At 35.5% G+C, this 144,179-nt stretch overlaps 2 protein-coding genes across 2 annotated transcripts; both read right to left on the bottom strand.

Moving 5' to 3' along the window:
- Positions 1-45,185: 45,185 nt before the first annotated feature.
- LOC149148194 (putative phospholipid hydroperoxide glutathione peroxidase) lies at positions 45,186-121,920 on the bottom strand. The gene is made up of 7 exons (XM_089444889.1): positions 121,770-121,920; positions 46,687-46,829; positions 46,481-46,557; positions 46,178-46,239; positions 45,801-45,919; positions 45,492-45,659; positions 45,186-45,328 (listed from the first exon to the last, which is right to left on the bottom strand). The coding sequence occupies exons 2-7, from the start codon at positions 46,738-46,740 to the stop codon at positions 45,290-45,292; spliced, it is 519 nt and encodes a 172-aa protein (XP_089301015.1). The 5' UTR covers positions 46,741-46,829; positions 121,770-121,920; the 3' UTR covers positions 45,186-45,289.
- Positions 119,904-121,848, bottom strand: LOC149148195 (putative phospholipid hydroperoxide glutathione peroxidase). Its single transcript, XM_089444888.1, has 6 exons — positions 121,645-121,848; positions 121,439-121,515; positions 121,136-121,197; positions 120,759-120,877; positions 120,450-120,617; positions 119,904-120,291 (listed from the first exon to the last, which is right to left on the bottom strand). Exons 1-6 carry the CDS (start codon positions 121,696-121,698, stop codon positions 120,253-120,255), a joined length of 519 nt encoding a protein of 172 aa, XP_089301014.1. The 5' UTR covers positions 121,699-121,848; the 3' UTR covers positions 119,904-120,252.
- Positions 121,921-144,179: the final 22,259 nt, after the last annotated feature.

Here is a 144,179-nt window from a genome sequence, read left to right as displayed (position 1 = left end):
ATCAAAACTAAAAATGTTATTTTTATTTAAAAATTTATATATATAAAAAAAAAAAAAAAACAAAAACAAAAAACAAAAAACAAAAAACAAAAAACAAAAAACAAAAAACAAAAAACAAAAAACAAAAAAAACAAACAAACAAACAAACAGACAAACACATTTATGTGCCTAGCCTCATTAATTTCCTATTACAATTGATAATAAGCATTACTAACAACAAATAGTATATGTACATCATAATTAATTAAGATGAGAGTATTCGTGAGAATGCTTGCAGGGTCCACCAACAATCGAGGTCAGGTTTAGTCTCCACTCTTAATGTTGTCAAATGAATGCATGGTCCGACCTCCGACTAGTCAGGGTTGGCCAACCGTTACCAAAACTTTTGTATAAGAGAGTCCTTGTGAATAGGGTTTAAAAAACTAATTTATTTTTCCTTGTATTTATATTTATACATAACATAGATGCTTAGAAATACCAGGTATGTGAATTTGGCTCTAATAGAAATTAGTTGTAATATGATTTCAAAACTTTTCGTTAAAATTGATTAATCTCTTTTTCCTTTTTTTTGAAAATTTGATTTTTATTTTTCAAGGCTATTATAAAAATGTTTTTCATTTGATTTTTCTTTAATTAAATATTTTTATTTAGTAAATGTAAAAATATAAATAATTATTTAATATTAACTTTTAAGGAAAATTAAAATTCGTATGTTTTTAATAACGATTTGCACGTGTATTATAAATAAACAATACATTTATTGATTCAACTTCAGTTTTTTACCAAAGTATTTCCAATTTATGTTTCTTAGTGTTTTTGCTTCTTCACCATAGCATATACACTATTGTTTTTTAAACATGTGTTGCAAAGTATAATGGAAATACGAACATCATGTGAACATGTACTTATAAAAAATGGTACCTTCACTTATGTAATTTAAGTATTAATTTTTCTTTCATAGTCATATTAAAAAAAAAATCTAGACATGATTAAATTTATGAGATAATACTTTATAATGGGAGAAAAGATCTTTAATTTCATCCTATCTTATTTTATGAATTAGCGTGTTGTTTTAATTATTTATTGATGCAACTTCTAATTTATTTATATATTTTCTCTTTATCGATGGGGTGATTACCTAGGTTTGAGAGTTTGCAAGTTTGTCTCTGCTTCCCTGCGCTCACTGTTGTGTGTGCCTTGGTGTGTAGTCACCAGGGTTTGCATCCTCAGGTCTCAGACTTCAATGGAAGAGGTGGAGGGGTGTCCCGATGCCCCATCCTTTTGTGACATGGCCATAGACATCTCTAAGGAGCCGGAGTCATCCTTCTTCACCAAGCTAACAACCTACAATGCATTTCATTCATCGAGAACTACCCCTCAGTGAAAGGAAAATGGAAGGAATCAGTGAAAGAGGCAGGAACTCTACCTGCTGAAGGAACTACCTTTTCAAAAACTTTAGCTCCTACGGAAACAGAGGAAATAGAGGGAGACCAACAACAGAAGGCAAGAGGAAAAGAAAAAAGCAACTGCAATCTGAAAGAAAGAAAAAAATCCTACGCTAGAAATAGAAGACCTTGATGTATACAGAGACTATATGCAGGAGAATGTAGTCATCTGTAAGTTCATGGGCATTTGGCCCGCATAAAAATCCCTAAATTGGTGGTTTCAAACCAAATGGAAACCAAAAGGAGAAATCAGGCTTCAACTGGGCTCAAAAGGATTTTTCAGAGTCCTCTTCGAACTCTTGGAAGGCAGAGATAGGATTTTCGAAGGAGGCCCCTACTTATTCAACTCAACAAGACTTTATATGAGATTCTAGAAAGACAACTTTACCCCAGAGAAAGAGGATTTTACTAAAGTCTTGGTCTGGGTCAAACTTTACTCTTTTCTAACCGACTACTGGGTACCTTCAGTTCTCAAAGCAATAGGAGACGAACTAGGAGAATATATAAATATGTCAGAGGGCACAAAAAATGGACACTATGTTATGTGTCTACATTGACGTCTCGGGAGCCCTACCTGAGGCAATAAAACTGATATTCAGAGATGAAGTCTGGCTTCAGAGCATCGACTATGAACACATTCCATTCCACTGTAGGAAATGCCATGAACATGGACACCTTTTTAGGGATTGTCCACAAAACAAAACTCCTCAAAATAACGAGCAAGCTCAAAATAAGAAAGATGAACAATATTTCACCAAAGTAGGTCCAAGAAATAGAAATAACAAGAAGATACAGGGGAAAAAAGAACAACATCAGGCAACAAGCCCAAACAAATATGAGGCATTGAACAAAACACAAGAAGATCCTCTCTCGAAAAAGGAAAAATCAAGAAGATGCAACTGGAAATCCAGAAAACACAAAAAATCAAGAGCAAGGAGCACACTAATCAGAACACATACATACCAAAGACGACAACACAAAGGAAGATGGAACCAACACTATTGGAAACCACCCTGGAAGATGATGTGATAGAGGAGGCACTGGAGGGAGTTAACCTCCTATCAATTGTGGAAGAATGGAAGAAAAACAATCTAGCAATGATTTTAGAAGACCAAATTCAGAAAATAGAAGGAGCCTATCTGCTACAAGAGGAATTTAAATAGAGCACAAACCAAAATCCACCTAGGGATAGAGTAGAAAGTGGCATACTGACAAATATGACAGCTAGAAAATATAACCCAAAAGGGCCAAGCAAGAAAAGTGGAAGGAAAACAACCAGTCAGCTCCTTCAAGAACTCAGTGCAAGACTCCTAAATGAAGGAAAGGTAAAGGCCCTCACCCTAACGCCCCTCCATTATCAATGAATTGCATCTCTTCAAACATTAGAGGCCTCATTGGTCCTGGAAAGAAGAGGGTTTTGAAAAATAGACTCATAACTAATAAACCAAATATTTTTCTTATTCAAGAAACTAAACTTGATATGGTCAATCTCAACCTTGTTCAAAAAAACTGCTTCAAATCCTACAGCTATATAGCGAACTCTGTTATTGGGTCGACAAGACTTCATGGAAAATATCTCAGTATGAATTAACCTCCTCAGTAGCTACCAAGCACTCCATGACTATCGTTCTAAAAATCATAGGTACTAACGACATCATTTGTGTAACTAATCTTTCTGCTCCTCATAGAGCCTATGAAAGAATCAAAATGATTCAGAACATCAGCCATCTCATGGACTCCATCCACCAACCTTTCAAAATTATAGAGGGGGACTTCAAAATGGTATTGAACCTCTGGGAAAAAAAGGAGGTCTCTAAAAACTTGAAAAAGACTCGGAAGTCATTCAATCTGCCATAGATGGGCTCAGTCTAGTAGACATTCCCACGAACAATGGTACCGTCACCTGGAATAATAGATGGGGAGGAGACTGGAAAATAGCCTCTAGACTTGACTGATTCCTCCTTTATGAAGATATTTATTTGGCCTCCTAGGAAACTGAGGCTAGGATCCTCCCTCAATTGTGTTTTGACCATTGGCCCATCTCCTTGAAAGTGCACATTTCCTAAGGCTCGAAAAATAAGCCCTTGATATTTGAATCCTTCTGGTTAGAGCACCCAACATTTATGGAAAAAATAAAGGAATGGTGGAGAATCCCCATGCCTCAATTTGGAAATAAGATGTATCAATTCCAATGAAGGTTGAAACTCATTAAAAATGAGATCAAAATCTAGAATAAGAAAACATTTGGCAACATCATTATTGTTGGAAAAAACCTAGAACAATAAATGGAATCTCTCTAGTATAAAATCATTAACAATGGAATTAATGGTCAAATGAATTAGGAAGAGCTCAATCTCCAAAATCTCTGGGAGGAAAGGGTCACTCAAGAAGAAAAACTATGGCAGTAGAAATCCCGCATCAATTGGCTCAAATTCAGGTAAGCAAATAAAGCCTTCTTTCACTGTTCTATGATACAACATAGAAGACATAACAAGATCCTAGGCATAAAAACCAACACGAGGAACCTAATCCACAATCATGAGGACATTGCTACAGAACTAAATCAATTCTTTAACAATATCCTTACTGAATCAAGAATAGATAGAGCAAGGGCTATTCAGAAAACCACCAACAACATTTTGGTCATCCTCACCCAAGACCAAAATAAAATGCTCCTAAGGAAAGTCTCTCTCAGGCATAAGCCCAAACAAATATGAGGCATTGAACAAAACACAAGAAGATCCTCTCTCGAAAAAGGAAAAATCAAGAAGATGCAACTGGAAATCCAGAAAACACAAAAAATCAAGAGCAAGGAGCACACTAATCAGAACACATACATACCAAAGACGACAACACAAAGGAAGATGGAACCAACACTATTGGAAACCACCCTAGAAGATGATGTGATAGAGGAGGCACTAGAGGGAGTTGACCTCCTATCGATTGTGGAAGAATGGAAGAAAAACAATCTAGCAATGATTTTAAAAGACCAAATTCAGAAAATAGAAGGAGCCTATCTGCTACAGGAGGAATTTAAATAGAGCACAAACCAAAATCCACCTAGGGATAGAGTAGCAAGTGGCATACTGACAAATATGACAGCTAGAAAATATAACCCAAAAGGGCCAAGCAAGAAAAGTGGAAGGAAAACAACTAGTCAGCTCCTTCAAGAACTCAGTGCAAGACTCCTGAATGAAGGAAAGGTAAAGGCCCTCACCCTAACGCCCCTCTATTATCAATGAATTGCATCTCTTTAAACATTAGAGGCCTCATTGGTCCTGGAAAGAAGAGGGTTTTGAAAAATAGACTCATAACTAATAAACCGAATATTTTTCTTATTCAAGAAACTAAACTTGATATGGTCAATCTCAACCTTGTTCAAAAAAACTGCTTCAAATCCTATAGCTATATAGCGAACTCTATTATTGGGTCGACAAGACTTCATGGAAAATATCTCAGTATGAATTAACCTCCTTAGTAGCTACCAAACACTCCATGACTATCGTTCTAAAAATCATAGGTACTAACGACATCATTTGTGTAACTAATCTTTCTGCTCCTCATAGAGCCTCTGAAAGAATCAAAATGATTCAGAACATCAGCCATCTCATGGACTCCATCCACCAACCTTTCAAAATTATAGCGGGGGACTTCAATATGGTATTGAACCTCTGGGAAAAAAAGGAGGTCTCTGAAAACTTGAAAAAGACTCTGAAGCCTTTCAATCTACCATAGATGGGCTCAGTCTAATAGACATTCCCACGAACAATGGTACCTTCACCTGGAACAATAGACGGGAGGAGACTAGAAAATAGCCTCTAGACTTGACTGTTTCCTCCTTTCTGAAGAAATTTATTTGACCTCCTGGGAAACGGAGGCTAGGATCCTCCCTCAATTAGGTTTCGACCATTGGCCCATCTCCTTGAAAGTGCACATTTCCTCAGGCCCGAAAAATAGGCCCTTCATATTTGAATCCTTCTGGCTTGAGCACCCAGATTTTATGGAAAAAATAAAGGAATGGTGGAGAATCCCCATGCCTCAATCAGGAAACAAGATGTATCAATTCCAACAAAGGTTGAAACTCATTAAAAATGAGATCAAAATCTAGAATAAGGAAACATTTGGCAACATCATTATTGATGGAAAAAACCTAGAACAACAAATGGAAACTCTCTAGTAGCAAATCATTAGCAATGGAATTAATGATCAAATGAAGCAGGAAGAGCTCAATCTCCAAAATATCTGGGAGGAAAGGGTCTCTCAAGAAGAAAAACTATGGCAGCAGAAATCCCGCATCAACTGGCTCAAATGCGGGGAAAGAAATTCAACCTTCTTTCACTGTTCTATGATACAACACAGAAGACATAACAAGATCCTAGGCCTAAAAACCAACACGAGGAACCTAATCCACAATCATGAGGACATTGCTACCGAACTAAATCAATTCTTTAACAATATCCTTACTGAACCAAGAATAGATAGAGCAAGGGCTATTCAGAAAACCACCAACAACATTTTGGTCATCCTCACCCAAGACCACAATAAAATGCTCCTAAGGAAAGTCTCCATGCAAGAGATTGAGGAGGTTGTTATGACAATGCCAAATGGAAAAGCTCTAGAACCGGATGGCTTCACCATAGATTTCTTCAAAGCCTGTTGGCCCTTGATCAAAGATGAGGTTCATGCCTTGGTGGAGGAATCCAGAATCCACAAATCTATTCTAAAGGCTCTAAATGCAACTTTTCTAACTTTAATTCCCAAGGAAGAAGGGGTTGACTCTCCAGATAGATTTCGTCCAATCTCTCTCTGCAATGTCATCTATAAAATCATTTCGAAAGTCCTAGTCAACAGAATAAAAGTTGTCCTGCCTCTCCTTATATCCCCAAATCAATCTAGATATGTAGAAGGCAGACAAATTTTAGATAACATCATCCTCTCCCATGAATTGATCCATTCCCTTAAATTCCAAAAGAAGCCAAGCATGATGATGCAACTGGACATGTCAAAAGCTATTGACAAGATCAACTGGGATTATATGAAAGGCGTCCTTGAGGATTTTGGATTTCACAAGGATTGTGTAAAGTGGATCATGGCCATGGTCTCTGGTGCATTCTTTTCAATTATTCTGAATGGATCCCCTTCTCCACCTTTCTTCCCTTCTCGAGGTGTTCGTCAGGGGGATCCCATTTCGCCTTTCCTTTTCGTTGTCATGGCCGAAGGCCTCTACAGATCGATTTTGACTACCTCTTCCTGCAATGCCCTTTTAGGCCTCAAGCTCCATGCTTCCGTTCCTCCCTCCACTCATCATAAATTTGTTGATGATACCTTGTTAATGGGCCTCACCATGGTCAAATAAGCCTCTTCTTTCAAGACCATCCTATCTGATTTCTCTGAAGCTTCAGGTACCTCCATAAACGCTGAAAAATCCAAATTGTTTTTCTTCAACACCCCCTTGGCTATTCAAAGGAACATTTCCAGAATTATGGAATTTAAAAAATGTTGCCTCCCTTCCAAATACTTTGGAATCCCCTTAACTGACAAGACCCTTGCTCAATCCATTTGGGAAGATCTTATCACCAAGATGGGAAAGAAACTAGCTAATTGGACCTTCCGTTCCCTCAATTTAGCTAGTTGGTTGGTCTTAGTTTAGGTTATAGAGTTCAAGACCATCCTATCTGATTTCTCTGAAGCTTCAGGTACCTCCATAAACACTGAAAAATCCAAATTGTTTTTCTTCAACACCCCCTTGGCTATTCAAAGGAACATTTCCAGAATTATGGAATTTAAAAAATGTTGCCTCCCTTCCAAATACTTTGGAATCCCCTTAACTGACAAGACCCTTGCTCGACCCATTTGGGAAGATCTTATCACCAAGATGGGAAAGAAACTAGCTAATTGGACCTTCCGTTCCCTCAATTTAGCTAGTTGGTTGGTCTTAGTTTAGGTTATATAGTTCAGGATTCTGTGATCCATATCAAGTTTATGAGAGATTTTTCAGCGAAAATCACATGGAATACCATTTGTCGACGCGTTTCGAACCAACTAGTGTGGTTCATCGTCAGGACAAGTTGAAGAAACAGATCCAGCTTAGCATAATAAATAGTCTGTGCAGAGTCTCCAATGGCTAAATTGACTAACGGCTAATTTTGACCTTAGGACCCACGTCAAATTCTTATTAATTAATTTAATGTTATTATTATTATTATTATTATTATTATTATTTTTCTTATGGAAATAAGTTAAATTAGGTAAAATGGTTGGTTTTAAAAAGGGAATTTATTTATTTATTTAAATTTATATATATATATATATATATATATATATTATATTAGGTTAGTTTAGGTTGTCTTGCAAAAAATACCCCAATATATGACTTCTGCTCTGGTTACTTCCAAATCTATCTCTAACATCATCAGGAACCTCCAAAGAAATTTCCTCTAGGGGAGCTCAAATAATAAGAAAAAATGGGCTCTAGTGGCCTGGGACAAGATGTGCAAACCAAAAAATGTAGGTGGTCTTGGTCAAAGGGACCCGGAAACCTTGGGGAAAACCCTTGGGACCAAAACTTGGGGGAGATACTTGGAACACCCAAACTCCCCCTAGGGTATCATCTAGAAAGCGAAATATGTCCCAACCCATTTAATGGAGCTCCTCATCGGGCTCAATGGGAATACCAAATGCTCATAAATATGGAACCAAGCTTGGGAAAACAAAGAAATCATCCAGAATCACTGTTTTTTGGAAATCGACAATGGCGAGAAATTCCTATTTTGGGAGGATGTCTGGCAGCAAAATTCGGACTTAAATACAGATAAATTCAGACAAATTCGTAACACCATGAAAGACAAGGGAAAGATCAAAGTGGCCCACTACTGGAAACCTTGCAGTGGAGGAGATAAATGGAGGGAATGGACAGAAGAATCAGAATGGGAATCTCTGCCTAATCAATTGGATTGCTTAGAGCTATCAGGGGAACTCCAAGAAAGACAAATACAAATAGCAACAGAAGTAGACAAGATCATATGGAGAAAGAATTCAATAGGTTATTTTAATATTAAAGAGGCATATGGTTACATGGTTCTCCATGATCAAAACCAACCTAAGTGTAAGTGGCAAACTTTGTGGGAGAAAAAAGAATGGCCTAAATGCAAAAGAAAATTTTAACATGGGACAACCTAATAAAAAGAGGCTTCATCGGGCCCTCCTGATGTAACCTCTAGGAAAAAATGAAGAAACTGCCAACCACTTGCTGAATCTGTTGTGTAGTGGGACTTCAGCCAGACTCAATGATCATCTAGTTAACTAATCAATCAGCCCAAAATAACTAGTGCATGTATAGAATCCGATTTCCCCGACTATGGTGGAGATTCCAAGGCAGTGTAACATAAATTGTATACTATTCTTGAGTGTACAGGTTTTTCATGCAGTTAGATAATTGACTTTCGGAATTGTGCAATAATTTTGGAGGAATTTCCTAAATAATAGGGACCTAATTTTTCAAGAAGTGTGCAAGGAAATAAGGGCTCAAGTAGATTCTTAGTGAGAAGAGAGATAGATTATTCACTTGCAAGTTGTGCTCACTTGATAAAATAAATTGTAATACATCTCTATTCATCATATTAATGCAAGGAAGCAAAGGGGATTTTAGCAAATTACCTTCCCCTTGAAAAATATTGTGTGCATGCATGTTATTTCTCATTACATGTTTGTGATTGATGTTCTAAATTGTGAATTGGTTTTCGCAGAGCAATAGAGTAGGTTTGTGTCTTGTGATTTTGATTAAAATTTCATAAGCAATTGCAAATATAAATCATAATTTGTACATGGCATCAGAGTCAGCTTCACATTAGAGCATGAATTTTGAAGTTGTTTCTCAAGAGGGTCAGATTTGTAGTTCAGTGTAGCAGGATCTCTTCAGAGCTAAGAAGATGACCTTCAACGGGTTAAGGCTAGAGTATGCCTTGGAAGGCAGCTCTAATTTCATTGCATGGAGGTGGTATTGGATGAAAAAGGATTTCAAGAATGCATCAAGACAAATATTGCAAAACCACAAGCGTATGATGTTGAAAATGCAACAAGAAAATCCTAATTTAATTTTTTTCTTGAACTAAATTAGGAATAAGATTGTAATTCCACATCTCATGACAACTTGTCTTAGTTAACTAAGTTAATTTGACTTAGTTGGCTCAGTTAACTCAAGTTGAGGGTCTAACTTGAGCCATGTAGAGTGTCTCCTAATTTATAGGAGCCCTGGTTGAGTTTATTTTGACTTGTAATTAATTAATTCAATTTAACTTAGTTAAAGTCAGTTAAACTAGTCCCAACTGTTGGAGGAACTAGTGGGAGGTCTAGTAGTGTGGTGTTGCTTTTAGTGATCAACCAATTAACTGGTGATTCATTCATAAATAACCTATGCATGCCAGATTTGAGAGTTACCTAGTTGATATTGGAGTTCAGGGACAATGTACTATTAGTTTTATAATCATCCAAATTGTACAGGTGGTGCATGCAGTCAAAGGAAGGCCTATGATGGATTGCGTAATTCATTCGAGGAATTTCCCTAATTAATAGGGGGATAATTCCCAAGGAAACAACACAAGGAATAGGGACTTGGACAAGATGAAAATTGGTTAAATATTAGCCTAGGCTTGTCTAGGAAGTTGTGAGACAGATAGAGATAGTGCAGAGGTTGCTCGAGCTTGAGCAAAGCATTGTAATCTTCTCATACTTTACGATTAATGCAATATAAAGATAACAAGGGTTTTTAACTGTGGCTTTCCCTAGGAAATCATTGTGTAATGTGTTGATTGAATTCTTTCTCTTGTATTTTTCGTGATTGCGTGATTGTTTAATTGTTTCCACTGATGAGTAGAGTAGATTCAAGTTTATTTATTAGTAAATTACACTTAGAAGTTTGAATTTACAAGCAATTTCTACATGGTATTAGAGTAGAAATCACTCTAGAAGAGGAGAATACAAGTTTGAATTTTGCAAGTGAAATCAAATTCGCAGTATCATACTTTAAAGCTAGTAGGATGATGTTCTACAGATTGAGACTCAAATATCCCCTTGAGGGTAGTTCGAACTATATTGCTTGGAAGGATAGGATGGATGTAGTTTTGGAAGACAAAAGGCTTAAGGAATTCATAGACAAAGATATTTCTAAGACTCCAACAACTGATGCTCAAGATGTGGTAGAGTGGAGAAAATGTGCGGCAAAAGTGAGAAGGACTATCCTAGAAGTGTTTCAAGATCATATTGTCTCGAATCTCCACAGTAAGGAGACTCCATATGCAATGTGGAATTCCTTCACATACCTGTTTCAAAACAACAGTGACCACAAGAAGTTGACAATTAAAGAAAAGCTCAGGAAAATCAAGATGGAGAAGGGTGACACAATACCAAAGTACTTCACCAAGTTCACCCAATGTCAGGATGAGCTTGGAAGTGTTGTTGTTACAGTTTTTGAAGATGATATGGTTAGCCTAACATTTTTAGGCCTTACCAAGAGCTAGCACAACTACCAGGACTCAGTAAATGGGAGGGAGAAGTTGCCAGAGTGGGAGCGTTTGTGGTTTGACTTGGTGCCAGAAGATATTCGGCGGAACACCAAATATGCATCCTCATCCAAGGATGATGATGAGGAGAATTGTGCCTTAGATAGAAAGGCGAAGAAATGGAAAGGGAATTCATCCTATTCAAAATTACATTCCAGTCATGGTGGTAAGAAGGACTTGCCGAAGATTAAATGTTTTCACTGTCATGGTTTGGCACTCTATGCCACGAAGTTTCCGCACAAGAAGGTCGGTAAGAATCCCTTAGGAGGAGCGGAAAATGAAGCTCTTACTTCACAATTTGAGCTGGATTTCACCCTCATTTCTTGCATGGTGACATCAGTGTTTGGTAGTGTGTGGTATCTAGATAGTGGAGCCTCATTCCATATGACCGACAACAAAGAATTCTTCAGTTATTGTAGAAGAAGGACCTCCAAATGCACATCGAAATGGGAGATGATGAAAGGTATAGCGCGACCGATATCGGTATTGTTACCTTTTAGAGGAAGTTTAGTTCTCCGCTCACATTAAAATATATCATCTATGTTTTGGGTTTGAAGAATAATTTGGTTTCAGTTGTCGTGTTCGAGGACCATGTCTATGATGTGATAATTTTCAAAGGAAAGGGGTTCAAGTGAAGAACCTCTACAAATTGGATGTAGAAGATTGTGCTACTTGGAGCACAAAATCAAAGAAGGTGTAGAGTCGAGACATTGGTGAGTTGTGGCATAGCAGATTGGGTCACTTACACCACAGAGCTTTGAAGATCATGCAAAATATTTCTACAGGACTTCCCAAGGGTACACTAGAGAAAAGAGACACATGCAAAGGGTGTACAATGGAGAAGTACACCAAAGCAACCTTTCATGATAAGGACAGTTGAGCGCAAGCGATCCTTGAAAAATTTCACTCAGATGTGTGTGGACCATTCTCAACAGCCTCCACGACCAAGCACAGACATTATGTAATATTTGAATATGATTTCTCATGTAAGTGTTGGATTTTCTTCACGGATAAGTAATATTAGACGTTCTCTAATTTTTTTTGAATTTAAAGTGCTTTTTGAGAAAGATACTGGCAGGAAAATTAAAGCTCCCAGGAGAGATAACGGTGGATAATATGTGTCAAATTTATTCAAGAACTTCTGTGCATAAGAAGGCATTCAAGAGGAGTTAATAGCACCCGATAACCCACAATAGAATGGCATCGCTAAAAGGAAGAACATAAGTATTGTGGGAGCTGCACGAGAAATGTTACATGATAAAAGCCTAACATTGCACTTGTGCGCTGAAGCATGCAACACAATTGTATATGTGTAGAACAAAAGTCCTCATTGAATTCTCGGGATGAGTACACCAAAAGAATTTTTTTAGGTAAGAAACCGTATGTGGCACACTTTAGGATCTTTAGTTCATCATTTTACTATGATGTTACCAAGAATGCAAGGAAAAAGCTAGAACCAACAACTGATTTGAGCATCTTTGCGGGGTACACTGATACACCTCACAACTATCGGGTTTAGCTACCATTTCATAAGATTACAATGGTTCATAGAGATGTGAAGTTCAATGAAGAGATGGATGTGAGATGTTCCCTCGAGAGGGAACTTCACTTACATGTAGATGAGGAGATTTTAGCTCTAAAGGAAGAACCTCAAGACAATGTGGAGAAGCCACATGCATAGGAGTAAAGAGTGGAATCACCCACTCATGGAGAGACTTCAAAGATGGAAGGAAGCGCACTAGAGAGGTTGATAGATCGATGCATGATGCTAGAGAGAATGTGGGAGCACCCACATCACAGTGTAGGTAGAGGAGGTCACCAGATCGATACATTGGCTAGATGGCTCTAATGAGTGAAAGTGTAGAGATTGAGCCATACTCATTCGAGGAAGCAGTGCAAAAACTAGTATGGATTGATGCCATGATTGAGGAGTATGAATCCATTATCAGACTCAATGTTTGGGAAGTGGTCCCAAGACCAGTAGACAATTCAGTGGTGAGTTCCATATGGCTTTACAAGGTAAAGCAAGAAGCAAATGGGAGTGTGGAGAAACACAAGGCCATATTTGTGGCCAAAGGGTTCTCTCAGGTGGAGGGAATTGATTACGAGGAGAACTTTGCTCTAGTAGCAAGGTACTCTTCAATCAAATATATTCTAGAACTTTCAATGAAAATGGGATGGAAGATACATTAGATGGATGTGAAGACATCATTCCTCAGCATTGTGATTGAGGAAGAGGTGTACATTGAGTAGCCATAAGGATTTGAGACCTTCTACAAAGAGTTTCATGTGTGCAGACTCAAGCGAACGTTGTATGGATTGAAACAAGCACTCCATGCTTGGTACACCAAGATTGACAATTATTTCACCACAATGAGCTTCACCAAAAGTTAAGAGAGACAAAGGGAGATATAGATATAGATAGATAGTTAAGAGAGAGAAGAAGAGAGAGATGGAGAGAGGGAGGAAGGGATAGAGAGATTGATATATATGGAGTGAAAGAATGTGTGTGTTTAAGGGGTTGTGATAAAGAGACAAAGAAGGAGAGATGGTGGGAGATATAGATATATATGAAGGGGGAGAGAGGGAAGAATATTTCTTGCACTAGATGCATTGATTTCGGTGTAGATGGTGATTTCTAATCCCATTTGCTTGCTTGCACTAGATGCATTGATTTTAGTGTAGATGTTGATTTCTAATGATATTTGATTGCTTGCACTAGATGCATTGATTCCAATGTGGATGTTGATTTCTAATAATATTTGATTTGTTTCACTCGATGCATTGATTTAAATGTAGATGATTTCTAATCCTATTTGATTTCTTGCACTAAATGCATTGATTTCAGTGTAGATGATGACTTCTAATCCTATTTGATTGCTTGCATAAGATGCATTCATTTCTGTGTAGACGGTGATTTCTAATCCTATTTGATTGCTTGCACTAGATGCATTGATTTCAATGTAGATGGTGATTTCTAATCCTATTTGATTGATTTCACTAGATGCATTGATTTTAGTGTAGATAGTTTATAATCTTATTTTCTTACTTGCACCAGATGCATCGATCTAAGTGTAAATGTTGTTTTCTAATCTTATTTGATTGCTTGCATTAGATGCATTGATTTTAGTGTAGATATTGATTTCTGATTTTATGTGATTGGATGTATGATGGTACATTAATTTTAAAGTGATTGGATTAACATTGTACATTGATTTCAGTGTATGCACAAAAAATTATTGACAATGTACATTGATTTTTGTGTTATAGTAATTCAACCTATTAGTATTGGAGAGAAAGGGAGAAAGGGTATGATGTTTACTACAATAGCTCGAGCTAAAGATTTAAATGGTTTATGATTTAACCTGTCCTTTTCATATAAGCAATATGAAAATATGATAATCGATATGAAAAGATGACAAAAGTAACAAGGGTGTCAATAAGAATAGTAGAAGAAAATAGTTTGATATTAATCATAATGAAGACTATTTATAATTGACTATATTCTTATTATTCACATTTTCTATCATTTGACACTATTACATTGTCACTTTACATTCAAAATTTGTATTTCATCATTAAAGGTATTAACAATATTTATCATCTCAACAAATTGAGGTAACTAAGCAAATTTAAAATTAAAATGACCAGATTAATATGAGACATATTTAGCATATTTAAAATGATTATATTAATATTAGATGAATTTACATATTATTGATAAAATTAATTATATGCTCGTTAGATTTTCTTTGGCCACACACGACTGAAACCAACCTAGATACATCTTAACTTTGAATCTATCAAGCTTCGAAAGGGATCAAATATTTTGAGGTGCAAAAATTTCCTAAAGTTTTGCATTCAAAAAAGAAGTTTGCACCTCGAGAGATTTGATTCCTCTTGGCGCTTGATAGATCCGGCGTTAAAATAGATCTAAGCTAATAAGTAATCAATGACATATTTTATGCTTAGCTAATGAAATTTAATTTTGTAGTATATATGTATTGATTGTATAATAGTTGATTTTTATAGTTTCCATTAGTTTCATACTTCCCACTACTATGTAAATTTCCCAAAGTTTGACTTAAAGTACGATGAGTTATTTTTAAATGGTTTAGAGTTTGGGTTTATAATTCAATTTCGAGCTTTGGGGTTAAATTTTTTTCACAAAATTTTTATATATCACAGAGATGCACTTTCATAATGGTTTAGAGTTTGGTTTTATAATTCAATTTCGGGTTTTAAATTGCAAGTTTTAATGGTGTACATTCGGTTTAATTTTTTTCACAAATTTTATATATCAAAGAGATGCACTTTCATATATATATATATGCAATAACAAATAAAAGTCTAAATCTAATTCTCACTTGTATTTTTTTTTTAAGTTTTTAAAATAATAATTTGGTGTAATTTATTATATTCTTATAAAATATTATAATTTAAATTACGATATAGTTAAAATATATGATAGTTATTAGGTTAAGAGGTATTTGATAATTTAATACAATATAAATATTATTTTATATGTCAATTATTATTATTTTAAAAGATTCATATGTCAATTATTATTATTTTAAATTAATATTTTATATATATATAATTTAAATTTTTTTATTGATTAATAAATTGTGTAGTTATATAAATTAAATGATTAGTAAAAATTTATAAGCATCAATATATGAATTAAATATATATACATTTAAAAAAAAACATGTAACAAAATGTTTAATCATGGATATTTACTCTACTTTATCATGGAGATTCTTAACATATAAATAGATTTGTTACAATAAAATGCACCAATACCATGGGTTAAGAAGATCACATGCCCAAAAAACTATACTTATGTTCATATGACATTTTTTTTAATTCATCTATTTAATTAAAAAGATAGAAAGGACATAATTACTTTTGAAATAAATCTTTTTTTTTTATGATTACTATTAAGAATATTCTAGATGAAGGTTAAATCCCTATTGTCCACTTAAAAAGTATTAATATTTAAATTAAAAGATTGGAAACTCTACTTTAAAATAAACACACTTATGAATATAATTAATTGCTTTAAGAAAAACTAAACGAAAAAAATAATACCTCATAATAATCTTAATTGAACTAATCCATCTAAATAATGATATAACTAGCAATTGCATCACATGTTGCAAAAGGAACGTAGTAAGGTGGGAGAATAGGAAAGAGTAGCATAGAAGATGGAAGTAGCTACCATATTCAATTTGTAAACTTAGACAACTACAATGTATATGGGCACCTAAAATAGTTCCTAAATCAATTGAGGCAATTATCTAGCTTAAAAGAAGTTGATATGAGGTAGTGTTCTCATGCGAAGCAACTTCCTAAATCTGCTAGGGACTTAAGTTCTTTGGTGAATGTCATCTATGATGAACAGATTGAGCATCAATGGTTAGATATCAAGGCCTCAACCTTACAAGACTATTCACAATGAATAATAGACACTTTATTTAGTGCGGGAAAGCACTATCCTGAGGCATTGGTATACATATTTTACATGATTATTTTCTTGTCTTATCAAGCTTACATTGTGTTATATGAACAGATTTTTCCAGCGTCAATAAAGCTAGTATACTTCTTAATGCAAATATTGATCTAAACAATTCATTTCATTGTCTTACTTTTGTTTGAAATCCTTCCCCTCTATGTGTCATTGCAGTGGGTCAATTAAATTCATTAATGTGTCTTTGAAGAGGGTAGCTCTTCACAAACCAAAAGCGAAATAATTTTAACATTTAATCGTTAAATGGATAACAAGGCAATGTAAAATATTTACAAAGAGAGGACTCATAGGCCTTAAAATCTACAATATAAGGAGCAAGGCACATGCATCAAGTAAATCACAGTCAAGGAATTATCAATGGAGGTGAATTTGCTAGGCATGTCTTATACATATATTTCAAATTTATGATCCCATATAACTAGTTCGCCTTCCTTTTCATTTCATCTCTCTTATTCTCTCATACAATTGCCCCGTTTATGCTTGCAGCCATGCATAATACACATAGACACTAGCATACTTTCAAAAACTACAAAGACATGTTATGACCCAAATATCTATAACCCACCCATTTCAATAGGAGTATAAAATCAATCTCTTTCCTCTCCCTCCTTTGTTTGGTGAGCCCTATTTCCTCATTGTAAGAAGAAAAAAATGGAGGAAATAACTCTCAAGGATGAGGTCATGGAAAAGCTTCTAAAAGGACAGATTCTCTTCCTCCACTTCATTGTTTTTTTTGTGCATTCCATTGCTTCGGAATGAATGAAGATAGATAAGGATTAGAACTAACTACCCGTTTTTCTAACCATCCCCTTTGTCTCCCCACTTCAATATAAAATTATACAACATAGAGGGCTCGAGATGATTTTGAAAGAATATTTCAACAATGACCCATGGCTAATTCTATTTGACAAAACTGAAATGATACACATCGTCATGTATGATGAAATCCCAGAATTGGTGGTCACATAACCAGAGGACACAGTCACAGCCCCACCATCTCCAGTGATATTTAGATTGTATTTCCCCATTGTTGTTCATTACCATTGTGTTGGCATGGTTGTTAAACTCCTAGAAATTTGGCAATGTGTAGAACTTGGAAATACAATGGGCCAGCAACAATTCTTTATTTTCATCGACTATTAGATTGGCCAACATTTTCTTCGGGAGAGAAGAGAATGAAATATCAGATGTGGTGCAAATATTGTAATACATTTCTCTATATTGTTTGCCTGTGCTTGTAGAACTGTAAGTAGGTTGTTGGATTCCAAGAGACTCAAGAAAGTCTTGAATGACCCAACTAATGATAGAAGAGCTATTAGTTTGGCGAAGAACGGTGTTGGTGCTGGTGCTTGGGTTGGGTTCAATGTGGATGTTAGTTCATCTTCTTTGTGTGTCTTTTTCTCTTATTTTTCCTTGTGGGATTTCATGAGATTGTTGATGCATCTGGATTCCATTTTGATAGCAAGATGTGTATAGATCTAAAGATGGCAAAGTTATGCTTCCAACTTCTATACCTTTGTTATTTGGTATTCAAGTTACATGGACATGTAGGGAAAGATTATGATTATAGGAATACTGCAAACTCTTGATGCATTCAATTATGTTACTTAGAACTTTAGCATAACTCTGTTAGGTGTTGAATCACTTGTTTATAGGTTGATGTTTTCCATGCATATCAAATCATTAAAATGGGTGGCTTGAAAGATGAGAATATTATTGTGTTTATGTATGATGACATGGCCAACAATCCTGAAATCCTCAACCAGGCATTATTATCAATCGTCCTAAAGACAGTGATGTGTATGCAGGTGTTCCCAAGGTGGGTTGCAATTTTCACCAATTCAATCAATTACTTTCTTCCAGATTGTCTTTTTGGCTCTAATTGTGAGATTTCATAAAACATTTAAATAAAATAGGGTGTATTCTCCATATTGTCTATCTCATATTGTTAAGGCCCTCAAATGTTTAGTAATTGGTGCAACGAAACTGCATCTTTAGATATTTCGCATGTGGACCTGTGGGTTATGGGCCCACGTATACATCAAAAGCATTTTAATCAGTGGACTTCCCAACAAAACCTGACCAATCACTGTTAATTGTGTGTCCCATAGCTGACATAGTTATTTCAGCGTTTGACTTTTCCTTTTGTCAGGTGCTTCAATCCACGCTGTCAATCTCATTCGTCAATCCAACGGTTATTTTGTCACTCGCTCAATCCAATGGCTATCGCGCAATCTCGCGTGAAATCGTGCACGACCGATATCAGGTCAAGAGCACATGAGAAAAGTAGTTTTCTCGTGCTACGTGTCGACCGCTAAGGTTAATCGTGTAGAATTTAGAAATACCGGTTACCACCTTTAGGGCGCGCGAGATACTGGTTACTGTCTTTTCAAGACCACTCTATCCTTCTGCTAACACGTGGTTTAATCTTCTCCATTCCTCTTCTGTCAAGATTATCCGTCGATCTGGCCGATCCAATGGTTTTTGTTGTGTTATTCAATCGACTCCAATTTCGATTGAATACTCTCCTCCATTGATCTGTTCTCAACTGATCTCTCGTTCGCTTATCGGTAGAATTGCATTACAACACAAATTTACCTCTGCCCTACTTTGTCTAATGCGAAGTTCATAGGAACTTCGTCCCTTACACACGCACACACATATTTATTAACTTACAGTAAAGAACAATATGTAAACCATACACAGACACACAAAATCCAGATAACAAGCATATTCCAAATATATACCCGATTATAGGCTAAGGCCTCATGGCCCGAATCACAAATTGCCCTACAGCTACATTGCTTACCCCTCTCTATCACACAACACAAACTCTCTTATATAGGAAATTACAATGGGAGGAATCGTTTATGATCCATGAGTTTCTCCCAAAATCGCTCAATCAAACCCCTAAATCTCTCTATTCACATGTATGGAAGATAATTACATTTAATCAAGCCTTCTAGAGACTTATCAATTCCATCAATTTAGCTTTGTTTAAACAGAATTTTCCCCAGTTTACAATGATTGTCCATGTTTCCCCTTTCACAGCTTTGAGTTTAAATTTTGATTAAGGGTGTTCCAATGCTCCTGCATCATAGTCCCGAGGTACAAAAAATTTATGACCTCCTGGTCATATGCCTTCTCCATCCCTTAGAAATTCTACCCACATCCTCTGTGGAATTGCCTTTATGATCTTTTCGTGAGCTGCAACAAAACCTCTGCAGTAACAAGTCCTCCTACTAAACGACCTCACCAAGCTTCTCTCCTATGAGCTTAGTCTTTCGGCATCTCTCTGTTCTCTCCTTTGGAACCATATGAGCACTCTTGGCTCTAGGTTGCTGCAATCTTCTCACCTTCTTCTGTCGCTATCTGTACGACAATATAAAGACCACAAACTCACCAATATTCAACATAATTGTACCTCCTTCTTTTGCACACAAACTCTTTCTCGCAGGAAACCTTTCTCTGCTCTGATACCACTAATGGTGCATCGAAACTGTATCTTTAGATATTTTTCACGTGGACCTGTGGGTTATGGGCCCACGTATACATCGCAAGCATTTTAATCAGCAGACTTCACAACAAAACCTGACCAATCACCGTCAACCATGTGTCGCATAGTTGACGTAGTTATTTCAACGTTTGACTCTTCCTTTTGTCAGGCGCTTCAGTCCACGTCATCGATCTTATTCCTCAATCCAATAGCTATCGTGTCACTCGCTCGCCAACTAGCTTGGCCGATCTCCATCATTGATCAATCCCTCTCGATCCAATGACTATCATGCAATCTCATGTGAAATCATGCACGACCGATATTAGGTCGAGAGTGCGCGAGAAAAGTAGTTTTCTCGTGCTACATGTCAACCGCTAAGGTTAATCACGTAGAATTTAGAAATACCGGTTACCACCTTTAGGGCGCACAAGATATTGCTTACTGTCTTTTCAAGACTGCTCCGTCCTTTTGCTAACACGTGGTTTAATCTCTGCCATTCCTCTTCTGTCGAGATTATCCGTCGATTTGGCTGATTTGATGGTTTCCACTGTGCAATTCAATCGACTCTAGTTTCAATTGAACACTCTCCTTCGTTGATCTGTTCTCAATGGATCTCTCATTCGCTTATCGGTGGAATTGCGTTACAACACAAATTTACCTTTTCCCTACTTTTTCTAATGCGAAGTTCATAGGAACTTCATCCCTTACACACACACACGCATATTTATCAACTTACAATAAAGAACAATACGTAAACCATACACAGACACACAAAATCCAGATAACAAGCATATTCTAATTATATACAGAACTCGATTACAGGCTAAGGCCTCATGGCCCGAATCACAAATTGCCCTGCAACTACATTGCTTACCTCTCTATCACACAACAAAGACTTTCTTATATAGGAAATTACAAAGGGATGAATCGTTTACGATCCATGAGTTTCTCCCACAATCACTCAATCAAAACCCTAATTCTCTCTATTTGCATGTATGGCAGATAATTGCATTTAATCAAGCCTTCTAGAGACTATCAATTCCATCAATTTAGCTCTGTTTAAACAGAATTTGCCCTAGTTTACAATGATTATCCATGTTTCCCCTTTCACAGATTTGAGTTTAAATTTTGATTAAGGGTGTCCTGATGCTCCTACATCAGTAATTAACTGGATTACATTGAAATTAAAATGTGACTATTTCCTCTAAACTGACAAAATTTTCTATTTAGGGGGGATTATATTGAAATTACAATGTGACTATTTCCTCTAAACTAACAAAAGTTTCTATTTCAGGGATAATGCAAGAAGAAGAAAGATAGGATATTTGAAGGAACGAGCATTACATAATCACTTATTTTAATGAACAATCACATAGTTTCCATCTCCAGGATCCATGCAACAAGAAAATAATCATTATGTCAATCCATGCAATAAGAAAATAATCATTATGTCAAGAACATTTATTTCATTTCTAAGTAAATTCTTGAAGTGGTAGTTCTTAAGATTGTAGTTCATAGAAAAAACAAAAACAAAAACAAACAAACAAACAAACAAACAAACACAGCTAGTTGAATTTTCATTCTTTATCTTCCAATCATCCATTGTATCCAAACCGTCACAATTAAGGATTAAATTTTTTAGTTTCAAACAATATTGTATATAATTTAAAATCAAGAAACGTTGCTATTAAAGGAAACATTGAAGGCACTATAATTCATTAAACATTCTCTTATCTATGACAGATCCAAAACTGATCAACACTAAATATAGCCTCTTAGTATTCTTGGCCAAAATTTACTTTAAGCTTTTCCAAAACTTTGAGCACCCACCTGAACATAAGTATGAACATCCATCAATCCAATACACTGTCTTTCACCAAAACAGGGTTGTAATGATGATTGGTCACCCAGTGAAGTCCATAAGTTCCCTAAATTCTTTGAATATTTCATGCAAAAAGAAAAATGCACAGTTAGAACTTATCTGACATTAAATTTTTTTGTTCATTAACAATTTAGGTCATTCTAGAGTTCAAAAAAATAGATTTCTGATAAAAAGTAGCTTGATCTTGGCATGCAAAATGTTGAATTTCAGAAAAGCAGCGATCTCCATGATCGCTTTCCAAAAGAACGTTAATAAAGGTAATACCATGTAACTTCTATAAAAAACAATGATTTATTTTTTAACTATGTAGAATTTACATGGTATGTGACCCTAAGGGTACTCAGACCATGGCACGTAGATCATTTATTTGCAACCTAGGCAACACATAGCAAACCTCTACTATTCAACAATATTAGTATTCACACATTACATTCTTGACAGTTACAAGCAGTTGCAATCTGTTCACAGAAAATGGTAGAAGATATATTGTTTGTTTGCATCTCACACATTTGGGAATTTCTTTACCTGCATATTGGTAGGCAACATACCTTGTAGCTCCAGATCTGATACAGTTATATATTGTTCTAAAGGTGTACCAGCGGATAATGTTTAGTGATCAGTGGTTAATGTTGGACAAGCCTTTGATACGCAAGTATTTAAAATTGAACAAATGTAGGATGATGAAAAACAAAGAATGAAAGTATTCAGTATTGAACAAATGTAGAAGAACCAAAAACAAAGAATGCAAGAAGTTATTTACACTAGTCTCTAGACAAATTTACCCCCTATCATCTCATGAGTGCATAATATTCCTAGCAGTAGACCATATTGCAACTAGACGATATGTGATGGAACTTGTGAATCTGGACTTCGTTAAAAGGAATAATGAATTAAGTTGACATATGAGGCAATACTAACAACTTGCATGTATATGGGGCAATACTAGCTACTTGCATATATGTGGGTCAATGCTAGAAAAGTGTGGTTTAATGACCCCTGTTAAATCAATTTACATGATCACTATACCTTTTATGAGTTGAAATGCATTTGATACCATCCTTGTGCAATTATTAAGTGCAATAGTATTAAAGGATATGATTAAGATTCTGCAATATACCTTTTATGAATTGAAATGCATTTGATACCATCTTTGTGCAATTATTAAGTGCAACAGTATTAAAGGATATGATTAAGATTCTGCAATAGTAAAAAGTTATAAAGACTCATTGGAAGGAAATTACCTATGTATCATAATTTCAAACTACCTGCAATAATATCTTTGTGAGTATCCACAACAAAAAATATCAAACAAAAAATACACAATATTTGAGAGCAAACTGTATGAAACCACAAAGACAAGTACTATTTCATAGAGGGGAAAATAGAAGGCTAGAAATTTTTAACAATGCATTCACCTAAGTGTTAGTTTGACAACGAATTATGTAATTTTGGGTAAAATGTAACTAGTCAGTTCTATACCGAAATAGTAGTTATGTAACGGAGGTGGCTGGTATAAAACTAGTGAATGCCCGAGAAATGTAATCGTGGAGAATCATTGTTGAATTAATAGAGATTCCAATCCCTTGCCCCGTGGATGTTTCCTTGACACCCTGTCGAGGTTTTACCATGTAAATCCTGTGTGTCTATTTGCATGTGATTGAATTCAGTTTCTTTTCTTGGTCAATGTATAACTGAATGTGTTTAGTTTCTTTTCTTCATTATTTCCCATATTCATTCAACAATTGGTATCAGAGCGCGAGTTGAGTTGAGGAGACGCTGCATAAGAAAAGGTGGAAGAGCCGCTGCGTGGTTTTGTTTCAGTGGACAACTGTTGCGTGTTATCACTCTGTCCAGAACCGTCGAGAGGAGGGTGGTATCTGCGTGTTACCATTGGCCTTGTCCAGAGTCTGCGTGTGAACTAGTGTGGAATGGTTTACAAGGAGGAGTGCTCTCTGCGTTGGACAAGAGTCGTGCTCTCTGCGTGTAAAATCGAGGACCGTCGAGGAAGCCAGAGCCATTGAGTTGAGGGAGGCCAAACCCTGATTTGAGTGCTCTCTGCGTGGACCACCGTTGTTGCTCGTTGCTGGCCCTGTCCATATGTCTAGAACCTGCATGGAGCAAGGAGGCTCTATCCAGAACTGTTGAGGAGCGAGGAGGCCTGTTGCTGGCCCATTCCAGAACCGTCGAGGAGCAACCATTGCTCTGTGCTCTGCGTGGACCTGCTACGTGTGTCCAAAACTGTCTGCTGGTTTGCGTCAAAGAGAGTAGGAGGGCACCACTACTGGTGTTATGTTGCTGGCTTGACCAGAGGCTGGCTTGTCCTGAGTCATCTTGTGAAAGACAAAACCTAGTAAGCAAGCTGCAGATCAGCCAGTTTGCAAATCGAGAAGCAGTTGTTGAACAACGAAGAGGAAGACCCTCTGTTCTGCGTGTTGCAATCAGCAAATGTGGATCCGGTCTGCATGCAAGAAAAATTAACTGCCAGACCTGTGTGGAAGAGGCCAAAGCTGCTGTCCAGCGAAGAGGAAGACCCTCTGCCCTGCGTGCTGCCAGAAACTGTTCAGCAAAGGTGCATCCGGGTATTTTTTGAAAGAAATTTTGTTTCAGAACTTATTTTTTCTTCCAGAAAGTTGTGGAAAATAAAGGGGTGGATGTGTTTTGAAAAAAATAAAACAGAGTTTTTTTTTAATAAAAATTTGTCCAAGGTTTGTTTTGGGTAATTATTTTTTAAAGTTTTTGAAGAAAGAAAATAGATAAACCCTAGTTCAAAGACTAAGATTATTTTTTTTAAAAGGAAAAACCCTAGTTCAAAGACTGAAGATTGAAACCTTAGAAAAATGGCCAAGATGTCGAATGCAAAATTCGAGGTGGAGAAATTCACCAAAAAGAGAAATTTTTCTCTTTGGAAACTGAAGGTTAGGGATCTGCTTGTGCAACAAGGGTTGCACAAGGCATTGGATGGGGCAACTAAGAAACCTGCAACCATGACTACTTCAGACTGGGAGGACTTGGATGCCCGAGCTCTCAGTACCATCCGGTTATGCCTGACGGATGAAGTTCTCTTCAATATTGCTGAAGAGACTACAGCTTCAGGATTGTGGGAAAAACTGGAAAAAATCTATATGACAAAGTCATTAACCAACATAATTTATCTGAAAAGACAGTTATACAGTTTTCGAATGAAAGAAGGTTCAAACATTGCAGAACATTTGAATGTTTTTAATACACTTATATGTCAATTAACAGATATGGAAGTTAAAATACAGGAAGAAGATAAAGCCATAACCTTGTTGTGTTCTCTACCTGAATCATGGGATCACTTTGTAACTTCAATCAGCTTGAGCACTGTTGATTCTTTGAAGTTTGAATCAGTCGTGGGAGCTCTCATGTCTAAAGAAGTACGAAGGAAATCCAATACTGAAACAGCTACATCAGAAGCCATGGTAGCTAGAGGACGCTCAAAGGAAAGAGGAGAGAAACCAAGGGGGTCTTCCAGATCGAAATCGAAGGGAAAGAAGTGTAAGGCAAAATGTTGGAATTGCAATAAAATTGGACACTTGAAAAAAGACTTTTGGAAACGAAAGGAATCCGAAAATCCGAAGAAGGAAGTGAATCAGGTCGATTCAGGTATGACAGACGAAGTTTTATCTGCTGAAGAATTATGTATGATAGATGAAACTTCACCTGAATGTAATGTCTCTCAAGGTTTAGATAGATGACTATTAGACTCTGGTGCTTCTCATCACATGTGCCCACATAGAAATTGGTTTACTTCGTATAAAAATGTAAACGGTAGTTCTGTGTTTATGGGTAATAATGTGTCATGTTAGACTGTTGGGATGGGAGATATCAGGATTAAGATGTATGATAACACAGTTAGAACATTAACTAGTGTTAGACATGTACCTGATTTGAAGAAAAATTTGATTTCTTTGGGAGTGTTGGATTCAGATGGTGATAATTTTATAGGTCAGGATGGCGTCTTGAAAGTCTTTAAAGGAGCCCTAGTGGTTATGAAAGTAGAAAAGGATGGAAATCTTTACAGGTTAGAAGGAAGTACTCAGGTCAGTGAAGCAACGGTTGCGTCAAAAAAGGAAGAGGCAGGTACTCATCTATGGCATCAACGATCGGGTCATATGAGTGAGAAAGGTCTTCAGATACTGATGAAACGTAAATCTCTTCCCAATCTGAAATCCTTGAAGTTAGATTTCTGTAAACATTGTGTGTATGGAAAACAGTGTAAACAGAGATTTAAAGTTGGAAATCATAATAGTAAAGATGTTTAGACTATATTCATTCTGATCTGTGGGGACCATCCCCTGTTGTGTCATATGGAGGTGCTCTATATTTTTTAACGTTTATTGATGATTTCTCCCGTAAAGTTTGGGTCTTTATGCCAAAAAAGAAAGCTGATGTATTCAATGTCTTTAAAAAATTTAAAGCAATTGTAGAGAAAAGAACAGGCAAATCTATTAAATGTTTAAGAACTGACAATGGTGGTGAGTTCACTTCAGTTGAATTTGAACAATACTGTAAAGATGAGGGAATTATTAGACACAAAACTGTTGTTTATACTCCTCAGCAAAATGGTGTTGCTGAGCGTATGAATCAGACTCTTATGGAAAGAGCCAGAAGCATGATCAGCAATGTTAACTTGCAAAAGGAGTTGTGGGCAGAAGCAGTATCTACTGCTTGTTATTTAGTTAATAGATCACCTTCAGTAGCAATTAATTGTAAAATTCTTGAAGAAGTTTGGACAGGTCAATCTTATGATTATTCACATTTGAGGATATTTGGCTGTGATTCTTATTCTCTTATTCCGAAAAATCAGAGTTCAAAATTAGATCCAAAGTCGAAATGTTATGTCTTTGTTGGGTATGACTATGCAGTGAAAGGATATAGGTTGTGAGATCCTAAATTGCGGAAGATAGTCATTAGTAGAGATGTAACATTTGATGAATCCTCTCTTTTAAAATCAAATGTTGAAAGAATTGAATAGGAATAGGTATCGCCAAATCAACGAGTTCAGTTGGAGGCTAGACCTTTCGGTGATAGTTGAAAGGAAGGAGAGACTTCTGGAGAAAAAGGTGTTGAAGACACAAAGGAAGTCGTTGAAGCTTCTGAACCAGTTCAAGTTTCTGAACTAGTTCAGCAACCAGTAGCTCTAAGAAGGTCTACAAGGGAAAGGAAAACTCCTAAAAGGTATGAAGATTCTGCTTCATCTTTTGCTTTGATTACTGAAGATGGGGAACCTTCTTGTTATCAGGAAGCAGTAGATGATACAGATAGCGAAAAATGGAAAACGACTATGGAAGAAGAAATGGATTCCTTAGCCAAGAACAATACCTGGTATCTTGTAGAGCTTCCTAAAGGGAGAGGTGTTGTTGGATGCAAGTGGGTCTTCAAACTGAAACATAAAGTTGATGGAAGTATCAAAAGGTATAAGGCGAGACTGGTAGCAAAAGGGTATTCTCAGGTTGAAGGTATAGACTTTCATGAGATTTTTTCTCCAGTTGTAAAACTTGTTTCTATTCGTACTGTGTTGGCACTAACTGCATTACTTAATCTTGAGTTAGAACAGTTAGATGTTAAAACAACTTTTCTACATGGTGATTTGAATGAAGAGATATATATGGAACAGCCAGAAGGTTTTGTACAAGGTCACAACAAAAGATTAGTTTGAAAGCTCAGGAAATCATTGTATGGTCTAAGGCAGTCTCCCAGACAATGGTACAAGAAGTTTGATTCCTTCATGGTGAGCCAGAACTTTATAAGAAGTGAGTATGACATTGTGTATACTTGAAAAGTTTCAATGGAATATTCATTACCTTAGCTTTGTATGTTGACGATATGCTTATTGCAAGCAAAATCATGGAAGAGATCAACAGTTTAAAGGCTCAGCTCTCTAGGACGTTTGATATGAAGGATCTTGCAGTAGAAAAACATATCTTTGGCATGGAGATACACAGAGACAGGAAAAAGGGTAAGCTTTGGTTATCACAGCAGAAGTATGTGGAGAAAGTACTTGAAAATTTCTCTATGAACAATGTGAAACCTGTTAATGTTCCACTAGCTTCCCATTTTAAGATTTCTTCGGTTTTGAGTCCTAGAAATGATGAAGAAAAGCAGTATATGTCTCATGTACCATATGAAAATGTTGTAGGCAACTTAATGTATGCGATGGTATCTACAAGACCTGACATTTCACATGCAGTTGGAGTTGTCAGCAGGTTCATGGCAAATCCAGGTAAAGAACGTTGGCAAGCAGTGAAATGGGTGCTTCGATATCTAAGAGGCACAAGTGACCATTGCATCGTCTTTAATGGTAGTGAAGAATCAGTCTGTGGATATGTAGACGCTGACTATGCAGGTGATTTGGACAAAAGAATATCTACTACGGTTCTTTTCATATCTAAAGTTCATGGATGGTGAGGAGATTGATGCTACAGAATTTCTGCTATAGTCATCTCATCTTTTTTTTTCATGTTTTTTTCTGACTGTAATTATTTAATGTAATGTTTTTAACCATAGGGTAAGCGTGATGTAAATTCAGATGTAAAAGTAGAAAGGACTGTTGTCCTTTTTTGTGTAAGATCCTGGAAGTCAGATCAGTCCTATTCAGAACCACAACATGTATATTCACTTCTCATGAATATAATAGATTTTTTTATTTTGGGGTCAATTTTAAAAACAACATTAAAAATTAAAATTGCAGTATCGTGGTTTGCCAGTAAATTGCACATCTTCTTCGGAATTGTGAGACAAAAGAATCATAATTAAAAACAAAAACACACCCTTTATCGAGCACCCTATTCCAGAAACTCAGAAACATCTTTTCTCCAAGTCACCTGTATAATCAACATCTACATATCCACAGACTGATCCTTCACCACCACTAAAGATGATCCAATGGTCACTTGTACCTCTTAGATATCGAAGCACCCATTTCACCGCTCACCAATGTTCTTCACATGGATTTGCCATGAACTTGTTGATAACTCCAACTGCATGTGAAATGTCAGGTCTTGTAGATACCATCGCATACATTAAATTTCCTACAACATTTGCATATGGTACATGAGACATATACTGCTTTTCTTCATCAGTTCTAGGACTCAAAATTGAAGAAAGCTTAAAATGGGAAGCTAGTGGAACATTAACAAGTTTCACATTGTTCATAGAGAACTTTTCAAGTACTTTCTCCACATACTTCTGTTGTGATAACCAAAGCTTACCATTTTTCCTGTCTCTGTGTATCTCCATGCCCAAGATATGTTTTTCTACTCCAAGATCCTTCATATCAAATGTCCTAGATAGCTGAGCCTTTAACCTGTTGATCTCTTCCATGCTTTTGCTTGCAATAATCATATCGTCAACATACAAAGCTAAGATAATGAACATGCCATTGAAACTTTTGAAGTATACACAATGATCATACTCACTTCTTATAAAGTTCTGGCTCACCATGAAGGAATCAAACTTCTTGTACAATTGTCTGGGAGACTGCCTTAGACCATACAATGATTTCCTGAGCTTGCAAACTAATCTTCTGCTACGACCTTGTACAAAACCTTCAGGTTGTCCCATATATATCTCTTCATTCAAATCACCATGTAGAAAAGTTGTTTTAACATCTAACTGTTCTAACTCAAGGTTAAGTAACGTAGTTAGTGCCAACACAGTACGAATAGAAACAAGTTTTACAACTGGAGAAAAAATCTCATGAAAGTCTATACCTTCAACTTGAGAATACCCTTTTTCTACCAGTCTCGCCTTATACCTTTCGATACTTCCATCAACTTTCGGTTTTAGTTTGAAGACCCACTTGCATCCAACAACACTTCTCCCTTCAAGAAGCTCTACAAGATCCCAGGTATTGTTCTTGGCTAAGGAATCCATTTCTTCTTCCATAGTCGTTTTCCATTTTTCGCTATCTGTATCATCTACTGCTTCCTGATAACAAGAAGGTTCCCCATCTTCAGTAATCAAAGCAAAAGATGAAGCAGAATCTTCATACCTTTTGGGAGTTTTTCTTTCCCTTGTAGACCTTCTTAGAGCGATTGGTTGTTGAACTGGTTCAGAAACTTGAACTAGTTCAGAAGCTTCAATGGCTTCCTTTGTGTCTTCAACACCTTTTTCTCCAGAAGTCTCTCCTTCCTTTTGACTGTCACTAAAAGGTCTAGCCTCCAACTAAACTCGTTGATTTGGCGATACCTGTTCCTATTCAATTCTTTCAACATTTGATTTTAAAAGAGAAGATTCATCAAATGTTACATCTCTACTAATGACTATCTTCCACAATGTAGGATCCCACAAGTTCTATCCATTCACTGCATAGTCATACCCAACAAAGACATAACATTTCAATTTTGGATCTAATTTTTAGGAATAAGAGAATAAACATCACAGCCAAATATCCTCAAATGTGAATAATCACAAGACTGACTTGTCCAAACTTCTTTAGGAATTTTACAATTAATTGCTACTGAAGGTGATCTATTAACTAAATAAGAAGTAGTAGATACTGCTTCTGCCCACAACTCCTTTTCCAAGTTAGCATTGTTGATCATGCTTCTGGCTCTTTCCATAAGAGTTTGATTCATACGCTCAGCAACACGAATTTGTTAAGGAGTATAAACAACAATTTTGTGTCTAATAATTCCCTCATCCTTACAATATTGTTCAAATTCAATTGAAGTGAACTCACCACCATTGTCAGTTCTTAAACATTTAATAGATTTGCCTATTCTTTTCTCTACCATTGTTTTAAATTATTTAAAGACATTGAATACATCAGCTTTCTTTTCTAGCATAAAGACCCAAACTTTACGGGAGAAATCATTAATAAATGTTAAAAAAATATAGAGAACCTCCATATGATACAACAGGGGATGGTCCCCACAAATTAGAATGAATATAGTCTAAAATATCTTTACTATTATGATTTCCAACTTTAAATCTCTATTTACACTGTTTTCCATACACACAATGTTTACAGAAATCTAACTTCAAGGATTTCAGATCGGGAAGAGATTTACGTTTCATCAGTATCTGAAGAGCTTTCTCGCTCATATGACCTAATCACTGATGCCATAGACGAGTACCTGCTTCTTCCTTTTCTGACGCAATTGCTGCTTCACTAACCTGAGTACTTCCTTTTAACCTATAAAGATTTCCGACCTTCTCTGCTTTCATAACCACTAGGGCTCCTTTAAAGACTTTCAAGATGCCATCCTGGCCTATAAACTTATAACCATCTGAATCCAACACTCCCAAAGAAATCAAATTTTTCTTCAAATCACGTACATGTCTAACACTAGTTAATTTTCTAATTGTGTTATCATACATCTTAATCCTGATATTCCCCATCCCAACAGTCTAACATGACACATTATTACCCATAAACACAGAACTACCATTTACATTTTCAAACGAAGTAAACCAATTTTTGTGTGGACACATGTGATGAGAAGCACCAGAGTCTAACAACCAGCTTTCTAAACCCTGAGAAACATTACATTCAGGTGAAATTTCATCTATCGTATGTAATTCTTCAGTAGATAAAACTTCGTCTATCATACCTAAATCAACCTGATTCGCTTCCTTCTTCGGGTTATCAGATTCTTTTCGTTTCCAATAGTCTTTCTTCGAGTGTCCAATTTTATTGTAGTGCCAACATTTTTCCTTACACTTCTTTCTCTTCGATTTGGATCTCGAAGACCCCCTTGGTTTTTCTCCTCTTTCCTTTGAGCATCCTCTAGCTACCATGGCTTTTGATGTAGCTATTTTAGTACTGAATTTCCTTCGTACTTCTTCAGAAAAGAGAGCTCCCATGACTGATGGTACTGAGAGCTCGGGCATCCAAGTCCTCCTAGTCTGAATCAGTCATGGTTGCAGGTTTCTTAGTTGCCCCATCCAGTGCCTTGTGCAACCCTTGTTGCACAAGAAGATCCCTAACCTTCAGTTTCCAAAGAGAAAAATTTCTCTTTCCGGTGAATTTCTCCACCTTGAATTTTGCATTCAACATCTTGGCCATTTTTCTAGGGTTTCAATCTTCAGTATTTCAACTAGGGCTTATATTTTTCTTCAGAAAATAACTTGTGTAAAGAAAATAATTCCCCAAAAAAACCTTGAGCAAATTATTTGCAAATCCTTCCTTTCATTTCAAACCGTTTGTTTTTGTGAAAACAAAAAAAGGTTTTCTTGAATTTTTTTTTCTCCAAATTTGAATAAATCAACTCCTTTTACTTGTTTTCAACAAAATTTCTGATTTGATTTTCCTGAAGTTCTTTCCTCCAAAATTTGAATAAATTCACCCCTTTATTTTTTTTTTAAATTTCTGAAAATTTTCTGGAAAAAAAAAATTCTCTCAAGCATTAAAAATACCCGGATCCATATCTACTGATCAGGCTCTAGCAGCATGCAGGCTTTGCTCTAGTTCGATGGCTCTTCCACGCAGGTAGCACGCGGAATGCAGGTGCTTCCTTGATGGGTTCCAGCAACACAGCCCACTCAATGTTTTTCAAACCAGCAACTGGTCCACGTAGTTCCATCACGTTCTTTCACCAGCACTTTCTAAGCCAGGCAATAGCTCCAAATTGGTCACACAGGCTCTGGTCCACGCAGGTCAGGCGGTTCTACACATAGGCTGGTGGCTTTCATTCATGCAGCAAAGCCCACACACACCTCCTTTCTACTCTAGCACGCAGAGCAGAGATCACGCTGCCTCTTCATGCAGAGAATACGGGACTTGGCAATAGCTCCACGCTCACCGCACCACACTGGAGCCTTCACACCATGCAGAAAATAGAGTCCTCCTCTCCTCACGTAGAGATGGCTTCGGGCTATTTTTTAACACGTAGCACTCAAGCGCAGTCCTCCTCTCTTCTCGCAAAGATGGCCTCCTCACGCAGTCAAACAGAGAAAAAAAAACTCGCTCTGATCCAACGCAGGTTGCCCCCCTTATTTTCTTCACCACTCAAACTCAAACTAACTTGCTCTGATACCAATTGTTGTTCGAATAGGGGAATAGATTTGTCTGTTCTTTTCTCTACCATTGCTTTAAATTGTTTAAAGATATTGAATACATCAACTTTCTTTTTTAGCATAAAGACCCAAACTTTACAGGAGAAATCATCAATAAATATTAAAAAATATAGAGCACCTCCATATGATACAACAGGGGATGGTCCCCACAGATCAGAACGAATATAGTCTAAAACATATTTACTATTATGATTTCCAACTTTAAATCTCTGTTTACACTGTTTTCCATACAAACAATGTTTACAAAAATCTAACCTAATTGTCGATGCCATAGACGAGTACTTGCTTCTTCCTTTTCTGACGCAACCAATGCTTCACTGACCTGAGTACTTCCTTTTAACCCATAAATATTTCCGACCTTCTCTGCTTTCATAACCACTAGGGCTCCTTTAAATACTTTCAAGATGCCATCGTGGCCTATAAACTTATAACCATCTGAATCCAACACTCCCAAAGAAATCAAATTTTTCTTCAAATCACGTACATGTCTAACACTAGTTAATGTTCTAATTGTGTTATCATACATCTTAATCTTGATATTCACCATCCCAACAGTATGACATGACACATTATTACCCATAAACACAGAACTACCATTTACATTTTCAAACGAAGTAAACCAATTTCTGTGTGGACACATGTGATGAGAAGCACCAGAGTCTAATAGCCAACTTTCTAAACCCTGAGAAACATTACATTCAGGTGAACTTTCATCTATCATACATAATTCTTCAGCAGATAAAACTTCATCTATCATTCCTAAATCAACATGATTCGCTTCCTTCTTCGGGTTATCAGATTCTTTTCGTTTCCAATAGTGTTTCTTCGAGTGTCCAATTTTATTGTAGTGCCAACATTTTGCCTTACACTTCTTTCTCTTCGATTTAGATCTGGAAGACCCCCTTGGTTTTTCTCCTCTTTCCTTTGAGCGTCCTCTAGCTACCATGGCTTCTGATGCAGCTGTTTCAGTACTGAATTTCCGTCGTACTTCTTCAGACAAGAGAGCTCCCACAACTGATTCAAACTTCAAAGAATCAACAGTGCTCAAGCTGATTGAATTTACGAAGTGATCCCATGATTCGGGCAGAGAACACAACAAGGTTATGGCTTTATCTTCTACCTGAATTTTAACTTCCATATATGTTAATTGACATATAAGTGTATTAAAAACATTGAAATGTTTTGCAACTTTTGAACCTTATTTCATTCAAAGATTGTACAACTGTCTTTTCAGATAAATTCTATTGGTTAATGACTTTTTCATATAGAGTTTTTCCATTTTTTCCCACAATCCTGAAGTTGTACTCTCTTCAACAATGTTGAAGAGAACCTCATCCGCTAGGCATAACTTGATGGTACTGAGAGCTTAGGCATCCAAGTCCTCCCAGTCTGAATCAGTCATGTTTGCAAGTTTCTTAGTTGCCCCATCCAGTGCCTTGTGCAACCCTTGTTGCACAAGTAGATCCCTAACCTTCAGTTTCCAAAGAGAAAAATTGCTCTTTCTGATGAATTTCTCCACCTCGAATTTTGCATTCGACATCTTGGCCATTTTTCTAGGGTTTCAATCTTCAGCCTTTCAACTAGGATTTATATTTTTCTTCAAAAAAAACTTTTGTGTAAAGAAAATAATTCCCCAAAAAACCCTTCAGCAAATTATTTGCAAACCCTTCCTTTCATTTCAAACCCTTTGTTTTTGTGAAAACAAAAAAAGATTTTCTTGAAATTTTTTTCTCCAAATTTGAATAAATCAACTCCTTTTATTTGTTTTGAACATAATTTCTGATTTGATTTTCCTGAAGTTCTTTCCTCCAAAATTTGAATAAATCCACCGCTTTATTTTTTTTTTTTAAATTTATGAAAAATTTCAGGAAAAAAAATTCTCTCAAGCATTAAAAATACCCGGATCCATATTTGCTGATCAAGCTTTGGCAACATGCAGGCTCTGCTCTGGTTCGATGGTTCTTCCACGTATCCAGCACGTAAAATGCAAGTGCTTCATCGATGGGTTCAGGCAACGCAGCCCGTGCTCAACGCAGCCCCCTCAACATTTTTCAAACCAGCAACTTGTGCATGCAGTTCCAGCACGTTATAAGCCAGGTAACAGCTCCAAATTGGTCACACATGCTCTGGTCCACGCAGGTCAGAGGTTTCTACACGCATGTTGGTGGCTTTCATTCACACAACGAAGCCCACACACGCCTCCTTTCTGCTCCGGCACGTAGAGCAAAGATCACGCTGCCTCTTCATGCAGAGAATACAGGGTTTGGCAACAACGCCACGCTCACCGTACCACACTGGAGCCTTCACACCATGCAGAAAATAGAGTCCTCCTCTCCTCACGTAGAGATGGCTCTGGTCTATTTTTTTAACACGCAACACTCAAGCACAGTCCTCCTCTCTTCTCGCAGAGATGGCCTCCTCACGCAGATGGCTCCTCCTCACATAGTCAACGCAGAGAAAAAAAAACTCACACTCTGATCCAACGCAGGTTGCCCCCCTTTTTTTCTTCACCACTCAAACTCAAACTAACTCGCTCTGATACCAATTGTTATTTGAATAGGGGAAATGAGGAAAGAAAATAAACATTCAGTTATACATTGACCAAGAAAGATTCATAACTAACTAGAAAACTGAATTCAAACACACAAATAACAACACAGGATTTACGTGGTAAAACCTTGACAAGGTGTCAAGGAAACATCCACGGGGCAAGGGAGACGAATCTCTATTCAATCAACAATGATTCTCCACGATTACATTTCTCGGGCATTCACTAGTTTTATACAAGCCTCCTCCGTTACATAACTGTTGTTTCAGTATAAAGTTAACTAGTAGTAACTAATACAATTATTACTCATATTTACATAATTCGTTGTCAAACTTCCAATAATTCAAATTTCACTTTGAATTAATAAATCAATAGAACAAAACATGCTTACTCCAGCGGTGGGCTACATTGCCAAACCGGTCACAGAGGAAACAAACCCAATCAAATGCAATCCCACCTCTCTTGTGTTATTATAAGTAGGTATTCTTCTTGCTTGACTAATGCAGATGACATTTAAATATCCAGCGGCCACCTTCACTCCAGCTGGCATATGTGCCAATCTCCTGCAATATACATTTCTAATGTGTTTAGTGTGTATCACAGTAAAGCACACACTGTAGGTGACACCATGTCTATCAAAACAGCGGAGGCGAGGTTGGAAATTTGATCGCCCAAAAATTATAATAAATATGACTACAATTTATTTCATTTTTAATATGGTCACTACTCAAACACCATTCATATACACAAGAAACGAACCCTAACTCTACTGTTGTGTTTACCTAGCTACAATTATCAAGATTTCATTAATTCAAAAGAAAAACAATCATGATTTTGAAATAGAAGGAAAAAACAAAAAAAATTCAGAAGCATAAAAACCCTCAATTTTGCTTCAATGCTCTGAAAATACCAATATCCTCACTTTTCTATTGAGGATGAAACTCCTCCTGCGGGACCTTGGTCCACAAGCCCTCCTGGAGAAGAGCCTTGAAGCATTCAGTTGTCATGTAACTAGTGAGCTGGTTTAGAGTTTTACAAAAGGAGGGCATGACTTTGACACAGGAGAGTAGATCGGACATCAAAACAAAGTTCAGTTCTTGGGTTTGATCGAGGTCAACATGTTGGTTCAGAGTTTTATAGAGGACGGGCATGGCTTTGACATAGGAGAACAGATCGAACATCAAAACAAAGTTCAGTTCTTGGGGATGAGTTTAGTTCTTGTGGTGATTGAGCTAGGCGACTATAATGAACTTTCAACCAATTTCGAGCGCATTTTCCACCGCCTATGATCATCCAAAGGCTGAAAATCTTTTAATTGTCTAACCCATAGGATGGACAGCTCAAAACGATACACAGTGGCACATGACTGGAGTTCTTCCTAGACGGAAAGCCTTACGATGTAATTACATGAATTCATATGTATTATGAACTAAGGTGAGTTTGAGATGAGCATGTTACCCCTTAAAAACTGGATTCCATGTTCCCCGTATATCTTCAAGGCAATAATTTATTTTGAATGGTAAAATATGGACATTGTTATTATAAAAACTATTAAGCTTAACATTGAAAATTTAGGATCAGAAACTGGGAATGTTGGTAAAAAAACAAAAAACGACAAAAGTATGGAATCGAGGAGAGTGAATTGAAATTTGCAATAAAGATATTCAACTACTTAAGTTAAGAGGGAAATAGAAATTCTTCTACTTAAGTTAAGAGGGAAATGGAAATTAAGAATGTTAATTTAAAAATGAGTCAGGTATAAGAATGACGGGAGCAAATTGAAATTTGCAATAGAGATACTCTACACGTGAGAAGAAAAGACCTTAGATCAAGTCACTCAATAAATATGTAATAAATCTCTTTTATTAAATATGAAATGATGTAAAATATACAAATGATAAATATTAAGTAAAAAATATGTTATATTCACAATATTCAATGGGTTTAGTTAACCTCATTTTCCAACATTTTTAATATGATATAACTGAAAAGAGAAAGAAATGAGGGAGTGATATTTATTAATTTAGACTTTCTTGTTTAGGTGAAACTTGTAACTATTCAAAAAATAATGACATGATCAAAAGATATAAAAAAAAAAAAAAAGAGTTTTGAGTTACAACAATATGTGCATTTTACATTACTTTGTGATTTAAATTTAATTAATTTTTGTATAGTTGCTAAAGTTAGTAATTTTTTACTAAGTTGTTCATTGCATTCATCTTATTAAAGCGTATCAATTTTAGTGTATGATGGATAAAATGCTATAAGGAAAAAATTTCTTACTAAATTAATGATTAATTATATAGAATGGTAAGGAAACCATTGCACCTAGTAAAGGAAGTTCAAAGTGAAATAATCCATAATTAGATGATTTGAGATCTGGAGCACCTTAAAACAAGAAGACTATATATATATATATATATATATATATATATATATATATATATATAATTTTAATTTAATTTGATTTTTATATTTTCAACAAATAAGATGATTGTTACACTGAATTCATTATGTTGTATATATTTCATTGTTCATAAAATGGATAGTTTTTAACTATCTTTTCAATGCATTGCTCTTGGTATGTACATTTATTTCAATGTTTGTATAATAGATAAATGTGAATATTATGCTCTATGTGTTGTTTTCAATGGTTTTTATAGTGGATAAAGAAAAAATTTCTTAGTATTTTGATTCCATAGAATTATAGGTAAAATATTATACTTGGTAAAGAAAATTAATTGTGAGGTATATTGTCTTATATTGTAATCACAAACAAAGAATTAAAGGGGAAGCTCATATGAGCTCCAAATCACAAGCTAATAGATTGCAATGATGAAGTAAAAGGCCACATGATTTGAACATCTTCCATTACAAAGGCTTGACTGGTGAGAATCCAAACTAGGTGATCATATATGTCCCACTTATTAGCTTTTGTTAGGCTTGAGTGATTAAGAATTCATAGCATAAGGCCCCATGAACTTAGAATTTCGAGTTCATCAAGTCAAAACCTAAAGGATGGGTAGTCTCTTGGAATTCCAAGTGCATTAAATCCATTGTATTGTATAGATTTCAATATTCATAAAGTTCATAGTTTTTAGGTAAGTTATTCATTGCATTGCTTTGAATATAATGCATTGATTTTAACGTTTGTACGATAAATACGTTTGATTTACTCTATTTTGTGTGTTGATTTTAGTGTTTATACAATAGATAAAGAGTACATGAAAAATGTTTTATTATTGTATTGACAGGCTGGATTAGATAGAGTTGTAGTGAAATATTAAACCTAGTAATATTTCCCAAGAGCTCATATAAATCTCATTTCTCCAACTTCTATTGACCTTGGGTGCCTAAGAATCTATAACAAAAGGGCATATGAACTTAAAATTGTAAGATGATCATTTCGAAATCCCAAGATTGTGGCAATCTATAACAAAAGGGCATATGAACTTAAAATTGTAAGATGATCATTTCGAAATCCCAATATTGTGGCAATCTTCTAGAATCGCAAGTGCACTAGGTGTAGGTGCTAGAGTTCTAATTCATTGATACTTCTCTAATTTGTATAAGTATACTTTATGCTAGCCATATTTTGTTGGTTTTATGAATGGAGTCTTTCCTAAGGCTTCATGAAGTCACATTAATTAATGTTATAGAAAGCAATTATTAATAGTAGAAAAAAAACTTGGTAGAGTGTAACCTTTATTCCAACATCTTCAAGTTAAAGATTTCAATTGTCTTTGATTTGAACCTCATTTCTTATATGGTCAATATGAAAAGATATGAAAATTCACTTCCTATTATCTTCTTGTTATTCACCTTATTCCTTGTGTAGCTTTTGAAGTGACCAACTTAATAGTGCTTTCTAGATTATAGATGATATTTACTAAATTCAAAGGATAAAAAACAAATCATCTAAAATTTTGATGTTGTAGACATTTGAAAACCTAAATTTATCTTAATATCTAATAAATATAAACTTCAAATAAAACTCAACTAAAATAACACATTAAAAATAATATATTAAAAAAAATTCAATAATAAAATTATCCCAATACATTTTTATAAATTTTAAAATTACAAAATAACATATTACAATTTTAAAAATTTTAAATTACAAAATAACACATTACAATTTTAAAATTGAAAATAATATATTAAAAATTTATCAGTAATAAAATTATCCCAATGCATTTTTATAAATTATAAAATTACACATTACAATTTCCCTTTAAACGCGAAAGTAGTAATGAATTCAGTTAAGCTTTAACTTAAAATATCAACATGGTTCAGATAATTAAATTACATTGAAATATAAGTATTGTCATGATATAAATTGAAGCACATAAAAAAAACAAGGAGCCACTGCCGTGGCGGTAGTCCCTGCCAAGATCTGCAGGGACAACACAAATAGATTGTTGTAATTGCACTCAATAGGAACTATATCGGTAGATGCTAACCCGCCCCAAGCTTAGTAGGTTGACGAGTGCATGAGCAGGGGGAAGTAGGTTTTCAACGGAATGGAATAGCAAGACCAGATCTGGTTTCTTGCGGCAGTATTTGAAGTGAATGTGTTAAGATATGGGTATTCATTAAAAAACAGTGTTACATTAAAAATGTAAAATTTTAAAGAAGATATATGCTCAAAACCAGTAAAACAGAAAATGTAGAAAGACATTATTATGGTTATCATTAATCAAATGTTTTTTTTATTCATTAAGTAAAATATCAAGATCACATATTCAAGCTATAGATAGAGTTGCTCCTGTTGTGCATCCCTTAAATAGCCCCAGTAAATAGCCCAGCGCAGAAAGACCAAATCCACTTTGAGTATTGTCTCTCCACAAACATTTTATTTGTTTAAAAAATAAAACAATTAATATATGTAGAAATAAGTAATAATTGAAAAAACTAAAAAAGGTAAATAAACATTTGAGGAGGCACGTGCCTCTCCTCTCTCGAGCTCAAGTATCTCCGCCATCTGGACAACATGCTTTAAGCATGGCTCAACCGGGGATCCATTGACAATCCACCCAGCGGCTCAAACACAACAAAAACAATCCACCCAACGGCTCAAAAACAACAAAAACCAGAAGGGAAACAACTACAAACCAAAAAAACCGTGTGCGATTCTCATTTTTTATTCAATCAACTAATTTTCTCACTCGATTCCATTATGAGATAGGCAGGGCAGAGTGCAGATGATATTGTGCTAACCGAGGAGGGCAATTACTTGAGTGCATCTGAAATGGGGGATCATGATCCATTAGAAGAACTTGTAAGGCCATTTCATGATGTTAAATGTGCCATGCCAAGATCATATCATAATCATTCTCATCCTGTGTGATCCCCATAGCTAAGATCCGATTTATCTTCCTACCTTCACGATTACCTATCTGTTGGACAACACTAGTCGCTGCTTGGATGCTTTAAGTTGCCCTCTTTTATTGATTCAATACAACAGAGCAACCAGACTCCTAAGATTGTAAAGGAAAGCTTGGTGCGTACGAGTAACACTCTTTTATTGATTCAATACAACAGAGCAACCAGACTCCTAAGATTGTAAAGGAAAGCTTGGTGCGTACGAGTAGCATTCATTCGACTTACCTTTACATCATCAATTGTCCTTTGCTTCTCAAATGATGAACAACGTGTGTGAGCTTCTTTGTAACTTTATTTTTCAAATATATTAATAAATAGTTTTATAAAATTATATTTTGTAACAATAACATTAAATAATAGAAAGTAAGATAATACAATATTTTTCCTTAACTAATTAAATGCTAATTTAAATAATAAAATTGTGGATAGATACATATATTCACTATTAGTTGGATAGTGGATTCAACACAACCACACCAAGTTGGATTATAGTTGTGAATACCAACTTTTTAAGCTTAAAAATATCTATCTAAATTGACAAAAAAAATTTCATTAATTAATTAAACATGAGAATTATTATATTTATTTGATTACTTTTTTGCATAAAGAAGTATCGTCGTAATTGTTTGTTTTAATTCCCCACATAAAAGTAAATCATTAAAAACTTAATCTTTAATTCTTAAATCTATCTAAATTGACAAAAAAAATTCATTAATTAATTAAACATTATATTTATTTGATTACTTTTTTATCATAATTGTTTACTTTAATTCATTACATAAAAGTAAATCATTAAAAACGTAAATCATTAATTCTTAAATGCAGTGTACTTTAAAATTCAAAAAACATAAGCTCCCGGAACTAATTGACTATGTGTGATTAGGAAATTAACCTATAAATAAACAATAAAACATAAATTTACCAATAAAATAAATTATTTGAAAATCTTCTACCCATTAAAAAGACAAATCTAAACTTCAAATTTAACCTCTACTAACCTTCCTAACATTTATTTACACATTAATATATCACCTAACATTTATTTACACATTAATATATCACCTAAATAAAAAGTAATGAGTAACTAGGAAATAACCGTAACCAATTGCTGTAGGAAAAATAAAATTACGCTGAGAAGCTTATAATCCAATATGACCCGATTACCAAGAAAAACAAATCTAAATAAAGTGGTGTGGGAACAAATAGATCTTGTTTGTTGAGCAGGATCAATCTATACTCTAGCAATCGTGTACTAAATATCTATAGTGGGTGGAGCAATCTCATTTTGGCAGAGTGCGAGTTGAAAGTTGAGAGCCCTGAATCGGAGCTTTCTCGACCGTACTACTAAACCAATCAATAGCCATAGGTGAGGTGAAAATAGAGATATTTTGTACTCCCATCACTTGAGTTAAATTGTGACAGCAAGTGACTCCGCCCCAGGAACAGTATAGTCATCAGGGACATACGAGCATGGTGGCATGTGAAAACCCGAATTTGAAACATATTTGTAAGAGAAAGAAAAACTTAAAAGAGAAATAAGCCAAGGAGTAGCTAAAGGTATATATTATTTATAATAACATCGAAGAAAATAGGCAGGAACAAACTGTTTGTAATACCTAAAAGAGGAAAAATTCCGGCACGCATAAACTGTTTGTAATACCCAAAAAAAAATCCCAGCACGGATAAACTGTTTCTAATACCATAAAAAAGAGAACGGTTTATAAACCGGAAACTAAAATGAGAAATAAGCAAATTATTATTTAGCTAATAGATCTGAAGAATAAAAACTAAAACAAATAGGAACAAACTGTTTGTAATACCTAAAAAACATCTCGGCACAAACAAACTGTTTATACAGTAAGACATAAAAACATAGAAATTTATAAACCAAAAACTAAAAGCAGAAATAAGCAACTTACTGTTTAGCTAATAACTCTGAAAAATAAAAACAAAAATAAAGTATTTACTATTTAATATACCATCGAAAGAAAACATGCAAGAAAAAACTGTTTGTAATATTAAAAAAAGTACACTACTAATAAACGGTTTATAATAAACTGTTTATAATACAAAACGTTAATAATATCCATGGGACGTTTATAATAAACTGTTTATAATACAAAACGGTAATAATATCCATGGGATTTTTTGCAAATCAATTCTAAACACTAAAATTTGAGAGACAGAAATTGGTAATGAGAGTTGTTTTTTTATTGATGGTATCTTCTTACACTACGGATGTATAGATTTGGCCTTCAGAGATTTTAACAGAGATGAAACTCTTTACTCACAAACTGTTTATAATACCAACCAAAAAAACTGTTCATAAACTTGTTATAGCTGCATTCACAAACACGCGGAGGGGTTACTGTCTTTCCTCAAATCTCTGCGCATGGGAAAGACCTATGTTAATTTCATGCCTACCTTGAACTTGTGGTTTACAGACTACAGAAAAATGAAAAAGCAAATTACATGAAAGACCGTCTCTGCCATTTTCAGGGGAGGCGTTATGTATGATTTTCAAATTTCAAGCGAGTGGGACCGCATTTCCAGAGATGATCCAGGAGGAGATGCTCCACGGATGCTTATGTGACGGTCATACGGGAGGACTAGAGAAGCAAGATGCTGATGGATGCTTTATGTTGCATATCGTAGGTGTTGGATGATGGGTCAGACCCGAAGATTAGAGTACAGGACCCTTCAAAAGAAACTCGACAGCCCGCCCTAAAAAAGCCACTTATAGTTTGACGCATACAGTTGGGGCTTCAAGGCAAGGCCCTTTCCGGGGGCAACGAAGTCAGTAGCGACAGATAAGGAAGGTAAGAGCTCCCACCAGTCCTAGAAGGGCTATTTTTGCCTTCATGCTCATAGAAAGGCGTCTACTAGCTGCATAAACTGGCAGAAGCCAAACCAAAGAAATGGCATGAACAGAAACAACTTCTCTAATAATGGAACTGTTGTAATCGTGGAAAGTAATATGTCGTTGTAAAATGGAACTTACAAGTTGTAAAGCTGAACCTCCGCCCTTCACAAACCCTGCCGCTTGACACTCTCTGCTCCTCAAACTAACTGGTCTGACACTCTCTGCTCTGCTCCTCAAACTTACTCCGGACAAAGCATTAGTAGATGACCGTGGATGCCTCTGCATACTTCAATCATATGCAAACATCTGGCACTTGCAGGATGCAGGACACTGCATGCAGGACACTCGGCAATATAACCAAACTTCAGATAAAAAAAACTTTCCATATCTGAGAACTTTGGATATCTTGCTTTTACTAAAAAACTAGCTTCTATATTACTCATATTATTTATAATGATAACTAAAGTTAGGAAAAAAAACTCAAAATTATATACAATCTTTTAAAAATAATACTACCTCGATTTTCAAAGCATTAAAAATATTTTTATAAAAATAAAAAATAGATACCCTTTATGTAATCTTTTTATTCAACTAAGATAATTATGATATCGAAATAAGTCTTTCAGATTATTGTTCCCAATAAATGAAAGCTGCAATCATTTGCTACTCCATATGAGTAAAAAAGGGAATTAGTGTAATTGCCAAGTAACGAGTACTCAAATGAAGGTTGTGAAAAAACATATATCTTATATAAAATATTTTTTCCATTTATAATGAGTTGAAAAAGTTAAAAATCCTCGAAGTATAATTTTTATATAGATATTATATTTAATTAAAAAACAGAAAGAAAAAACGAGTATAAATAAAGATGACAAAAAAATTATAAAAAATATTAAATATTTAAACTAATCTTTACATAGAAGTGAAAAATATCTACAAAGAAATTAAAATAATTGTTGAAAAGCTGTACACTACCTATATTTACAATAACTGCTTAAGCTTCTGGATGTGGCAGGAACGAAAAGGGAAATTCTTAGTTGTGAGAGAAAAATTGAGATTTAATATTCGCCCCAATAAGACCCTCAAAACTTTGGATATCTTGCTTTTACCCTGTCTTGAAAGCTACGAAGCCCGCAATAAGACCCTCAACTTTGTTGTCCAATCAGAAATTAGATAATAAATTTTATATTATTTTCTAATATGAAAACTTTGGTTAAAGTTGTGATACACATCAATATTTTTGGTCAAACAACAGATTAATAGGCGAATCGATTGCTAAAAGTCCAGGCAGGGACTAATAATACATAAACCAAAGTGTATCCGATAAAAAAACGGACTTTAACCAACAGATAAACGGCCTAACAATGTTCCTTCAATCTTGTGCAACTCCAATAAAATAAGTATTTGATAAACGGCCTCACAATGCTCCCTTGAATACTCTCTCGTTGAATTGCTGCTGCTGCTTCTATTTCACCAACCTAAATGCCATTATATGCTGTTTCTTAACCGAATCAAGCAATTCCTAACAACTCCTTCACATCTTTGCAATTCCTAACAACTTCTTTACATCTTTCTGCATACATCAAATGGAAAATATTAGTAATGAGTTCCTTTAATATCCTAAACTTTTTAATCAAAACCCTCTCAATACTAATGTTCTGTTCTTTTGCAAAGCAACCAATTAGAGAGCGATTGAATCTGCAAATCTCCATCAGGAGGATGATTTATCCAGGCACCTCAATACTCAATGGAGACGTAGTTGGAGCATATCGTTCAACAACATTTCCATCTTTGTCCACCAGAAACTTAGTGAAGTTCCAGTTTATGTCTTCTCCAGAAATCCCCCCTGTGCTCGACTTCAAGAACTTGTACACAGGAGCTGCACTACTACCATTAACTTCCACCTACATTACAGAGCTGCCAATTTAGCACCTAGGATATCAAGAATCAACCAGATGGATTGGTTGAGTTTAAATGAATCCTCCTATTGCAGAACAAGAAGAAGTAATATGAGAAAGTATAAAAAACAGAAATAAGATGCAAACCTTGTCAAATATGGGAAACTCTGCTTTAAAACGACTGCAGGCTACTTCTACAATTTGTTCATTATCACCAGGTTCTTGTCCACCAAACTGATTGCATGGGAAAGCCAGTATTTCTAATCCTGGGAAAAATGTTATTGTGGGCATAAAACTGATCAGTAATAGACTAATGTAGTGTCAAGACAGGAATGGAAACAGAACGACCTAAAATAACTGACCCAGGGATCCTATTCCCATACCATAAAAAAGGGTATAGCGCTTTGACCTTCCTTAGTCTTAAGATACATACATTGTCAACAGTTCAACAACCGGATATAATAGGACCGTAATGAAATTTAAGAATTATTTGATCAGGTTAACCAGGTATGTTGGGATAGTACCTTGATCCTTGTACTTTGCATACAGTTCATTTAGCTCAGTATAGTTAGAGGTAGTCAACCCACTGCAGGACAAAGAACAGAGAGTCCCCAGTTAGTCAAGTTTATAAATGGGACAACTTCAGTAACAAAACAAATAGTCCTGCATAATCCTCCATATTTTAGAACTAGACCTTATAAAAGCCTTGATCTGACAAAATTACAGAGCCACAAGCCCTAAAAATTCTTCTTTTCTCTTTCTAATAACAAAAAGTTATATCCATTCTGAAACCATTGATCTCAAACCGAAGGAAAAGGTAGAATTACCATTGAGAGGCAACATTGACGATGATCAAAACCTTGCCCCTGTAGATGCTGAGATCCACGTCATTACCCCTGATGTCCTACATTCAATTTAACACTGTCCATTCAGGATCTCACATGCAAATGGGTGTACCAGAGATAGCAATTCAAAGAAATAATACCAGAGAATGCAATTCAAAGAAATAAATTAAAATTAAACTACAGGTTACCTTGACTGTGAGGTCGTGGACCGAGGAATACTGTTCTGATGAGGTCCCACTCATAGCTGCAAAATGAGCGGAGAAAGCAACTGCAAGACAGAAAAGATCAAAATCTGTATTGATTACTCTTAGTTTGATCCAAAAGGAAGGGCCTGAGAGTGAAGGGCACGAGGGCTACAGAGGGTTTATGGGGTTTATATAGACGTGTTCTGGATATGAGTAACGCAGGGCCGGGGGAACACGGGGACGCGCATATGAGTGATGGGGTCCAAGAAAATGGGGATTTAGTGTGTGAATAGGGATAAGCACGAGTGGGTCCTTGTTTGAGCCTGCAAAAAGTGGTGGTATAAAACAAAGGAAGGGAAGCAAAGTTGCGATAGTTCATAAATTGTGGTGTAGATTAGTTGTAGTTTGGTGGGAGTGTATTGCCATGGGAGTCTGCCTGCCGCAGGGTGGTGCATAGACACCGCCATCTTCACATTGTGCAAATGATGTTAAAACGTGCTCTTTTTGGTCTTCTAGAGAAGGGTTTCTCATGACATCTCAATTTGAGAGAGAGCAGCATGTATGATAGATGTATTGAGATTGTAGGTGGAAATTTTCTAGAATAGTTGAATTGGGTAATGTGTTCCTGTTTAATTTAGGTTTAAATGAAGAAGAATTGAAATTTTAACAATAAAGTATTTTTATTTATGAATTCAATATATAAAATTATTTGTCATGTGAATCACATGGTTACAAGTTTAGTGGGAAAATTATAAAATACCTGGTATTAAATTTATCTTATTTTTATTGTTATAAGAAAATTTAAAAGGCATCAATATTATAAGTAATTTCAATATAATAAATATTTTTTAAAAATAAATAATTGAATTTAATATAATTTTGAGAAAATAGAGTATAATAAAATATTTTGGTATAGAATGGAGTTGTGAAAGTATTGATGTTTTCATTTTTTATTAATTATTTTTATTTTTATTTTTATTTATGAATTAGAGATTGAGATGCCGGTGGATTTAGATTTCAATGTTCAAAAAATTTAATTCAATGGGTTAGTTTGAGCGTTAAATAATCTAAATCATAAAGTAAGGTTGCCAAAATTTTAATTAGTTAATTTATGTTGGAAACCATCCTAAAAATGAGAGAAAGTACTTAAAAGGTTTCCTCAAATGTATATTCCATTAAAAAAATGATATATTGTTATTTATCTTTATGAGATTAAGTTTTACAAAAAAATTGCAACATTGATATCTTCTAACTTAAGGATGTCTTAGTATTATTGGCTTTCTTTGCACAAACTTGACAATTTGTGTTAGTTACTTAAATCTTCATGTCAAACTGAGTGTCTCTTATTATTTGTTCTTATATATTTTATTGTTCTTAAATATACTTATATTGTCTCTTATTATTTGTTCTTAAATATTTTATTGTTCTTAAATATAATTATATTTTCTTTTAAGTATCTCCTATGTATTATCACTAGTTTCAAACTTGGTTGCCTTATAAAATGAAACTCTCAAAATCTAATCTTACTAGCAATATTTGACTAAAGATAAAATAAGGATATGAGGGTGATATTTGATCTACTTACGTGTGCATGGGTTATGAGACCATTAATATAACCCTCTAGGTGCAACCTCTATTCCATCACTATCTTAAAGTGCCCTGTGACTTTTACAATTAGTAACTCTTACGAAAATTAACCTTATTCAATGGTGAAAATCTCTTTGCTTTTTATTCTTAAATTCAACCACTTTAAATCACTTTTTTTTAATTATTATTATAAAAAAGTTTATATCAATTTTATTAACTTTACATCTTCTTTATTCTTTAAAAAGGATTAATTCTTTAGTTTATTAACATTTTTATTCATTTTATTTATTGCCATTATGTTGAATATGACCTTTTATTTTTAACTACTAAATTAAATACATCATATTAAAGTACATTCTTATAGATATCTTCCGCCATACCCTTTAAGAAACCAAACCCAAAATTATAAATGTATATCCTTATATCCATCACTTATAACCATTGAAGGTTTCCAAATGCTAAACTTCTTTACATAATTCACATACTCAGTTTTAATATTAAATTGCAATTGTTTCATTATTAATAATGGATAATTCGTTATTTTATTATTTATTTATAATAATAAAAAAGTCTTTTTCCATAACAATTATCCTTGAATGGTTTGTTTTCTAAATCCTTTACTTAAAACTATTTTCTAACACTTTAATTTTATTTGTTCTTGATGATGGATGGAGTATCTACTTGAAATATTAAACATTTCAAAAGTTCTTATACAATTTATTTTCAAAAAATTCAAACAATGTAACATGAAATTGACGAGAGATATTTAAAAAGTATTAATAACAAATAAAATCAATGTCGATCATAAATAAACTATTTCAATATATGTGTGTATGTGTACAAATTTGATATTGAAATATTTTACTTAAAACATATATTGGAATACTTTATGTATGGTGGTATTGATTTTTTTAGTTATATATATAGACACAAAGACTCTAAATATATCATCCAAAAAATGGAATCAAGTGTCTCGCTAGGTGAAAAGCTATTTGAGAGTGAAATTTCTGGAAGAAAAATTTGCACCTCAAGAGATTTCATCATTCTCAAAGCATAATAAATTTAGTGTTAAAATATATCTATATTAGTATGTTGGTGTAATCTCCTTTAAAAAAAATGTACAAGTTTTCTACTCACATCATAAATACATTATAAAATAGAACTTTTCTTAAATAAACATACGAAACTAAAATACAAATTCAATAAAGATAAATCAATTATTACAATCACCATTATATTACATTTCATTAACAAATAAAGTACAACATAATATAGTTCACCATTACAAAAGAAAGCAACATTAAGAAGATTTGGCTAAATGAAAATACTCAATATTTTATGTGAATGGTTAATAGTGTAATATCTTATTTTAGACGGATGAGATATATTGGATTATATATAAATTTAAAAATGTGTTGTTAAAATGAAAGTGTGTGAGTTTAAATAAATGACCTTGCATGCAAATGATGTAAATATGCTTGCATGGATTCCTAATGTAGAGCTTAAAGATAAGACTTTACTAGTGAATGGTTAGGCATGGTAGAATTATTTAAATACACTTATATGGACTCATGGTAACTTTAAGCAAGGTTTTATAGTAAAATCAAGTTAGGGAAATATTAATGTTGGAATATAATATATAAGGGTCGAAGATGTCATTGCAAAGAGAATGTTTGGAGTTATAATGCACTAGAATAGAAGAGGAAAGGGAACCTATGGGAAGGTAATAATTTACTTCCACGTGTTGTCCTAGGATCTCATTTCTTGTCTAGCATGTGCTTTAAATAAAACCATCCACTTACATTGACTTAGAAACTTAACTGTTTAATACATGAAGAGATTGGTGTGGATGTGTTCTCACATAATTATTGTAACATGAGTCAAGTATCATTAGTGGGAAGCATACGAGTACTTTATTCTCTTAGTCAAAAGAAATTCCAACCATCATTCCCATCAATTCTCTATCATTGTTTTATTCACACTATGATTCTAAGACAGACATTCTATTGAGACACACTCATGATGCATTCTCCCTTGAAAACCATTAATAAATATATAAATTGACAAAAAATAGCCCTATGAAAGACAAATTATTGACCTTGGATGAGAGAAAGATGGTTGTAGTGGAGAAAAGATGTTGGGAAGATTAGGCATCCTTCACACATGGTGTATTTGTTGCCCATTGGATGTGTGAGAGCTAAGTGTTATTCTTTCAAGATATTCCCATAAATCATTCAATGGATTAGATTGTTTCTTCCTAAACTAAGGGGTATTAGAACTAAAGGATATCTACAAGGCACTATTAAGAAAATAAGGGAAATATATTATTCACATTATTTATGGAAATGTAAGAGAATTTCATGGTCTTTTATCGGTTAGATGAGATGCTTGAGTCTTCTATAGTAAGCATATTGGGTGATTCATGAGAGAAAATGAGTTGGGTTGAGCGAGCCACAAGTGAGTAGCTTTGTTCTTTTGGCCATGTGGCCTCATCACTTAGTGGGTAACTTTTGCAAAAGATAGTTATCGTTAGGTAGAATTTTTTCCTAGAAAATTAATTTTTTTGGACTTTCTACTATTAAAACATAAGTTTTATTTATGTATTTATAAATCTACAATATAATGTTATTTATTTCTTTGAAGATGCATATGTGCGAAAAAGAAAACTAGAACTTCTAAAAATTAAAATTGAGTTGCCATGAAATATGTTAATGTATATTTATGTATTTCACTTTCACTGCATCTCTAAAATTGTATTCTTAAATATATTTAAGATTTATTTTAAACTTTTCAGAATGAAGTAATTTTTTGAAATCAAAATTTTCATTAGTATTTACATAAAATAAAAATGTTTTTTTTTTTAATATCTTAACACATAAACTTAACATATCATTAAAAACTAAATTCACAAAATTGATAAATAAACAAATTATAAATTAAGATTCATAAATAAACAAATTATAAATTAAGATAGGTACTCAGTAACTCATGTATAAATTTCCAAAAAAATAAATAAATAAATTATAATGTAATTAATTCTTTCATTAATTATTTTATTTTTATTTTTTAAATTTATGAATAATATAAACTAAATTTAAGCGTATAGAAAATACCAACTCTATAAATAATCCCTATGAATTTGACGTCTAACGTATTTCACATTTGTTGAAAAATTTTCCCTATCAGGGAATTTGAAGTCCCATAGGACATATTTTGGATTTCATAACTTATTTGACAGTTGTTGAAATTTTTTTGGATTTCATAGCGTATTTGACAGTCGTTGAAAATTTTTCACCGTTAAATTTGAGGTGTGTTATAACAAGTAAACTATCAAAATGACTTCCAATTTTAAAGTTAAACCGTCAAAATCTCTAATACCTTAACCGCAAGTAAAGATAGCCTACAATAGAATATTATGAATATTATAATACCTCATTCAACTATACTTACAAATTATAGTACATTACATTAACTTTATGATAGTACATTACATTAACTTTATGTCAATAGATTGGTGAGAATTTTAACACTGTATTTATGCTCCTATTTATTAGGATACTAAACCCCTATGGACAAAATATGGTTGGTATATGTCTGTAATTAGTATTATTTTTCACTTTTTGTTGAACTTTTGGGGTTCACGAGTTTGTTTAGTTATCATCAACAAATATTGGGTTTCCATTAGATTTAGAATGTGCACGGAAATAGTAAGTTCATAGTTCCATCCTTCTATGCATCCTTGCCTCTTTGAGCAGGAATGCGCTGCTGAAGAAAGCTTATGAGCTCTCGGTGCTTGCGATGCTAAAGTGGGACTTCTATTTTTCTCCTCAACAGGGAAGTTATAAGAATTCACCAATCTCATGTGTGTTCGATGAGTATTTTCCCTAACTATTAGATTTATATTCTGCATAATTCTTTGGAATGTTTGACTTCTCGACTTCTATTTTTCTCCTCAACACAAAAGTTATAAGAATTCACCAATCCCATGTGTGTTCCATGAGTATTTTCCCTAACTATTAGATTTCTATTCTGCATAATTCTTTGGAATGTTTGACTTCCCTTTTATTCGCTAGACTATTAATGTGTATTTCCCTAGATTGAATGTTTGATTTCTCTCATTATTATTTCTCACTCTCTATTTACATAAAGCAATGAAAACTTTTTAGGGATAACTGTAAAGTGATCTACTCTTGGAATGTCTCTGCCATTATTTCGGATATAACATGAATACGTAGTTAGATACATGTTTGATTATCATTAGATATATTTTTTATTATCGTTTCACAGTTCCACATAAATGATTCATTGTTCTTTCATTTGGAGAGAAAATTTTGGACATAACTGTCTATGTTGATTGGTTAAAGAAAGGCATTAGCTTTTATTCTGGACTTGTAAAGCTTTAGGTTGATATGATTCATTGTTCTTTCACATTGGACTCCTGAGAAAATTTTGGGCATAATTGTCTACTATTGACTGGTTAAAGGTCAAAGGCATTAGTTTTTATTTTGGAATTGTAAAGCTTTAGATTGATGATAATTCAGAACTGAAATAAACATTTGGCAATTGATAATTATGTAATTATTGGGTTAAGTTCCAACGGTTTTCAAAGAAGGCTTTCCTTACCCCAAAACTAGAGGCTTTCCTTACACTAAAACTCGAAGGGACTTATATTGAAGTTTCAAAGCAATAGAAATTGATAACTCCTTTGTATCCATTTATTTTATTTCTCCAATGTGTGTGCAGGGGGATATTCAATGCACTCAACATTTGTGAAAATGAGGTATTTCTCTTAACTGAGCAAAGGTTGTAGTTTTTTGTTGGTAGAGGTTGCAGTTTTTAGTTGGCATCTATTTCTAAATTTACTTAGAACCTAAAATAAAGGGCATTGAAAATGTAAAAACGTCATGAAATTTTTGTTTGACGGGCAAGAATTAGTTGGCATCCTACACTCTGTGAAACGATTTGGAAAGAGGTTGTCTAATTAGGGAGGTTGACACTTCTAAAATTACTTAGAATGTAAAATAAAGGGCATCGAAAATGTAAAAACGTCATGAAATTTTTGTTTGACACCTGAATCAAACAGAGACATGGAAAAAATTCATATTATACCTCCACTTCTAGGGATGGACTGAAAATGCATGCTTATGTTGAAGAAATGGACTCCATAGTTGAATTTTTGGTGAAAAATTGGTCCAAATGAATATAAACTTGACTGCCTTCTAGATTGGTCAAATATGGACCCTCAAGAATCTCAAACATTTCCCTAAAGATTATTTTCCATTGGTTGAATGGAATTCAATTATCCATATGACAAATCTGATCACACCATCATATTCCTTGCGAAAAACTGAGAAAAATGAGTATAAACCTGGCTTGGTTCTTAGACCGACATTTTCAGGCCTCGAGGGAATCTCAAAGATTCTGTTATGTAACCAACTCACAAAATAGAAGAAAAGATAGATCAACGACTTAACAATCAACCTCTTCGAGGGGACAACCTCCTTTACATTACACAAATGAATAATTCTTGGATGATACAAATGACAAAACCTCCTTTCTATATATAGGAGTCTAAGGGGTCATAATATAATCAAAGACGACATAACAATAATAATACAAGGGCACAACAATAACAATAGTGGGCTTCTATGGGGCATAATAATAATAATATGGGGACAATAGGGGTACAAAAATAACAATAAGGGATACAATGACAATAATAATGGGGTAATCACTAGTATTATAGGGACCTAACATGCCCCTCAAAAGTGTTGTCCTCAACGCTTGAGTAGTTCTGGATGCTTCTGTATAAAATTCTCACCCTCCTATAAGTAATCTTCAGTGGGTAAGTTCTTCCACTTAATGAGATACTCCAAAATTGATCAATTTCGTAGCTGCCAAGTTCTTGTTTCTGTGACTACTTCAGGTTCCAATATGATTTTTCCTTCCTCCTCAAGTTATGGCAATATTGCTTGAACTCAGAGTTTGTCACCTATAACCTTCTTTAAACATGAAACATGGAAAACTGGGTGCACTCAGGAAGCCAGAGGAAGCTCCAATTTGTATGCCATAGTACCAATCTTTTGCAACACCTTGTACGGACCATAATACTTTAGTGATAATTTATTATCCTTCTTAGCTTTCTTGAGGGACATTTGTTTATATGGTTTTACTCATAGGAATACCGAGACACCTACATCAAAACTTCTTGTGTTGCGATGTTGATCTGCCTATTGTTTCATTCTATTCTACGACAAAGTGAGGTTATCCTTTAAGAGTTGGAGAACTTGTTGTTGATGCTCGATGTGATCTTCCACTGCTTGAACCTTAGAATTTTCTCTTAGATGTGATGTGATGGATGATGGATGATATCCATAAAGTGCCATAAATGGGGGAATCTTTGCTATAGTATGGAAGGAAGTGTTATACAACCATCCAGCCAGAGGCAACAATTTGACCCATTGTGTTTGTTTATCAGATACAAAGAAACGAATATATCCTTCCAAACATTTGTTTACTATCTCAGTTTTCCCATCAGATTGTAGATGATAACATGAGCTATGAGCTAACTTAGTACCAAGACAAGAAAATAATTATTCCAAAAATTTCCAGTGAAAATGGGATCTCTTTCGCTTACAATAATCTTTGGGTTTCCATGTAGCTTTTGAATTGTTTCCATAAATGCAGTAGAATTGTAGTGGCTTTAAAAGGATGTGATAATGCACAAAAGTGTGGATACTTGGTAAGTTTGTCAACTACCACCATGATCACACTCTTTCCTTTGGACTTGGGTAATCCTGCGATAAAATGCATTGAAAGCTCCTCCCAACATTGGCTTGGAATGGATAAAGGTTGTAATAGACCTGGGATCTTAATTGTTTCAACTTTATTTTGTTGGCAAACCAAACATCCCGCCACAAACTTTTGAATATCCAATATAAGGCCATCCCAAAAAAAATCCTTCTTAACCCTGTGGTAAGTTTTTAAAAATCTTGAGTGCCCTCCTAAGCGACACGTGTGCAATTCCATAAGAATCTTTTGTTTGAGTTGGGAATTCTTACATAGGTATAAGCGATCTTTGTACCATAACGAATCATTTTTCCAGCTAAATGTATTAGATGTACTCGGATCTTGTTGTATCTTTTGAATGAGTGCCCATAGTTCTTCGTCATTCTTCCATTCATCCCTTGCTTCATTTATCCAATCTGGTTGGATAATAGAAATGGCGCGAAGAAATGCTTCCACATTCTCATCATTTTTTGACAATGCATCTGCCACAACATTTTTCTTCCCTTTCTTGTAGATGATTTCAAATTCATAACCCAACTTCTTTATGACCCATTTTTGTTGCTCATATGAAGATAATATTTGCTCTAAAAAGATTTTAAGACTATCATGATCCGTTTTTACCTTGAAGTGTCTTCCCATTAGGTAGGGTCGCCATTTCTTAAGTGCATGTAGTATTTCCAACAATTCCTTCTCATAAATAGCATTGTGTAAATACTTTCCTTTTATTGGACGACTTTCGAAAGAAATGGGTCTTTCTTCTTGCATTAAAATAACACCAATTCCATTTCCTGAGGCATCACATTCCACCACAAAGGTTTTTGTGAAGTCTGGCATAGCTAAGACCAGTGCTTGGCACATTTCCTCTTTAAGATGTTCAAAAGCCTTCATTTCTCCCGGAGTCCATGAAATTGCATCTTTCTTCAATAATGTTGTTAGAGGTGTTTTTATTTGCCCATAATTCTTAACAAACTTGCGATAATACCCTGTTAACCCGAGAAATCCTCGCAGATGCTTTATGGATGTGGGAATTTTCCATTCCTTAATGGCTTTAATTTTGCTAGGGTCTACTTTCACACCTTCATGAGATACAATATGACCCAAATATTCCACCTCTTGTACTCCAAAGAAACATTTCGAGCTTTTTGCATATAATTGTTTCTCCTACAATAGTTTGAGTACCCTATCAACATGTTAAACATGATCCTTCCAAGACTTGTTGTAGATTAGTATATCATCAAAAAATACTAACACAAATTTTCTAAGGGTTTGAAAATGGAATTCATCAAACCTTGAAATGTAGAAGGTGCATTGGTAAGGCCAAAAGGCATGACCAAAAATTCATAATGACCCTCATGAGTTCTAAATGTTGTTTTTGGAATGTCTTCAATCTTCATTCTGATTTGATGATATCCTGAACGAAGATCCAACTTGGTGAAGTAAATTTATCCATGCAATTCATCCAATAATTCATCAATGACAGGAATGGGAAATTTGTTTTTAATAGTGAGCTTGTTGAGATCCCTATATTCTGGACAGATACGCCATGACCCATCCTTCTTGTGCACTAATACTACTGGAGCAGAGAAATAACTTTGACTAGGTTGAATTATGCCAGTCTCTTGGCATGCCTTAGCCCTTTTACAACTTGTGCATGGTGATTTATGTGGTCCACTTCCAGTTGTTTCATTCTTGGCTATAAGTATTTCTTAACTTGCATTGATGATTTCTCTAGATGCACTTGGTTATACTTCTTAAAACTCAAGATTGAAGTCTTTAACATGTTCTTGGCCTTTGTTGAGAAACAATCTGGACATCAAATTCTTAAGCTGAGATGTGATAATGGTGGATAATATGTTAACAAAAAAATCATCAACTCTGAGCATGGAATTCAATTGCAACATATTGTTCCATATACTCCACAACAAAATGGTGTAGCTGAAAGGAAGAATCACATCTTAAAGGAAATGGCTAATTGTATGCTTCAATCTAAAGGAATTAGTCTTAATTTTTGGGCAGAAGCAATTAACTGTGCAAATTACATAGTAAATCACACTCCTACTAAGGTTTTAAAGAGTATCACTCTAGAAGAAGCATGGAGCTCAATTAAACCAGATGTAAGTCACTTTCATGTTTTGGGAAGCGAAGCATGGGCCCATATTCGAGATGAGAAACATAAATCCTTAGAACCTAAGAGTGAAAGATGTATTTTTGTTGGATATTCCGAAGATGTCAAAGGATATATACTTCTTCAACCTAAATCCAAAAATGTTATCATTAGAAGAGATGTAAATGCTGAAAATATATTGGCCTACGAGCCTAGCTCCACAGATGTGCCACCTATCTCTATCCATTCTACTTCTGGAAATATTCCTTCTTCAGATGATGACAGCGAGGATGAAAATCCTCCCCCACATTCTCAAGATCCTAGTTTAGCTCCTCAACTTCCAAAATGGGTCTGCGCTACTCAGGATGCAACAGGTGCTCTTGTAGGTGATCCTAAAGATCAACATCGTACACATTCTCAATTCGATAGAGCCTCTTCTTTACGGGCTCAAGCTTTATCGAATTATGATCCTAACACCTTTGCAGAAGATTTAGGCCATCCAGATTGGGATATAGCTATGAATGAAGAATATCGTTCATTATTGCCAAATGATACATGGGACCTTGTTCCTCTTCCAAAGGGATGAAAACTTGTTAGATACAAATGGGTTTACAGAACCAAGTTTGGACCAGATGGGAAAGTTAATAAACATAAGGCTCATCTTGTTGCTAAGGTTTTTTCACAGGTTGAAGGCATTGACTATACTGAAACCTTATCCCCTGTTGCCAAAATGAACTCTATCCGCCTTGTTCTTTCCCTTGATGCCTCTTTCGAATGGGAAGTCCATCAGATGGATGTTAAATTTGCCTTCTTGCATGGGGACTTGCATGAAGAAATCTATATGGAACAACCTCCCGACTTTATAAAAAACGACTGAAGCCTTGTATTTTGGCTTAAGAAATCCCTTTATGGTCTCAAGCGAGCCCCTCAGGCTTGGTATGCCAAAATGGATAGCTTTCTTTTAGATACTAGCTTTTCTAGGTGTCATTCTGACAATACTGTCTACACCAAGAAAGTGGGTAAGTCTCTTATCATTCTTGTTCTCTATGTTGATGATCTTATCCTTACTGGTAGTGATCCCAACCTTATAAACCATCTGAAGTCCAGCCTTAAAAATCCGTTTGAACTGACAAACCTAGGACACTTGCATTATTTTCTTGGTCTTCAAGTCTTGCAATCCAAAGAAGGTATTTCCCTTTCCGAGTCCAAGTATGCCTATGATCTTCTATGCCACTTTCACATGGAAGACTATAAGCCAACCCCTTCTCCCTTTCTGTCTGGAGCCAAACTTCCAGTCACTTGTACTTCCCCTGAAGTTGATTCTAAATTATACCGTCAACTTGTTGGAAAACTTTTGTATTTGACCCATACACGTCTTGACCTTTCCTTTGTTGTTGGCCTTGTTGCTCAGTCTATGAAAAACCCACTTGAAAGTCACTGGAAAGCAAATAAAAGAATACTTCATTACGTTCGAGGTACAGTTCCATTTGGGATTCATTATAGTGCAAAAGCATCTCCTCTATTGGTTGGTTCAACTGATTCTGATTGGGCTAGTGACCCTGATGATCAAAAGTATACTACAGGTTATGTCTTCACCCTTGGTTTTGGACCTATTATATTGGCTTGCAAGAAACAAAGTGTCATTTCTCTTTCTTCAACAGAAGCAGAGTATCATGGTGTTGTTGAAGCTAGTAAGGAAGCCTTGTGGCTTCGTCAAATCCTTTTAGAGTTTGGTTTTCAGTAGCAGCAACTGACTACACTTTGGTTAGAATCAAAGTTCCATTCAACTATGCAAAGATCCAGTCCAACATCAACGCAAAAAACACATTGAACTACACATGCACTTTATCGGAAAGCTCATTCATGACCATGTTCTTGAAGTGCAATATTGTTCAATCGATGATCAAGTTGCATACATCTTTACAAAGGCTTTCACAAAGGCAAAGTTTACTAAACTTCGATTTATGGTTGGAGTTCAGGAAGTTGTCACTAAGGGGGGATAGGCTCTAATGCCTCCTTCCTTCTCGTATTGTGTCATCTTTGTACATCCTTCAATCCTATTCCAAGTTGTTCGTAAGGGGGATTTTAGGATATTCCGACACATAGGAAATAATTAAGTATAACTTGGTCTAGTTGATAGTTAGCTAAAGTGTGTTTCTTTAGTATGTACTTTTTGTAACTTACAATTCAATCGTCGCAATATGTTCTAGACATGAAGTGATTTGACGGTTCATTCTCTCCTCGGTATTAACGACACTTGATCCATGGCTTAACACCTAATTGGTCCATGATCTCTATTTAAAGAGCATGGAGGCTCATTTGTTAGGTGATCGTTTATGAGAGAATATTATTTAATTTTTCTTTCTTTTACATTAATAAATTTCCTGAAGTGGTCGTGTTGGCTCAGGTCATGGATTGTTTCCCTCTTTGAGGGTTTTAACCACGTCAAGAATACTAGTGTACTAATCTGTGATCTATTTGTGAGCGGTGTCCTTTGGTGTTCCATCTAAGGAACTTACCATGTAAATTCCTACAATAGAAGAACTGGAAAGACTGTTATGACCTATTACAATTGGAAATTATGGATGTCCTCCTGGAAATTGGAAACTAGAAACCCTCTAACAAATTCTGGAAATTCCTCCCATGTGTTTTTCTCTTCCTTCCCTACATAGATCTGCAACTACAACCCCTGTTGTAAATCTTCTATGCCCATATATGCTCAATGAATCAACTGATCTGCTCACCAGAACTGCTTCCCAACAACCACACTGCCTACTGAAATTCTACTCTAGGTAAATCAAACTTTTCCTACACTATACGTGTGGAAATCAATTTTCCTGCCCAACAATTTGCACCCCTAGCCAAGTCTACATGGCTCTAAATATTGTGCTTCAAATCTGTGTCTGAAACTGTGTGATCTCTCAATATTTCTCTTCTAAGCCTATGATCTGATCACTAACACTTTGATACCATGTGAAATTTCCATGAATGAAACAACTACAAATTATTCTCCTAATTGATTAGTAGTTTATTTGTTTACGACAAATATAAAATAACTCATTGATGCATTCTTCACAATAAAATTATGTCACAGAAATAAAGAAATTAGGAATTGAGAAATAGATAAACCCCAATAAAATTTGACACAATTATTTTTTACTAAATTTACCGAGAAAAAACTCGAAGGGAAAATTGGTGTAACAGATGAGGGTTCATTTTATTATGCAACAAATATATAGAATTACATTTTGGATGCCCTACTAGAGATCCTCTAGAAATCTATCTCAACTAGAAAATAATATGGGAAATGTTTTTCCCTCACAGCAACTTGATATGGCCCTCTCTAGAAAATTCGCACGTCTTAGCTAATTATTACAGCCAGACTAGAAATGTTCACTATCTACTAGAGAGAAATTACTCTTTCTCTGGAAACACTTTTATCAAGTCATCTTGCCTCCTCCTGCCCCTTTGGATCTAATTCGTTATGCCTCTGAGATGTAGATCTTGGATCTTGCACTTCACTCTAGATCTTACACTCGCTCTTTTTGGGAAACTTGGCAACTTGCAATGCAGATTTTCGGCCTCCCTACTAGATAATTATATCTCCCTTTCCTTGATTTAGAAACTAGAAAACCCCTTAAGAATTTCTCTGAAAATTCTTCCTGCTGCAAATCCCTACTACTCGTTTTCCATGGCTTGAGCTACACACTCACTAGATATACAAACTCGGTAGCTCAATCTTCCTTGATCGTGTCAATCTCTCTAATGCAGTTTATGTCTTCTCCAAGCCCCTTCGACCTACTCTTATAATCTCTCGTTGAGTCTTCAACGGTCACGTTTTAATCTCCACCAACAACTAAGATCAATTAAAATTCATCAATAGACGTCTCTAGAGAAATCTCGAACATCCTTATTTAACTACTTTTAATTTATCACTTTTCCTAAGTTAGACTCAGGAAATATTTTAATTATGGAAAATTAATTTAATTACGGTGTTTCCCAAGCTTATGTCGTGAATTTTTTTTATAGGTTTGGAGATCTATTGTTCCTTAGCCTCTTAGCATCATCTGAGACTAGAACACCTATCTGATGCTACCATAAAATAAAATGATTGATATTATTTCAAATAAATGATACATATAATGGAGGTGACTGCACTATAACCCGCATTCAAAAATTATTTGGGTAGAATCCACAACTGTACAAATAATAATGTTAGTTCAATGAATGTAGCCCATTACTCAACACATAATCCTTATATTTCATATGACATTCGATTTGGATTATAATTGTACTTCTGGTTTTCACCCCGAGACCATGACTATGCCACGAGTCTATACCTTCCAAGGGCAACCTTCCATGTAAATCCAGTTTTTTGTTGCATGGGTTTTATTTTACTTACATTTTGAAAATAACCTAAGGCCATAGCTAATACATGAAAAATTTCACTAGCATGGCTAGCTACCGAGCCCACATTTCATTCTATGGAAGTGGGTAAGTTTTTTTTTCTTTTTTGCCAACATATAAATATTTAGTTGTTTAATGCCATCAATTTCATGCCCTTCACAGTCTGCCCTAACTAGCTTACAATCTTACTAACTTGAAATCCCATCATGAATACTAAAAAGTGGTTTCCATCACTTTGCGTCTAGTATACTTATGAAAAATATAATGAGCCTGACCATGTAAATCGCAACAAATTTCATGGCCACAAGCTATTCTCCAACCCACATACTTCTTTTCTCTATGATGTCAGGTTCAACCATACCATCTTGGCTCAAAATATTAGGTTAATCCATACTAGTTTAAAATATGCTAAGGAATACCATGGCTCATTCAAAGAGAATTTTTCCACTTATGTAGTTGTATGTAGCTTGGCCACAACAAGGAAGGAGGGCAAAGCCTGTCCCTCACAAAACCAACGTGCGACCTATGTTCGGTCTCACAAAGAGAGGCACCAAAATCATTCACCTTGCATACATTTGGGTTATGTTGCAACCCCTGGTTTATGAATTTGGGCTATCATTATACCCACAACCCACAATTTATATCCTATGCTTTCCAAGCCTGCATTTTAATTCATCGTAAACAGACATGTTATCACTTTATTTTCTCATGTGTTTGAAAGTTGTATTTGGACCTGTTGATGCCCCGAAAATCGTTGTATCAACATTGGTCATAGATTAAGTATTTTTATTTATGAATTTAATATATAAAATTTGTCATGTGAATGGTTACAAGTTTAGTGGGAAAATTATAAAATACCTGGTATTAAATTTATCTTATTTTTATTGTTATAAGAAAATTTAAATGGCATCAATATTATAAGTAATTTTAATAAAATAAATATTTTTTAAAAATAAATAATTGAATTTAATATAATTTTGAGAAAATAGAGTATAATAAAATATTTTGGTATAGTATGGAGTTGAGAAAGTATTGATGTTTTAATTTTTAATTTTTAATTTTTATTTTTATTTATGAATTAGAGATTGAGATGTAGGTGGATTTAGATTTAGAGGCTCCATCGAAAAAGAGATAGTGGGAATTGCTTCCTTGGAGCCAACTTGAGAATTCTTCTTCTTTGGTTCTTATTTTCCAACGATGTTTGAGGATGTTGGGCTAGATGCTGGCATTACATTCTATTTGATTGCTATTGCTTTTATCTAAAAAATGGCCGATAAAATCCCTTTCTTCAACAATTTTCTTCAGATTTTTAGCAGAAATGGTTTCTAAGGTTAAACTTTTTGCCTTGCTGCAGAATTTCCTTATGATGGTTTCCTTGTCTTTGAAGATCATGCAGTTCCTTGCCAACCAAATTTTCCATAGAAGGGCGTAGGGGAGAGCATCCCAAATCCATTTGGATATATTGTTCTTCTTATGCTTCCAAGGGTAACTCTTCTTCCAGAGATTCAAAACCGCACCAATGGAGTTTTTGGGATTCCATGGAAGATGGTCATTGGGGGATATTCCACTCTAGCAAGAAATTGCAAAAGGATAGGTGATAAAGAGATGTTGGATGGTTTCTTTTGCTTCTTGATAGTTTGGGCATCGAGAAGGTCCTGTTATACCTATCTTTTGCAGATTATCAGTGGTGAGTATTTTCCCTTTCAGGAGGGTCCAAATGAAGAATTTGATTTTGGGAATGGCCTCAGACTTCCACACAATTTTCTAGTGCATCCAAGCAGGAGCAGGATGATCTTTGTTCCACAAATATTGGTGGCCATCTTGAATTGTATAGTTAGAGCCTATAGGATCCCATCGAAAACTATCAATGCCATTTTTAATAATGGGTGCAATGCTGTGGAGGTGAGCCTGGAGATTGTCGAAGCTCTGCTTGAGATCTATGGGAATGGGTGGAAAATTCCATCCCATCCATATTTGTGAGTGGGTGTCCCATTGCGAGATTTGGTCCAAATAATGTATTCCTTTGTTGTAAAAAAAGAGAAGGATTTTATCCGTACCTGGTTAATCGCTAATAGATTGGTTCTCCATTATTTTTTCTACTCCAATTTTGATACTACTGCCTCCCCTGGGGACTTTGGAGGTGTTTTGGGCCAAAAAAGGGATTAATTTTTTTCTTAATTTCCAAATTTTTGAGCTGTTTCTAGTGGATATTTCGCAGTCCAAAAGCTGTTGTCTTGGACAGCTTAGATATTTTGCTTCTAGCACTCTTTTCCACCAAGCCAGTTGTTCACTGATTAGTCTCCACACGATCTTGCCCCCAAAAGCCAGATTTGAGAGCTTGGGAGATCTGATTTCGAGTCCTACACAATCCTGGCCTTGAATTACTTGCTTCCAGCTAACAAGATTGAACTTCTTTTTCTCATTTTTCCCCCTTTCCGGAGAAAATGGCAGAGTATACTTTCCATTTTATAATGGAAAATGGTTGGAGCCTGCATTAGTGTGAATTGGGAAAGCGGAAGAGAAGAGAGCCCTGATTTTAGGAGAACAAGGAGGCCTGCCGGGTTAAGCCATGTAGAACCACACTGCTGCACTTTCCTCTTCATTTTATCTATAATTGTGTCCTAGAATTTAGCTTTTAAAGGCCCAATGCTCACAGGCATTCCCAAGTAAGTGAAGCATTCCCAATTTAGTTTGCAAGGAACCCCAAATGTGTTGGCTATATTATGGAGAGTTTGGGTTGTTGCATGCCAATAGATGCAGCTTTTTAAATGGTTGATCATACCTTCTGAATAGCTCATATATTTGTCCAGAAATGCTTCAAAACGACAGGCTATTGTGATAGATGTTATGAAACCAGCTCACAAAAAGATAGAAAAGATAGTTTAATGCCTTAGAATTTAGCCTCTTCGAGGGGGAAACCTCCTTTACATTATAGAAATGAACAATTCTTGGATGATAAAATGAAAAGACCTCCTTTCTATATATAGGAGTCTAAGGGATCATAATATAATCAGAGCCGACATAACAATAATAATGTAAGGGCACAATAATAACAATAGTGGGCTTCTATGGGGCACAATAGTAACAATATGGGCACTACATGGGCACATCAATATAATAATGGGGTTTTACTAATAACAATATGGGGTTACACTAGTAGTATAGGGGCCTAACATGCCCCTGTCCTTCAAAAAGTGTTGTCCTCAACGCTTGAGTAGTTCTTCATGCTTCTATATAAAATTCCTGTCCTCCCATGTGGAATCTTTAGCGGGTAAGTTCTTCCACTTGATGAGATACTCTGAAATTGATCGATTTCGTGGTTGTCGGGTTCTTGTTTCTGTACTGCTCCAGGTTCCAATATGATTTTTCCTTCCTCTTCAATTTCTGGCAATATTGTTTGAATTGGGATCTTTTGCAACTTTTGAATAAGTAGCCATACTTCTTCATCCTTCTTCCATTCATCCCTTGCTTCGTTTATCCAATCTGGTTGGATAATAGAAATATCACAAAACAATGCTTCCACATCCTCATCCTTTCTTGAGAGTTCATCTGCAACAAAATTTTGCTTCCATTTTCTATAGATGATGTCAAAGTTATAACCCAGCATATTTGTGACACATTTTGTTTGTTCTTCTAAAGATAATAGTTGTTCTAAAAAGTATTTAATACTATCATGATCCATTTTTACCTTGAAGTGTCTTCCCGTTTGGGAAGGTCACCATTTCTTAAGTGCATGTAGTATTGCCAACATTTCCTTCTCATAAATAGCTTGCTTGAGATGTAGCAGTAAAAATACCCAATCACCTACATCAAAACATTTTTCACTATGATGTTGATCTACCTGTTGTTTCATTCAATTTTGCACCAAAGTGGTGTTATCCTTTAAAAGTTGGAGAACTTGTTGTTGAGGCTCGATGTGATCTTTCACTGCTTGAACCCTTTTCTTCTTGATATGTCCTTCTATATTTAGAGTTTGAGGAGTGGTAATTTCTTCCAATCCTTTACAAGATATGGTCGGATTCATTTCTTGATGCTCAATGTGATCTTTCATTTCCTGAACATTTTTCTTCTTGATATGTCCTTCTATCTTGATAGTTTGAGGAGTGGTAATTTCGACCAATGAATTACAAGATATGGTGGGATTCATTTCTTCTTTCGCAATGTGATCTTTCACTTCTTGCACCTTTTTCTTCTTGATATGTCCTTCTATCTTGAGAGTTTGAGGAGTGGTAATTCTCGCCAATGCTTTACAAGATATGGTCTGATTCATTTCTTCTTTCTCTGGGGTTGGGTCCTGGTGTATATCCTCTTCTTTTGATGTTTCTTGATCGTTTTCTTCCTCCTCTTCATACTCTATGTAAAATAATTTCTTCTCAGCACACTTATGACCTTTAGTGCATTTGCTATCACAATTGTAACAAAGCCCTTTTTCTCTTTTTCTTCCAATTGTTGCGGTGTAACTGTTAGGGTCCCACCCTAACCCCCTTATTTATGTAATGGGATCACGTCATATTCAAGAGTCAATAAAGCCCATATTAATAATTGTAAGTGGTTAACCTGCAATTAATGACGGGACCACAGTTAGTTGCAAATGGGCCGTAGTATTAGATAGATGGTATTAATAAAACCCACGGTATTGATCCATGGTATTGCATGTATGAGCCATATATAAAGGATAGAGACTCCCTGCGAGGAGTATAGAGTCTTATTTTGTAATCGAGCTCTGCTCTATCGGAGGTTGCCCCCTCGAAGAGGTAAGTGAACTTTACTCTCTCAATAATAAAATCATTGTTGTTCTATGTTCTAGGTATCTTCTCTTCGCATATTCTGTATTTGGGTATCGTTTTGCAGGTTAAGAGCATAACAAGTGGTATCAGAGCACTTTCCAGGGCCGGTGGGATCTCCATTTCTTAGCAATTTTTTTTTTTGGGCTAGAGACGTGTTCCGGTGTCTTTAAACCACGAGATCTGTCGTTGAGCGCATAAACCTATGGATTTGGCGATGCATGCACGCAGGAAATACAAGAGGTGGTCACGTCTGTTGGACTCCCTTGTAACCCCTGTGGGTACCCCTTCTAGTAGTAGCGCATTAGATAGAACTGCGCACGAACTATCTTCCACATACCCTCTGGGTATATCGGATGCCCCCTAGGATCCTTTGAAACCTCTCCATAGATAAACCGTCAGTCGTCTTGCGGCTACAGTACACCGAGAACAGCACTCGAAGAGATTACTCGCCCGTACGATAAGGTAGTCGGGTTGTACGGCTAAGGGTACGGTCGATCCTCCTTAGTTAGAGCCCTGAAACATTGGGCCGAGTACTACTGCCAGCCCCTAATGTATATTGCTATCTATAGCACCTGACACTCCTCAAGACCATAGTTCCCTTTTCTATCAGGGGATCACACATCATCTCTTCCAGATCCGCTTGTGCAAAGGGGTGCAGCAACAACAGACATCAGTCCTGCAGTCTCGAGTTCGCAGATCAACCATTCCGATCTATTAGATCCATCAGATCCGTAGTAGCAGTCTGTTCCGCCGCCCAGAGCTATCCGATCCGCCATTCAGATATCTAAGATCGACCAGATCGGAATCGTTGTGAAGGGTTCCTATACCGGGGTATAATTTTCGTAGGACTTTTGGCCGCATTGACATGTTGAGGAATTGGAAACTGTAGTATTGATAAGGAAGGAGTAAAACTCCGTTAGGAGTTTTCAAAAAAAAAAAAGTCTGAGATCTTCCGGGGCGCTTATTGGTGATCTAGCCCATCAGAATCAGGATGACGAGCTGAGAACAGTGGTACCATTCAATTCTTAGTGAAAATTTTTTAGGCGGTCCCAACTTTCCAAAAAAAATCAGGTTGGTGTATGGTAGAAACTAGAGCTCAACCGATGGCCAATGAAAGGATGGACAAACTTGAAGAATCCATGCAAACCGTCCACGTTCAGCTTAACCGACTAAATAGCCTGGTCGAGGGCATGCTCCAGAAGGGCAAGGAGCAAGCCCACGAGGAGGTGTATAATGGCAATGGACACAATGAGGGTGAGTCTAGCCACTCTCCTCACGTCTGGCACACCCACCAACAACCCCGTCAGCGACCTCCCAAGTTGGATATGCATAAATTTGACGGTTCTCACCCGTCGGCATGGATAGCCCAAATGGAGCAGTATTTCAATCTGAATCGCATCTTAGATGATGAGACTCAGCTTATGGTGGGGAGCATGTACTTGGACAATGAAAGGTGGCAATGGTGGGAATGGCATCAACGTTGCAATGGACCTTTTAGGACTTGGCCCAAATTCACAAAAGCTCTTCAAGACCGCTTTGACCAGGAATCTTCTTTTTTGGGTCATCTTACTAAGCTCCGATAGACTGGTACAGTGGATGAATATATTACAGCTTTTGAAGCCTTAGCCTTCCGCACTTGGGGTCTCTCAGATGTGTTCTACACGAAATGTTTTATCAGCGATCTTAAAGAAGCTATCAAAGCCCAAGTCCTACTGCACCACCCTCCCACATGGACGGAGGCTTGCAAGGTAGCTCGTAATGTGGAACGTGCATTAGCAGCCCAATACAGTTGCCCAAATTTCTCCGCTAAAGGTCGCCCCCCACAGGCTCACAACACGACTCAAGCACTTAAGGTCCAAAAGGTGTCACCTGCGGAAATGGCTGAAAGAAGAAAGCAAGGCCTATGTTACTACTGTGATGAAAAATACTCCCCAGGTCATAAATGCAAGGAGCCCAAATTTTTTCAAATTGATGCCACTGACTACAGCTCAACAGAGGAAGATCCACCACTTGAGGAACATGAGCTGCTAGAAGAAGACAACCAAAAGGACAATGTCTCTGATGAACCAATTATTTCGTTGCATGCTTTGGCAGGGATTTCTTCCCCCCAAACTCTCAAACTTAGAGGTTTTATTAAACATCGCCCAGTAGTAGTCTTGATTGATAGTGGAAGTACACATAATTTCATCCATCAAAAAGTCGCAGAAGCAGTGCGTTGTTTTGTACGAGCAGTTTCTAACTTCCAAGTCCAAATTGTGGATGGAGGCACAATGAAATGTGAAGGCCGTTGTGAAAATGTCAAACTTCAAATGGGGGTTTATCAATTGAAAACCCACATGTTTGCCATACACATGGGGCGTTGCGACATTGTCCTCGGCGCTGAATGGCTCCGCACCCTTGGGCCAATCACAATGGATTTCTAGGAGTTATATATGAGTTTTAAGCAGAACAGCTACGCACATACCCTCCGTGGACTCCAGGCGGGATCCCCCTCTATCATCAGCTCGCATAGGATGGAAAAATTGTTAAAAAAGGGAAATCATGGAGTTGTAGCTCAATTTAATGCCATCCAGGCAATCGAAACCAAGCCTCTGCCAATTCATCCTAAGATGCAACAGATTTTAAATAACCATCTGCCGGTCTTTGACAATCATCATGAGCTTCCACCCTCGCGAGGGGAACATGATCATAGCATCACCTTGGTTCCAGGGGCCCAACCCCCAAATGTGCGCCCATACAGATATTCCTTCACCCAAAAGAATGAAATAGAAAAAATAATCAAGGAACTTTTGGAAGCAGGTGTCATTCGTCCCAGCATTAGTCCTTATTCATCCCCAGTGGCCATGGTGCTCAAGAAAGATGGGGAGTGGCGGATGTGTCCCGACTTTAGGGCCCTCAACAAGTTGACAATCAAAGATAAATTTCCCATCCCAGTGGTTGACGATTTGCTAGGTGAACTTAATGGGGCTCAATTCTTCACTAAGCTGGATCTTCGCTTAGGCTACCACCAAATTCGCATGAAGGAAGTCGACATTCCCAAGACTGTTGTCAGAACTCATGAAGGCCATTATGAGTTCCTGGTCATGCCATTTGGTCTTTTTAATTCCCTCTCTACTTTTCAGAGCCTTATGAACCACATTCTCAAACCATCTCTCAGGAAATTTGTCCTTGTCTTCTTCGATGACATCCTCATCTATAGTTGCACTTGGGCCGCACATCTTCAGCATGTAGATCTACTCTTGCAACTGCTCCGCAAGCATAAATTATTTGTCAAGATGTCCAAGTGTTCGTTTGGCATGGCAGAAGTTGAGTATTTGGGCCACATTGTGGGGCATGAAGGTGTCAAGGTGGACCCCAAAAAGATCCAGGCAATGCAGGAATGGCCTCAACCTAAGACCTTGAAGAGCTTGAGAGGATTTTTGGGTCTCACAGGCTATTATCGTAAATTTGTCCGCAACTATGGTCGCATAGCGAAGCCCCTCACCCAACTCCTAAAGAAAAATTCATTCTTCTGGAATGAGGAAGCACAACAGGCCTTTACAGCTCTAAAAAATGCCATGTGTTCCACTCCAGTCTTAGCACTACCTGACTTCACCAAATGTTTTGTAATTGAATGTGATGCTTCGGGTACAGGTATTGGGTCGGTCTTAATGCAGGAAGGGCGACCTTTGGCCTTCACAAGCCAACAACTAAGTGGGAGGAATCTGGGCCAATCTACCTACGAGAAGGAAACGATGGCCATCTTACATGCAGTCGAGACCTGGCGACCTTACTTATTAGGGCGACGTTTCCAAATCTGCACAGATCATCATAGTCTTAAATATTTTTTGGAGCAACACCTATCCTCTCCACAGCAAAATAAATGGCTCGCCAAAATGCTAGGATATGATTATGAGACCATTTACAAGAAAGGGAAAGACAATAGTGTAGCAGATGCATTATCTCGCCAATTTGAGGAGGAAAGTACTATGCTAGCAATTTCCCTCCCCATTCCAGAATGGATTGAAGAGGCTCGCAGGGAATGCTTTTGACACCCCGGGCTCTCCCAACTCATTTCTCAATTGCAGGTAGATCCAAATTCCACCAAGGGCTACTTGTGGCAGGATGATATTCTTCACTACAGGGACAGAGTCGTAATATCACCAACATCCACCCTCAAAAGTCGCATTATGGCAGAATTGCACTCATCTCCCATTGCAGGACATTCGGGCTTTCAGAAGACGTATGCTCGAAGCAGAAGATCATTTTTTTGGACGAGAATGAAAAAGGACATCCTTACTTTCGTAGCAGAATGCGATGTCTACCAATGCCACAAAGGGGAAACCGTCAACACACCAGGCACATTACAACCATTGCCCATTCCGGCATCAATTTGGACGGATTTTTCTATGGATTTCATTAAATGTCTTCCAAATTCAGGCAACAAGTCAATCATCATGGTGGTTGTGGACCGACTGTCGAAGTATGCTCATTTCTGCGCCCTACCCCACCTGTTTACACCAACTTTGATCGCTCAACCTTTCATGGATCAGATCTTCAAATTGCATGGCATGCCCACTTCTATTGTGTCTGACCGCGACCCGATCTTCACTAGTAATTTTTGGTAGGAACTCTTCAGGATACAAGGCACTCAACTAAAACTCAGTACTTCCTATCATCGGCAAACGAATGTTCAAACCGAAGCCGTCAACAAATGTCTAGAAACCTACCTTAGGTATTTTACTTCAGAAAAGAAACACCTTTGGGTACAGTGGTTACCTCTGGCTGAATGGTGGTATAACACCAACTATCATGCCACCACCATAATGACTCCCTATGAAGCAGTATATGGTCAAATCCTGCCTTCACCTACTTCGTATCTCAAGGGGTGCTCAAAATTACAAGCAGTGGATCAACTCCTACAACGCCGCGCAACCATGCTCGCCCATCTTAGAGAGAATCTTCATCAAGCTAAGAACCGCATGAAGCAACAGGTAGACCAGCATCGCTCAGAGCACCAATTCCAAGAAGGGGATCAGGTCTTTTTACGACTACAACCATATAAGCAAACATCACTCAAAGACAAGGGGTGTTAGAAACTATCTCCCAAATTCTACAAACCATATAAAGTACTTCAGCGCATTGGAGAAGTGGCTTACAAGTTCCCCTTGCCACCTACTGCAAAATTCCATCCAGTTTTCCATGTCTCATGCCTCAAGAAAGTGATTAGGAACAATTGCAGAATTCAGACCAGTCTACCTGAATTGGATAAAGAAGGTTCCATCTGGCTTCAACCCGAACAGGTCCTAGACACACGAGACAAGAAACTGCGCGGCCGCATGATTAAGGAAGTCCTCGTCAAATGGAAAGACACCTCTCCGGAAGATGCAACTTGGGAACCAGCCGCTATTCTTCAGCAGTTTCCGCAGCTTCAGCCTTGAGGACAAGGCTAGTCTTAAGGGGGAGGGCATGTTAGGGTCCCACCCTAACCCCCTTATTTATGTAATGGGATCACGTCATAGTCAATAGTCAATAAAGCCCATATTAATAATTGTAAGTGGTTAACCCGCAATTAATGACGGGACCACAGTTAGTTGCAAATGGGCCGTAGTATTAGATCGATGGTATTAATAAAACCCACGGTATTGATCTGTGGTATTGCATGTATGAGTCATATATAAAGGATAGAGACTCCCTGCGAGGAGTATCGTGTCTTATTTTGTAATCAAGCTCTGCTCTATCCAAGGTTGCCCCCTCGAAGAGGCAAGTGAACTTTACTCTCTGAATAATAAAATCATTGTTGTTCTTTGTTCTGGGTATCTTCTCTTTGCATATCCTGTATTTGGGTATCGTTTTGCAAGTTAAGAGCATAACAGTAACCCTTGTAGGTTGTGGAAGGCTAGGAGAAACAACACTTCCATCTTTATAGTTGTGAGGGGTAGACTTCCTTGTCGCCATAATTTTACTTTCCACTATGTAACAAAGCCCTTTTACTCTTTCCAATTGTTGTGGTGTTGCTCTAAAGAAGGTGTTTTTCTTTGTACCCTCATAATGTGCTATCATTTCCTCAATGAAAATTGACCATGTAACAAGTTGTTTATGAGAACAAAGCCTTTTATACCATAAAAATTGATCTGGTTCTAAATATGAAGATGCAATACATACCTTTTGTAACAATGGTACACCATGTAGATCAACATATTACTCCATCTGAAGTATCCAATTTACCGGATCCTTGCCATCAAAATTCCTCATATCGCCTTTTCTTGATTTTAGGAGCTTGATAGTGAAATCACTATAACTCTATAATTTTGGCTCTTCTAGTTCTGAAATTGTGACCTGCAGTAGCCCTCTGTGTCCTATTTCCAATGCCACCAGTCTAATAAAATTTAGATTCTCCAAGAAAGAGTTATGCACAATCTCCCAAGATGACTTGATTATATACCTTTTCAGAAGAACGAACTTGTAAGAAGTGCCACGTGTCACTGTTTCAACCTTAGGATCTGAAAAATATACACAGGAAACAACAGTCCATCCTCTTTCTATTACTTCTTACAAAATTTCTATCTCATGCTCAAAACAAAAGTTATGACTATTTTCCCCAGGTCACCTGTTTGGAATGTAATTCAAGAGTCTGCAAAAAGACCAACTTCCTCAAATCATATCTCCGCAAATATAGTGCGAAAAGCTCTGAAATTCAGATCTGAGGTTCAGTGTGATTTCATCTCAAATGGGTTTTTTTTAGCTTCTGAAACGTCACAGAGAAAAAGTTATAGCGAAAATGCCATGATGACCTATTTGGAGCAGCGAAACGCTAGAATCCAAAGCTCTGATACCAAATGTTATGAAACCAACTCACAAAAAGATACAAAAGATAGTTGAATGCCTTAGAATTCAGCCTCTTCGAGGGGGAACCTCCTTTACATTACAAAAATGAACAATTCTTGGATGATACAAATGAAATATCTCCTTTTTATATATAGGAGTCTAAGGGGTCATAATATAATCAGAGCCGACATAACAGTAATAATGTAAGGGCACAATAATAACAATAGTGGGCTTCTATGGGGCACAATAGAAACAATATGGGCACTACATGGGTACATCAATATAATAAGGGGGTTGTACTAATAACAATAAGGGGTTACACTAGTAGTATAGGGGCCTAACAACAGATGCCCGTCCTATTAACAGAATGTCATCTGCGAATTGGGAATGATTTATGTTTTTGACTCCATTCTCGAACTTTATGCCAGTGATGAGTCCAGTTCGCCTCTTGTAATCTAAAGATTTGCTGAAAGATTTAGCCATCAAGATAAATAGGTAAGGGGAGAGAGGGCAGCCTTGTCTCATCCCTCTCGAAAATTGAAAGGGGGGTCCAGGCCTTCCATTAACAAGGGGGGAAATCTAAGGTCCTGTGATACAGACTTTGATGAGATCTAGGAGGGGCGCAGCAAAGCCCATTTTCTTAAGAACAACAATTAGAAAGGAGTGCCTTACCCTATCGAAGGCATTGGCCAAATCCAACTTCAGGATGAACCCTTTTTCTTTTCTAGAATGAATTTCTTCTTGAACAAGGAGGATTGAGTTAGAGATTTTCCTATTGGCCAGAAACCCACCTTGATTTTCACAGATGAGCGAAGGAAGAAGAGCTTTTAGACGAGTAGCTAAAATTTTTGTGAATATTTTCTAAGAGGAGTTGCAAAGAGAAATGGGCCGGAAATGGGAGAAGGTCGTGGGGCGATTCTCTTTGGGGATGAGGGCTAGGTGGGTGGAGTTGGTATAGCCTCCAATTTTCCCTTTGTGCTGGATCCATTTCACCATTTTGATAAAATCTTTTTTAATAATTCCCCAGTGAGCTCTATAGAATCAGATTGGAAAGCCATCCGATCCAGAGCTTTGTCTGGTCGGAGAGTCCAAATGGCTCCTCTTATTTCTTCTTATTCTATCTCCTTGCTCAAGTTGTCATTGATTTCTTTGTTGATCCCACTAGGAAGGTATTTCAGCAGGTCTGCGTAATCTTCCTCTTCTTTAGTTTCTGTTAGGAGCTCTCTATAATGATCTAAAGCTGCTTGTTTGATAGCACCTTGGCTGGTTTGTAGATTGCCTTCTCTATCTATGATAGAGGTAATGTTGTTCCTAATTTTCCGAGTTGTAGTTTGCTTATGGAAAAAAGCTGAATTTTGTCTCCTCCTTTTAGCCATAACTGTCTAGACTTGATTCTCCATTTCTGCTCTTCTTCTCTATTGATGTGATATAGCTGACAATAGATTTTATCTTCCCAATCTTTATCTTCCTATTGAAATTTGCGCTCCTCAATTGTGCTATGGATATTCTCCAGTATGGTTTTGGTCTCCCTTTTTTCTTTTTCTGGCTCCTTCTAGCTGTTTTTTGCCCAGTCTTTTAAAGCGTACTTGACTATGTTAATTTTTCTTTCGCAGATGTATCCCAATGATCCTTGTATGTGCTACTACCAACTGCTTTGTATAATATATTTCACTGCCAAGTTATCATTCCACAGAGGACCGTACTTAGAGGGGATAGGCCCCAATGAACAATGGGTTTCAAGAACCAGAAATGTGGGGTAGTGATCTGAAGCTGTGAAGGGATGAATGGAGGCGTAGGCTACAGAGTAGATGGAAAGGAGAGTAACATTCACTAGGATTCTATCCAGTCTTTCCATGATGTTGTTTTTCCCCGGCCTGCGATTATTCCAGATGAATCTGTAGTTTTTGGGATTACATCAATAAGGTTGTGGTCCTGCATGATAGTCTCCAACTGATTTTTGTAGGGGTCTGAAGAGAAACAACCTCCTCGCTTTTCATTGGAGTGAAAAATGAGATTTAAATCCCCCCTAGAATAATCTAACTATTTTCTTCTTCATCTATATTTTCTTTGAGAGTGCCCCAGCATTGTTCCTTTTCTCTATAATGTTTGGAGCATATACATTATAAATGACTATCCTTTTATTATTTGTAGTGCTCTCCAGAGCAATATTGTTCCAGTGTTGATTGATTGTTTATGTTGTGATATTCCAAGTGTTTTGGTCCCAAGGCATTATGATTCCCCCAAAGGCTCCTCTTGATTCAAAAATGCTACCTTTGTACTGTTTATGTTGTGCAATGATTTTTTTCATTTCTTGTTGCCCTTGCTTTGTTTCTTGGATTAATACAACTCCTGGTTTCTCTTGATTTATTAGATCTTTTAAGGCAATTATTTTGGAGGGGTGCCCTAGTCCCCTATTATTCTAGGAGAGGACTTTCATCATTTCATGTGGGGGTTACGGAGAGTTGCTCGCCCTCCCTGCTCCTTATTTGTTGTATCTTTTTCGATTTTTCCCAAGATGTAGGACTCAATGGGATTCTGGATGCACATGGCTATATCCTTCTGGGTATTTTCATCTCTCTGCTACTTAGTGGATTTCCTTCCTGACCCGTTTCTCTTTTGAGTGTCTGAAGTTGCACCATGCTCCTTTGAGTTACTTCTGGTGATTCTAGATGAGAGTGGATTAGGAGGGAGGGTGGAGGAGATAATTAGAGGGAGAGGAGATTCTGGGGCATCGGTTTGAGCCACGGAGGGTGGAATATCCTCTGGGGGAGTGAGAATATGGAAAGGGTTGGAGGATGAAGGAGGTGGTTGGGGGTGCGGCTGGTCCAGTGGGGGTAGGGAGGAGTTAGAGAGGGACGAGGTGGAAGAAATGGGTGGATTATGAGTAGAGGGGCCAGCTTCTGGGTTTGGCTTGGGGGTGGGGGCTACTTTCTTTTTCTTAATTGTTTCCCATTGTTCATCTTGTGAAGTATTCTCTACATCAACTAATTTAGTACAGAGGTTGGAAAAATGGCCATATTCATGACATACCTTGCACTTGAAAGGAATTTGTTCGTAGTCCAATTGCTGAATGTGGGTCCAATCATCCACCTTGAGCTTGATGGCTTCTGGAAGTCCTTTGCCTAGATCTACTTCTACGCATATGCCGGCACAAGCCTGCAGGTTTTCTTTTGGTTCACTGCGGTCAATGTATCTTCCCACTGCATTCCAAATAGCTTGGACTGATTCATCTCCCCCGCAGTGGAGAGGGAGATGCGGAAGTTGAACCCAAATAGGAACAGTGCTTGGAATATCCAACTCGGGACTGAAGTCTAGAGTCCATTTGTTGAGATATAGGCCTCTTGAATCCATAAAATAAGGCCCATTCGTGAATATCAAGTCTTTGTCTTCTCTTGTTTCAAAATGAAAGGTAAAATATCCTTTTCCACATAATCAGATGGAGAGTTTGCCTTGTATTTTATCAGACCAATTCCTTTCAACCCATCTTTGAACTGTTTTCAATGATGGCTAGAGCCCAGTAAATTTCCCAATGGGACCTCATTATGCTAGAGCAAGAGCGGCCATACGAGGTAGAGCTAGGGGCATATTAACTTCCTACAAAACATCGAGCTTCTTCACAAACTTGGAGATTGTTGGGCGAGGCCTCTGGGGAGGTAAGGACCTAACCAGAGCTGAGAAGGCCTGATGAGTAGCAGTCGCCTCTGGTGAAGTATCCAGAGAGGCCATGGCTGAGAGTCGCAGGTCGAGGCGCGAACAAGTCGGCCTGACCTAGCAGTAGCATGGGCGCGCTTGAGGAGAGTCTCTGGTTGTTGAAGGTTTATTAAGGCTCTAAAATGCCAAGTCCTAATATGTGTGAAATATTGCAATAGATTGCAATACTTACAAAACTAAAATATTGTATATTACATGAAAAGTGTTGTATGAAATTGGAATTAGAATACTTACAAAACTGAAATGTTGTGTTTGTAAAATGTTGAATGAAATTGGAATACCTACAAAACTAAAATGTTGTGTGAAAAAATTACATTGATGTGAGGTAAATTTTATGAAAGTAAAAAATAATTAATATTTAGTCTATATATAAATTAAGTAAATTGATGTTTTTGTGTGAGTTAATTTTTTTAAAAGTAAAAAACATAAGTATTTTTTATATATAAACCAACATAGATCAATATTAACTCCTAATCTATGAAGTGTCGTCAGAGATCAAATCTCTTAAGATGCAAACCTATTCTTTTAGTGCAAAACTTGAGGAAATACTTGCATCTCAAGGAATTTGATCCCACTCGAAGCTTGGTAGATCCGGAGTTAAGATGGATCTATGCTGGTAAAATAAAGAAGTGATCAAGTTAACAAATAAATAAGATATAAAGTGAGTAAAATAGGAAATGAGTATGAGATCTCACATAATCAATAAAAGGAATAAAGAATATATGAAGTTAATAAAATAAATGAATAAATAATTTAATGAATAGAGAAGATATAGAAGTACTAAAATATGTATATAAAATTGATTTAAAGGAGTTGGATTTAAGAGTGAAAAGCAAGGAGTTTTTCACCATTCAGTAAGGTTCAATTTTGGTAAGGGTTACTAATTCTAGAAGGCATGGGAAAACCTTACAATAGTGGTCAAACATGTGGTTACACCTAGAGATATTATATTAATGGTCTCATGACTTATGTACACATAAGTAGATAAAGTCCCATCTTCATGTCCTTCTTTTATCTTTAGTCAAATATTGCTAGTGCGATTAGATTTTGAGGGTTTAAGGCACCCAAAGTTTGATACTGATGATGAGGAGGCACCAAAAAACATCTATCCATGTTTAAAAATAATAAAATATATATCAAGAAATAAAATAAAGACACTTAACTTGACATAAAAGGTTTAAGAAACTAACACAACTTGCTAGGTTTTGAAAAAAAATCTTATAATACTGAGACATATTTAAGTTAAAAGATATAAATGTTGCCAACCATTTGTAATTCTTAATCTCTCATATATATATATATATATATATATATTTCCAATGGAAATTTCCAACTAGTTTCCTGGTTTTCACAACTTTCCATTTGTGATTTCAAAATATTGAACTACTCAAGCTACCCCATGATGCTAAAAATTTTTAACATTAAAGTCCACCAAAGAAATATAATTGATCACAATATATAATTGATAAACAAAAAGAAATATTAATATTTTACCAATCCCACACTAAAATATCAAAATATTTTATTATACTTTATTTTCTCAAAATTATATTCAATTCCAATTATTATTTATTTTATTAAAATTTCTTATAACATACCTACCATCTAGATTCTCTTATACAAAATACTATTTAAACCATATATTATTATTATACTTGATGAAGTGTATTGTAATAAGTTTTGTCAAACTAACGTTGATTTTCAATTAATTGTTTTTATTCAAAACAATTGTTTTGTCAAATATCCAAATATTAAACTAAATATTTGTTAATTAAAAATTATTTTTAAATTTTTGTAAAAAAATTATCCCAATTTTATGATGGTTGAGAACACTAATATGACTAATTTAATGAGGTTTGCAATTCATTTGTTAGAAATAAAAATTTGTTTAAAAAAAAACCACACTAACATGTAACACTTGTCCAAAAAAATTACTATAAGTGATTATGAGTGTTGATTTGATGTACGCACATAATTTTTTTATAATCATTTTTATTTGTTATTTCATTCCTTACACAATGACATCTATGATCGGTTCTAAGCTATTAGTTTGTCCATATTAGTGAAAATGTTCAATTTTCTATAATTAACATTAGAATTTTCATTGAAATTTTCGTGTGACGTTAGCCCGCCACCACATCCCCGACTATGGGTTTCGAGGGTGGATGTCATCCCTTAGTAAATTATGCATTTAATATAGATTGGATTTGATACCATAATCTATGGCTTCGTTGTACTGTAGATTGATAGACATGCTAGATGTATTTGACGACGACTACAAATTTATGAATGGATGGGACCATGGTTTAAATTCTCCAATTACATACCATTCCTTTAACTAGTTAATACTTAATGGATCATCAATTGCAGACAATGTATATTGATTCCAATGGTCTTTATCTCGTTAATGCTAATTAATTAAGATAAAGAGTAGTCATTAGAGTGTTTGCAGGGTCGACCAATAGTCAGGGTCAAGTTTAGTCTCCACTGTTAATGTTGTTAGGGTTTGGCCTCTGACTAGTGGGGGTCATCCAACGAGAAGCCAAAAGGGACTTCTACACTCTAATCAACAATTGTTTAGCAGAGGTTCTACAAATTCTCAAGACACTACCTACAAATATAATCAAAACACCTTCTTTACGGACTTTGCAGCCGCCATGGTGAAGATGGGGAATATTTCTCCTCTCACTGGTACCAGCAAAATGATCTGCAAGAACTACAGGAAGGCTAATTAAGGTAAAGAACATTTTTTCTTCATTGTAACAAATTTATTTCCAATTGACTGTGCTGAACCTGTTGAAAATATAACACTCCATGGATCTAGTCAAACAATAAATTACCATTCAACATATCAAGGATACCACATTTCTTAAAATTTGAGACAAGCTAGAACTTACATAGGAAATCGTTGATGTTGAGGACTTTGTGACACATACTTCAATGAATTAGGTTCACATCAACACCATCTTTTCCTGCTAACAATATTAAACGCGAGTCAAGTGTGTAATTTAGGAGTCGGTCCCTCGGGCTTCTGGTTAAACATGTGCGCCAAAAGAGAGCCGACCCCCAACTAGTTCTGAATTATGACCTAGTGTGGGTCTAGTAAAATCATAGGGTCAACAAGGCAACCCGACTCATGTTCGAACTGTTCAAGATAGATTAATTAATAAATAATTATCAAATAAAAATAATATTATTTATACTTAAAGGTAATTTTTAAATGAATAAAAAATATTATTATTTGTAATTAGAAGCTGCGATGGTGAAGATGGGAATATTTCTCCTCTCATTGGTACCATTGGACAAATCTGCAAGAACTGCAGGAAGGCCAATTAAGGTTTACGAATTTTTTTTTCTTTGTTGTAACAAATTCATTGCCAGTCGGCTGTGTCAAACCCATTGAAAATATAGCACTCCATGGATCTAGTCAAACAATAAACTATCATACAACAAATCAGGGAGAGCACATTTCTTAAAATTTGCAACGAGCTACAACTTACATAGGTGATCGCTAATGGTTGAGTACTTTGTGACACATACTTCAATGTCGATATTAATTTTTTTGGACAACAAAATCAATAGCTACATCATTCTTAATAAGCTTTAATTATATATTTATTAGATATTATTTACATCAACAATAGAGCCAAGTAGAGAGCGTCGTTGAGAAAAGAACAAGGTAGAGAGCGTCATTGAGGAGAGGCGCTAGGGTTCCATGAGCAGAGAAGAATCACTGCTTCTTTATATTTTATTATTTTGTTTACATTATGGAGCCTAAGCAGCGAGATTTGAAAGGAAGGCCACAGGATAGTAATTGAAAAGTGAAGTGCATGATTCAGAGAAACAAAAGCAAAATATACGCCTTGAATATTAATCGATAAAATATAGATGCTTTTATCATAATTTGAAAAGTAGATTAAATGATTATTAGTACATATTTTAAATGATTATTAATATTATTAGGTATTTGGTTAATTGTATTGTCATGTTTTAATTTGAATCAATTTTAAAAAGATATATTAACTAGAGTTAATAAACTTATTAAAGATAAGTGTAGGAAAAATATTTTTTACAAACTTTCAAAATTTAAAAAAGGTATATTTTTTATAATTATTTAATTTGAAAATATAATTAAATGAGAGTCAAGTGTGCAAGTCGAGAGACGGGCCTTTGGTCTTATGGTTAAAAGTGTGCACCAAAAGAGAGTCAACCCCCAACCAATTCTGAATTCCGACCTAATGTGGGCCCATGAAAAAGACAAGGTTAGCAAGTCGACCTGACTCCTGTTCAATGTAGGTGTTTGTTTATAAATATATTTAAATTTCAAGATAGATTAATTAATAAAATAATTATTAAATAAAAAATATTATTATTTATACTTCAATTTAACTTTTAATTAGATTTAATTTTTAAATGTTAATTTGAAATAAATTTATGTGGATGAAATATGAATTATAAATATGTATAAATTTCAATGCAAATTATTATGATGAGATGGTGGTGAAACAAAATGAAATATGTGGTAATGAAGTGGGATGTACATTCAGATTAGGTTTCAAATACAATTAATAAATTTGTATATATTATAAAGTATGTAGCAAACTTAAGTCGAAGAAGTTGTTTTTATTTGATTAGGAACTACACTCTTACGTGCATGCCTGGTTAATTCTAAATTTTATCCTGAAATCTACCACACATTGCATATGTGATTTAATTTATTTTATTGTCTCCCCATTTCAAATGGTTTTATCCGCCATATCATGACTAACTCCACTCACTATAAATGGAATTGTTAGTTTGGTTAACAACATTGGTGGATTAAATTTGCCTCTGATAGGTTAACGATTTATGACTGTGTATAGAATTATCGGGTCATTCCAAAGTTGTGTAACAACTTTTAACATGAAAGTACATGGTCATTTTTATTTTGATGGCAGATTTGAAAACATTTTATAAATATGTTGGATAAAATCATTAGGGGAATTTTGGGTGAATTTTGAGGTCTAAAATGGACCTCCTAAGAAAAATGTACTAGCAAAATAAACTTTATAAGAACCAATAGGATTCAAGATGATGATGTCAACCATGGGGGATGATTCACCATTTTTGGAGTAAAAAGTAAAAAGATTAAAAATAATAAAATAATAAAACTACTTTTTCAACTTGTATTTTGATTTATCTCCCTAAGTTTTTACTCAAATTTTGATCGGAAGTACTTGTTGGATGAAAAATTTAATTCCTCATCTAAGGAATACCCATGTTGCATACTTTCAATGAACCCCGCTACATCAAAAATGAGAAATACATGAAAAAGCGTGATTTCAATCACGCATTTCATGTATTTCTCATTTTTCATGTATAAGAGTCCATCAAAAGTATGCAACATATGTACTACTTACATGAGGAATCAAATGTTGCATCGAACGAGTGTTTCCGCTCGAAATTTGAGTAAACCCATAGGGAGATAAGTTGAAAATACGAGCTGATTTTTTTTTTCTTTTTTCCCTCTAAAATTTGATGATGTAATCTAATATTATTTTATTATTTCCACTATTATTTTATAATTTCTTTAGGAGACCCATTTTAGACCTCAAAAATCCTCTAATGTTATGTTTAATTGTTTGACTGAGATGGTCAATTTTCCCGGATATTCACTTTCTACTTATCATCATATTTTCAAAATAATCCAAAATCATCGAAGTACATTGCCTATCTGTCTATGTTTAGGCACCTACATATTTGATTTTATTATCAAATATAATTTATTTAGGTATGTCCACATGTGTTGAGTCCCAAAAAACGTTACGTTTCATTGTAATCAACGATTTCAAATTTCGTTAGAAGAAGCATTAATAACAATGAACAATATATGTACATCATAATTAATTAAGATGAGAGTATTCGTGAGAAGGCTTGTAGGGTCCAGTGACACTCAGGTTCAGGTTTAGTCTCCACTCTTAATGTTGTCAAATGAACACAGGGTCCGACCTCCAACTAGTCGGGGTCGACCAACCATTACCAAAACCTTTGTATAAGAGAGTCGTTGTGAATCACAGTGTTGAATCGTAATAATATAGGGTTTAAAAGACCAATTTATTTTTCCTTGTATTTATATTTATACACAAACATAGATGCGTAGAAAGAGCAAGTGTGTGAATTTGGCTCTAATAAAAATTAGTTGTAATGTCAGCTTTTTATATGTAGATGATAATGTCCTTGAATTTTTGTTTTGTTGTCACTAATAATAATATGAAATTTCAAAACTTTTCATTAAAACTGATTAAATAAAGATGGAAATTATCATCAAAACTAAAAATTCCATAAAAAAATATACTAATCCTATCATTTGAAAGCTTTACAATTTTCATACCAATTGTATTTGGCAAGAAAACTAAAGATAAAATAAGGATAATAATGATCATCAAAACTAAAAATGTTATTTTTATTTAAAAATTTATATATATATAAAAAAAACAAAAACAAAAAACAAAAAACAAACAAACAGACAAACACATTTATGTGCCTAGCCTCATTAATTTCCTATTACAATTGATAATAAGCATTACTAACAACAAATAGTATGTGTACATCATAATTAATTAAGATGAGAGTATTTGTGAGAATGCTTGCAGGGTCCACCAACAATCGAGGTCAGGTTTAGTCTCCACTCTTAATGTTGTTAAATGAATGCATGGTCCGACCTCCGACTAGTCAGGGTTGGACAACCGTTACCAAAACTTTTGTATAAGGGAGTCCTTGTGAATAGGGTTTTAAAAACTAATTTATTTTTCCTTGTATTTATATTTATACATAACATAGATGCTTAGAAATACCAGGTATGTGAATTTGGCTCTAATAGAAATTAGTTGTAATATGATTTTAAAACTTTTCATTAAAATTGATTGATCTCTTTTTCCATTTTTTTGAAAATTTGATTTTTATTTTTCAGGGTTATTATAAAAATGTTTTTCGTTTGATTTTTCTTTAATTAAATATTTTTATTTAGTAAATGTAAAAATATAAATAATTATTTAATATTAACTTTTAAGGAAAATTAAAATTCGTATGTTTTTAATAACGATTTGCACGTGTATTATAAATAAACAATACATTTATTGATTCAACTTCAGTTTTTTACCAAAGTATTTCCAATTTATGTTTCTTAGTGTTTTTGCTTCTTCACCATAGCATATACACTATTGTTTTTTAAACATGTGTTGCAAAGTATAATGGAAATACGAACATCATGTGAACATGTACTTATAAAAAATGGTACCTTCACTTATGTAATTTAAGTATTAATTTTTATTTCATAGTCATATTAAAAAAAAAATATCTAGACATGATTAAATTTAAGAGATAATACTTTATAATGGGAGAAAATATCTTTAATTTCATCCTATCTTATTTTATGAATTAGCGTGTTGTTTTAATTATTTATTGATGCAACTTCTAATTTATTTATATATTTTCTCTTTATCGATGGGGTTATTACCTAGGTTTGAGAGTTTCAAGTTTGTCTCTGCTTCCCTGCGCTCACTGTTGTGTGTGCCTTGGTGTGTAGTCACCAGGGTTTGCATCCTCAGGTCTCAGACTTCAATGGAAGAGGTGGAGGGGTGTCCCGATGCCCCATCCTTTTGTGACATGGCCATAGACATCTCTAAGGAGCCGGAGTCATCCTTCTTCATCAAGCTTCACCAAGCTAACAACCTACAATGCATTTCATTCATCGAGAACTAGCCCCTCAGTGAAAGGAAAATGGAAGGAATCAGTGAAAGAGGCAAGAACTCTACCTGCTGAAGGAACTACCTTTTCAAAAACTTTAGCTCCTACGGAAACAGAGGAAATAGAGGGAGACCAACAATAGAAGGCAAGAGGAAAAGAAAAAAGCAACTGTAATCTGAAATAAGGAAAAAATTCCTACACTAGAAATAGAAGACCTTGATGTATACAGAGACTATATGTGGGAGAATGTAGTCATCTATAAGTTCATGGGCATTTGGCCCGCAGAAAAATCCCTAAATTGGTGGTTTCAAACCAAATGGAAACCAAAAGGAGAAATCAGGCTTCAACTGGGCTCAAAAGGATTTTTCAGAGTCCTCTTCGAACTCTTGGAAGGCAGAGATAGGATTTTCGAAGGAGGCCCCTACTTATTCAACTCAGCAAGACTTTATATGAGATTCTAGAAAGACAACTTTACCCCAGAGAAAGAGGATTTTACTAAAGTCTTGGTCTGGGTCAAACTTTACTCTTTTCTAACCGACTATTGGGTACCTTCAGTTCTCAAAGTAATAGGAGACGAACTAGGAGAATATATAAATATGTCATAGGGCACAAAAAATGGACACTATGTTTTGTGTCTACATTGACGTCTCGGGAGCCCTACCTGAGGCAATAAAACTGATATTCAAAGATGAAGTCTGGCTTTAGAGCGTCGACTATGAACACAATCCATTTCACTGTAGGAAATGCAACGAACATGGACACCTTTTTAGGGGTTGTCCACAAAGCAAAACTCCTCAAAATAACGAGCAAGCTCAAAATAAGAAAGATGAACAATATTTCACCAAAGTAGGTCCAAGAAATAGAAATAACAAGAAGATACAGGGGAAAAAAGATCAACATCAGGCAATAAGCCCAAACAAATATGAGGCATTGAACAAAACACAAGAAGATCCTCTCTCGAAAAAGGAAAAATCAAGAAGATGCAACTGGAAATCCAGAACACACAAAAAATCAAGAGCAAGGAGCACACTAATCAGAACACATACATACCAAAGACGACAACACAAAGGAAGATGGAACCAACACTATTGGAAACCACCCTGGAAGATGATGTGATAGAGGAGGCACTGGAGGGAGTTGACCTCCTATCGATTGTGGAAGAATGGAAGAAAAACAATCTAGCAATGATTTTAGAAGACCAAATTCAGAAAATAGAAGGAGCCTATCTGCTACAAGAGGAATTTAAATAGAGCACAAACCAAAATCCACCTAGGGATAGAGTAGCAAGTGGCATACTGACAAATATGACAGCTAGAAAATATAACCCAAAAGGGCCAAGCAAGAAAAGTGGAAGGAAAACAACCAGTCAGCTCCTTCAAGAACTCAGTGCAAGACTCCTAAATGAAGGAAAGGTAAAGGCCCTCACCCTAACGCCCCTCCATTATCAATGAATTGCATCTCTTCAAACATTAGAGGCCTCATTGGTCCTGGAAAGAAGAGGGTTTTGAAAAATAGACTCATAACTAATAAACCGAATATTTTTCTTATTCAAGAAACTAAACTTGATATGGTCAATCTCAACCTTGTTCAAAAAAACTGCTTCAAATCCTACAGCTATATAGCGAACTCCGTTATTGGATCGACAAGACTTCATGGAAAATATCTCAGTATGAATTAACCTCCTTAGTAGCTACCAAGCACTCCATGACTATCGTTCTAAAAATCATAGGTACTAACGACATCATTTGTGTAACTAATCTTTCTGCTCCTCATAGAGCCTATGAAAGAATCAAAATGATTCAGAACATCAGCCATCTCATGGACTCCATCCACCAACCTTTCAAAATTATAGAGGGGGACTTCAAAATGGTATTGAACCTCTGGGAAAAAAAGGAGGTCTCTGAAAACTTGAAAAAGACTCGAAAGTCATTCAATCTACCATAGATGGGCTCAGTCTAGTAGACATTCCCACGAACAATGGTACCTTCAACTGGAATAATAGATGGGGAGGAGACTGGAAAATAGCCTCTAGACTTGACTGATTCCTCCTTTATGAAGATATTTATTTGGCCTCCTAGGAAACTTAGGCTAGGATCCTCCCTCAATTGTGTTTCGCCCATTGGCCCATCTCCTTGAAAGTGCACATTTCCTAAGGCTCGAAAAATAAGCCCTTGATATTTGAATCCTTCTGGTTAGAGCACCCAAAATTTATGGAAAAAATAAAGGAATGGTGGAGAATCCCCATGCCTCAATTTGGAAATATGATGTATCAATTCCAATGAATGTTGAAACTCATTAAAAGTGAGATCAAAATCTAGAATAAGAAAACATTTGGCAACATCATTATTGTTGGAAAAAACCTAGAACAATAAATGGAATCTCTCTAGTAGCAAATCATTAACAATGGAATTAATGGTCAAATGAAGTAGGAAGAGCTCAATCTCCAAAATCTCTGGGAGGAAAGGGTCACTCAAGAAGAAAAACTATGGCAGTAGAAATCCCGCATCAATTGGCTCAAATTCAGGTAAACAAATAAAGCCTTCTTTCACTGTTCTATGATACAACACAGAAGACATAACAAGATCCTAGGCATAAAAACCAACACGAGGAACCTAATCCACAATCATGAGGACATTGCTACCGAACTAAATCAATTCTTTAACAATATCCTTACTGAATCAAGAATAGATAGAGCAAGGGCTATTCAGAAAACCACCAACAACATTTTTGTCATCCTCACCCAAGACCAAAATAAAATGCTCCTAAGGAAAGTCTCCATGCAAGAGATTGAGGCGGTTGTTATGACAATGCCAAATGGAAAAGCTCTAGAACCGAATGGCTTCACCATAGATTTCCTCAAAGCCTGTTGGCCCTTGATCAAAGATGAGGTTCATGCATTGGTGGATGAATCTAGAATCCACATATCTATTCTAAAGGCTCTAAATGCAACTTTTCTAACTTTAATTCCCAAGGAAGAAAAGGTTGACTCTCCAAATAGATTTCGTCCAATCTCTCTCTGAAATGTCATCTATAAAATCATTTCGAAAGTCCTAGTCAACAGAATAAAAGTTGTCCTACCTCTCCTTATATCCCCAAATCAATCTAGATATGTAGAAGGCAGAAAATTTTTAGATAACATCATCCTCTCCCATGAATTGATCCATTCCCTTAAATTCCAAAAGAAGCCAAGCATGATGATGCAACTGGACATGTCAAAAGCTATTGACAAGATCAACTGGGATTATATGAAAGGCGTCCTTGAGGATTTTGGATTTCACAAGGATTGTGTAAAGTGGATCATGGCCATGGTCTATGGTGCATTCTTTTCAATTATTCTAAATGGATCCCCTTCTCCACCTTTCTTCCCTTCTCGAGGTGTTCGTCAGGGGGATCCCATTTCGCCTTTCCTTTTCGTCGTCATGGCCGAAGGCCTCTACAGATCGATTTTGACTGCCTCTTCCTGCAATGCCCTTTTAGGCCTCAAGCTCCATGCTTCCGTTCCTCCCTCCACTCATCATAAATTTGTTGATGATACCTTGTTAATGGGCCTCACCATGGTCAAATAAGCCTCTTCTTTCAAGACCATCCTATCTGATTTCTCTGAAGCTTCAGGTACCTCCATAAATGCTGAAAAATCCAAATTGTTTTTCTTCAACACTCCCTTGGCTATTCAAAGGAACATTTCCAGAATTATGGAATTTAAAAAATGTTGCCTCCCTTCCAAATACTTTGGAATCCCCTTAACTGACAAGACCCTTGCTCGATCCATTTGGGAAGATCTTATCACCAAGATGGGAAAGAAACTAGCTAATTGGACCTTCCGTTCCCTCAATTTAGCTAGTTGGTTGGTCTTAGTTTAGGTTATAGAGTTCAGGCTTCTGTGATCCATATCAAGTTTATGAGAGATTTTTCGGCGAAAATCACATGGAATACCATTTGTCGACGCGTTTCGAACCAACTAGTGTGGTTCATCGTCAGGACAAGTTGAAGAAACAGATCCAGCTTAGCATAATAAATAGTCTGTGCAGAGTCTCCAATGGCTAAATTGACTAACGGTAATTTTGACCTTAGGACCCAGGTCAAATTCTTATTAATTAATTTAATGTTATAATTATTATTATTATTATTTTTCTTATGGAAATAAGTTAAATTAGGTAAAATGGTTGGTTTTAAAAAGGGAATTTATTTATTTATTTAAATATATATATATATATATATCATATTAGGTTAGTTTAGGTTGTCTTGCAAACAATACCCCAATATATGACTTCTGCTCTGGTTACTCCCAAATCTATCTCCAACATCATTAGGAACCTCCAAAGAAATTTCCTCTAGGGGAGCACAAAAAATAAGAAAAAATGGGCTCTAGTGGCCTGGGACAAGTTGTGCAAACCAAAAAATGTAGGTGGACTTGGCTTAAGGGACCCAGAAACCTTGGGGAAAACCCTTGGGGCCAAAACTTGGTGGAGATGGTTGGAAAACCCAAACTCCCCCTAGGGTATCATCTAGAAAGCGAAATACGTCCCAACCCATTTAATGGAGCTCCTCATCGGGCTCAATGGGAATACCAAATGCTCATAAATATGGAACCAAGCTTGGGAAAACAAAGAAATCATCCAGAATCACTGTTTTTTGGAAATCGACAATGGTGAGAAATCCCTATTTTTGGAGGATGTCTGGCAGCAAAAGTCGGACTTAAATACAGATAAATTCAGACAAATTCGTAACACCATGAAAGACAAGGGAAAGATCAAAGTGGCCCACTACTGGAAACCTTGCAGTGGAGGAGATAAATGGAGGGAATGGCCAGAAGAATCAGAATGGGAACCTCTGCCTAATCAATTGGATTGCTTAGAGCTATCAGGGGAACTCCAAGAAAGAAAAATACAAATAGCAACAGAAGTAGACAAGATCATATGGAGAAAGAATTCAATAGGTTATTTTAATATTAAAGAGGCATATGGTTACATGGTTCTCCATGATCAAAACCAACCTAAGTGTAAGTCGCAAACTTTGTGGGAGAAAAAATAATGGCCTAAATGCAAAAGAAAATTTTAACATGGGACAACCTAATAAAGAGAGGCTTCATCGGGCCCTCCTTATGTAACCTCTAGGAAAAAAATGAAGAAACTACCAACCACTTGTTGAATCTGTTGTGTAGTGGGACTTCAGCCAGACTCAATGATCATCTAGTTAACTAATCAATCAGCCCAAAATAACTAGTGCATGTATAGAATCCGAGTTCCCCGACTGTGGTGGAGATTCCAAGGCAGTGTAACATAAATTGTATACTATTCTTGAGTGTACAGGTTTTTCATGCAGTTAGATAATTGACTTTCGGAATTGTGCAATAATTTTGGAGGAATTTCCTAAATAATAGGGACCTAATTTTTCAAGAAGTGTGCAAGGAAATAAGGGCTCAAGTAGATTCTTAGTGAGAAGAGAGATAGATTATTCACTTGCAAGTTGTGCTCACTTGAGAAAATAAATTGTAATACATCTCTATTCATCATATTAATGCAAGGAAGCAAAGGGGATTTTAGCAGATAACCTTCCCCTTGAAAAATATTGTGTGCATGCATGTTATTTCTCATTACATGTTTGTGATTGATGTTCTAAATTGTGAATTGGTTTTCGCAGAGCAATAGAGTAGGTTTGTGTCTTGTGATTTTGATTAAAATTTCATAAGCAATTGCAAATATAAATCATAATTTGTACATGGCATCAGAGTCAGCTTCACATTAGAGCATGAATTTTGAAGTTGTTTCTCAAGAGGGTCAGATTTGTAGTTCAGTGTAGCAGGATCTCTTCAGAGCTAAGAAGATGACCTTCAACGGGTTAAGGCTAGAGTATGCCTTGGAAGGCAACTCTAATTTCATTGCATGGAGGTGGTATTGGATGAAAAAGGATTTCAAGAATGCATCAAGACAAATATTGCAAAACCACAAGCGTATGATGTTGAAAATGCAACAAGAAAATCCTAATTTAATTTTTTTCTTGAACTAAATTAGGAATAAGATTGTAATTCCACATCTCATGACAACTTGTCTTAGTTAAATAAGTTAATTTGACTTAGTTGGCTGAGTTAACTCAAGTTGAGGGTCTAACTTGAGCCATGTAGAGTGTCTACTAATTCATAGGAGCCCTGGTTGAGTTTATTTTGACTTGTAATTAATTAATTCAATTTAACTTAGTTAAAGTCAGTTAAACTAGTCCCAACTGTTGGAGGAACTAGTGGGAGGTCTAGTAGTGTGGTGTTGCTTTTAGTGATCAACCAATTAACTGGTGATTCATTCATAAATAACTCATGCATGCCAGATTTGAGAGTTACCTAGTTGATATTGGAGTTCAGGGACAATGTACTATTAGTTTTATAATCATCCAAATTGTACAGGTGGTGCATGCAGTCAAAGGAAGGCCTATGATGGATTGCGTAATTCATTCGAGGAATTTCCCTAATTAATAGGGGGATAATTCCCAAGGAAACAACACAAGGAATAGGGACTTGGACAAGATGAAAATTGGTTAAATATTAGCCCGGTCTTGTCTAGGAAGTTGTGAGACAGATAGAGATAGTGCAGAGGTTGCTCGAGCTTGAGCAAAGCATTGTAATCTTCTCATACTTTACGATTAATGCAATATAAAGATAACAATGGTTTTTAACTGTGGCTTTCCCTAGGAAATCATTGTGTAATGTGTTGATTGAATTCTTTCTCTTGTATTTTTCGTGATTGCGTGATTTTTTAATTGTTTCCACTGATGAGTAGAGTAGATTCAAGTTTATTTATTGGTAAATTACACTTAGAAGTTTGAATTTACAAGCAATTTCTACATGGTATTAGAGTAGAAATCACTCTAGAAGAGGAGAATACAAGTTTGAATTTTGCAAGTGAAATCGAATTCGCAGTATCATATTTTAAAGCTAGTAGGATGATGTTCTACAGATTGAGACTCAAATATCCCCTTGAGGGTAGTTCGAACTATATTGCTTGGAAGGATAGGATGGAGTCAGTGTTGGAAGACAAAAGGCTTAAGGAATTCATAGACAAAGATATTTCTAAGACTCCAACAACTGATGCTCAAGATGTGGTAGAGTGGAGAAAATGTGCGGCAAAAGTGAGAAGGACTATCCTAGAAGGGTTTCGAGATCATATTGTCTCGAATCTCCACAGTAAGGAGACTCCATATGCAATGTGGAATTCCTTCACATACCTGTTTCAAAACAACAGTGACCACAAGAAGTTGACAATTAAAGAAAAGCTCAGGAAAATCAAGATGGAGAAGGGTGACACAATACCAAAGTACTTCACCAAGTTCACCCAATGTCAGGATGAGCTTGGAAGTGTTGTTGTTACAGTTTTTGAAGATGATATGGTTAGCTTAACACTTTTAGGCCTTCCCAAGAGCTAGCACAACTACCAGGACTCAGTAAATGGGAGGGAGAAGTTGCCAGAGTGGGAGCGTTTGTGGTTTGACTTGGTGCCAGAAGATATTCGGTGGAACACCAAATATGCATCCTCATCCAAGGATGATGATTAGGAGAATTGTGCCTTAGATAGAAAGGCGAAGAAATGGAAAGGGAATTCATCCTATTCAAAATTACATTCCAGTCATGGTGGTAAGAAGGACTTGATGAAGATTAAATGTTTTCACTGTCATGGTTTGGCACTCTATGCCACGAAGTTTCCGCACAAGAAGGTCAGTAAGAATCCCTTAGGAGGAGCGGAAAATGAAGCTCTTACTTCACAATTTGAGCTGGATTTCACCCTCATTTCTTGCATGGTGACATCAGTGTTTGGTAGTGTGTGGTATCTAGATAGTGGAGCCTCATTCCATATGACCGACAACAAAGAATTCTTCAGTTATTTAGAAGAAGGACCTCCAAATGCACATCGAAATGGGAGATGATGAAAGGTATAGCGCGACCGATATCGTATATTGTTACCTTTTAGAGGAAGTTTAGTTCTCTGCTCACATTAAAATATATCATCTATGTTCTGGGTTTGAAGAATAATTTGGTTTCAGTTGTCGTGTTCGAGGACCATGTCTATGATGTGATACTTTTCAAAGGAAAGGGGTTCAAGTGAAGAAACTCTACAAACTGGATCTAGAAGATTGTGCTACTTGGAGCACACAATCAAAGAAGGTGTAGAGTCGAGACATTGGTGAGTTGTGGCATAGCAGATTGGGTCACTTACACCACAGAGCTTTGAAGATCATGCAAAATATTTCTACAGGACTTCCCAAGGGTACACTAGAGAAAAGAGACACATGCAAAGGGTGTACAATGGAGAAGTACACCAAAGAAACCTTTCATGATAAGGAGAGTTGAGCGCAAGCGATCCTTGAAAAATTTCACTCAGATGTGTGTGGACCATTCTCAACAGCATCCACGACCAAGCACAGACATTATGTAATATTTGAATATGATTTCTCATGTAATTGTTGGATTTTCTTCACGGATAAGTAATATTAGACGTTCTCTAATTTTTTTGAATTTAAAGTGCTTTTTGAGAAAGATATTGGCAGGAAAATTAAAGCTCCCAGGAGAGATAACGGTGGATAATATGTGTCAAATTTATTCAAGAAATTCTGTGCATAAGAAGGCATTCAAGAGGAGTTAATATAACCCGATGACCCACAATAGAATGGCATCGCTAAAAGGAAGAACATAAGTATTGTGGAAGCTGCACGAGAAATGTTACATGATCAAAGCCTAACATTGCACTTGTGCGTTGAAGCATGCAACACAATTGTATATGTGTAGAACAAAAGTCCTCATTGAATTCTCAGGATGAGTACACTAGAAGAATTTTTTTAGGTAAGAAACCGTATGTGGCACACTTTAGGATCTTTAGTTCATTATTTTACTATGATGTTACCAAGAATGCAAGGAAAAAGCTAGAACCAACAACTGATTTGAGCATCTTTGCGGGGTACACTGATACACCTCACAACTATCGGGTTTAGCTACCATTTCATAAGATTACAATGGTTCATAGAGATGTGAAGTTCAATGAAGAGATGAATGTGAGATGTTCCCTCGAGAGGGAGCTTCACTTACATGTAGATGAGGAGATTTTAGCTCTAAAGGAAGAACCTCGAGACAATGTGGAGAAGCCACATGCATAGGAGTAAAGAGTGGAATCACCCACTCATGGAGAGACTTCAAAGATGGAAGGAAGCGCACTAGAGGGGTTGATAGATCGATGCATGATGCTAGAAAGAATGTGGGAGCACCCACATCACAGTGTAGGTAGAGGAGGTCACCAGATCGATACATTGGCTAGATGGCTCTAATGAGTGAAAGTGTAGAGATTGAGCCATACTCATTCGGGGAAGCAGTGCAAAAACTAGTATGGATTGATGCCATGATTGAGGAGTATGAATCCATTATCAGACTCAATGTTTGGGAAGTGGTCCCAAGACCAGTAGACAATTCAGTGGTGAGTTCCATATGGCTTTACAAGGTAAAGCAAGAAGAAAATGGGAGTGTGGAGAAACACAAGGCCATATTTGTGGCCAAAGGGTTCTCTCAGGTGGAGGGAATTGATTACGAGGAGAACTTTGCTCTAGTAGCAAGGTACTCTTCAATCAAATATATTCTAGAACTTTCAATGAAAATGGGATGGAAGATACATTAGATGGATGTGAAGACATCATTCCTCAGCATTGTGATTGAGGAAGAGGTGTACATTGAGTAGCCATAAGGATTTGAGACCTTCTACAAAAAGTTTCATGTGTGCAGACTCAAGCGAACGTTGTATGGATTGAAACAAGCACTCCATGCTTGGTACACCAAGATTGACAATTATTTCACCACAATGAGCTTCACCAAAAGTTAAGAGAGACAAAGGGAGATAGAGATATAGATAGATAGTTAAGAGAGAGAAGAAGAGAGAGATGGAGAGATGAAGGGATAGAGAGATTGATATATATGGAGTGAAAGAATGTGTGTGTTTAAGGGGTTGTGATAAAGAGACAAAGAAGGAGAGATGGTGGGAGATATAGATATATATGAAGGGGGAGAGAGGGAAGAATATTTCTTGCACCAGATGCATTGATTTTAGTATAGATGTTGATTTCTAATGATATTTGATTGCTTGCACTAGATGCATTGATTCCAATGTGGATGTTGATTTCTAATAATATTTGATTTGTTTCACTCGATGCATTGATTTAACTGTAGATGATTTCTAATCCTATTTGATTTCTTGCACTAAATGCATTGATTTCAGTGTAGATGATGACTTCTAATCCTATTTGATTGCTTGCATAAGATGCATTCATTTCTGTGTAGACGGTGATTTCTAATCCTATTTGATTGCTTGCACTAGATGCATTGATTTCAATGTAGATGGTGATTTCTAATCCTATTTGATTGATTTCACTAGATGCATTGATTTTAGTGTAGATAGTTTATAATCTTATTTTCTTACTTGCACCAGATGCATCGATCTAAGTGTAAATGTTGTTTTCTAATCTTATTTGATTGCTTGCATTAGATGCATTGATTTTAGTGTAGATATTGATTTCTGATTTTATGTGATTGGATGTATGATGGTACATTAATTTTAAAGTGATTGGATTAACATTGTACATTGATTTCAGTGTATGCACAAAAAATTATTGACAATGTACATTGATTTTTGTGTTATAGTAATTCAACCTATTAGTATTGGAGAGAAAGGGAGAAAGGGTATGATGTTTACTACAATAGCTCGAGCTAAAGATTTAAATGGTTTATGATTTAACCTGTCCTTTTCATATAAGCAATATGAAAATATGATAATCGATATGAAAAGATGACAAAAGTAACAAGGGTGTCAATAAGAATAGTAGAAGAAAATAGTTTGATATTAATCATAATGAAGACTATTTATAATTGACTATATTCTTATTATTCACATTTTCTATCATTTGACACTATTACATTGTCACTTTACATTCAAAATTTGTATTTCATCATTAAAGGTATTAACAATATTTATCATCTCAACAAATTGAGGTAACTAAGAAAATTTAAAATTAAAATGACCAGATTAATATGAGACATATTTAACATATTTAAAATGATTATATTAATATTAGATGAATTTACATATTATTGATAAAATTAATTATATGCTCGTTAGATTTTCTTTGGCCACACACGATTGAAACCAACCTAGATCCATCTTAACTTTGAATCTATCAAGCTCCGAAAGGGATCAAATATTTTGAGGTGCAAAAATTTCCTAAAGTTTTGCATTCAAAAAAGAAGTTTGCACCTCGAGAGATTTGATTCCTCTTGGCGCTTGATAGATCCGGCATTAAGATAGATCTAAGCTAATAAGTAATCAATGACATATTTTATGCCTAGCTGATCAATAATGAAATTTAATTTTGTAGTATATATGTATTGATGAAATTTAATTTTGTAGTATATATGTATTGATTGTATAATAGTTGATTTGTATAGTTTACATTAGTTTCATACTTCCCAAAGTTTAACTTAAAGCACGATGAGTTATTTTTATTTTTAAATGGTTTAGAGTTTGGGTTTATAATTCAATTTCGAGCTTTGGGGTTAAATTTTTTTCACAAATTTTTTATATATCACAGAGATGCACTTTCATAATGGTTTAGAGTTTGGTTTTATAATTCAATTTCGGGTTTTAAATTGCAAGTTTTAATGGTGTACATTTGGTTTAATTTTTTTCACAAATTTTATATATCAAAGAGATGCACTTTCATATATATATATATATATATATATATATATGCAATAACAAATAAAAGTCTAAATCTAATTCTCACTTGTATTTTTTTTTTTAAGTTTTTAAAATAATAATTTGGTGTAATTTATTATATTCTTATAAAATATTATAATTTAAATTATGATATAGTTAAAATATATGACAGTTATTAGGTTAAGAGGTATTTGATAATTTAATACAATATAAATATTATTTTATATGTCAATTATTATTATTTTAAAAGATTCATATGTCAATTACTATTATTTTAAATTAATATTATATATATATATATATATATATATATATATATATATATATAATTTTATTTTTTTATTGATTAATAAATTGTGTAGTTATATAAATTAAATGATTAGTAAAAATTTATAAGCATCAATATATGAATTAAATATATATACATTTAAAAAAAACATGTAACAAAATGTTTAATCATGGATATTTACTCTACTTTATCATGGAGATTCTTAACATATAAATAGATTTGTTACAATAAAATGCACCAATACCATGGGTTAAGAAGATCACATGCCCAAAAAACTATACTTATGTTCATATGACATTTTTTTTAATTCATCTATTTAATTAAAAAGATAGAAAGGACATAATTACTTTTGAAATAAATCTTTTTTTTTATGATTACTATTAAGAATATTCTAGATGAAGGTTAAATCCCTATTGTCCACTTAAAAATTATTAATATTTAAATTAAAATATTGGAAACTCTACTTTAAAATAAACACACTTATGAATATAATTAATTGCTTTAAGAAAAACTAAACGAAAAAAATAATACCTCATAATAATCTTAATTGAACTAATCCATCTAAATAATGATATAACTAGCAATTGCATCACATGTTGCAAAAGGAACACAGTAAGGCGGGAGAATAGGAAAGAGTAGCATAGAAGATGGAAGTAGCTACCATATTCAATTTGTAAACTTAGACAACTACAATGTATATGGGCACCTAAAATAGTTCCTAAATCAATTGAGGCAATTATCTAGCTTAAAAGAAGTTGATATGAGGTAGTGTTCTCATGCGAAGCAACTTCCTAAATCTGCTAGGGACTTAAGTTCTTTGGTGAATGTCATCTATGATGAACAAATTGAGCATCAATGGTTAGATATCAAGGCCTCAACCTTACAAGACTATTCACAATGAATAATAGACACTTTATTTAGTGCGGGAAAGCACTATCCTGAGGCATTGGTATACATATTTTACATGATTATTTTCTTGTCTTATCAAGCTTACATTGTGTTATATGAACAGATTTTTCCAGCGTCAATAAAGCTAGTATACTTCTTAATGCAAATATTGATCTAAACAATTCATTTCATTGTCTTAATTTTGTTTGAAATCCTTCCCCTCTATGTGTCATTACAGTGGGTCAATTAAATTCATTAATGAGTCTTTGAAGAGGGTAGCTCTTCACAAACCAAAAGCGAAATAATTTTAACATTTAATCGTTAAATGGACAACAAGGCAATGTAAAATATTTACAAAGAGAGGACTCATAGGCCTTAAAATCTACAATATAAGGAGCAAGGCACATGCATCAAGTAAATCACAGTCAAAGAATTATCAATGGATGTGAATTTGCTAGGCATGTCTTATACATATATTTCAAATTTATGATCCCATATAACTAGTTCGCCTTCCTTTTCATTTCATCTCTCTTATTCTCTCATACAATTGCCCCGTTTATGCTTGCAGTCATGCATAATACACATAGACACTAGCATACTTTCAAAAACTACAAAGACATGTTATGACCCAAATATCTATAACCCACCCATTTCAATAGGAGTATAAAATCAATCTCTTTTCTCTCCCTCCTTTATTTGGTGAGCCCTCTTTCCTCATTTTAAGAAGAAAAAAATGGAGGAAATAACTCTCAAGGATGAGGTCATGGAAAAAGCTTCTAAAAGGACAGATTCTCTTCCTCCACTTCATTGTTTTTTTTGTGCATTCCATTGCTTCGGAATGAATGAAGATAGATAAGGATTAGAACTAACTACTCGTTTTTCTAACCATCCCCTTTGTCTCCCCACTTCAATATAAAATTATACAACATAGAGGGCTCGAGATGATTTTGAAAGAATATTTCAACAATGACCCATGGCTAATTCTATTTGACAAAATTGAAATGATACACATCGTCATGTATGATGAAATCCCAGAATTGGTGGTCACATAACCAGAGGACACAGTCACAGCCCCACCATCTCCAGTGATATTTAGATTGTATTTCCCCATTGTTGTTCATTACCATTGTGTTGGCATGGTTGTTAAACTCCTAGAAATTTGGCAATGTGTAGAACTTGGAAATACAATGGGCCAGCAACAATTCTTTATGTTCATCGACTATCATATTGGCCAACAATTTCTTCGGGAGAGAAGAGAAAGAAATATCAGATGTGGTGCAAATATTGTAATACATTTCTCTATATTGTTTGCCTGTGCTTGTAGAACTGTAAGTAGGTTGTTGGATTCCAAGAGACTCAAGAAAGTCTTGAATGACCCAACTAATGATAGAAGAGCTATTAGTTTGGCGAAGAACGGTGTTGGTGCTGGTGCTTGGGTTGGGTTCAATGTGGATGTTAGTTCATCTTCTTTGTGTGTCATTTTCTCTTATTTTTCCTTGTGGGATTTCATGAGATTGTTGATGCATTTGGATTCCATTTTGATAGCAAGATGTGTATAGATCTAAAGATGGCAAAGTTATGCTTCCAACTTCTATACCTTTTTTATTTGGTATTCAAGTTACATGGACATGTAGGGAAAGATTATGATTATAGGAATACTGCAAACTCTTGATGCATTCAATTATGTTACTTAGAACTTTAGCATAACTCTGTTAGGTGTTGAATCACTTGTTTATAGGTTGATGTTTTCCATGCATATCAAATCATTAAAATGGGTGGCTTGAAAGATGAGAATATTATTGTGTTTATGTATGATGACATGGCCAACAATCCTGAAATCCTCAACCAGGCATTATTATCAATCGTCCTAAAGACATTGATGTGTATGCAGGTGTTCCCAAGGTGGGTTGCAATTTTCACCAATTCAATCAATTACTTTCTTCCAGATTGTCCTTTTGGCTCTAATTGTGAGATTTCATAAAACATTTAAATAAAATAGGGTGTATTCTCCATATTGTCTATCTCATATTTTTAAGGCCCTCAAATGTTTAGTAATTGGTGCAGCGAAACTGCATCTTTAGATATTTCGCACGTGGACCTGTGGGTTATGGGCCCACGTATACATCAAAAGCATTTTAATCAGTGGACTTCCCAACAAAACCTGACCAATCACTGTTAACCGTGTGTCCCATAGCTGACGTAGTTATTTCAGCGTTTGACTTTTCCTTTTGTCAGGTGCTTCAATCCACGCTGTCGATCTCATTCGTCAATCCAACGGTTATTTTGTCACTCGCTCAATCCAATGGCTATCGCGCAATCTCGCGTGAAATCGTGCACGACCGATATCAGGTCAAGAGCACGTGAGAAAAGTAGTTTTCTCGTGCTACGTGTCGACCGCTAAGGTTAATCGTGTAGAATTTAGAAATACCGGTTACCACCTTTAGGGCACGCGAGATACTGGTTACTGTCTTTTCAAGACCACTCTATCCTTCTACTAACACGTGGTTTAATATTCTCCATTCCTCTTCTGTCAAGATTATCCATCGATCTGGCCGATCCAATGGTTTCTGTTGTGTTATTCAATCGACTCCAATTTCGATTGAATACTCTCCTCCATTGATCTGTTCTCAACGGATCTCTCGTTCGCTTATCGGTAGAATTGCATTACAACACAAATTTACCTCTGCCCTACTTTGTCTAATGCGAAGTTCATAGGAACTTCGTCCCTTACACACGCACACACATATTTATTAACTTACAGTAAAGAACAATACGTAAACCATACACAGACACACAAAATCCAGATAACAAGCATATTCCAATTATATACAGAAATCGATTATAGGCTAAGGCCTCATGGCCCCAACCACAAATTGCCCTACAACTACATTTCTTACCCCTCTCTATCACACAACACAAACTCTCTTATATAGGAAATTACAACGGGAGGAATCGTTTATGATCCATGAGTTTCTCCCAAAATCGCTCAATCAAACCCCTAAATCTCTCTATTCACATGTATGGAAGATAATTACATTTAATCAAGCCTTCTAGAGACTTATCAATTCCATCAATTTAGCTTTGTTTAAACATAATTTTCCCCAGTTTACAATGATTGTCCATGTTTCCCCTTTCACAGCTTTGAGTTTAAATTTTGATTAAGGGTGTTCCAATGCTCGTGCATCATAGTCCCGAGGTACAAAAAATTTATGACCTCCTGGTCATATGCCTTCTCCATCCCTTAGAAATTCTACCCACATCCTCTGTGGAATTGCCTTTATGATCTTTCCGTGAGCTGCAACAAAACCTCTGCAGTAACAAGTCCTCCTACTAAACGACCTCACCAAGCTTCTCTCCTATGAGCTTAGTCTTTCGGCATCTCTCTGTTCTCTCCTCTGGAACCATATGAGCACTCTTGGCTCTAGGTTGCTGCAATCTTCTCACCTTCTTCTCTTGCTATCTGTACGAAAATATAAAGACCATAAACTCACCAATATTCAACATAATTGTACCTCCTTCTTTTGCACACAAACTCTTTCTCGCAGGAAACCTTTCTCTGCTCTGATACCACTAATGGTGCATCAAAACTATATCTTTAGATATTTTTCACGTGGACCTGTGGGTTATGGGCCCACGTATACATCGCAAGCATTTTAATCAGCAGACTTCACAACAAAACCTGACCAATCACTGTCAACCATGTGTCGCATAGTTGACGTAGTTATTTCAACGTTTGACTCTTCCTTTTGTCAGGCGCTTCAGTCCACGTCATCGATCTTATTCCTCAATCCAATAGCTATCGTGTCACTCGCTCGCCAACTAGCTTGGCCGATCTCCATCATTGATCAATCCCTCTCGATCCAATGACTATCATGCAATCTCATGTGAAATCGTGCACGACCGATATTAGGTCGAGAGCGCGCGAGAAAAGTAGTTTTCTCGTGCTACATGTCGACCGCTAAGGTTAATCACGTAGAATTTAGAAATACTGGTTACCACCTTTAGGGCGCACAAGATATTGCTTATTGTCTTTTCAAGACTGCTCCGTCCTTTTGCTAACACGTGGTTTAATCTCTACCATTCCTATTCTGTCGAGATTATCCATCGATTTGGCTGATTTGATGGTTTCCACTGTGCAATTCAATCGACTGTAGTTTCAATTGAACACTCTCCTTCGTTGATCTGTTCTGAATGGATCTCTCATTCGCTTATCGGTGGAATTGCGTTACAACACAAATTTACCTTTTCCCTACTTTTTCTAATGCGAAGTTCATAGGAACTTCATCCCTTACACACACACACGCATATTTATCAACTTACAATAAAGAACAATACGTAAACCATACACAGACACACAAAATCCAGATAACAAGCATATTCTAATTATATACAAAACTCGATTACAGGCTAAGGCCTCATGGCCCGAATCACAAATTGCCCTGCAACTACATTTCTTACCTCTCTATCACACAAAAAAGACTTTCTTATATAGGAAATTACAAAGGGACGAATCGTTTACGATCCATGAGTTTCTCCCACAATCACTCAATCAAAACCCTAATTCTCTCTATTTGCATGTATGGCAGATAATTGCATTTAATCAAGCCTTCTAGAGACTATCAATTCCATCAATTTAGCTCTTTTTAAACAGAATTTGCCCTAGTTTACAATGATTATCCATGTTTCCCCTTTCACAGCTTTGAGTTTAAATTTTGATTAAGGGTGTTCTGATGCTCCTACATCAGTAATTAACTGGATTACATTGAAATTAAAATGTGACTATTTCCTCTAAACTGACAAAATTTTCTATTTAGGGGGGATTATATTGAAATTACAATGTGACTATTTCCTCTAAACTAACAAAAGTTTCTACTTCAGGGATAATGCAAGAAGAAGAAAGATAGGATATTTGAAGGAACGAGCATTACATAATCGCTTATTTTAATGAACAATCACATAGTTTCCATCTCGAGGATCCATGCAACAAGAAAATAATCATTATGTCAATCCATGCAATAAGAAAATAATCATTATGTCAAGAACATTTATTTCATTTCTAAGTAAATTCTTGAAGTGGTAGTTCTTAAGATTGTAGTTCATAGAAAAAACAAAAACAAAAACAAACAAACACATCTAGTTGAATTTTCATTCTTTATCTTCCACTCATCCATTGTATCCAAACCGTCACAATTAAGGATTAAATTTTTTAGTTTCAAACAATACTGTATATAATTTAAAATCAAGAAACGTTGCTATTAAAGGAAACATTCAAGACACTATAATTCATTAAACATTGTCTTATCTATGACAGATCCAAAACTGATCAACACTAAATATAGCCTCTTAGTATTCTTGGCCAAAATTTACTTTAAGCTTTTCCAAAACTTTGAGCACCCGCCTGAACATAAGTATGAACATCCATCAATCCAATACACTGTCTTGCACCAAAACAGGGTTGTAATGATGATTGGTCACCCAGTGAAGTCCATAAGTTCCCTAAATTCTTTGAATATTTCATGAAAAAAGAAAAATGCACAGTTAGAACTTATCTGACATTATATTTTTTTGTTCATTAACAATTTAGGTCATTCTAGAGTTCAAAAAAATAGATTTCTGATAAAAAGTAGCTTGATCTTGGCATGCAAAATGTTGAATTTCTGAAAAGCAACGATCTCCATGATCGCTTTCCAAAAGAACGTTAATAAAGGTAATACCATGTAACTTCTATAAAAAACAATGATTTATTTTTTAACTATGTAGAATTTACATGGTATGTGACCCTAAGGGTACTCAGACCATGGCACGTAGATCATTTATTTGCAACCTAGGAAACACATAGCAAACCTCTACTATTCAACAATATTAGTATTCACACATTACATTCTTGACAGTTACAAGCAATTGCAACCTGTTCACAGAAAATGGTAGAATATATATTGTTTGTTTGCATCTCACACATTTGGGAATTTCTTTACCTGCATATTGGTAGGCAACATACCGTGTAGCTCCAGATCTGATACAGTTATATATTGTTCTAAAGGTGTACCAGGGGATAATGTTTAGTGGTCAGTGGTTAATGTTGGACAAGCCTTTGATACGCAAGTATTTAAAATTGAACAAATGTAGGATGATGAAAAGAAAAGAATGAAAGTATTCAGTATTGAACAAATGTAGAAGAACCAAAAACAAAGAATGCAAGAAGTTATTTACACTAGTCTCTAGACAAATTTACCCCCTATCATCTCATGAGTGCATAATATTCCTAGCAGTAGACCATATTGCAACTAGACGATATGTGATGGCACTTGTGAATCTGGACTTCGTTAAAAGGAATAATGAATTAAGTTGACATATGAGGCAATACTAACAACTTGCATGTATATGGGGCAATACTAGCTACTTGCATATATGTGGGTCAATGCTAGAAAAGTGTGGTTTAATGACCCCTGTTAAATCAATTTACATGATCACTATACCTTTTATGAGTTGAAATGCATTTGATACCATCCTTGTGCAATTATTAAGTGCAATAGTATTAAAGGATATGATTAAGATACTGCAATATACCTTTTATGAATTGAAATGCATTTGATACCATCTTTGTGCAATTATTAAGTGCAACAGTATTAAAGGATATGATTAAGATTCTGCAATAGTAAAAAGTTATAAAGACTCATTGGAAGGAAATTACCTATGTATCATAATTTCAAACTACCTGCAATAATATCTTTGTGAGTATCCACAACAAAAAATATCAAACAAAAAATACACAATATTTGAGAGCAAACTGTATGAAACCACAAAGACAAGTACTATTTCATAGAGGGGAAAATAGAAGGCTAGAAATTTTTAACAATGCATTCACCTAAGTGTTAGTTTCACAACGAATTATGTAATTTTGGGTAAAATGTAACTAGTCAGTTCTATACCGAAATAGTAGTTATGTAATGGAGGTGGCTGGTATAAAAGTAGTGAATGCCCGAGAAATGTAATCGTGGAGAATCATTGTTGAATTAATGGTGATTCCAATCCCTTGCCCCGTGGATGTTTCCTTGACACCCTGTCGAGGTTTTACCATGTAAATCCTGTGTGTCTATTTGCATGTGATTGAATTCAGTTTCTTTTCTTGGTCAATGTATAATTGAATGTGTTTAGTTTCTTTTCTTCATTATTTCCCATATTCATTCAATAATTGGTATCATAGCGCGAGTTGATCTGAGGAGACGCTGCATAAGAAAAGGTGGAAGAGCCGCTGCGTGGTTTTGTTTCAGTGGACAACTGCTGCGTGTTATCACTCTGTCTAGAACCGTCAAGAGGAGGGTGGTATCTGTGTGTTACCATTGGCCCTATTCAGAGTCTGCATGTGAACTAGTGTGGAATGGTTTACAAGGAGGAGTGCTCTCTGCGTTGGACAAGAGCCGTGCTCTCTGCGTGTGAAATCGAGGACCGTTGAGGAAGCCAGAGCCATTGAGTTGAGGGAGGCCAAACCCTGATTTGAGTGCTCTCTGCGTGGACCACCGTTGTTGCTCGTTGCTAACCCTGTCCATATGTCTATAACTTGCATGGAGCAAGGAGGCTCTATCTAGAATTGTTGAGGAGCGAGGAGGCCTGTTGCTAGCCCATTCCAGAACCATCGAGGAGCAACCGTTGCTCTGTGCTCTGCGTGGACCTGCTACATGCAGGGAAAATTTTAAGAACCCCCCCTAAATTTATAAATATAATAAATGGGCGAATCTCCATGGTATATAGGAAAAATGGAAGGCGATTTTATCAATAATATAATATGTATATATAATTTTTTGGCGAATCTCTCACCAGGCATGGCGAATATTTTACTCAATTATAAAATCTTGTAAGATCTTGGCGAGTCTTTCACTAAATAATAAAACTTTGTAAAGTCCTAGTGAATCTAGCATAGGCTACATGCTGGTTTAATTCCCCCATTTAAATAGGCTACATTCTAGGTGAATACCATGGGTCAATACCATGTGCCATTTTGGTGAATACCATGGGTCAATACCATGTGCCATTTTTATTTTTATTAATTCTAATATTAGGGTTAATAATGGTTTTTTGCATGGTATTAATAACAATCTAGTCCATGGTATTTGTCCCATAGTATTTTGGCCATAGGTTTCACCTAAATATAACCCATTTTTTGAGTGTTCGTAAATATAAGGTGACTTATGGAGTAAATATAAAAAAATGTTTTATTTGTTTACCATACCTCTCGTTTATTTATATTTTTATTAATTTACCATACCTCTTTTACAAATATGGTATTTGGCCCATAGGATTCACTTAAATAAAACCTCTTTCTTGAGCCTTCATAAATAGAACGAGGGTTATGGACTAAATATAAAAAGAGGTTTTATTTATTTACGATGCGTCTAGTTTATTTATATTTTTATTTATTTACCATACCTTTTGAGTAAGTATAAAAAGACGTTTTATTTATTTACCATACCTCCACTTTACTTATATTTTTATTTGTTTACACCCTTACATGTATATAAGGTGACTTATGGAGTAAATATAAAAAACATTTTATTTATTTACCATACCTCTCATTTATTTATATTTTTATTAATTTACCATACCTCTTTTATAAATATGGTATTTGGCCCATAGGATTCACTTAAATAAAACCTATTCTTGAAAATGGGCGAATGGAAGGTTGTAAGTCCTAATTTCAAGGGCTAAATTTACCTTTTTTAGGCTCTCCCTTAAAATAAGGTAGGCTATTTGAGGTGATTGCCCACTAAAAATTTAAAACCCCTTAATTTTGCCAAAGGGTGAACATTCGCCCCTAAAATTATCCTTGGCTACATGTGTCCAGAACTGTCTGCTGGTTTGCGTCAAAGAGAGTAGGAGGGCACCACTACTGGTGTTATGTTGCTGGCTTGACTAGAGGCTGGCTTGTCCTGAGTCGTCTTGTGAAAGACAAAACCTAGTAAGCAAGCTGTAGATCAGCCAGTTTGCAAATCGAGAAGCAATTATTGAACAACGAAGAGGAAGACCCTCTGTTCTGCGTGTTGTAATCAGCAAATGTGGATCCGGTCTGCATGCAAGAAAAATTAACTGCCAGACCTGTGTGGAAGAGGCCAAAGCTGCTGTCTAGCGAAGAGGAAGACCCTCTGCCCTGTGTGCTGCCATAAACTATTCAGCAAAGGTGCATCCAGGTATTTTTTGAAAGAAATTTTGTTTCAGAACTTATTTTTTCTTCCAGAAAGTTGTGGAAAATAAAGGGGTGGATGTGTTTTGAAAAAAATAAAACAGAGGTTTTTTTAATAAAAATTTGTCCAAGGTTTGTTTTGGGTAATTATTTTTTAAAGTTTTTGAAGAAAGAAAATAGATAAACCCTAGTTCAAAGACTAAGATTATTTTTTTTAAAAGGAAAAACCCTAGTTCAAAGACTGAAGATTGAAACCTTAGAAAAATGGCCAAGATGTCGAATGCAAAATTCGAGGTGGAGAAATTCACCAAAAAGAGCAATTTTTCTCTTTGGAAACTGAATGTTAGGGATCTGCTTGTGCAACAAGGGTTGCACAAGGCATTGGATGGGGAAACTAAGAAACGTGCAACCATGACTACTTCAGACTGGGAGGACTTGGATGCCCGAGCTCTCAGTACCATCCGGTTATGCCTGACGGATGAAGTTCTCTTCAATATTGCTGAAGAGACTACAGCTTCAGGATTGTGGGAAAAACTGGAAAAAATCTATATGACAAAGTCATTAACCAACATAATTTATCTGAAAAGACAGTTATACAGTTTTCAAATGAAAGAAGGTTCAAACATTGCAGAACATTTGAATGTTTTTAATACACTTATATGTCAATTAATAGATATGGAAGTTAAAATACAGGAAGAAGATAAAGCCATAACATTGTCGTGTTCTCTACTTGAATCATGGGATCACTTTGTAACTTCAATCAGCTTGAGCACTGTTGATTCTTTGAAGTTTGAATCAGTCGTGGGAGCTCTCATGTCTAAAGAAGTATGAAGGAAATCCAATACTGAAACAGCTACATCAGAAGCCATGGTAGCTAGAGGACGCTCAAAGGAAAGAGGAGAGAAATCAAGGGGGTCTTCCAGATCGAAATCGAAGGGAAAGAAGTGTAAGGCAAAATTTTGGAATTGCAATAAAATTGGACACTTGAAAAAAGACTTTTGGAAACGAAAGGAATCCGAAAATCCGAAGAAGGAAGTGAATCAGGTCGATTCAGGTATGACAGACGAAGTTTTATCTACTGAAGAATTATGTATGATAGATGAAACTTCACCTGAACGTAATGTCTCTCAAGGTTTAGATAGATGACTATTAGACTCTGGTGCTTCTCATCACATGTGCCCACATAGAAATTGGTTTACTTCGTATAAAAATGTAAACGGTAGTTCTGTGTTTATGGGTAATAATGTGTCATGTTAGACTGTTGGGATGGGAGATATCAGGATTAAGATGTATGATAACACAGTTAGAACATTAACTAGTGTTAGACATGTACCTGATTTGAAGAAAAATTTGATTTCTTTGGGAGTGTTGGATTCAGATGGTGATAATTTTATAGGTCAGGATGGCGTCTTGAAAGTCTTAAAAGGAGCCCTAGTGGTTATGAAAGTAGAAAGGGATGGAAATCTTTACAGGTTAGAAGGAAGTACTCAGGTCAGTGAAGCAGCGGTTGCGTGAGAAAAGCAAGAGGCAGGTACTCGTCTATGGCATCAACGATCAGGTCATATGAGTGAGAAAGGTCTTCAGATACTGATGAAACGTAAATCTCTTCCCAATCTGAAATCCTTGAAGTTAGATTTCTGTAAACATTGTGTGTATGGAAAACAGTGTAAACAGAGATTTAAAGTTGGAAATCATAATAGTAAAGATGTTTTAGACTATATTCATTCTGATCTGTGGGGACCATCCCCTATTGTGTCATATGGATGTGCTCTATATTTTTTAACGTTTATTGATGATTTCTCCCGTAAAGTTTGGGTCTTTATGCCAAAAAAGAAAGCTGATGTATTCAATGTCTTTAAAAAATTTAAAGAAATTGTAGAGAAAAGAACAGGCAAATCTATTAAATGTTTAAGAACGGACAATGGTGGTGAGTACACTTCAGTTGAATTTGAACAATACTGTAAAGATGAGGGAATTATTAGACACAAAACTGTTGTTTATACTCCTCAACAAAATGGTGTTGCTGAGCGTATGAATCAGACTCTTATGGAAAGAGCCATAAGCATGATCAGCAATGTTAACTTGCAAAAGGAGATGTGGGCAGAAGTAGTATCTATTGCTTGTTATTTAGTTAATAGATCACCTTCAGTAGCAATTAATTGTAAAATTCTTGAAGAAGTTTGGACATGTCAATCTTATGATTATTCACATTTGAGGATATTTGGCTGTGATTCTTATTCTCTTATTCCGAAAAATATGAGTTCAAAATTAGATCCAAAGTCGAAATGTTATGTCTTTGTTGGGTATGACTATGCAGTGAAAGGATATAGGTTGTGAGATCCTAAATTGCAGAAGATAGTCATTAGTAGAGATGTAACATTTGATGAATCCTCTCTTTTAAAATCAAATGTTGAAAGAATTGAATAGGAATAGGTATCGCCAAATCAACGAGTTCAGTTGGAGGCTAGACCTTTCGGTGATAGTTGAAAGGAAGGAGAGACTTCTGGAGAAAAAAGTGTTGAAGACACAAAGGAAGTCGTTGAAGCTTCTGAACCAGTTCAAGTTTCTAAACTAGTTCAGCAACCAGTAGCTCTAAGAAGGTCTACAAGGGAAAGGAAAACTCCTAAAAGGTATGAAGATTCTGCTTCATCTTTTGCTTTGATTACTGAAGATGGGGAACCTTCTTGTTATCAGGAAGCAGTAGATGATACAGATAGCGAAAAATGGAAAACGAATATGGAAGAAGAAATGGATTCCTTAGCCAAGAACAATACCTGGTATCTTGTAGAGCTTCCTAAAGGGAGAGGTGTTGTTGGATGCAAGTGGGTCTTCAAACTGAAACAGAAAGTTGATGAAAGTATCAAAAGGTATAAGGCGAGATTGGTAGCAAAAGGGTATTCTCAGGTTGAAGGTATAGACTTTCATGAGATTTTTTCTCCAGATTTAAAACTTGTTTCTATTCATACTGTGTTGGCACTAACTGCATTACTTAATCTTGAGTTAGAACAGTTAGATGTTAAAACAACTTTTCTACATGGTGATTTGAATGAAGAGATATATATGGAACAGCCAGAAGGTTTTGTACAAGGTCACAACAAAAGATTAGTTTGAAAGCTCAGGAAATCATTGTATGGTCTAAGGCAGTCTCCCAGACAATGGTACAAGAAGTTTGATTCCTTCATGGTGAGCCAGAACTTTATAAGAAGTGAGTATGACATTGTGTATACTTCAAAAGTTTCAATGGAATATTCATTATCTTAGCTTTGTATGTTGACGATATGCTTATTGCAAGAAAAATCATGGAAGAGATCAACAGTTTAAAGGCTCAGCTCTCTAGGATGTTTGATATGAAGGATCTTGCAGTAGCAAAACATATCTTTGGCATGGAGATACACAGAGACAGGAAAAAGGGTAAGCTTTGGTTATCACAGCAGAAGTATGTGGAGAAAGTACTTGAAAAGTTCTCTATGAACAATGTGAAACCTGTTAATGTTCCACTAGCTTCCCATTTTAAGATTTCTTCGGTTTTGAGTCCTAGAACTGATGAAGAAAAGCAGTATATGTCTCATGTACCATATGAAAATGTTGTAGGAAACTTAATGTATGCGATGGTATCTACAAGACCTGACATTTCACATGCAGTTGGAGTTGTCAGCAGGTTCATGGAAAATCCAGGTAAAGAACGTTGGCAAGTAGTGAAATGGGTGCTTCGATATCTAAGAGGCACAAGTGACCATTGCATCGTCTTTAATGGTAGTGAAGAATCAGTCTGTGGATATGTAGACGCTGACTATGCATGTAATTTGGACAAAAGAAGATCTACTACAGGTTCTTTTCATATCTAAAGTTCATGGATGGTGAGGAGATTGATGCTACAGAATTTCTGCTATAGTCATCTCATCTTTTTTTTTCATGTTTTTTTCTCATTGTAATTATTTAATGTAATGTTTTTAACCATAGGGTAAGCGTGATGTAAATTCAGATGTAAAAGTAGAAAGGACTGTTGTCCTTTTTTGTGTAAGATCCTGGAAGTTAGATCAGTCCTATTCAGAACCACAACATGTATATTCACTTCTCATGAATATAATAGATTTTTTTTTATTTTGGGGTCAATTTTAAAAACAACATTAAAAATTAAAATTGCAGTATCATGGTTTGCCAGTAAATTGCACATCTTCTTCGAAATTGTGAGACAAAAGAATCATAATTAAAAACAAAAACACACCCTTTATCGAGCACCCTATTCCAGAAACTCAGAAACATCTTTTCTCCAAGTCACCTGTATAATCAACATCTACATATCCACAGACTAATCCTTCACCACCACTAAAGATGATCCAATGGTCAATTGTACCTCTTAGATATCGAAGCACCCATTTCACCGCTCGCCAATGTTCTTCACATGGATTTGCCATGAACTTATTGATAGCTCCAACTGCATGTGAAATGTCAGGTCTTGTAGATACCATCGCATACATTAAATTTCCTACAACATTTGCATATGGTACATGAGACAAATACTGCTTTTCTTCATCAGTTCTAGGACTCAAAACTGAAGAAAGCTTAAAATGGGAAGCTAGTGGAACATTAACAAGTTTCACATTGTTCATAGAGAACTTTTCAAGTACTTTCTCCACATACTTCTGTTGTGATAACCAAAGCTTACCATTTTTCCTGTCTCTGTGTATCTCCATGCCCAAGATATGTTTTTCTACTCCAAGATCCTTCATATAAAACGTCCTAGATAGCTGAGCCTTTAACCTGTTGATCTCTTCCATGCTTTTGCTTGCAATAATCATATCGTCAACATACAAAGCTAAGATAATGAACATGCCATTGAAACTTTTGAAGTATACACAATGATCATACTCACTTCTTATAAAGTTCTGGCTCACCATGAAGGAATCAAACTTCTTGTACAATTGTCTGGGAGACTGCCTTAGACCATACAATGATTTCCTGAGCTTGCAAACTAATCTTCTGCTACGACCTTGTACAAAACCTTCAGGTTGTCCCATATATATCTCTTCATTCAAATCACCATGTAGAAAAGTTGTTTTAACATCTAACTGTTCTAACTCAAGGTTAAGTAACGTAGTTAGTGCCAACACAGTACAAATAGAAACAAGTTTTACAACTGGAGAAAAAATCTCATGAAAGTCTATACCTTCAACTTGAGAATACCCTTTTTCTACCAGTCTCGCCTTATACCTTTCGATACTTCCATCAACATTCGGTTTTAGTTTGAAGACCCTCTTGCATCCAACAACACTTCTCCCTTCAAGAAGCTCTACAAGATCCCAGGTATTGTTCTTGGCTAAGAAATCCATTTCTTCTTCCATAGTCGTTTTCCATTTTTCACTATCTGTATCATCTACTGCTTCCTGATAACAAGAAGGTTCCCCATCTTCAGTAATCAAAGCAAAAGATGAAGCAGAATCTTCATACCTTTTGGGAGTTTTTCTTTCCCTTGTAGACCTTCTTAGAGCGATTGGTTGTTGAACTGGTTCAGAAACTTGAACTAGTTCAGAACCTTCAATGGCTTCCTTTGTGTCTTTAACACCTTTTTCTCGAGAAGTCTCTCCTTCCTTTTGACTGTCACTGAAAGGTCTAGCCTCCAACTAAACTCGTTGATTTGGCGATACCTATTCCTATTCAATTCTTTCAACATTTGATTTTAAAAGAGAAGATTCATCAAATGTTACATCTCTACTAATGACTATCTTCCAAAATGTAGGATCCCAGAAGTTCTATCCATTCACTGCATAGTCATACCCAACAAAGACATAACATTTCAATTTTGGATCTAATTTTGAACGCTAATTTTTAGGAATAAGAGAATAAACATCACAGCCAAATATCCTCAAATGTGAATAATCACAAGACTAACTTGTCCAAACTTCTTTAGGAATTTTACAATTAATTGCTACTGAAGGTGATCTATTAACTAAATAAAAAGTAGTAGATACTGCTTCTGCCCACAACTCCTTTTCCAAGTTAGCATTGTTGATCATGCTTCTGGCTCTTTCCATAAGAGTTTGATTCATACGCTCAGCAACACAAATTTGTTAAGGAGTATAAACAACAATTTTGTGTCTAATAATTCCCTCATCCTTACAATATTGTTCAAATTCAATTGAAGTGAACTCACCACCATTGTCAGTTCTTAAACATTTAATAGATTTGCCTATTCTTTTCTCTACCATTGTTTTAAATTATTTAAAGACATTGAATACATCAGCTTTCTTTTCTAGCATAAAGACCCAAACTTTACGGGAGAAATCATTAATAAATGTTAAAAATATATAGAGAACCTCCATATGATACAACAGGGGATGGTCCCCACAAATTAGAATGAATATAGTCTGAAATATCTTTACTATTATGATTTCCAACTTTAAATCTCTATTTACACTATTTTCCATACACACAATGTTTACAGAAATCTAACTTCAAGGATTTCAGATCGGGAAGAGATTTACGTTTCATCTGTATCTGAAGAGCTTTCTCGCTCATATGACATAATCACTGATTCCATAGACGAGTACCTGCTTCTTCCTTTTCTGACGCAATTGCTGCTTCACTAACCTGAGTACTTCCTTTTAACCTATAAAGATTTTTGACCTTCTCTGTTTTCATAACCACTAGGGCTCCTTTAAAGACTTTCAAGATGCCATCCTGGCCTATAAACTTATAACCATCTGAATCCAACACTCCCAAAGAAATCAAATTTTTCTTCAAATCACGTACATGTCTAACACTAGTTAATTTTCTAATTGTGTTATCATACATCTTAATCCTGATATGCCCCATCCCAACAGTCTAACATGACACATTATTACCCATAAACACAGAACTACCATTTACATTTTCAAACGAAGTAAACCAATTTATGTGTGGACACATGTGATGAGAAGCACCAGAGTCTAACAACCAGCTTTCTAAACCCTGAGAAACATTACATTCAGGTGAACTTTCATCTATCGTACGTAATTCTTCAGTAGATAAAACTTCGTCTATCATACCTAAATCAACCTGATTCGCTTCCTTCTTCGGGTTATTAGATTCTTTTCGTTTCCAACAGTCTTTCTTCGAGTGTCCAATTTTATTGTAGTGCCAACATTTTGCCTTACACTTCTTTCTCTTCGATTTAGATCTCGAAGACCCCGTTGGTTTTTCTCCTCTTTCCTTTGAGCATCCTCTAGCTACCATGGCTTTTGATGCAGCTATTTCAGTACTGAATTTCCTTCGTACTTCTTCAGACAAGAGAGCTCCCATGACTGATGGTACTGAGAGCTCGGGCATCCAAGTCCTCCTAGTCTGAATCAGTCATGGTTGCAGGTTTCTTAGTTGCCCCATCCAGTGCCTTGTGCAACCCTTGTTGCACAAGAAGATCCCTAACCTTCAGTTTCCAAAGAGCAAAATTTCTCTTTCCGGTGAATTTCTCCACCTTGAATTTTGCATTCAACATCTTGGCCATTTTTCTAGGGTTTAAATCTTCAGTATTTCAACTAGGGCTTATATTTCTCTTCAGTATTTCAACTAGGGTTTAAATCTTCAGTATTTCCGTACACTTCTTTCTCTTCGATTTAGATCTGGAAGACCCCCTTGGTTTTTCTCCTCTTTCCTTTGAGCGTCCTCTAGCTACCATGGCTTCTGATGCAGCTGTTTCAGTACTGAATTTCCTTCGTACTTCTTCAGACAAGAGAGCTCCCACAACTGATTCAAACTTCAAAGAATCAACAGTGCTCAAGCTGATTGAAGTTACGAAGTGATCCCATGATTCGGGCAGAGAACACAACAAGGTTATGGCTTTATCTTCTACCTGAATTTTAACTTCCGTAACTGTTAATTGACATATAAGTGTATTAAAAACATTGAAATGTTCTGCAACTTTTGAACCTTATTTCATACAAAGATTGTACAACTGTCTTTTTAGATAAATTCTATTGGTTAATGACTTTTTCATATAGAGTTTTTCCATTTTTTCCCACAATCCTGAAGTTGTACTCTCTTCAACAATGTTGAAGAGAACCTCATCCGCTAGGCATAACTTGATGGTACTGAGAACTTAGGCATCCAAGTCCTCCCAGTCTGAATCAGTCATGTTTGCAAGTTTCTTAGTTTCCCCATCCAGTGCCTTGTGCAACCCTTGTTGCACAAGCAGATCCCTAACCTTCAGTTTCCAAAGAGAAAAATTGCTCTTTCTGATGAATTTCTCCACCTCGAATTTTGCATTCGACATCTTGGACATTTATCTAGGGTTTCAATCTTCAGTCTTTCAACTGGGATTTATATTTTTCTTCAAAAAAAAATTTTGTGTAAAGAAAATAATTACCCAAAAAACCCTTTAGCAAATTATTTGCAAACCCTTCCTTTCATTTCAAACCCTTTGTTTTTGTGAAAACAAAAAAAGATTTTCTTGAATTTTTTTTCTCCAAATTTGAATAAATCAACTCCTTTTATTTGTTTTCAACATAATTTCTGATTTGATTTTCCTGAAGTTCTTTCCTCCAAAATTTGAATAAATCCACCCCTTTTTTTTTTTTTAAATTTATGAAAAATTTCAGGAAAAAAAATTCTCTCAAGCATTAAAAATACCTGGATCCATATTTGTTGATCAAGCTTTGGCAGCATGTAGGCTCTGCTCTGGTTCGATGGTTCTTCCACGTAGCCAGCACGTAAAATGCAAGTGCTTCATCGATGGGTTCAGGCAACGCAGCCCCCTCAACATTTTTCAAACCAACAACTTGTTCATGCAGTTCCAGCACGTTATAAGCCAGGTAACAGCTCCAAATTGGTCACACAAGCTCTGGTCCACGCAGGTCAGAGGTTTCTACACGCATGTTGGTGGCTTTCATTCACACAACGAAGCCCACACACGCCTCCTTTCTCCTCCGGCACACAGAGCAGAGATCACGCTGCCTCTTCATGCAGAGAATACAGGGTTTGGCAACAACGCCACGCTCACCGTACCACACTGGAGCCTTCACACCATGCAGAAAATAGAGTCCTCCTCTCCTCGCGTAGAGATGGCTCTGGTCTATTTTTTTAACACGCAACACTCAAGCGCAATCCTCCTCTCTTCTCGCAGAGATGGCCTCCTCACGGAGATGGATCCTCCTCACACAGTCAACGCAGAGAAAAAAAACTCACACTCTGATCCAACGCAGGTTGCCCCCCTTTTTTTCTTCACCACTCAAGCTCAAACTAACTCGCTCTGATACCAATTGTTATTTGAATAGGAGAAATGAGGAAAGAAAATAAACATTCAGTTATACATTGACCAAGAAAGATTCATAACTAACTAGAAAATTGAATTCAAACACACAAATAACAACACAGGATTTACGTGGTAAAACCTTGACAAGGTGTCAAGGAAACATCCACGGGGCAAGGGAGACGAATCTCTATTCAATCAACAATGATTCTCCACGATTACATTTCTCGGGCATTCACTAGTTTTATACAAGCCTCCTTCGTTACATAACTGTTGTTTCAGTATAAAGTTAACTAGTAGTAACTAATACAATTATTACTCATATTTACATAATTCGTTGTCAAACTTCCAATAATTCAAATTTCACTTTGAATTAATAAATCAATAGAACAAAACACGCTTACTCCAGCGGTGGCCTACATTGCCAAACCGGTCACAGAGGAAACAAACCCAATCAAATGCAATCCCACCTCTCTTGTGTTATTATAAGTAGGTATTCTTCTTGCTTGACTAATGCAGATGACATTTAACTATCGAGTGGCCACCTTCACTCCAGCTGGCATATGTGCCAATCTCCTGCAATATACATTTCTAATGTGTTTAGTGTGTATCACAGTAAAGCACACACTGTAGCTGACACCATGTCTATCAAAACAGCGGAGGCGAGGCTGGAAATTTCATCGCCCAAAAATTATAATAAATATGACTACAATTTATTTCATTTTTAATATGGTCACTACTCAAACACCATTCATATACACAAGAAACGAACCCTAACTCTACTGTTGTGTTTACCTAGCTACAATTATCAATATTTCATTAATTCAAAAGAAAAACAATCATGATTTTGAAATAGAAGGAAAAAACAAAAAAAAATCAGAAGCTTAAAAACCCTCAATTTTGCTTCAATGCTTTGAAAATACCAATATCCTCACTTTTCTATTGAGGATCAAACTCCTCCTGTGGGACCTTGGTCAACAAGCCCTCCTGGAGAAGAGCCTTGAAGCATTCAGTTGTCATGTAACTAGCGAGCTGGTTCAGAGTTTTACAAAAGGAGGGCATGGCTTTGACACAGGAGAGTAGATCGGACATCAAAACAAAGTTCAGTTCTTGGGTTTGATCGAGGTCAACATGTTGGTTCAGAGTTTTATACACGAAGGGCATGGCTTTGACATAGGAGAACAGATCGAACATCAAAACAAAGTTCAGTTCTTGGGGATGATTTTAGTTCTTGTGGTGATTGAGCTAGGCGACTATAATGAACTTTCAACCAATTTCCAACGCATTTTCCACCGCCTATGATCATCCAAAGGCTGAAAATCTTTTAATTGTCTAACCCATAGGATGGACAACTCAAAACGATACACAATGGCACATGACTAGAGTTCTTCCTAGACGGAAAGCCTTACGATGTAATTACATGAATTCATATGTATTATGAACTAAGGTGAGTTTGAGATGAGCATGTTACCCCTTAAAAAATGGATTCCATGTTCCCCGTATATCTTCAAGGCAATAATTTATTTTGAATGGTAAAATATGGACATTGTTATTATAAAAACTATTAAGCTTAACATTGAAAATTTAGGATCAGAAACTGGGAATGTTGGTAAAAAAACAAAAAACGACCAAAGTATGGAATCGAGGAGAGTGAATTGAAATTTGCAATAAAGATATTCAACTACTTAAGTTAAGAGGGAAATAGAAATTCTTCTACTTAAGTTAAGAGGGAAATGGAAATTAAGAATGTTAAATTAAAAATGAGTTAGGTATAAGAATGACGGGAGCAAATTGAAATTTGCAATAGAGATACTCTACACGTGAGAAGAAAAGACCTTAGATCAAGTCACTCAATAAATATGTAATAAATCTCTTTTATTAAATATGAAATGATGTAAAATATACAAATGATAAATATTAAGTAAAAAATATGTTATATTCACAATATTCAATGGGTTTAGTTAACCTCATTTTCCAACATTTTTAATATGATATAACTGAAAAGAGAAAGAAATGAGGGAGTGATATTTATTAATTTAGACTTTCTTGTTTAGGTGAAACTTGTAACTATTCAAAAAATAATGACATGATTAAAAGATATAAAAAAAGAGAGAGTTTTGAGTTACAACAATATGTGCATTTTACATTACTTTGTGATTTAAATTTAATTAATTTTTGTATAGTTGCTAAAGTTAATAATTTTTTACTAAGTTGTTCACTACATTCATCTTATTAAAGCTTATCAATTTTAGTGTATGATGGATAAAATGCTATAAGGAAAAAATTTCTTACTAAATTAATTATATAGAATGGTAAGGAAACCATTGCACCTAGTAAAGGAAGTTCAAAGTGAAATAATCCATAATAATTAGATGATTTGAGATCTTGAGCACCTTAAAACAAGAAGACTATATATATATATAATTTTAATTTAATTTGATTTTTATATTTTCAACAAATAAGATGATTGTTACACTGAATTCATTATGTTGCATATATTTCATTGTTCATAAAATGGATAGTTTTTAACTATCTTTTCAATGCATTGCTCTTGGTATGTACATTTATTTCAATGTTTGTATAATAGATAAATGTGAATATTATGCTCTATGTGTTGTTTTCAATGGTTTTTATAGTGGATAAAGAAAACATTTTCTTAGTATTTTGATTCCATAGAATTATAAGAAAAATACTATACTTGGTAAAGAAAATTAATTGTGAGGTATATTGTCTTATATTGTAATCACAAACAAAGAATTAAAGGGGAAGCTCATATGAGCTCCAAATCACAAGCTAATAGATTGCAATGATGAAGTAAAAGGCCACATGATTTGAACATCTTCCATTACAAAGGCTTGAGTGGTGAGAACCCAAACTAGGTGATCATATATGTCCCACTTATTAGCTTTTGTTAGGTTTGAGTGATTAAGAATTCATAGCATAAGGTCCAATGAAATTGGAATTTGGAGCTCGTCAAGTCAAAACCTAAAGGATTTACTCTATTTTGTGTGTTGATTTTAGTGTTTATACATTAGATAAAGAGTACATGAAAAATGATTTATTATTGTATTGACACGCTAGATTAGATAGAGTTGTAGTGAAATATTAAACCTAGTAATATTTCCCAAGAGGTCATATAAATCTCATTTCTCCAACTTCTATTGGCCTTGGGTGCCTAAGAATCTATAACAAAAGGGCATATGAACTTAAAATTGTAAGATGATCATTTCGAAATCCCAAGATTGTGGCAATCTTCTAGAATCACAAGTGCACTAGGGGTAGGTGCTAGAGTTCTAATTCATTGATACTTCTCTAATTTGTATAAGTATACTTTATGCTAGCCATATTTTGTTGGTTTTATGAATGGAGTATTTCCTAAGGCTTCATGAAGTCACAATAATTAATGTTATAGAAAGAAATTATTAATAGTAGAAAAAAATATTGGTAGAGTGTAACCTTTATTCCAACATCTTCAAGTTAAAGATTTCAATGGTCTTTGATTTGAACCTCATTTCTTATATGGTCAATATGAAAAGATATGAAAATTCACTTCCTATTATCTTCTTGTTATTCAACTTATTCCTTGTGTAGCTTTTGAAGTGACCAACTTAATAGTGCTTTCTAGATTATAGATGATATTTACTAAATTCAAAGGATAAAAAACAAATCATCTAAAATTTTGATGTTGTAGACATTTGAAAACCTAAATTTATTTTAATATCTAATAAATATAAACTTCCAATAAAACTCAACTAAAATAACACATTAAAAATAATATATTAAAAAAATTCAATAATAAAATTATCCCAATACATTTTTATAAATTTTAAAATTACAAAATAACATATTACAATTTTAAAAATTTTAAATTACAAAATAACACATTACAATTTTAAAATTGAAAATAATATATTAAAAATTTATCAGTAATAAAATTACGCCAATGCATTTTTATAAATTATAAAATTACACATTACAATTTCCCTTTAAACGCGAAAGTAGTAATGAATTCAGATAAGCTTTAACTTAAAATATCAACATGGTTCAGATAATTAAATTACATTGAAATATAAGTATTGTCATGATATAAATTGAAGCACATAAAAAACTAATACATAAACCACAGTGTATCCGATAAAAAAACGGACTTTAACCAACAGATAAACGGCCTAACAATGTTCCTTCAATGTTGTGCAACTCCAATAAAATAAGTATTTGATAAACGGCCTCACAATGCTCCCTTGAATACTCTCTCGTTGAATTGCTGCTGCTGCTGCTTCTATTTCACCAACCTAAATGCCATTATATGCTGTTTCTTAACCGAATCAAGCAATTCCTAACAACTCCTTCACATCTTTGCAATTCCTAACAACTTCTTTACATCTTTCTGCATACATCAAATGGAAAATATTAGTAATGAGTTCCTTTAATATCCTAAACTTTTTAATCAAAACCCTCTCAATACTAATGTTCTTTTGCAAAGCAACCAATTAGAGAGCTATTGAATCTGCAAATCTCCATCAGGAGGATGATTTATCCAGGCACCTCAATACTCAATGGAGACGTAGTTGGAGCATATCGTTCAACAACATTTCCATCTTTGTCCACCAGAAATTTAGTGAAGTTCCACTTTATGTCTTCTCCAGAAATCCCCCCTGTGCTCGACTTCAAGAACTTGTACACAGGAGCTGCACTACTACCATTAACTTCCACCTACATTACAGAGCTGCCAATTTAGCACCCAGGATATCAAGAATCAACCAGATGGATTGGTTGAGTTTAAATGAATCCTCCTATTGCAGAACAAGAAGAAGTAAAGTGAGAAAGTATAAAAAACAGAAATAAGATGCAAACCTTGTCAAATATGGGAAACTCTGCTTTAAAACGAGTGCAGGCTACTTCTACAATTTGTTCCTTATCACCAGGTTCTTGTCCACCAAACTGATTGCATGGGAAAGCCAGTATTTCTAATCCTGGGAAAAATGTTATTGTGGGCATAAAACTGATCAGTAATAGACTAATGTAGTGTCAAGACAGGAATGGAAACAGAACGACCTAAAATAACTGACCCAGGGATCCTATTCCCATACCATAAAAAAGGGTATAGCGCTTTGACCTTCCTTAGTCTTAAGATACATACATTGTCAACAGTTCAACAACCGGATATAATAGGACCGTAATGAAATTTAAGAATTATTTGATCAGGTTAACCAGGTATGTTGGGATAGTACCTTGATCCTTGTACTTTGCATACAGTTCATTTAGCTCAGTATAGTTAGAGGTAGTCAACCCACTGCAGGACAAAGAACAGAGAGTCTCCAGTTAGTCAAGTTTATAAATGGGACAACTTCAGTAACAAAACAAATAGTACTGCATAATCCTCCATATTTTAGAACTAGACCTTATAAAAGCCTTGATCTGACAAAATTACAGAGCCACAAGCCCTAAAAATTCTTCTTTTCTCTTTCTAATAACAAAAAGTTATATCCATTATGAAACCATTGATCTCAAACCGAAGGAAAAGGTAGAATTACCATTGAGAGGCAACATTGACGATGATCAAAACCTTGCCCCTGTAGATGCTGAGATCCACGTCATTACCCCTAATGTCCTACATTCAATTTAACACTGTCCATTCAGGATCTCACATGCAAATGGGTGTACTAGAGATAGCAATTCAAAGAAATAATACCAGAGAATACAATTCAAAGAAATAAATTAAAATTAAAATACAGGTTACCTTGACTGTGAGATCGTGGACCGAGGAATACTGTTCTGATGAGGTCCCAGTCATAGCTGCAAAATTAGCGGAGAAAAGATAAAAATCTGTATTGAGTACTCTTAGTTTGATCCAAAAGGAAGGACCTGAGAGTGATTTAGTACTATAAGAAACTACAAAGTGAAGGGCACGAGGGCTACAGAGGGTTTATGGGGTTTATATAGACGTGTTCGAGTAACGCAGGGCCGGGGAACACGGGGACGCGCATACGAGTGATGGGGTCCAAGAAAATGGGGATTTAGTGTGTGAATAAGGATAAGCACGAGTGGGTCCTTGTATGAGCCTTTCAAAAGTGGTGGTATAAAACAAAGGAAGGGAAGCAAAGTTGCGATAGTTCATAAATTGTGGTGTAGATTAGTTGTAGTTTGGTGGGAGTCTGCCACAGGGTGGTGCCTAGACACCGCCATCTTCACAATGTGCAAATGATGTTAAAACGTGCTCTTTTGGTCTTCTAGAGAAGGGTTTCTAGAAAAGGTCCATGACATCTCAATTTGAGAGAAAGAGCAGCATGTATGATAGATGTATTGAGATCGTAGGTGGAAATTTTCTAGAATAGTTGAATTGGGTAATGTGTTCATGTTTAATTTATGTTTAAACAAAGAAGAATTGAAATTTTAACAATACAAGTATTTTTATTTATGAATTTAATATATAAAATTTGTCATGTGAATGGTTATAAGTTTAGTGGGAAAATTATAAAATACCTGGTATTAAATTTATCTTATTTTTATTGTTATAAGAAAATTTAAATGGCATCAATATTATAAGTAATTTCAATAAAATAAATATTTTTTAAAAATAAATAATTGAATTTAATATAATTTTGAGAAAATAGAGTATAATAAAATATTTTGGTATAGAATGGAGTTGAGAAAGTATTGATGTTTTCAATTTTTATTAATTATTTTTATTTTTATTTATGAATTAGAGATTGAGATGTCCGTGGATTTAGATCTCAATGTTCAAAAAATTTAATTCAATGGGTTAGTTTGAGCGTTAAATAATCTAAATCATAAAGTAAGGTTGCCAAAATTTTAATTAGTTAATTTATGTTGGAAACCATCCTAAAAATGAGAGAAAGTACTTAAAAGGTTTCCTCAATTGTATATTCCATTAAAAAATGATATATTGTTATTTATCTTTATGAGATTAAGTTTTACAAAAAAATTGCAACATTGATATCTTCTAACTTAAGGATGTCTTAGTATTATTGGCTTTCTTTGCACAAACTTGACAAGTTGTGTTAGTTGCTTAAATCTTCATGTCAAACTGAGTGTCTCTTATTATTTGTTATTATATATTTTATTGTTCTTAAATATACTTATATTTACTTTTAAGTATCTCCTATGTATTATCACTAGTTTCAAACTTGGTTGCCTTATAAAATGAAACTCTCAAAATCTAATCTCACTAGCAATATTTGACTAAAGATAAAATAAGGATATGAGGGTGAGATTTGATCTACTTATGTGTGCATGGGTTATGAGACCATTAATATAACCCTCTAGGTGCAACCTCATGTTCCATCACTATCTTAAAGTGGCCTGTGACTTTTACAATTAGTAACTCTTGCGAAAATTGAACCTTATTCAAGGGTGAAAAACTCTTTGCTTTTTACTCTTAAATTCAACCACTTTAAATCACTTTTTTTTAATTATTATTATAAAAAAAATTATATCAATTTTATTAACTCTACATCTTCTTTATTCTTTAAAAAAGATTATTTTTTTATTTTATTAACATTTTTATTCATTTTATTTATTGCCATTATGTTGAATATGGCATTTTATTTTTAACTACTAAAATTAAATACTTCGTATTAAAGTACATTCTTATGGATATCTTCCACCCTACCCTTTAAGAAACCAAAACCAAAATTATAAATGTATATCCTTATATCCATCACTTATAACCATTGAAGGTTTCCAAACACTAAACTTCTTTACATAATTCACATACTCAGTTTTAGTATTAAATTGCAATTGTTTTCATTTTTAATAATGGATAATTCGTTATTTTATTATTTATTTATAATAATAAAAAAGTCTTTTTCCATAACAATTATCCCTGAAGGGTTTGTTTTCTAAATCCTTTACTTAAAACTATTTTCTAACACTTTAATTTTATTTGTTCTTGATGATGGATGGAGTATCTACTTGAAATATTAAACATTTCAAAAGTTCTTGTACAATTTATTTTCAAAAATTCAAACAATGTAACATGAAATTGACAAGAGATATTTAAAAAGTATTAATAACAAATAAAATCAATGTCGATCATAAATAAACTATTTCAATATATGTGTGTATGTGTACAAATTTGATATTGGAATATTTTACTTAAAACATATATTGGAATACTTTATGTATGGTGGTATTGATTTTTTTAGTTATATATATAGACACAGAGACTCTAAATATATCATCCACAAAATGGAATCAAGTGCCTTGCTAGGTGAAATGCTATTTGAGAGTGAAATTTCTGGAAGAAAAATTTGCACCTCAAGAGATTTCATCATTCTCAAAGCATAATAAATTTAGTGTTAAAATATATCTATATTAGTATGTTGGTGTAATCTCCTTTAAAAAAAACGTACAAGTTTTCTACTCACATCATAAATACATCATAAAATAGAACTTTTCTTAAATAAACATACAAAACTAAAATACAAATTCAATAAATATAAACCAATTATTACAACCACCATTATATTACATGACATTAACAAATAAAGTACAACATAATATAGTTCACCATTACACAAGAAAGCAACATTAAGAAGATTTGGCTAAATGGAAAATACTCCATATTTTATGTGAATGGTTAATATTGTAATATCTTATTTTAGACGCATGAGATATATTGGATTATATATAAATTTAAAAATATGTTGTTAAAATGAAACTGTGTGAGTTTAAATAAATGACCTTGTATGCAAATGATGTAAATATGCTTGCATGAATTCCTAATGTAGAGCTCAAAGATAAGACTTTACTAGTGAATGGTTAGGCATGGTAGAATTATTTAAATACACTTATATGGACTCATGGTAACTTTAAGCAAGGTTTTATAGCAAAATCAAGTTAGGGAAATATTAATGTTGGAATATAATATATAAGGGTCGAAGATGTCATTGCAAAGAGAATGTTTGGAGTTATAATGCATTGGAATAGATCTCATTTCTTGTCTAGCATGTGCTTTAAATGAAACCATCCACCTACATTGACTTAGAAACTAAATCGTTTAATACATGAAGAGATTGGTGTGGATGTGTTCTCACATAATTATTGTAACATGAGTCAAGTATCATTAGTGGGAAGCATACGAGTACTTTATTCTCTTAGTCAAAAGAAATTCCAACCATCATTCCCCTCAATTCTCTATCATTGTTTTATTCACACTATGATTCTAAGACAGACATTCTATTGAGACACACTCATGATGCATTCTCCCTTGAAAACCATTAATAAATATAGAAATTGACATAAAATAGTCATATGAAAGACAAATTATTGACCTTGGATGAGAGAAAGATGGTTGTAGTGGAGAAAAGATGTTGGGAAGATTAGCCATCCTTCACACATGGTGTATTTGTTGCCCATTGGATGTGTGAGAGCTAAGTGTTATTCTTTCAAGCTATTCCCATAAATCATTCAGTGGATTAGATTCTTTCTTCCTGAACTAAGGGGTATTAGAACACAAGGCACTATTAAGAAAATAAGGGAAATATATTATTCACATTATTTATGGAAATGTAAGAGAATTTCATGGTCTTTTATTGGTTAGATGAGATGCTTGAGTCTTCTATAGTAAGCATATTGGCTGAGTCATGAGAGAAAATGAGTTGGTTTGAGCGAGCCAGAAGTGAGTAGCTTTGTTCTTTTGGCCATGTAGCCTCATCACTTAGTGGGTAACTTTTGCAAAAGATAGTCATGGTTAGGTAGAAATTTTTCCTAGAAAATTATTTTTTTGGACTTTCTACTATTAAAACATAAGTTTTATTTATGTATTTATAAATCCACAATATAATGTTATTTATTTCTTTGAAGATGCATATGTGTGAAAAAGAAAACTAAAACTTCTAAAAATTAAAATTGAGTTGCCATGAAATATGTTAATGTATATTTATGTATTTCACTGCATTTGGAAAATTGTATACTTAAGTATATTTAAAATTTATTTAAAATTTATTTTAAACTTTTTAAAATGAAATCATTTTTTGAAATCAAAATTTTCATCCTGTATTTAATAACTCATATTTACATAAAATAAAAATGTATTGTTTTTTTTAAATATCTTAACACATAAACTTAACATATCATTAAAAATTAAATCCACTAAATTCATAAATAAACAAAATTATAATGTAATTAATCCTTTCATTAATTATTTTATTTTTATTTTTTAAATTTATAAATAATATAACTAAATTTAAATGTATAGAAAATACTAACTCTATAAATAATCTCTATTAAGGCCACAACTACCAAAGGCCAAAGAATTAAGCTTGAATACAGACTCAAATATAAAATAACAATTTTTTTTTTTTAATTATATAGAACCCTTGATTTCTCAATCTAATATTTTTAAAATGATGGTTTAATTTACCTGAATTTTATATATAAATATTTTCTTCTATTTCATTTTTAAAAATATTTAAATTAATTAATTTATCTAATTTAGTTTATATATATAAATTAAAAGATAGAACAAAGTTAAGTCAGTAAATTGTCTTATGTCTTTTAGTGGAAATTGTGCTCTAAGTTAATTAACCATGCAATTGCCAAAAAGCTTCTATTCAAAGTTAAATAAAATTTTCACCAATGTTATTTTAATTTGTTTTGTTTTTTTAAATAGAATAATTATTAATTGATTAAATAAATAAAGATAAAGTTTATTTATATATATAAATTTATATTCCAATTAAATAATCTAAATATTATATATAAATGTTTGAGCTATCTTCTCTCATATGAATAATTTCTTATTAGTCCCTGCCTGGACTATAGCGATCGATAGATCGTTGACCGCCTATTAATCCATTAGTTGACCATGTTTTTTTTTGCGTTATCATGGTTTAACCAATGTTTTAAAATAACAATTTTCGTCTATCAAAATTTTAACCAAAGTTTTTGGCTGGGCAAAAAAGGACCTCTTATTGCAAGCTTCGCTTATCCCAATGTAGATTGAAGTGACCAGAGCATTTACTTTGCCATTTTACCCAAAGTTCGAGCTTTAAATTCGTTATATAAATTTTTGAAGATCGTATACTAAGTTTTATTTTGCAACCTCGTTTTAGATTTAAGTGATCAATGCATTTACTTTGTCGTTTTAACCTAAGTTCGACCTTTAAACTCGTTATTTAAGTGATCAATGCATTTACTTTGTCGTTTTAACCTAAGTTCGACCTTTAAACTCGTTATATAATTTTTTGAAGATCATATCTTAGGTTTTATTTTGAGGACAACTGCGCTTCTGCATGCAGGTTTGAGGCCAGGTGTGTTTTTGCATGTAGGCACATTGATAAAGGTGTCCAACTGTGGCTTGCAGCGGACTGTGTATAATATCATGAACTAACCCAACCCTATGAGGTAAATAGTGGATGTCTATGAGTTATAGCTCCAGTCTATTCAATTCCGATCAGAGATAGAAGTACGTTCCATTGGTGTCAAGGGAATACATTGTCAACACTCTACCTTCGGGTTTGATTCATCGCCTGAACGAATACCTCTAATCTATTTGTCTTTGTTTGCAGCCATGTTCTCCAACTACTACCTTGTTTCCTCCAGCAGAGTCACAGCGATAAGAGGATGGCCCTCCCGCAGAGGTAAGAGTTTTTTCAGAGTTTCGAAATGGGTATTCCTCTGCTTCTCCCAGCGTGAGTAGATGCACAGGCACTAACTTTTGCATGGTTCTTCCAGGTATTCGATTCTCCCTTGTCCGGTGCGGCTCCTTCACAGGTAAGAAGGGGCTTGTAGCATTCGGTTTTTCTTCCGGTTTAATATTGTTTAAGAATCTCATATGGCTTTAACTTCTAACTTGCCATTGCAGTTTGTCATGCGTTTTTCCAAAAGTGCGGATTCAGATGGGTGGGTTGTTAACAGGGAAATTCATCTTCTGTCCTCAGGTTGGTTCTGCCATGAAATCCTCTGGCGGTTTGCGAATTGAAGAGTTTTCCTTCGGGCATACATTTTCTTGTGAATGCTTCATCATCAAACATATTCATACAGTCGAATTTTCTAATGTCAAATTCCATTCGTAGGTTGATTATCATATGATATGTTAAACATTTTACATCAATAATGTTGAAGATGATTTGTAAGCATGATAAAAATAATAGTGATAGCCTTGATTTTCATATTGTATGTGAAATGTTTTACATTAGTGGATGTCAAGATGATTTGCAAGCAGGACACAAATACCAGCTTTATTATCTCGTCATATGTCAAATTTTTAGCTGATGTTAGTTAATTTGTATAAGAATGTTAAATGTTTAGATATATAATTTATATTTTTTATTTTATTAACAAGATCAATGATTAATTTTGCAATTTGTTTTCTAACAAATTTCATATTTGTATTTTAATTTCATCACTTTATGCCACACGATCATTTAAAACAAGTTGTTGCATTGCGTATGGTATACCTGCCGAATAAGGATTATCATCTGTTATCTACTGCAAGGAATGTACGTGCACAGATGGTGACCGAATTCTAATTGATGGAATAAACAGAAACCCAAAATCAAGATGAGTTGAATAACTAAACATTAACAATAATGCATAGGTGTTGGAAATATCGAATGGTTAGCCAAAATAAGTTGCGAGGTTTTGCACTCTCACAACATACTCAACTATCTCAAATACATTTCACAATTCTCTTCTATCTATCCTTTTCGATATTGCCATTCTTCTTGATTTCTCCCTGTTCAGAACTCATTATTTGTCATTTTTTCTCTTTACTTTCATTGCTAAATTTGTCTTCCTTGCATAATTCTACATAGTACTTGGTGAGGCTGGATCTCCGGTTGATCCATGCTTAAAGCATGTTGTCCAAATGGTGGAGATACTTGAGCTCGAGAGAGGAGAGGCACGTGGCTTACATGCAAGATCAACTTGCCTCCTCAAATGTCTATTTACCGTTTTAGTTTTTTTCAATTATTATTTATTTCTACATATATTAATTGTTTTACTTTTTAAACAAATAAAATGTTTGTGGAGAGACCATACTCAAGGTGGATTTGGTCTTTCTGCGCTGGGCTATTTATGGGATGCACAAAAAGAGAAACTCTATCTATAGCTTGAATATGTGATCTTGATATTTTACTTAATGAATAAAAAAACATTTGATTAATGATAACCATAATAATTTCTTTTTCTACATTTTCTATTTTACTGTTTTTGAGCATATATCTTCTTTAAAATTTTACATTTTTAATGTAACACTGTTTTTTAATGAATACCCATATCTTAACACATTCACTTCGAATACTGCCGCAAGAAACCAGATCTGGTCTTGCTCTTCCATTCCGCTGAAAACCTACTTCGCCCTGCTCATGCGCTCGTCAACCTACTAAGCTTGGGACGGGTTAGCATCTACCGATACAGTTCCTATTGAGTGCAATTACATCAATCCATTTGTGTTGTCCCTGCAGACCCCGGCAGGGACTACCGCCACGGCAGTGGCTCCTTGTTAAATTTACTATCAAAATTCAAAAACTTTATATTAATTTTAATTTCCACATTCTATTTTTAAGGAATTCTCACGAATTTCATTGAAATTTTGTTAAAAGATAATAAAATAGGCCTATATATATATATATATATATATATATATATATATATATATATATATATATATATATATATATATATATATAATCATGATCTATATATCTAAAAAAGTTACGTCCTTGAATGGGGAGTAATCCAGAATCATATACTTCAATACCATTTGGTGTGGTTTCAATAAAAATTTATTGTACAAAATTTTTATAGCTAAACTAATATTATATGATAAATCTAAGATAATAGAAACACCCAGGGGCATGATACATTGTGGACCTCAAACGAAATATGAAAAGTTCTTGGAACAACTCAAACATTTTAACTAGTTAACCAACTTATTTTTTTTTTTGACTACCTTTGTGATACATAGTTTTTGCATAGCCTTAAATCCTTGGAACTAATTGGAAGTTTCTAGCCTCTCTTCCTTTTCCACTGATAAAGAAAGTAAAGAAAATTGTTTGTATACATAAATTAATCTCCAATTTTCAACAACATAAACTAGTATTAGTGATGCAGGAGAATCAACCCCAAGTCGATTAATTTTGTCTAGACCTAAGAGGGTCATGAAAATTTCCTAGAAAGAAGGGATTTTCCTCCATTTTTGTACAAATAGGAAATGGTGAATTCTTCATGGAAATATATGTGTCTTGATTTTAGAAAGAATATGGGTTGTTAGGTTTTTTTTGTGAGTTGTTATTTTTCCCAAGCGGACCTTTGTAATTAGAACAAGTGCCAAACTAACTTATTACCTAGTTTTAGGAGCTGAGACAGATGTCCAAATAATGTTTGTTTTGTTCGAAGATATTCTAGCAATTCAAAAGACATATATGTATGTATAGTTTAAGTTAAAAATGTAGTCTAGTAGATATATTTCGACAGGTAGAGCTTGAATAACCTAGAAAGAGCTCGAGCTAAGAGCCCATATGGACCCTCTGTAGATATTTTTGGTTTGGAGCAATATAACAAGTTTTCTTTGTGCATGTGTGGTTACAGGTGTGTGTTAGTGTACTCTTATTCCATATGGGTTATGCACGTTTTGGGTCTCTGCATATTCATATTGCAACAAAGATGTGTAAGTTTGGTGTCAGCTTGGAAAGCACATTGTATTAGACAACTCTCTGGGCCTCGAAAATTTGACAGTTTGTACCAGATTTAAGATCAAGACCCTGAGTCCATGATGAAGAAGAGTAAGGTTGGTTTGGAGTGGCCTTACCTCTCAATTGGTTGAAGTAAATTGTTCGAGTTCGAGATCAAGCCATGGTACCTTCATTCCATGTTTAATCTTAGTTTCAGGGTGCACAACACTACTCTCTTAGATCAAGAGATATTTGTGCTTGTGCTAGTCTTCGAAGTTGGGTTCTTTTAAAACAATGAGGAGAGAGGAACTTGACCTTTGTCTGAGTATTATCATTAAGAGGAAAGTGGAATGCTTAGTACAAGTGATCCATATTCTCTCAACTACCGAAATTAACCAGGATATTTTACTTATGTGATGTTAACAAAATTGCATGTGAAAGAGTATGAAAGACCACATGTGCATATTTTAAAGAAGAGGAAACATAAAGACAACCATCAAATCAAAGAACACACACAACTTGATAATGGAGTTCACCTAGTGTGAGTTACTTCTTTGGGGCTGGTGTCAAGAGTGGGGAGGTCACTTAATTAAATGCTACAAGATGATGATGAGAACATGATGCATTCTTTGTCAAATACAAGCAAGGACTCCCTTAACTAGAGTGGCACATCTCTCCACAAGATATTCTCCTATAAGAATTCTCACTCATAAAATCTCTCCTTCAACATGAAAAAATATCAAACTCTCACATGAAGTGACATGCAAAAATCCTCTCCCAAAGTGGCAAACAGGGATCTCAACATCAAATCATCCTCTCAGCATAAATAAAAAAAAGACATGGAAGTAATGCATCTTATACCTCCACTTCTGGGGATGGACTGAAAATGCATGATTATGTTGAGGAAATGGACTACATAGTTGAATTTCTAGAGAAAAATTGGTTCAAATGAGTATAAACTCGACTTCCTTTTGGATTGGTCAAATATGGACCCTCGGGAATCTCAAACATTTCCCTAAAGATTATTTTCCACTGGTTAAATGGAATTCAGTTATCCATATGAAAAATCTGATCACACCATCATATTCCTTGTGAAAAACTGAGAAAAATGAGTATAAACTTGGCCTGGTTCTTAGAACGACATTTTCGGGCCTCGAGGGAATCTCAAAGATTTTGTTATGTAACCAACTCACAAGATAGAAGAAAAGATAGATCAATGACTTCAAAATCAACCTCTTCGAGGGGACAACCTTCTTTACATTACACAAATGAATAATTCTTGGATGATACAAATGACAAAACCTCCTTTCTATATATAGGAGTCTAAGGGGTCACAATATAATCAAAGACGACCTAACAATAATAATACAAGGGCACAACAATAACAATAGTGGGCTTCTATGGAGCATAATAATAACAATATGGGGATAATAGGGGTACAACAATAACAATAAGGGCTACAATGACAATAGCAATGGGGGAATCACTAGTATTATAGGGACCTAACATGCCCTTCAAAAGTGTTGTCCTCAATTCTTGAGTAGTTCTGGATGCTTCTGTATAAAATTCTCACCCTCCCATAAGGAATCTTCAGTGGTAAGTTCTTCCACTTAATGAGATACTCTAAAATTGATCGATTTCGTAGCTGTCAAGTTCTTGTTTCTGTGACTGCTTCAGGTTCCAACATGATTTTTCCTTCCTCGCCAAGTTATGGCAATATTGTTTGAACTCGGAGTTTGTCACCTATAACCTTCTTTAAGAATGAAACATGGAAAACTAGGTGCACTCAGGAAGCTACCGGAAGCTCCAATTTGTATGCCATAGTACCAATCTTTTGCAACACCTTGTACGGACCATAATACTTTGGTGATAATTTGTTATCCTTGTTAGCTTTCTTGAGGGACATTTGTTTATATGGTTTTAGTTGTAGGAATACCTAGTCACCTACATCAAAACTTCTTTTGTTGCAATGTGATCTACTTGTTGTTTCATTCTATTCTACGCCAAAGTGAGTGTTGAAAATGCAACAAGATGATGGAGCTTAGTGGAAAGGAGTCGTCTTCACTAAGTGGGCCCGCAGGCTATTTTTGGCGCAAAGTCTATTTTTAGACATATGGATCATGGTCTATGAGTTGCAGGATGCTATTTGTGGATGATTGGTCATGTTGGTAAAAATAGATGGACCTCTATTTTTAGACATATGGGCGGAGTCTATTTTTAGACTTCCAGGCTAAAAATAGAACAGTCGGATATTATTAGCTCTTAATAATATTTGGACTATAAACATTATCTTATCCTCTTGGAGCACTTCAGTTCGAGCTACGGATGTGGCACATGCAACTGTCAGAAGGAAATACTCTTTTCTTATGGTTCAGTTGAGCTATTGCATGATGGACTTCAGTTATAACTCAAGTGATTGAGTTTTGGTGGAGTTGATTGAGGAGTTGATGGAGTTGTGTTCAGTTTGACTTGGTTGAACTAGTTGTATTTAGTCTAACTGCAGAATACACTAGTGATGAGTGATGTGAATTAATTATTAATTAATTCACTAATTATTAACTCATAAAGCAACTAAAGAATACATCAGTTAACTCAGTGCATGGACAGTTCAGTGGAGACAAGTGTTAGAGGTGGGTGAAAGAGTGAGACTGCTATCAGTTGTGACTATAGTTGTGCATGATATTTGCACATGAATTGATGGATATTGCCAATGAGGATTGCACAGAACAAGCCAAAAAAAACGATCTTGGATCATTCCTATTCTTGCTTTGGATTGCGCAGTAGAGGCAGGCAGACAACGGAGGAGATTTGAACCTGTGACTTGATTCAGATCTGAGCTAGTTTGTGTGTAGCAGGTGGAGATAGTACTGAGTACTTGTGAGGAGTATTGTACTATGTATTGTTACATGTTCTCTATCATTATAATATACATATAGTTGGGGGTTTTCAGCTGTATGCTTTCCCCGGTTACATACTGTGTTGATATGTGTTATTGATGTGTTTCAATGTGCGCATGCGAATGTTTTGATTCTGCAAATTGATGATCAACATAGAGGAGATTATGTATTATGCATGCATTCCACAATAGTGTATAATCGGGATAATCTCTGTGAATAAGTGTCATATTATTCAAAATTTCTACATGGTATCGGAGCAGAGTTGATCATCAGATCTATTATTCAGAAAGTGGTTACATTTTATTTCTTCAGGCAAAGTCTGTAATCGGGCCAGGTAGCCTTTGGATTCATCCTTCCTTTGGAAGGTGAGATATCTGGTAAAAGCCCATACAGTCAATCTCTGTACGAGAAATACTTTATTCTCACGAATTTTAGATCAGAAGCGATTGAGTTTTGAGCTGGTGGAATTCGAATTTGCAGCAGTGTTTTCTTGGTGTCAAAGTTGAAATGTCTTTCAACGGATTGCGATTGGAGTATGCTCTTGAGGGTATCTCGAATTATATTGCATGGAAAGACAGGATGGAGGCGGTGTTAGATGACAATGGGTTGAAGGAGTTCATAGAGGCTGAGGTCCCAAAGCCTACTGATGCTGCTCACGTTGAGGTTTGGCAAAAGAAGACAGCGAAGTGTCGAAGGATTCTATTGCAGGGCGTGAAGGATCACATTGTATCCAGCCTGCATGGAAAGGCTTCTCCATACTTGATGTGGAAAGCGTTGACAGATCTATTCCAAAGCAAGAGCGACCAGAGGAAGTTGGCGCTCAAGGATAAACTCAGAAACATTAAGTGTGAGAAAGGAGACAATATGCCCAAGTATCTCACGAAGTTCACTCAATGCAGGGATGAGCTAGGAAGTGTGGGGGTGACTGTCGATGATGCGGACTTGGTGAGCTTGGCTCTACTTGGTCTTCCGAAGAGTTGGCATTCCTATCAGGACTCTGTTAATGGTCGGGAGAAATTGCCAAGATGGGAGAGACTTTGGTCAGATCTTGTGCAGGAGGAGATCAGGCGGAATACCAGGGACAGATCTTCATCAAAGGCACCTGATGAATAAAATTGTGCTTGGGTTGCCAAAGCAAAGAAGAGGAAGAACAATAAAGCTTCTCATTCCGGTGCGAAAGGCAAGAAGCAAGACATGTCCAAGGTGAAGTGCTTTCACTGTCACCAACACAGACATTATGCCACAAATTGTTCGTAGAAGAAGAAAAATAAGCAAGCTGCTGGATCTGCAGCAGGAGAGGCCTTAGCCTCGCAGTTTGAGCTAAATTTTTCATTGATCGCATGCTTGGTATCAAGTGTGATGGGATCGCTATGGTTCTTGGACAGTGGTGCATCTTTTCACATGACAGGAGATCAAGATTTGTTTTCTGATCTGAAGGAGAAAGATCTTGGAGTGCACATCGAGATGGGCGATGATGGTAGATACAGTGCAACCGATATCAGTACCATTTCCTTTGAGAGGGAGTCTGGTAAACCCTTCGTATTGAAGGAAGTGATGCATGTTCCAAGATTGAAGAAGAATCTTATCTCTGTGGTGATGTTAGAAGACAAGGGATATGATGTTGTTTTTAGCGAGGGAAAAGCTTTCCTCCGCAGTAAGACAACTGGAGAAACCTGGAAGATAGGGGTTCGAGTCAAGAACTTTTATCAATTTCATGTAGATGGTTGCGCAGCAATGGCATGCAAGGCAGAAGGATTGGTGAGCCGGGATGATGGCGAGCTGTGGCACAGGAGATTTCGCCACCTTCACTATGGAGCCTTGAAGATACTGCAGCAGATTACTACTGGGCTTCCTAAAGGCACTCTTACGCAGTCAGATCAGTGCAAGGGGTGTACTTTGGGAAAATTTGTGAAAGCCACCTTTCATGAGAAGGATAGTCGCGGCATGACGATCCTTGAGAGAATTCACACAGACGTGTGTGGACCTTTCTCAGTAGCTTCGATAGCAAAGCACAGGTACTATGTGATCTTTGTTGATGATTTCTCTCGAAAGTGTTGGATCTTCTTCATGCAGAAGAAAAGCGCGACATAATCAAAGTTATGTGAGTTCAAAGCACTTGTCGAGAAGGAATCGGGGAAGAAGGTGAAGGCTCTTAGGAGCGACAATGGTGGTGAATTCATCTCTGGCGAGTTCAAGGACTTCTGTAGTGCAGAAGGGATTCATAGAGAGCTCATAGCTCCCCATAACCCACAGCAGAATGGGGTTGTTTAGCGGAAGAATAGAACGACCGTGGGTGCTACACGGGCGATGTTGCATGATCAGGGCCTACCCCTTCATTTGTGGGCGGAGGCATGCAATACTGTAGTATATGTGCAGAACCGTTGTCCTCACAGGATACTTGGCATGAGTACACCCGAGGAGGCTTATTCTGGTAAGAGGCCTGATATTTCCCATTTGAGGATTTTTGGTTCTAACGTTTACATGCATGTGACAAAGGATGCCAGGAAGAAGCTAGAGTCGACTGCAGAGGTTGGGATATTTGTGGGGTACACTGATACACCCCACAACTATCGTGTGTATTTGCCAGACATTCGCAAGACTGTTGTGCGATGGGATATCAAATTTCAGGAGGAGAAAGCCATGAAGTGTTCGCCTGAGAGGGAGCCACACTTGCATGAAGATGAGGAGCTATTAGTTCCTAAGGATGAGCTTCAGGAGGTGGATCAGCCACTAGATGAAGTTCATGGAGTGGAAGAGACCACTCATGCAATGCCAACCATCAGAGGGCGAAAGCACACTACAGAAGTTGAGCGACTGGCTCAAGATGCAGAGAAGGTTGTAGGACCACCTACAAGAAAACGCAGACAGAGAAAGTCACCTGATCGGTACACTAGATACATGGCTCTTGTGAGAAAATGTGTTGTGACTGAGCCATCCTCTTTCGAGGAAGCTGTGGAGGATCCCGCATGGGTAGATGCCATGGTGGAAGAGTATGATTCGATTGTCAGAAACAGTGCATGGGAGATTGTCCCAAGACCGGAAGGGAAATCAGTGGTGGGTTCGAGATGGATCTACAAAGTGAAGCAGGCAGCTGATGGGAGTGTGGAGAAGTACAAGGCAAGATTTGTTGCCCGAGGCTTTTCACAGATAGAGGGGATCGATTATGAGGAGACCTTTGCACCTATCGCAAGGTATTCTTCCATACGGACGATTCTTGCTCTCTCAGTGCAGATGGGGTGGCACATTCATCAGATGGATGTGAAGATTGCGTTCCTCAATGGAGTCATTGAGGAGGAGGTGTACATAGAGCAACCCAAAGGTTTCGAGATCTTCAGCAGTGAGTCGCATGTGTGCAGGCTCAAGAGAGCGTTGTATGGGTTGAAATAAGCACCACGTGCTTGGTACACACGGATAGACAATTATTTCACTGGACTTGGATTCTCCAAGAGTGAGGCAGATCCTAACCTATACCAGATTGTGGTGGAGGGTAAGTTGCTTATCATTGTACTTTATGTAGATGATTTGATTCTGACAGGTGATGAGTTGTTGATACTTTCATGCAAGGATGATCTTGCTAGGGAGTTTGAGATGAAGGACTTGGGCCTCCTTCATTATTTCCTGGGATTGGAAATTTGGCAGTGCAGTGATGGACTATTTGCTTCTGAGGGTAAGTATGCTCGGGAGATACTAGAGAAGTTCAACATTCATGGCTGCAAGCCTGTTGATACTCCTCTTCCTAGAGGTTGGAGGAAGGAGGATGCTACTTCAGCGGAGGTAGTGGATACCACTGTTTATCAACAGTTGGTGGGGTCGCTTATGTATCTAGTCAATACACGACCCGATATATGCTATGTTGTTAACCATCTTTCACAAGCTATGGTTAAGCCAACCAAGCTCTTTTGGAAGGCAGGCAAGCATGTATTGCGTTATCTCAGAGGCACATCAGGATATGGATTGTGGTACAGACAGGAGGATGAGGTGAAGCTATGTGGCTTCACAGATGCAGATTGGGCAGGGAGCCCAACGGACAGAAAGAGCACATCTGGAGGGATTTTCAGTATTGGGTCGACAACAGTTTCTTGGTACAGCAGGAAGCAAAGATCCGTGGCACTCAGTTCAGTAGAGGCCGAGTGTATGGCAACAAGTTTGGCTGCATGCGAGGCTATATGGATGAGGAAGATCCTGGTCAGGTTGTTCGGGTCACACTTGGAGCCTACAGTGATTTATTGTGATAACCAGAGTTGCATTAAACTCTTGGCTAATCCAATATTTCATGATAGATCCAAGCACTTTGACATCAGGTACCATCATATCAGAGATTGTGTGCAATGGAGAATCATGTTACTTTCATACATTCCAATGGAGGATCAGGATGCTGATATCTTGACGAAGGCGCTCACCAGGAGCAAATTCGAATACCATCGAGGCAGGACAGGGGTTGCTGATAATCCATATCTTTTTGAGAGGGAGTGTTGAAAATGCAACAAGATGATGGAGCTTAGTGGAAAGGAGTCGCCTTCACTAAGTGGGCCCGCAAGCTATTTTTGGCGCAAAGTCTATTTTTAGACATATGGATCATGGTCTATGAGTTGCAGGATGTTATTTGTGGATGATTGGTCATGTTGGTAAAAATAGATGGACCTCTATTTTTAGACATATGGGCGGAGTCTATTTTTAGACTGCCAGGCTAAAAATAGAACAGTCGAATATTATTAGCTCTTAATAATATTTGGACTATAAACATTATCTTATCCTCTTGGAGCACTTCAGTTCGAGCTACGGATGTGGCACATGCAACTGTCAGAAGGAAATACGCTTTTCTTATGGGTCAGTTGAGCTATTGCATGATGGACTTTAGTTATAACTCAAGTGATTGAGTTTGGTGGAGTTGATTGAGGAGTTGATGGAGTTGTGTTCAGTTTGACTTGGTTGAACTAGTTGTATTTAGTCTAACTGTAGAATACACTAGTGATGAGTGATGTGAATTAATTATTAATTAATTCACTAATTATTAACTCATAAAGCAACTAAAGAATACATCAGTTAACTCAGTGCATGGACAGTTCAGTGGAGACAAGTGTTAGAGGTGGGTGAAAGAGTGAGACTGCTATCAGTTGTGACTATAGCTGTGCATGATTTTTGCACATGCATTGATGGAGATTTCCAATGAGGATTGCGTAGTACAAGCCAAAAAAAACGATCTTGTATCATTCCTATTCTTGCTTTGGATTGCGCAGTAGAGGCAGGCAGACATCGGAGGAGATTTGAACCTGTGACTTGATTAAGATCTGAGCTAGTTTGTGTGTAGCAGGTGGAGATAGTATTGAGTACTTGTGAGGAGTATTGTACTATGTATTGTTACATGTTCTCTATCATTATAATATACAGATAGTTGGGGGTTTTCAACTGTATGCTTTCCCTAGTTACATACTATGTTCATATGTGTTATTGATGTCTTTTAGTGTGCGCATGCGAATGTTTTGATTATGCAAATTGATGATCAACGTAGAGGAGGTTATGTATTATGCATGCATTCCGCAATAGTGTATATTCAGGATAATCTCTGTGAATAAGTGTCATATTATTCAAAATTTCTACAATGAGGTTATCCTTTAAGAGTTGGAGAACTTGTTATTGATGCTCGATGTGATCTTCCACTACTTGAACCCTAGAATTTTCTCTTAAATTTGATGTGATGGATGATGGATGATATCCATAAAATGCCATAAATGGGGTCATTTTTATTGCAGTATGGAAGGAAGTGTTATACCACTATTCAGCCAAAGGCAACAATTTGACCCATTGTGTTTGTTTATCAGATACAAAGAAACGAATATATCCTTCCAAACATTTGTTTACTATCTCATTTTTCCCATAAGATTGTAGATGATAAGATGAGCTATGAGCTAACTGAGTACCAAGACAAGAAAATAATTATTCCAAAAATTTCCAGTGAAAATGGGATGTAGCTTTTGAATTGTCTCCATAAATGCAGTAGAATTGTACTGGCTTTAAATGGATGTGATAATGCACAAAAGTGTGCATACTTGGTAAGTCTGTCAACTACCACCATGATCACACTCTTTCCTTTGGACTTGAGTAATCCTATGATAAAATCCATTGAAATATCCTCCCAACATTGGCTTGGAATGGATAAAGGTTGTAATAAACATGGGGTCTTAATTGTTTCAAATTTATTTTGTTGGCAAACCAAACATCCCACCACAAACTTTTGAATATCCGATTTAAGGCCATCCCAAAAAAATCCTTCTTAACCCTGTGGTAAGTTTTTAAAAATCCTGAGTGCCCTCCTAAGCGAGAGGTGTGCAATTCCATAAGAATCTTTTGTTTGAGTTTGGAATTATTACATAGGTATAAGCAATCTTTGTACCATAACGAATCATTTTTCCAGCTAAATGTATTAGATGTAATGGGATCTTGTTGTATCTTTTGAATGAGTGCCAATAGTTCTTCGTCATTCTTCCATTCATCCCTTGCTTTGTTTATCCAATCTGGTTGGATAATAGAAATGGTGCAAAGAAATGCTTCCACATCCTCATCCTTTTTTGAGAGTGCATCTGCCACAACATTTTTCTTCCCTTTCTTGTAGATGATTTCAAATTCATAACCCAACTTCTTTGTGACCCATTTTTGTTGCTCTTATGAAGATAATATTTGTTCTAAAAAGTATTTAAGACTATCATGATCCATTTTTACCTTGAAGTGTCTTCCCATTAGGTAGGGTCGCCATTTCTTAAGTGCATGTAATATTGCCAACATTTCCTTCTCATAAATAGCTTTGTGTAAATACTTTCCTTTTATTGGACGACTTTCGAAAGCAATGGGTCTTTCTTCTTGCATTAAAATAGCACCAATTCCATTTCTTGAGGCATCACTTTCCACAACAAAGGTTTTTGTGAAGTCTGGCGTAGCTAAGACCGGTGCTTGGCACATTTCCTCTTTAAGATGTTCAAAGGCCTTCATTTCTTCTGGAGTCCATGAAATTGCATCTTTCTTTAATAACATTGTTAGAGGTGTTGTTATTTGCCCATAATTATTAACAAACTTGGGATAATACCCTGTTAACCCGAGAAATCCTCGCAGATGCTTTATGGATGTGGGGATTTTCCATTCCTTAATGGCTTTAATTTTGCTAGGGTCTACTTTCACACCTTCATGAGATACAATATGACCCAGATATTCCACCTCTTGTACTCCAAAGAAACATTTGGAGCTTTTTGCATATAATTGTTTCTCCTCCAATAGTTTGAGTACCCTGTCAACATGTTGAACATGATCCTTCCAAGACTTGTTGTAGATTAGTATATCATCAAAAAATACTAACACAAATTTTCTAAGGAAGGGTTTGAAAATGGAATTCATCAAACCTTGAAATGTAGAAGGTGCATTGGTAAGGCCAAAAGGCATGACCAAAAATTCATAATGACCCTCATGAGTTCTAAATGTTGTTTCTGGAATGTCTTTAGTCTTCATTCTGATTTGATGATATCCTGAACGAAGATCCAACTAGGTGAAGTAAATTTATCCATGCAATTCATCCAATAATTCATCAATGACAAGAATGGAAAATTTGTTTTTAATAGTGAGCTTTTGAGCTCCCCATAATCCGGACACATGCACCATGATCCATCCTTCTTGTGCACCAATACTACTGGAGCAGAGAAATAACTTTGACTAGGTTGAATTATGCCAGTCTCTTGGCATGCCTCAGCCCCTTTACAACTTGTGCATAGTGATTTATGTGGTCCACTTCCAGTTGTTTCATTCTTGGCTACAAGTATTTCTTAACTTGCATTGACGATTTCTCTAGACACACTTGGGTATACTTCTTAAAACTCAATATTGAAGTCTTTAACATGTTCTTGGCCTTTAAGGCCTTTGTTGAGAAACAATGTGGACATCAAATTCTTAAGATAAGATCTGATAATGGTGGAGAATATGTTAACAAAAAATTCATCAACTTTTGCACTGAGCATGGAATTCAATTGCAACATATTGTTCCATATACTCCATAGCAAAATGGTGTAGTTGAAAGGAAGAATCGCATCTTAAAGGAAATGGCTAATTGTATGCTTCAATCTAAAGGACTTAGTCTTAATTTTTGGGCAAAAGCAATTAACTGTGCAAATTACATAGTAAATCACACTCCTACTAAGGTTTTAAAGAATATCACTCTAGAAGAAGCATGGAGCTCAATTAAACCAGATGTAAGCCACTTTCATGTTTTTGGAAGTGGAGCATGGGCCCATATTCAAGATGAGAAACATAAATCCTTAGAACCTAAGAGTGCAAAATGTATTTTTTTTGGATATTCTGAAGATGTCAAAGGATATAGACTTCTTCAACCTAAATCTAAAAATGTTATCATTAGAAGAGATGTAAAGTTTGTTGAAAATATATTGGCCTATGAGCCTAGCTCCACAGATGTGCCATCTACCTATATCCATTCTACTTCTGGAAATATTCCTTCTTCAGATGATGACAACAAGGATGAAAATCCTCCCCCACATTCTCAAGATCCTTGTTTAGCTCCTCAACTTTCAAAATGGGTCTGTGCTACTCGGGATGCAACAGGTGCTCTTGTAGGTGATCCTAAAGATCAACATCGTACACATTCTCGATTCGATAGAGCCTCTTCTTTACAGGCTCAAGCTTCATCAAATTATGATCTTAACACCTTTGCAGAAGATTTATGCCATCCAGATTAGGATGTAGCTATGAATGAAGAATATCGTTCATTACTGCCAAATGATACATGGGACCTTGTTCCTCTTCCAAAGGGATAAAAACTTATTAGATACAAATGGGTTTATAGAACCAAGTTTCATCCAAATGGGAAAGTTGATAAACATAAAGATCGTCTTGTTGCTAAGGTTTTTTCACAAGTTGAAGGCATTGAATATACTGAAACCTTATCCCCTATTGCCAAAATGAACTCTATCCGCCTTGTTCTTTCCCTTGATGCCTCTTTCGAATGGGAAGTCCATCAGATGGATTTTAAATTTGCCTTCTTGCATGAAGAAATCTATATGGAACAACCTCCCAACTTTATAAAAAAAGACTCAAGCCTTGTATGTCGGCTTAAGAAATCCCTTTATGGTCTCAAGCGAGCCCCTCGAGCTTGGTATGCGAAAATGGATAGCTTTCTTTTAGATATTGGCTTTTCTAGGTGTCATTCTGACAATATTGTCTACACCAAGAAAGTGGGCAAGTCTCTTATCTTTCTTGTTCTCTATGTTGATGATCTTATCCTTACTGGTAGTGATCCCAACCTTATAAACCATGTGAAGTCAAAAGAAGGTATTTCCCTTTCCCAGTCCAAGTATGCCTATGATCTTCTACACCACTTTCACATGGAAGACTGTAAGCCAGCCCCTTCTCCCTTTCAATCTGGAGCCAAAATTTCAGTCACTTGTACTTCCCCTAAAGTTGATTCTACCTTATATCGTCATGTTGTTGGAAAACTTTTGTATATGACCCATACACGTCTTGACCTTTCCTTTGTTGTTGGCCTTGTTTCTCAATTTATGAAAAACCCACATGAAAGTCATTGGAAAGCAAATAACAGAATACTTCGTTATGTTTGAGGTACAGTTTCATTTGGGATTCTATACAGTGCAGAAGCATATCCTCTATTGGTTGGTTTCACTGATTCTGATTGGGCTGGTGACCTTGATGATCAGAAGTCTACTACAGGTTATGTCTTCACCCTTGGTTTTGGACCTATTATATTGGCTTGCAAGAAACAAAGTGTCATTTCTCTTTCTTCAACAGAAGCAGAGTACCGTGGCGTTGTTGAAGCTAGTAAGGAAGCCTTGTGGCTTTGTTAGATCCTTTCAGAGTTTGGTTTTTAGTAGCAGCATCTGAATACACTTTGGTTAGAATCAAAGTTCCATTCAACTATGCAAATATTCAATCCAACATCGATGCAAAAAACACATTGAACTACACATGCACTTTATCGGAAAGCTCATTCATGACCATGTTCTTGAAGTGCAATATTGTTCAACCGATGATCAATTTGCAGACATCTTTACAAAGGCTCTCACAGAGGCAAAGTTTACTAAACTTCGATTTATGGTTGGAGTTCAGGAAGTTGTCACTAAGGGGGGATAGGCTCTAATGCCTCCTTCCTTCTCCTATTGTTTCATCTTTGTATATCCTTCAATCCTATTCCAAGTTGTTCTTAAGGGGGGATGTTAGGATATTCCGACACATAGGAAATAATTAAGTATAACTTGGTCTAATTTATAGTTAGGTAAAGTGTGTTTCTTTGTATGTACTTTTTGTAACTTACAATTCTATCGTCATGATATGTCTAGATATGAAGTGATCTGTCGGTTCATTCTCTCCTCGGTATTACTGACACTTGATCCATGGCTTAACACCTGATTGGTCCATGATCTCTATTTAAAGAGCATAGAGGCTCATTTGTTAGGTGATCGTTTATGAGAGAAGATTATGTAAATTTTCTTTCTTTTACATTAATAAACTATCTGAAGTGGTCATGTTGTTTCAGGTCATTGATTGTTTCCCTCTATGAGGGTTTTAACCACGTCAATAATACTGGTGTATTGATCTATGATCTGTTTATGAGCGGTGTCCTTTGGTGTTCCATCTAAGGAACTTACCATGTAAATTCCTACAATAGAAGAACTGGAAAGTCTGTTATGACCTATTGCAATTGGAAATTATGGATCTCCTCCTGGAAATTG

Source organism: Pinus tabuliformis, chromosome 9, assembly GCF_031772625.1.
Source record: "Pinus tabuliformis cultivar Carrire ecotype Pingquan chromosome 9, CPIR1, whole genome shotgun sequence".
Taxonomy (NCBI): Eukaryota; Viridiplantae; Streptophyta; class Pinopsida; order Pinales; family Pinaceae; genus Pinus; species Pinus tabuliformis.
This window is presented reverse-complemented; position numbering and strand designations above follow the sequence as displayed.

Bases quoted from the DNA above. Each gene is read 5' to 3' on its own strand.
- LOC149148195 (XM_089444888.1), bottom strand. From the start codon at position 121,698: ATGACTGGGACCTCATCAGAACAGTATTCCTCGGTCCACGATCTCACA. The intron at 121,516-121,644 runs GTAACCTGTATT...AATTGAATGTAG, and splicing joins TCCACGATCTCACAGTCAAG to GACATTAGGGGTAATGACGT. The intron at 120,618-120,758 runs GTTTGCATCTTA...TCTGTAATGTAG, and splicing joins AGTTTCCCATATTTGACAAG to GTGGAAGTTAATGGTAGTAG.
- LOC149148194 (XM_089444889.1), bottom strand. From the start codon at position 46,740: ATGAGTGGGACCTCATCAGAACAGTATTCCTCGGTCCACGACCTCACA. The intron at 45,920-46,177 runs GTACTATCCCAA...CATTTTTCCCAG, and splicing joins TGCAAAGTACAAGGATCAAG to GATTAGAAATACTGGCTTTC. The intron at 45,329-45,491 runs GTGCCTGGATAA...TGATGTATGCAG, and splicing joins CGTCTCCATTGAGTATTGAG to AAAGATGTAAAGAAGTTGTT.